Here is a 144,179-nt window from a genome sequence, read left to right as displayed (position 1 = left end):
ATTACTTATTATTATAAAGAAAGCTATTATATTTAATAATAGTATTAATTTATCTCTAATATATCTTTTTTATTATTTTTTTATATTATTATTTATAATCTTATTAAAGTTAATATTTACTTAAGAATTATAATTTAAGTATAAGTAATTTAATAAAGGTATTAAGTAATAAGTAAAGTATTATTCACTTATTTTTAAGCTTAAATTTATCGTTTAAGAGAGAGAATACTTTAAATAAAAATAATATAATAAACTAATATTATTAATTAAATTCTTTTATTATTACGTTATTAAGTTAAATTTAACTTTAAGCTATAGTTTATTATTATAATAAATTAAGTTTCTTTTATTTAATTATTTTTTATATATTAAACCTTAATATTACCTTAGCTAAAATTTAGCTTTAACTTACTCTTAGTATTATTTTTAGCTTATATAACCTATCTTTTTATAAGTAATATAATAAAATAATAATAGAAAAGCTTACTTATATTTAATAATTATTAAGTTAAGGTTTATATTAAGCTAATATTCTTTAAAGCTTAATAGAATTTCTTATAATTCTTAAGTTAATTTTATAATTAACTATTATTATATCATAGGTATTTAATAATAACGTAATATATATTCTTTACGTTTATTTCGTATTAATATAAAGAGAACTTTACCTTAAAAATACGTTACTTATAAAGGAATTTATTAAAACTTATATAATTAATATATAGTTATATTAAAGTTATTATTTCATGTTTTAATAGGTTTAAGTATATTCTTTTACCTTACTTAATAGATTTAAGTTAAGGTATATTCTTTATTACCTTAACGTTTTTTTATAAGTAATAATTTCTTACCTTATAATACTAATAGTAGAATTTATATTACTAGTTTACTTATAATACCTTTTACGTAATATTACTTTAGCTTTAAGTTTATAGCTATTATATAATTTCTTACTAGATTTTCTTTATAAGTTATACCTTTATTTAAGTACTCTTATTATAAATATATATATTATATAAATTTAACCTAATATTTTTAAGTCTTTAAGCTATTATTTAAAGCGCCTTTTTATATAATTTAAATAAAGGTTTAATAGTAAAATAATTACTTTTACTTTAAGTTAAGAAATTAAAATAGCTTTAAACGCTTTAATAATAGCTTAAAAGTATTTTAATTATTTACTAGTAAGTTATTACGTAATATCTTTTAACTTATTATATATTTTTATTAGTTTATAATATACGCTTACTTTATAGGTAATAATAAATTAAATTACTTAATTATATAAGTGTTTAGCTTCTTTATAAAAGTATCTTTAAGTAAATATTATAAGAGAGATAAGAGTAAATTATTATTAAGTTAACTTATTTTTAATCTTTATTTAATATTTATTTTAAGTAAGCTTTTAATTAAGCTATACGCTTAAAAAGCGTACTTTTATAATTATTAATAATATTTTCACGTTATTAAAGTAAACGTATATTATTATTAGCATTTATATATAATTAAAGTGTATAAGCTTACTTTTTATTAGGTTAAAGTAAACTTTAACGTTTATTACCTAATTTACGTATATATTTTAAGTGGTTTTAAAGTATTATTACGTTTAATTTAATGTTTTATTAAAGGCTAAAATATTTATATTATTAATAAAACCTATAATAAGAATATTTAATACTTTTTAAAGTTACTTATAAAGTAAGGTAATATAAAGTAAAAATAATATTAATAAAAGTAATAAATCTTATAAAATATTTATTAGTATTTAATAAACCTAAAATATTTATTTATTAAAGTATAAGTAGCTTATTTTTAACTTAATTATAGCTTAAATAAACGCGATTATTTAATAAAAAAGCTTTACCTTTAAAAGTATTTAAATAAGTTTAAGATAATTAATTATATTAAAAGTATTATTAATATTTAACTATAAGAATAAGGTAATATTATATTAGCTTTAAGTTATTTTAATTACTTTTATTATAATTTTAAGCGTAATTTTAATAAACTTATTTCTCTTATTTTTTATTTATAAGTTTAAGAGTATTACTTTTATCTTAATAACCTATATAATTTATCTTATAATTATAGCTTTTATAACTTTACCTATTATATTTAAAAGTAATATTAGCTTTTAATTATTTACTTACTTATAGTTCTTTAGCTTTTTTATTAGCTTTTATAATATAATTACTTTAATAATATAAAATTAAGCTAAAAAGTAAGTGTATTTAAGTAAGCTATTAAAAAGATAAGTAATTACTTTAATAAAAGATCTCTTATAAGCTTTTAAAAGGCTAATTAATATGTTATTATCTTTAAGAGCCTTTTAACTTATTATAAATATTAAGGTTATTTTTATTTTAATAAAGTTAATGTAATTTTCTTTTAAAATATAAATAATATTAAGTTAAAAGAAGGTTAAGTTTAAAATAACGTTAAAATTAATTATAAACTTAAAGAAGAATTTCTTAATAAAAATATTAGCTTTATTAGTATATTTTATAATTAATTACTTTATAAAGTTATTTAAGTTACCTTAATATAATAGTAAAAGGTTAGTTTACTTTAAGAGAGTATAATGTTACGAACCAAGGGTACCTGAAGCAGTTGGCCGGCATTATGGGCCGCTAGCATGCAGACAAGAATAGGGCCCGACGGGATCGCAGGTTACGTGAGGGGATTAGATGGGATTAGTTTAATCTAACTTAATAGATTAAAGGGGATTAACCTAATCTAGCACGGGGGATTAAATGGGATCTATCTAATTTAGGACTATAATAGAGAGATAAACGAATACTTAAGGAGAAGGTATTCCTATAAGTTAAATAATCTAGATCTCTATTAATTAATTTAAGTAATAGTTTTACTATTAAGAGTTATACTCTTAACGGCCTTATTATAATACTGCTTAAAAAGCTACTTTATAGTATTTAATCTAACTTACTTTCTAAGAAATAAACCTATTATACCTTAAAACCTAAGCTACTATTACATTTTAATTAATTCTATTTAGTAAGTTACCTTAAAACTTTAAGTAATAATAACTTCTAAGATATTTACTTTAAGCGGAAAGACTATTAACCTTAAAGAGATAATAAAGTACCTTTATAATAAGATTACTAAGCTTAAGAAGTAAAATTAATAGCTTCTTAACTAGTAGAATAATCTCTATGAAAAACTTAAGGTATAAGAAGAGAAACTTATAGTAGTTTAAAATCTTATACCTATATCCTCTATTAATAATAATAACATGCTAAAATTCCCTAAGCCTAAATTATATGATAGTTATAAGGGTAATATAAGAAACTTTCTTATATAAGCCTAAGCTTACCTATAAGTTAACGAAAAAATCTATATGATACTTAAGTTATAGATTCTTTATATTAGTAATCTCTTAACTAGAAAAGCAATAAAATAGTAGGAGCTAACCCTTCGCGTATATCTTAAGTATAGCGCTAAAGCTAAAGTGAAAGTTATTTATATTTTCTTTAATTATAAAACCTTTAAGAAACGACTTCTTATTACATTTAAAAATCCTAATAAGTATAAGAAAGCTACATGATAACTTACTCGACTTAAGCAAACCGAATCTATAGCTTATTACGCTAGGGAGTTTAAACGTATTATAGTAAAACTTAACTAAAATACTAAACCTAAAATAAAAGTTTTTTATTAAGGACTTAAAGAAGAAGTAAAGGATAACATTTATTAAGAAGATTATTCTAAGTTATTTAATAACTTCATTAAAATAGTTATTAAGGCAAATAACCGTTTATACGAGTAACGTTACGAAAAAAGTTACAGGAAATTCGCATTATATACTAGGTTTAATAAACCTAATAATAATAAGCTACGCTAAACATTAATAGTATACGAGTACTATACTAGACCTATAGAACTTAACGCTGTAAATAAGGAAAGGGGAAAGACTTATTATAATTATAGTAAGACTAGACACTTTACGAATAAATGTAAAGCCTTAAAGAAGCTATAGAAGCTAATTCCTAAAGGTAGAAAGCTTTATATTATAAACTAAGAAGACTTACCTACGCGAAATCTTAGTATAGCAAGTAATAAAGAAAGCTTTACGTTAATAAATAATATTAGTTTAAATAAAGATTAGAAATTTAAAACCTAACTAGTACCTAATAACTTTTAGGAACACTAGACACTCTTACTAAAAAGTGAACCTTTACTAGAACGGATCTAAGAAGAAGAGAATTATTTAATTAAGAAAGATAAACCTAAAATTAAATATAAACTCCTTAATTAAACCTTTTATTATAATAATAATTGCTACACGTACCTTAGTAGTAAGTAAGCTAACGGATAGTTTTTACGAGAATAAAAGGAAAGGAGAATAACCCTTATAATATAACCAAAATTATAATAAACCGATTTAAAGATATTAAACAGGGAGTTATATTATACTAAGAATAACGCATATATTACCCAAGTTATAACCCTATAATGTAAGGAGAAAGGGAACTATATAACTACGAGTAACTCGCTTAGCCTAAGTTTAATTAATATAAATAGTAGATTAAGCAATTACTAAGGAAGCTCTAATAATACGTTAAAGGATAATCGCTAACGATAGCGCCTAGAATAACGCGCTAGAGAACAATATAAGAATAGGATTAATAAATTAAAAAACAATAGCTATTATTACAATTAAGACTAATTCCTTAACAGAGATCTAACAGGTCTTTATATACTATAAATATTAGTAGTATAATACACCTTATAATTAATATAACTATAATAGGACGAAAGATCTAAGCAATAATTAATAGCAGAGCATAAGGAAATTTTATCTCGCTAAATCTCATTAATAAATTATAATTGCCTTAAATACCTAAAGATAAGCCCTACTAACTTATAATTATAAAAGAAACTATAGTAAAGTATAGCTAAGAAGTAGTTAATATAGAAGTTACGTAGCTTTTAGTTAATATATAAGGCACGAAACACTAAGTTATACTAGATATTACAGTAATCTTAAAACATAATATTATATTAGGGATACCCTAGTTATAAGCGAGTAATCTACGAGTTAATTGGAGAACCAGCTAACTTTAATAGGATTTACTAGAATACGGTTACGAAGCAGAGAGCAGCCTATAAAGAGCACCTTATTCGAACTATAATAGGCCTCTAGGAATATATGTAATTACTAGAGAGCTAAAAGCTAAGATAATAGAGATTTCTAAGGAATACTTAAAGTATAGTAAGCTATTTAATAGAGAGCTAGAAATAGGACTACCAGAGTATTCACGCTAGGACTACGAGATTAAACTCTAGCTTAATACTAAACTAATATTTAATAAGATTTATTCTTAGAACCCTAAGCAAGACAAGGCGCTTAAGGAGTATCTAAAGAATATATTATAAAAGGGATATATAAGACTATTAAAGTCCCTAGTAAAATACCTAATCCTATAGGTATTAAAGAAGAATAGGAAACTACAATTATACATTAATTACTAACACTTAAATAAGATTATAATTAAGAATTAATACCCGTTACCGCTTATAACGGAAATTAGAGATAAGGTTAAAAAAGCTAAATGGTTTACTATACTCGACCTAAAAGAAGCCTATAACCTTATACGAATAAAAGAAGGCTACGAGTAGATAATAGCATTCTAAACTAGTAGAGGATACTATAAATATCTAGTAATGCCTTTTAGGCTTATTAACGTACTAATAACCTTTTAAAGAATAATTAATATAATCTTACGAAAATAACTAGAAGTGTTTATAGTTATATACCTTAATGATATTCTTATTTACTTAAATACCCTTAAGGAATATAAACGATATATATATAAGGTATTATAAACTCTATAGGATAATAAACTCTTAGTTAAAGCTTTAAAATACTAGTTCTACTAGAATACTATACACTTTCTAGGGTACGTGCTTACACACGAAGAAGTATAAATAAGCCTAAATAAGATTAAAACTATTAAGAAATAGCCTATATTAAAGAATTTAAAGGAAGTTAAAGGATTTATAGTATTTATAAACTTTTACTATAAATTCTTAAGCGAATATAAAGATATCTTATAACCTCTTATAAACCTAATAAAGAAAGAAGTTAGCTTTTAATAGAACGAACTAAAAGCTATAGTATTCTAAAAGATAAAAGATTTAGTTACGTTAAAACCTATATTAAAAGCACTTAATTAGAATAAACCTTATAAGCTTAAAATAAACGCCTTAGACTTTACACTAGGCGGATAGCTTAGATAATAAGATAATTAAGGAAGATTATATTTAGTTGCATTCTTCTTAAAGAAACTCTATAAACCTAAACCTAATTATAGGATCTACAATAAAGAACTTATAGCTATTATTAAGTGCTTTAAAGAATAAAGACACTATCTTATAGAAGCAAAGCATTAAATTAAGGTCTATACTAACTATAAGAATCTTATATTGTTCTTAACTATAAAGGATTTAAATAAACGATAGATTAAATAGTATAAAACCCTTATAAATAATAACTTTAAAATTATATACTATAAAGAATCTAAAAACGAAAGAGTAAACGCGCTTAGCTAAAGAGAGGACTTAAAATCGAATAAGTAAGTGAGTAATATACCCTTATTACGCGCTACTAAGGATAGAAACCTTATACTAGGTACCCGAGAAATTAATACAACCTGGTAAGTTAAGCTAGATAAAATATAAATGTATTGGATCGTATTATATATTAATAATAACAGCTATTTAAACAATTAAAAAACGAAAACGCATTTATTTAAGGAAGGTAAAACCTTCTTATATAATAAATAATAGTATATTCCTAGTACACTTTAAGAATAGCTTATTAAGGAAATATACGAGTACCTACTATACGAATATTAGGGTGTAGGAAAAACGATTAGTAGGCTAAGAAGATCGTATAACTTTCTAGAAAGCAGAAAAATAGTATAAGAAGTTATTAAGAAATACAACACGTATAATAAAGTAAAATTAACGCGACACGCACTATACGGAGAATTACAACTAATATTACCATCTAAAAGAGTATAGTAAACTATTATAATAGACTTTATCGTTAAACTACTAAAGTTAAAAGAACCTATAATAGGAGTAGCTTATAATAGCATTCTAGTTATTATAGATAAACTTATAAAATACGCCTATTACATTCTATATAAAGAATTAAGTAACACTAAGGACTTAGCGTATATATTCTTTAAAATAGTTATCGTATAGCACGGATTACTAATAAAGCTTATATTAGATCACGATAAATTATTTACCTTAAACTTTTAGAAATGCCTTATAAAAACCATAAAGATTAAATAAAGCTTATTAATAGTATTCCACCTATAATTAAATAAATAAATAAAAATCTTAAACTAAATACTCGAATAATATCTACGAAGCTATATTAACTACTAATAGAATAATTGGGTAGAATAGCTACTACTAGTATAATAGGCTTATAATAGCTCCGAGATTAACAATATAAAGATGTTACTATTTAGGGTAAATTACGAATTTAACCCTATTATTAAGACACATACGATATAGAATGTAAACGCGCTAGTAGCTATAGCGTATATAGTAACTATAATAGAAATATAAAAACACTTATAATAGGAATAGATATTTTTATAAAACCGAATAAAACACTACGCGAATAGAAAGAGATTACTAGCGTTAATCCTAGAGAAGAGATATAAAGTATACCTTATTCGTAAAAACATTAAAACTAAGCGACCTAGTAATAAACTTAACTAGAAGAAGATTAAACTATTCCTTATTAAACGGAAAATCTTAAATACTAACTATAAACTATTATTACTAAATGGAATGAGAATCCATCCTATATTTTATATATTGCTATTAGAGAAAGCACCAGATAAATCTATAATTACTATAAACATTATAATAGAAGATACTAACGAATATAAAGTTAAATAGATACTTAAAGCACGAGGAGATATAAAGAATCGTTATTATCTCGTTAAATAAAAGGGATATTTAAACTCTAAAAACACCTAGGAATTAGCTAAGAATCTTACGAACTGCTTAACGTTACTTAAATAGTTCCACTAGAAAATAAAAACTTATTAAGAATAGGGAAACCTAAGTCTACTAGAAACTTAGGTATTTAATTAAGCATATTAAACTCTAACTCTAAACGCTTTTAGGCCTTTAACTTATCTAGACTCTCCACACTATAAGCAATTATCTTCGTAGCCTTTTATCGTAAAAATTTCTCCTAGTAATAAATCCTTTATAAACGAGCTATTACCCGCTCTAAATCCTTCTTAACCGAAGCACGTTCTCTGTTAAGACAATCCTTTTTATAAAGGATACGATTATAAGTATTTAAAGACGTTCTACCCGGATTATAGCTAGTGTAACCACGCAAAGCGTATTCGTTACACCTGTCTTTCCCTTTAGTAATAATACACTCTTAATTATTTTTTTGACACGAATCGTAAGAAGGTATAATAAAGCTAAAGGTAAATATAAACTCGGAAAGACGTTTGCAATTAATCTTCTAGTTAAGGCGAGATTATTATTTTGAAACACAGTTAAAAGATATTATAAAAAGAATAATAAAGAAAGAAAAAAGGGAAAAGAGAGGAAGAAAGAGAATACTTATTAAATGAAATGAAATAGCCTTAAGGATAAGACTAATAAGGGAGAAGTATTATATTACGAACTAAGGGTACTTAAAGCAATTAGCTAGCATTATAAGCCGCTAATATATAGACAAGAATAGGGCCTAACGGGATCACAGGTCACGTGAGGGGATCAGATAGGATTAGTCTAATCTAACTTAATAGATTAAAGGGGATTAACCTAATCTAGTATAGGGGATTAAATAGAATTTATCTAATCTAGGACTATAATAGAGAGATAAACGAATACTTAAGGAGGAGGTATTCCTATAAGTCAGATAGTTTAGATCTCTATTAATTAATCTAAGTAATAGTTTTACTATTAAGAGTTATACTCTTAACAGCCTTATTATAATACTACTTAAAAAGCTACTCTATAGCATTTAACCTGACTTACTTCCTAAGAAATAGACCTACTATGCCTTAGAACCTAAGCCACCGTTACATATAACTTTAAAGTCTTACTTATCTTTTTAGTTTTTAAAGGTTTTCTTTAGCTAATAATACCTTTTTTAAAGCGTTTTATTACGTGCTTCTTTTTTCTTTAACTATAATTTAAGTTTAAGTTACCTTTACCTTATAATAAAGTTATTAATTTAGCTTTATATACCTTTTAATTTAAGCTCTTTTTACTTTATATATAGCTATTATTATTTTAATTATATAATTAATTTACTAGAATTTCTCTTTAAGTTTACTCTTTCTCTTTTTTAAAGCTATTAATTAAGTAATCTCTTATAATTACTCAATAAGTTAATTTATATATTTATTAATCTTTTAATAGTTTTAAATTAATATTAAAGTTATCTTTAAGTTAAAGTAGTATTATATTTTTATAGCTATTAGATTATCTTTTATCTTCTTTTATATATATTTTAATAATAAGATATTTAATATAAGCTTCTTCTCTTTAAGGTTAATATTAATTAATTATAAAATATAATTAAATTTAATTATATTAAACGCGCTTAAGTATATTACTTTAAGGCTTTTTATAACTTATATTAGGTTTATAGTATTATTTTTATAGCTATAATATTATTAAGTAAATTTCTTATATAGCGTAATAAGTATAAGTTATTATTACTTTATTATTTATAAAAGTCTCTTTACTTTTTTAAATATTTTATTATAAGCGTTTTATAATAGATGTTTTTAGTTAAAATTATTAATAAAAACGCTTTAATTTAAGAGCTTTATTATCTTTAATTTTATTAATAGTATTTATTAATTAAAGCTTAATAGCTTTAAATAAAGTGAAAAAATATTAATATCTTTAAGCGTTATATAGCTTTAATTCTTTTCTTTTTAAGCCTTTTACGTATTAAGGTTATATCTTTTATTAATATATATAATATTTCTTTCTTTATAATATATTAAGTAATATTTATTAAGCTTTAAGCTAAGAGGCTAATTATACCTTATTATTTCCTATTTTTATATTACTATTAGGTTAATATTAAAGCTATATTATAGTATTATATATATTTTATGTAGGGAAAAACCACACACAATATAAAGGATCGTAAAAAACTGTTAAAATACCGGTTAAAATACTATAAACATAACAGCTACAAGGGCTAAGAAGGTTAAGGTTCTATTTTTCTAGGAAGGCTCTAAAAAGCTAATTATATAATTGTGTGGCACGTAACATATCACGTGATACAGCACGTGACTAGAGGCCACGTTACTAGCTAAATTAAGCTGTAATATGCGGTCAAATTCCTCGCTGCGATGTGCGGCCGAATTCCTCCACATAACGCCCTCCCACGAATTTGGCGAGCTCACCTGAGCTAACCGGTAAATTCGGAACTAATAGCCTAAAAGAGACCTAGAGTAGTTTAAAAAAAAAAAATCTAGGTATAGAAGAAAAAGGGGTTACTAGCATCTAAAGGCAGCTAACATCGCTAGCATCCAAAGGCAGCTAGCATCGGAAGGTTACTAGCATCCAAAGGCAGCTAGCATTAGAAGGTTGCTAGCATCTAAAGGCAGCTAGTATCGGAAGGTTACTAGCATCCAAAGGCAGCTAGCATCTTTGATCAAATGGTTCAGGTGGGCGGCTTTAATTAATATCAAGCTTTAAGCTGTGTAGCCGGTTAACGGGTTAGACGGTCGGGTCAGATATTAAGGTCGGATATCAGGGTCACAGCCGGGCTTAAAGAAGCTCAATAGATTGGGTCAATATCGCCCCCCCAATTTAAGTCGGCTTGTAAGGGCTATGATTAAATGGTTCAGCTAGATAGAGCTATCAGCGGTAGCAGCTATCATTCGTAGCAGCTAGTATCCGTAACAGCTATTAATAACAGCAGCTATCAACAGCGGCGGTCTGCATCTATCGGCAGCAGCTCGCGGCTATCAATGCTAGCTATCAATGACGGCAGCTATCAACGGCGGCTGCTAGCTTTCAACGATAGCTAGTATCCAACGGCAACTAGCTTTCGAGAGCGGCGGTCTGCATCTATCGGCAGCAGCCCGCAGCTATCATCCGTAACAGCTATCAATAACAGCAGCTATCAACAGCAGCAGTCTGCATCTATCGGCAGCAGCTCGCGGCTATCGATGCTAGCTATCAATGACGGGAGCTATCAACAGCGGCTGCTATTGACGGCGGCAGTCTGCATCTATCGGCAGCAGCCTGCCGCTATCAGCGGCAGCAGCTATCAATGATAGCTATCAACAGCAGCGGTCTGCATCTATCGGCAGCAGCCCGCAGCTATCGATGACAGCAGCTATTGAAGGTAGCCGCTTTGATCAAATGGTTCAGGTGGGCAGCTTCAATCGATACCAAGCTTCGGGCTGTGTGACCGGGTCAGATATCAAGGTCAGATATTAGAGCCGGATATCCGGGTCACAGCCGGGCTCGAAGAAGCTTGATAGATTGAGCCGATACTGCCCCCCCAGTTCAAGTCAGGCTTGTGAGGGCCTTGATCAAATGGTCGGGCATGTTGGAAGCCCTGTATCGGTCGGTCGGGTCGGTCGGGTAGGTCAGGCAGGTTAGGCTGGACCTCAATTGACGATAGCTTTGGAAGCTAGCAGCTAGGTTCAGAGGCTGTAATAGCTATAGCTGAATTCAACGATAAAGACGAAGGTCATCTGGAAGGTCGGGTAGGTCGGTCAGGTTGGACCTTAATTGACGATAGCTTTGGAAGCTAGCAGCTAGGTTTAGGGGCTGTAATAGCTATAGCTGAATTCAACGAAGAAAAAGAAGGTTATCCGGAAAGGCGCTACGCAGCCGGGCTCTGCAACGGGTAGCTGAAGGTCAGGTTAGTCTCAATATCTAGGGTTATAATTGAAGGGTCGGTGCCTCTGAGAGGCCTCTCACGATATTACATATCGCGAGATGAACGCCCGGGCGAAACCACTATTTTTGTGTAGGGAAAAACCACATATAATATAAAGGATCGTAAAAAACTGTTAAAATACCGGTTAAAATACTGTGAATATAATAGCTATAAGGGCTAAGAAGGTTAAGGTTCTATTTTTCTAGAAAGGCTCTAAAAAGCTAATTATATAATTGTGTGGCACGTGACATGTCACGTGATATAGCACGTGATTAGAGGCCACGTTGCTAGCTAGATTAAGCTGCGATATGCGGTTAAATTCCTCGCTGCAATATGCGGTTGAATTCCTCCACACAATATAAGTATATTCTTTTTATTAATACTCTAATAAAGGATTTTTATTATTACTAGGTAAAGGGTTAAATAATTATAATTAATACTTTTATTAAAGAGATATTAATTAAAAGGTAATTAATATACTATAATATTTCGTTTAATTAAAAGTTAATAGTATTATAATAGTTATAACTTTCTAATAAATACTCTCTTTTCTTTATAAAAGCTTAATCTTTTACTAAGAATAAGTTACTCTTAACTCTTAATCTTAGATAATATTTATTATTATAATATAACTTAATAAACCTTATTAAGTGTTTTATATATACTTCTTTAGCTTTATTTAAGTATTTCTTTAATATAAAGTAAAGGTAAAATTAAATTAAGTATACTTTAAAGTAAAGAATATACTTTTCTTTAATATTTAATATAATAATAAAGTAGCTTTCTTCTTTATCTTTATATTAAGTAATAACGTATTAATTATACCTTAATATTACCTTATAGTATTTAATAATATAGCTTATCTTATAATAATTATAATATTAATATAAGTTAAGGGTTTTATTATAAGGTTTAATATTAAATATCTTAGCTTTATATATAAGTTTAATTTAATATAACTTATTCGCTTACTTTATCTCTTTAACTTTTAAGATTAAAATTATTTATATTATAGTATTACTTTAAGAGTAACGTATTATAATACATATAATCTTCGCGTTATTTTCCCTATTAAAATTAATAATAAGATCTTTTTTTTTAATATATTAAATAAGAAAAGCTTTTATTATAATACTAAGAATTCTTATATAAATTATTACTTTTAACTTAAAGATAACTTAAGTTTAATTTATATTTTTCTTATAGAAAAAGGTATTATCTTAAAATATAATAATTATATCTTTATTAAGTAGCTTATATATAATTATTATTATATTACTTCTTAAAGCTTAATTTATAGCTTTTATTATATCTTTAATAGTTTAATTTTAAAGTACTTTAATATTTATAATATCTTTAATAATAATTTTATAATACTAGTAATTAAAGATAATTAAAAGAAAAGGTTTTTAGGTTTACGCTTTAATTAAGTTAGCTATAACGCTTACTTAAATTCTCTATTAAGTAATATTATAAAGTACTTCTTATATTATAGCTATAATTATATTATAAAGCTATACTTTTATAATTAAAGTATTATTAATAATAATTATAGCTTTAACGTAATATTATATTACTTTTTAAGTAATATACTTCTTAAATAGTTTTTATATACGCTTTAATAAAGCTATTAAAATAAAATTAATTAATTTATTATAAATAACGCGTTTTTTATTATTAAGTTTATTTTAAATTACATTTAACTTAAGGTTACGTAATACTTATTTTATAAATTATTCTTTACTTATATTTAAGTAATAATAGCTTTATATAAGCTCTTTTTCTTCTTTATTTATTATTATTAATATTATATTCTTTATATTACCTTTATTATAACCTTAATATAATATTATAATAAGAGGTAATTAAGTGTAAGAAATTTAAATCTTAGGTTATTTTTCGTTTTAAAGGTAATCTTAAGCTAATATTACGGTATAAGAGCGAGAGTAAAAGTTTCTATGATTTTTTTTTAATTTAATATAGTTTATTTACTTACTTTATCTCTTTAACTTTTAAAATTAAAACTATTTATATTATAGTATTACTTTAAGAGTAACGCGCTATAACGCGTATAATCTTCGCGTTATTTTCTCTATTAAGATTAATAATAAGGTCTTCTTTTTTAGTGTATTAAATAAAGAAAGCTTTTATTATAATACTAAGAATTCTCGTATAAATTATTACTTCTAGCTTAAAGGTAGAATATAATAACTATATCTCTACTAGGTAGCTTACGTGTAGCTACTATTACGTTGCTTTTTAGAGCTTAGTTTATAGCCTTTATTATATCTTTAATAGTTTAATTTTATAATACTTTTATAATTATAATACCTTTAATAATAATTTTATAATACTAATAGTTAAAGATAGCTAAGAGAAGAGATTTTTAGGTTTATATTTTAATTAAGCTAACTATAATACTTACTTAAATTCTTTATTAAATAATACTATAAAGTACTTTTTATATTATAATTATAATTATATTATAAAGCTATACTTTTATAATTAAAGTATTATTAATAATAGCTATAACTTTAATATAATATTATATTACTTTTTAAGTAATATACTTCTTAAATAGTTTTTATATATACTTTAATAAAGCTATTAAAATAAAATTAATTAATTTATTATAAATAACGCGTTTTTTATTATTAAATTTATCTTAAATCACATTTAACTTAAAGTTATATAATACTTATTTTATAAACTATTCTTTACTTATATTTAAGTAATAATAGCTTTATATAAGCTCTTTTTCTTCTTTATTTATTATTATTAGTATTATATTCTTTATATTACCTTTATTATAACCTTAATATAATATTATAATAAGAGGTAATTAAGTGTAAAGAATTTAAATCTTAGAATATCTTCCGTTTTAAAGGTAATCTTAAGCTAGTAAGTATAAGAGTAAGAGTAAAAGTAAATAATATAAATAAATTACTTTAATCTATTAAGAGTAAAGTTATTAATTATTTTTAAGAAGAAATATTATTTTTTTAACTTTTCTAATAATTTCTATATAATAATTAACTTAAAATATATATAAATATAAAAAAAAAAACTTAAAATATTTAAAAGTAAATTAAAAAATTATTTTTATTTTTTAAAAGATAATAAATTAAATTCTTTTATTAAAAAGTATAAAAGCTTATTATTTTTATATTTTTTAATATTTTCAAATGTTTCTAATTTAATAATAAATGTAAATATAATATCTTTAATAATAATTTTTAAAATATAAGTTATATAATAAATATTAAAAGGTTTTAGGTTTTTTTTATATAAAAGTTTAAAAAAAAGATAAGAAAAGTATTATTATTAAAGTTATTATCTCTAATAAAACTATAATTTAAAATACGTTAATAAAATATTATAAAATAACCTTATAACTAACTTACCTTAATATTTATTTTAATTTTATATTATATTCTAATAATAATTAATTAAAATAAAGATTAATAGAACTTTTAATATAAGTATTAAATAAATATTTAAATTCTAAATATAATTAATTTAAAAAGTTAAATAATAATATAATATTATATAATAAAGATAAGAAAAAATAATAAAAATAATAAATTTATTAATTAAATAGTATTTTAAATTAAATTTAAAGTTTAATTAATTAGCTATAACTCTTGAATAAGATTTAAAATTAATAAAAGTTTAAATATTAAGTTAAATAAATATATAACTTAATTTATTAACTCAATTTTAAATTATATTAATTATATTCTTCTTTATCTTTAAATATAAAATATTTATATAAGAAAGTATATTTTAATAATAAAAAAAGCTAATATCTTAACTAAAATAAGTTAATATTATAATAAAATATATAATATAATATTTTAAACTTACTTATTATAATAGCTTCTTAACTTTTTAAAGCTTTTACTAGTAATAATAGTAAAAGATAGGTTATTTTAAAGTATAAACTTAATAGTTAATATAAGAGTAGTATTCTTAGAAAATTTACTAATAATAGTATTATTTTTAGGTCTTTTATTACTTCTTTTACTATTAAATATACTAGATTAAGCTAATATTTTAAATAATAAAGGTAATTTTATATTAATAGGCACTTAATATTAATAAATTAGTAATTAATATCTTTAAAGTATTATAATATATTAAAAGAATAGTTTAAAGATAATAACTTATACGTTAATTTAAAATTTTCTTTATTTTTTAAGGTTATAATAAAAGAATATTTTTTTTATAGTATATAATACTATTAAAAGACTAAAAACGCTTTACTTTATTATAAAAAGTAAATAAATAGTTTTATTAAGTGTAAAAATAATAAATAAGTCTTTTTTTATTAAAATTAATCTTTAATAATTAAAAATTAAAGAGATTATATTAAAAGATATATAATATTAAATTAAATTAATTACTCTTATTATTTTTAAGGTTATTTGTATATTAATTTAGCGTTAAAAGACTTATAATAAAGTTATTATTTATAAATAAGTTAGGTTTAAAATTAAAGGGATTTTTAGCTATTTTTAATAATAAATAAAATAAGGTTTTAAGGTAAAAAAAGTAATTATTATATACCTTAAAAGTAAAGTTATTTAATAAATAAAAAAGTTTTATTAAAAGTAAAATATTAATTAAGTTATAAGTATTAAAGTATTAATATAAAAAAAGAGAATTTTAAACTTTAAAGAGAGATAATATAATTAATATATAAAGTTTAAATATAATAAAAGATATTATAAAAACCTTAAATTTTAAGTAGTTTTTTAATACTTAACTTACTCTTAAAACGTGTATATTTATATAAAAACTAGTGAAAAATTTATAAGATAAAATATAATTATTATAAGATAATAGAATATATTAATATAATTATAATATATAAAAATCTTTTTATTATATTATATTAAAGCGTTTTTTTACTAAAAATATATATATATATACTATAAAAAGTATTTATATTTTTAAACTTTAAGTTAATATAACTTTAAAAATATTAAACCTATAAAATTACACTTAATATATAAAGATAAAGCTTTTTAAGAGCTATTAATTAATTTTATTTTCATTTATTTTAATCTATTATTAATAAAGATATTTTAATTTATATAATATAGCGTTTTTATTAAAGTAAAGTAACTTAAATACTTTACTTTCTTTATATTATTAAATATTATATATAATATCTTTATAATTACTAATTAAAAATAAATAAAAATAATATTTTTAAATAGCTAAGATTATAAGCTTTTAAATAATATTAATTTTATAATAAAATTTATTTTTTTATAAAGTTATAATAAATTAAATATATAATATAATAAAAGTTATAGAATTTATTTTTAATATATATATATATATATATTATAATATATATAAGTATATTTAAATATTTTATAATTATAAAATATATAAATAAATATAAAAAAAGCTAAAGAATTTAATAATATATAATTTATATATTATATATATTATATTAATAAAAATATTTAAAATATAAAGTATAATAAATAATTTAAATTTATAATAAATAAAAGAAAAAATAAAATAATATATATAATTAAGAATATACTATTATATAATTGTCTTATAATATATATATATTTTTATTTATTATTTAATATTATTTTTAAAATAATTAATATATATTATATATTTCTTTATTTATTTATATATAATATAAGTAAAAGAAATTATTTAAAAAATATTTACTTAATTTATATAATATAATATCTTTATAAAGCTTAAAAAAAACCTTATTTTTTTATTTATTTTATATAAAAGTTATATAATATTTTATGTTTATTTTAGTTTTAAAGTATAATATTTTATTTATACGTAAACTTTTAAGTATAATTTTTATATTATTATAATAAGAAAAAAATCTATTATTATTATATATTTTTTAAAATTTATTATTAAATATTCTAATAATATATTTATAGGTATTTTATTTATATATTATATTATATTATATTATATTATATTATATTATATTATATTATATTATATTATAATATATTATAAGATAAGAATACCTATAAATGTATTATAAGGCTATAAAATATCTAATATTATAAATAAATGCTTATATAAGTATATTATATATTAAAATAAAGCTAAAAATCACGTGATATTAAATCTCTAAAAATTAGCCTTAAGATATAAATATTAAGCGAGATATTAAGCTTTAAAGTTATATCTTAAACTAAAAAGTAAGTCAAGTGAGGCGAATTTTTAATTACTTATAACTTTTTAAGATAGATTTATAACTTATTTTTTAATTTTTAATAAATATTTACGTAATATATTATAAAGTAATAATAACTATAAGTTAAAGCTATTTAAACGCTTTTTTAATTATATATAATAGTTTAATTACCTTTAATATAAGAGTAATTTATTTACTTTTTCTTAAGTAAATAAATTTTAAAAGTTTTATAGCTTATTAAAAAGTTATAATGCTTACTTTTACTTTTAATTTAACTTAGCTTTCTATACGTGTAAGATTAACGTTATTTTACGTAAGCTTATAATTATAAAATAATACTTTTTCTTTTTTCTTTAAGCTTATTAAATAAGTTTTATAAATATTAACTTTAATATTATTATTATAAATTTTTATATTACTTAATTATTAAAGCTTTTAATTATTAGGCGACTTATAACACTTATTATAAGCTCTCTTTTAATTAATTATACGTATAATATATTATTTAAGATATCTCTAGTATTATATTTTAAGTAAAACATAGTATTATATAAATTACTATTAGAGATTTTTAATTACTTATATTTATTATAAATTATATTAAGTAAAAGATTATAAAGTATAACTTTTATTATATTACTTTATATTACTTAATTTTTATTATTATATATATTTATTATTATCTCTAGAGCTCTTATAAATATAGTAAATACAAGTGTATTGTATATTATATTTTATATTGTATTGTATTTTCGTGTATTATATTTAAATACATTACATTACATTACTAAAATACCTATAAATATATTATAAGTTAAAAACACCCTCGTTTTTTTAACTTAGAATTATAAGGCTAATTATAAGAGTTATAAGGGAAAATTTTATATCATTAGAAAGAGCTAAATTAGCTCTTTAAAATGCCCTACTTTTTACTATTATAAGTTACTACATTAAAAAGTTAAAAGTAATTAAAAATTCGCTATACTTTACTTACTTTTTATTTTAAGACGTAACTTTAAAGCTAAATATCTCGCTTAATACCTACATTTTAAGGTTAAATTTTAAAGATTTAAAATCACGTGATTTTTAGCTTTATCTTCATATATAATATGCTTATATAAGCATTTATTTATAATATTAGATATTTTTTAGCCTTATAATACATTTATAGGTATTCTTATCTTATAATGTATTGTAATATATTACATTATAATATAATATAATATAGTATAGTAAAAAATACAAAAAATACAATACATTTAGAGTCTAATTATCTCTTTAATAAAATTTACTTAAAGCTTATATATTATATAAATTTTTTACTTATTATTATATAATAATTATAGCTTATATTTACTTAAGCGTTTATAAACTTTAAGATATTAATTAATATAAAAATTAAAAGAGATAATATATTTATTTTTAACTTAATTTTCTTTAACTTTTACTTTTTAAAGAAAATACTTTTTATTTTATAATTATTATTATATTATAATACTTTTATTAAAAAACTTATTATAAAAGTATATTATTTTTTAATTACTTATTATTCTTATTTAAGCTATTAAATATTTCTCTTATTATAATATCTTTTATATTAAATATTTATAATTATTATATAAGTAAAAAAGTATATTTAAATATATAATACTTTATTTATTTATAATTAATATATTTTCTTTTCTTTTCTTATTAATTAATTATTTCTTTTAAAACTTAATAAACTCTTTTCTCTTATTTACTTTTATAGTAATTTTAACTTATATTTCTCTTAAATTTAACTTAAAACTTTATTTTTATTATATTTATTATTTATATATATTTTTACTTATTAATTATTTTATTTTAAAGAAAATCTTCTTATTTAACTTATTTTAAAACTCTTCTTTTAATTATAAAAATTTAATATTAATAATTATATTATAAAGTTAAGCTATTATTTTATTATACTTAGAGTATTAATAAGAAAACTACATTTTTAATTTTTAAAAAAGCTTAAATAATTAATAATAAATCTAATAAAATACTTGAATTATAATAATAAATACATAAATTAGCTAATATTATAACTAATTAACTCACTTATAAAAGTGGGTTCTTTTAGCTAATTATAAGCTTAAAAACTAGATTATGTAATTTTCTAAAAACACACTACACTATACTACACTATAAAAACTACATTTTATAGTTTTTACAGTTCTAGGCTTATAAGAGCTTATAAGGACCCACTTTTTTTGGTTAGCTTATAGTAGAAGATTTATACTATTTATCCGTAAAACTTATAATCTTATAAGTATTTTATTAGATTTAATATAAATTTTTATATTCGAAACTATAAAAACTATAAAACTATAAAACTACACTACAGTTAATGCTCTAATTATACTTAAAGTATAATATTTTTTTACTTATAATCTTTTTTTATATATACTTATTTAAAGCTTATTATAATTTTATAAGCTTTATAAAATTAACTTATAATATTTCTTTAATAAGTATAAGTCTCTTTTTAAATTAAATAAAAAAGTTAATAAATAACTTATTTTAATATTATTATATTTAATTTAACTTTATAAGCATAATTTTCTTTTAAAAAAAGTTTAAATATATAAATAATAACTTATAAAGAGAGCTAGAAGCTATTATAAGGCTAGCCTAATATTAAAGGCTATAGAAAGAGGCTATACGTACGAAAATTAAGGGTTTAAAGAAGAAAGAAAGAAAGAAAAATTAATAGCTTAGTTTAAAGCTCTTATAAAAGCTACGATAGTCCTTAAACAGCTAGTAGTAGCTAGCCGAGCTCGGCTAGGTAACCCTAGAAGTAAGGATAAAGTAATGTTTACTATAACACACTAACTATACTAGGAATATCCGGGATACAGCCTAGACCTCTACTATACACGCTCTAACGAACCGCTACTAGAATAGCTAGCCTAGTAGGTACCTTTAACTTATATAATTTAAAATACGCTTTATATAATTATAGGTTATAGTAGAGTAAAAATAACTTAAAATAAAAGTAAAAGGGTTTTTCTTTTTATATAAGGAGTTTTCTTACTTATATTACATGTAAAAGTATTAGAATAGCTTATAATAGCTTTAAGGTACTTAAATAATATATAAATAATAAATATTTCAAAAATTAAAATAAGTTATAAGTTTTTACTTTACTTAATTTAAAAAATAAAGTTATATAACTTTTAACTTTATTAAAAAGATTTTAATAAATAAAAACCTATTAATTATAAGTATTATTAATAAATTATATATTTTTAATTAACTTATATATTATAAGTTTCTTTTAAGCTTTAAATATATTTTTATTATTATTAAATAAGCTTTTTATTAAAATTAACTTTTATTTTATTAAAGTTTTATTATTAATAAACATTCTTATAATAAATATAACTTATATTACTTAATTTTATAAAGTATAATATTATTTACAAAGTTAATAAAGTCTTTTAACTTAAGTATTTATAATCTTTTATAATATTATAAAGTTAAATAAAATACTTTTACTTAACGTAAAAATATTAAGTATAAGTAAGTTTTATTTTATATTAAATATTACTTTATTAAAGTTATTTATAATAAAATTTATTTCTTATTCTAAATTAATTTATATTATATTATTATAAGTATATATTTTTAAAAAGTAAAAATAAACTTAAGAAAAAAGAAAAAGAAAAAAAAGAGCTTTTCTTTTCTTTTCTCTCTTATATTTTTACTTAACTTATAAATTATATAAGTTAAATTTAAGCTATCTTTATATGAGATTTAATATAAGCTTAAGCTATTAGCTTAAACCTATAATAGTAAATAACTTAAAATAATTTATTCTATAATTAAAATAATTAAAGCTATTAAGGTTTAGTTATAAGGATTTAGCTAATTAAAACCTAGGATACATAAAGCTTAAAAAGAAGTAATATATAATAGATTTTAAAAGAGAGCTTAGTATAGTATTAGAGTTAATACTAGGTTTTCTTTCTCTTAGTTTATTAGAGAGAAAAGTAAACTTAGTTACGTTATATAGTAAAGTAAAAGGTAATATTACTAGAGACACTTTTAGTAGAAATAAAAAAAAAGAACACTAATTAATAAAACTAATACTTTAAATTATTATATAGCTCTAATAAACTACTAGTAGAATAGCTAGCCTAATAGGTACCTTTAACCTATTTTACTAGCCTAAACGCGACACACACACACACACTTGTAACTCTATACGCGGTATCGCGATCTAGTTACTTTTTAATTCTTATAACTTACTTCTTAAGAATAATAAGGTTCTTAAATAAGTAATAAATTAATTTAAATAAAGTAATTAAATACTTTTAAAATACTAGTAATTTTAATTACACGTATTATAAGTTATAGCTTATTATAAGTGTAAATAAATACTTAAATAACTTAAATAATTTAGTTATATAATATAAGCTTATATAAAATTAATTAAAAGACTTAATAAAATATTAATAAAAGACCTTATAAAACTAATTATAAAAGCGAAACTTATTATATTAAAGACTTATACGTGTACCTATTCTCTTATACTAATAATACAGCTATAATTAAATACACTATTTAACTTCCTTTAACTTGTAAGTATAAATGCTACTATACACTATATAATACGAAATACGCTTTATATAACTTTATAATTATAGTAAGATAAGAATAACTTAAAATAAAAGTAAAAGGGTTTTTCTTTTTATTAAAAGGGTTTTTTTACTTAAACTATATTTAAAAGTACTAAAATAGCTTATAATACCTTTAAGGTACCTAAAATAAATAATTAAATAAATAGCTTAAGAACTTAAAGATATTAAGTTAAATTTACGTAATATACGCGTTTATTATAAGAGTACTTAAATAAAAATATAAATTATAAAGAAAATTTAATAAGAAAATAATATAATAACTATAAACTTAAAGCTAAAATAATATTACGTAAAAAGCGCTATAAAGAAACTAATAATATAAATTCTATTAATAGTATTATAAAGCTAAAATATATTACTTATAAAGAAATATTAAGGTAATAAAAAATATATCTTAACTTAAATTTATTAAGTAAAGTTAAAAGCTATACTTAAGCCTAATAAAGTAAAAAATAATAACGTTAATATAATTATATATTAATTATATAAGTCTTAATAAATTTCTTTAAAAATAATATATTTTTAAGGTAAAGTTTCTCTTATATTAGTATAAAATAAATTAAAGAATATATATTATATTATTATTAAATACCTATTATATATAAATAATTTATCAACCGAAATCTAGATAATAAGGCTAGCTATCAACTAGTTAGGCCACATAGCGGGCTTTTAATAAGCCTAGCACTAAAATAACCCGAAATACAGGTAGTATTAAATTTAATACAGCGCTTATTACAGCATAGCACCTAATATAGGACCTAATACAGGTCTATTATAGGGGGGTTACACACTATAACTAGCTGTAATACTAGCTAAAACACAACTAAAATAACCTTATAAGACTAACTAAATATAGTTAAATATTTAAAAACTAAATATTTAATATTTTCTAATATTTTAGATATATATAAAGGTAAAATTCCCGTTTAAAACGTTTAGAAAAATAAGCTTAAATACACTCTTTTATCTATACTATTATATGCCTTTTCTAGCTAGCTCTTTAACTTTAATAACACTCTTTAATTATATTAAGTATTATAATTAAAGATTATTTAAAAGCTACTTAATACGTAAGATAAAAGGTAAAGGTAATAGTATATCTTATAAAAAATCTCGTTTTATAATTTAAGAATAAAATAATAATAGTAAGAAAGTAATATTAACTTAAGCTTTAATAATATAATAAGCTATTAATAACTTGTAATAATACTTATACTTTTACTTATATTAAAAGATATTAAATTATAGCTAGAGTATTAGAAGTAGTATAGTTTTATAGTTTTATAGTTTTTATAGTTTCTCATATAATAAATAATATTAAATCTAATAAAATACCTATAAGATTATAAGTTTTATAAATAAATAGTATAAATTTTATACTATAAGCTAAAATAAAAAAATAGGTTCTTATAAGCTCTTATAAGCCTAGAACTTAAATAAATATAAATGTAGTTTTTATAGTATAGTATAATATAGTAATTTTTCATAAAATTATATAATTTGATTTTATAGCTTATTAGAAGTTAAAAGGGCCCACTTTTTTACGTAAGCTAATTGGTTATAATGTTAGCTAATTTATGTATGTATTATTATAATTCAAGTATTTTATTTAATTTATTATTAAATATTTAAGCTTTTTTAAAAATTAAAAATATAGTTTTCTTATTAATACTCTAATTATGGCTATAAGATATTATATAGGTATATATACAATTAATAATAACGTTAAATTAAATTATCTTAGCTTATCTTTTAACGAAAATTAAGAAGAATGTTTGAAAGATATTATTATAATTATTATAAAATTAAGGCCTTAAATATATCTTAATTAATTTTTCAACTATAATATTATATATATTTATTAATAAATTATTTATAAATAATAAGAACTTATACTTATAAATTAAACTTATAATTACTTTAAGTATTAAAAAGAAAAGAGATATTAAATATATTATAAAAGAAAATATTATAATATATAACTTAATTAAAAGTAAATAAGTAACTTAAAGTATCTTAGCTTTAAAGTTATATAATATAATTTAAGGTGTTAATATAACTTATATAATTAAAATAACTCTTAAAATTATTATTAATTAATTATTACTTTTATAAATTTTAATTATTCTTTATAAGAGTATAATTACGCTTATAAAGATAAGAGAGATTAATTAACTCTTTTTCTTTTATTTGTAACGCGCACACGGAGTCACCTATGAAGAGGGACCGAATCGGGTCCGCTTGTATACCAAAACGGGGTACGAATCCCCACCGATTCTAGTCCGAATCCCATGAGTATTATCACGTGAGAAGCGGGCACGAATCGGGGCTGGAACCCTTAATAAATAAGTATAAAAGAATTAGTCCGAATATTAGATGATTCGGACAAGTTTTAGTCTTGTATTACTAGGAGACCTAAGAATAGAGTTCTTTCCTGATTCCTTACCTAATCGTCCCATATCCTGGGTTTATCCTAACATTATTAAGCTTTCTTTTACCTTTATAATATAGTAGTTAAACGCTATAGAGCCCTATTTTAGTCTAGTAGAGAGCTAGTTTAAACCTAGTTAAAGGCACTTAAATTTTTAGCTTAATTACCTAAAAATTTAATTAACTTATAACTTTAATTACGTGATTTTAAGGGTAAAATAAGTTAAGCTTACCTAAAAAATTAACTAATAGGCTTAAAGCTTTAAGATAAGAGAAAATTAAGCTAATACGTATTATAATTATAATATAATATATTATAAAAAAATGAAGATAATAGGTTAAAAATAAGTGAAAGTAAATAATTAATACCTATAACTTATATAAGAAGAAATATACTTTATATTATAGCGTAATATAACGCGAAAAAGGCTTTATAAATATAAGTAAATTTTTTCTTTCTTTAAGGGTTGTTTTACTTAAAATACAGGTTAATATACTAGAATAGCTTTTAAGAGCTCTAGCATACTTAAATAATAATAACCTTTCTTTTTCTTTTTCTTTTTCTTTTATAAAAAGGTCTTATAATAAAAGAAAAGTTTCTAATATTATAATAATTATTACGTTAAAACGTAGTATTATTTAACTTAATTAAATATACTTATATATAAATTACTTTAATTAGTTAAAATAAGGTTAACTTAACCGAATATATTAAGCTATATATAATAACGTATAAAAGAAATTACCGTAAGAATAATACTATATATAAAGGCTATAATACCTTATATATATAACTATTTAGCTTTCTCTCTTAGATATACTTGAGTTTAATTAATTTATTATACCTACCTATAAATATCTATACTTTCCCTTATAAAACCTCTAATTAGAAACTATAAAAACTATAAAACTGTAAAACTATACTACTTTTAAAGCTTTAATTATAATAAACTTAATTTTTACTTACTTTTAAAGCTACTTAACTAAGCGTAATTAGCTATTATTAGCTATTTAAGGTTTTTTATAGCCTTTAAAAGAGCCTTAAACTTAACTATTAATTTTTATTTCTTTCTTCTTTAAACCCTTAAATTTAGTATATATTATCTTCTTATATAGTTTTTAAGTTAAGCTAGCTTTATAGTAGCTTTTTAAATAAGTATATATAATATAATAGAATAGAATATAATAAATAAAATAGAATAGAATAATAATAGAATAGAATAGCAATATAATAGATAGAATAAATATAATATCATATACTATAATATAATCTCATATCATACTCCTATAATCTAATCTAATATCATCTACTATACTCTCCTCTCCTTCATCTCATATACTCATCTCCTCTCCTCTCCTCTCATCTCTCTCTCTCCTCTCCTTCCTCTCCTCTCCTCTACTCTCCCTCCTCTCCTCTCTATCCTCTCCTCTCCTCTCCTCTCCTCTCTTATGCTCTCCTCTCCTCTCCTCCTCTCCTCTCCTCTCCTCTCCTCTCCTCTCCTCTCTCTACTTCCTACTAATATTTAAGCGTACTAGTTCAGCGATAAGCTTTACTTAGTTCTATAAAGAGCTAGTTTAAATTTGATTAAAGGTACTTAAATCTTTCGCTTAATTACTTAAAATTTAATTAACTTATAGCTTAATTACGTAATAATAAAAGTAAAATTAAGCTAAGCGTATCTAAGAAATTAGCTAATAAGCTTAAAGCTTTAAGAAAGAGGTCAATTAAGCTAGCACGTATTATAGCCGTAATATAATAATTATAGCTGTAAGCGAGTATAGCGGCTGCAAATTCGGCTAGTTACCCATCATAGACTGGGTTTTCCGCCTATCGGTTTCAAGTTCCAGTGAGAAGCTAGCATTAAACAATGCCAACGGCCTCCCAATAAGCGAGTTGACACACTGGCTGTAGGCGCCGGGAACGAAACCGGCTCGGGAAGGCAAGGAGGTATGGGCGACTCCCATCACCAGTAAACTGGTCAATCAAGCGGTTCAGTTTATCAAACTACACCGACCAGGATCACGACGAGGTTCGGGAAGCCATTGTCGTGGCTATTAACCTGTATCGTGAAACCAAGATTCCAGAACTTGGGAACCACGTTCCTCTTATTCCAAAGTACGGATGTTATGTGCGCTCTGTCCTCGTCACCAAGTTTGTGGACCCAAAAGTCGACGTGATTTCTTCTGATCCATCCACCGACTCGCCAGCAATCTTGCTGTGTCACACAATTGTAAGCCCAGAAACAATGTTATGTCTGTTCTCTCAGGAGGTCCTCATCGCCCGATCTTTAGGGTTTCTCTTTTACATAGCCCACTCACCAACAGTCATTTGTAGCTGCTAGTGATCTAGATTAAGAGGAGACCAAGATAGCATTGAAGAAGGCATATACCGCCGACCACGGGACAGATGATGTCACAATCCCCATTGACACCGTAAATTGGAAGCGTAGTGCCCCTGCCTCGAATGACAAGGTTTATCTCTGGGATGCAGTCTCCTCATCCGATACCTCAGCTCGACAACGCTTGATGGAAAGCCTCTCTTCTTGTTATCTCCGGAAGGTCCAAGAAAAGATGAACAAGAAATATTTTGAGGATGACACAGCCTCTTCCGCACTTATAAAGTCTCAGCTTGGTTCAATTTGTTGGCGTTGGGTCATCATGCTCGATGGTTATACTAAAGGTGTGACCAAAGCTAAAGCCTCGCGGTCCGATATTTAAAATCGGAACTCGTTGAAAGCGTCTTGAATGCTAAGACTTTGGCTAGAAAGATTCCTAGTGCTATAGAAACCGCTGCTTTTCGATCAACCTTCTTTTATCGAGTCTCGTCGACTGATAATCCAACATCTACTACTATCACCGCAACTTAGCTAGAGCAAGACCTCATTTTCCGTATCAATCTAGAGCTCTACACTGCGGGCACATATGAGCTGGAATCAATTATCATTAAATTGCCTCTGGGGAACCCACGAAAAAGCCGCCGGCGTTGATGTTATCGTTTTAAGGGAGCGGGGAGGAGATGATATCTAATCTTCGTTTCAATATTACGGTTGATACAATTACAAAAGATGGCAAGGCAACAGGCATTAACCTACGAATGGTACCTCGTAGCCGACGTGGGTTTGTGCCCGTGACTAGCTGTAGTGAGCTTAGCTTTATTCTCAATGGCGTTTTGATTAGCTAAGTCACGAAGAAGACTGAAGTCAAACTCTCGATAAAAGAGCAGTACCGGAAGGAAGGTTCTTGAGATCCAGCAACTACCCCGGACACGGTAACGTTGGTGCCGGGAAGTACACCAGGTAAGGTAGAAGATATCCGATTATGTATGATGAGAAAGATTCAGGTATTATATCATTAAACATTAACTGTATTCTTTTTATCAGGTAATATAACGTGGCGGCCTTACCCAAGCTAAAGACCCACAACGGACAACGTAATAATAATGATATAAAATGCTATTTATAATAGCTAGTTACTCCTAATACTCTTAGCTGTTAACGGGAAAAGCCTACTATTATTCGGTATCGTCGAATATAGCCACCCTAAACCTCACAAAGGTTCCCGCTATTACCCTATTATAGCCGTTATTTCAATAGAGATAAATTCCTCATTGAATCACTCAACGGATCACCTACGATATTTATAAAAAGGGCCTAATCTACCTAGCTAGATAGCTTTAATCCAAGGACCAGTACACTAGACTGTTTAATTCAATCTTTAGCTTACAATCGTGATATTAGCCGACGGCCTTAGTTCGCCAGGGATAGGGTAAAACACGTAAACCCGCATGCACCGACGGATTTCACGACATATATTTTTCCTTTATTTCTCTGTTTTCTCCTAAGCTTCTACAAGTAGCAGATGTTCTTACGTGAAGTTTGAATCCTCTGGAGATCAATTTTTAAAGAGCCGACAGCAACAAGCTCTCTGGGCCGCACAGCTCGTCTAGAGTTTGCAGCATCACGAAACCCGGATCGTCCCACGCCAGCTCCAAGGACATATCCAAAAGCCGCCATGAATGCATTGCTAGGATCCTTGACTATATCATACACTGTCATACCCGCATCTCCTGTTGCGCCTATTAGGCGCAGCATAGATCGGGCGGCTGTTAAACCAGCCGAGCCGGCCGCCTCCCCAACGACGGGAATGAAGGATAATATTCCCATAACCATGTTTAGAATGAACTCTTCTTTCTGCTTTTTCACAATCTCCTCGGCCTCGTCGATAATACTTTTCATATTTTCGACTGCTGCCTGCAAGGTTAGTGCTGGCAGCGACGCCGCGTCCACGACGTCTGACCACGGCATCAGGGTGTCGTAGATATTCAGATCCTTGATAATCTCCAAATTCTCCGCCAGGCTTGTAATCTTGTCAATGGAGTCACCGAAAATCTTCTTTGGGTTGTATACCTTGATCTTGTCGTCAACGGCGATCGGATAGTTGTACCACCAAACGTCGTTCTGGTCTATGCATTTAAGAATGTCCTTCCCGGCGTATTGGCAATCGTTGCTTGTCTTCATATGTCTTCTTCCGAACGCTATCCAAGCCTCCTCAATACCATACTTGCTCCCGATGTCCTTCCAAAACCTCTCCTCGTCCTGAAGGTGGAACGTGGCGTTGGGAGTGGTTTCCGTAGAAATCATTTCGAGGGTATGCTGCTGCTGTGGACATTTGATATCCAACGTTTGATATCCGCTCTTGCAGCCAGCAAATCTCGCGCAATTCTCTTGACAGGTGGCATATGTACAGTCACTGCAACACTTGACCTTCTTATATTCCGAGCATTTGAAGTATTGATGCACTTTGTTGCTCGCCATAAAGGCATCAATCTGCGCAGGGACTTGTTGTTTTACGAACCGTTCATAGGTTTTGAATTTGCTATCATAACCATTTTTGAGAAGCTCGGAGTACTTGTTCAAAGCTTCTTTAATTATATTCGACTCTGCATCGGCGATGTATTGCTCCGTGCAGTGAGTAGGCATCATGGTTAGCTGTTTTTCAACATCGCCCAACGTGCTGTATCTGCCACCACAGTCTGGATAAAAGTCAGGATCAATGAATGGCTTAAAATCGTCCTCCAAATCGTCATCAGGTATACCATCCCCGCTGATAGCATAATGTTAGAATTTTGAGAGATTTAAATATAATTCGAGAAGACGGAAGAATCCACAGAAGTTAGGGGTATAACAACTTACGGTAGGAACTTCTGCAAGTCAACAGCCCAGTCTGTCGTCCCAGCAAAGTTATTCATGAGATAAAACTGAGTGCGAATATCCTTGTGTTTGTCGTCCATGTACGCCACCCATTCAGTGTCGTCATAGACCATGATATTGGAGCCAGCGTCTCGCCACTGCTTATTGACCCTGCCACTAGTAAGAATTTCCTCAATCTCTGCATTAGCTATGTAGCCAGACGTGCCCGTACAACGGCCTTTGGCAGCGTTAGATCTGCGAGGAGTTCCAGTAAATTTGCAAAGTGGTCCGTAACAGCCAGCTTCAGCCATCTTGAAAGAGCGCCCGTAGCTGGCGACGCCCACCACGATCTTATTAGAGGGAACGCCGACCTTAGTAATCATAGCAAGGGCATCCTTAGTTTCGGTCATATTAATGTGGGATCTCAGACAATTCCCTGTTGGACAGCCAGGAGATGTCCACTTGTTGCCAGAATCCCATTGACCATAGAGGTCATATGTCATAAATACAATATAATCGAGTGAGATGGCCATGAGTGAGATGGGAAACGCTTTCAGATACCAATATGATGATGGAGCTGCAAAGGACACAGATTTAGTATCAGATAGTCTAAATTTTAGTTCGTCGAGAAATTTGAAATAGTTGAGGCCGTTTTTAGGGTCATCGGCTGGGAGATCAGGGATATGAGGGGCCTATATTCGTGTTAGTGCTCGACCCTTAACTAGTATGCAGTAGAAACCACATCAAGGCTAGAATACTTGCCCCAGGATACTCCCAGTCAAGGTCAACTCCGTCAAGCTCGTGCTGGGTCACGAAGTCCACAACATTCGTGATGAACTTATCGCGGTTCCCTGGCTGGACAGCTTCGCGAAGGATATTATACGTCCCAGGCAAGGCGCTGAAGTCCCAGCCTCCAAGTGAGATAATCCTTCTAACACCAGTCATAGCCTTCAGCTTGTAAAACTGGGTCTGAACTTTGCTGATATCTATTTTGAAGTCTTTCGTCACTTCACCGAAGGCGAAGTGGATATGAGAATATTTGCTGGTATCAATTTCGTCAACATCCATCCACAAACAGGATCGATTGTGATTCCACGCTTCAAAATACGCAATTTTGATAACACTCAGAGGTGGCGAACTTCTAATAATGGCTCTTCCGCAATTACTAATGCCTAAATATCTCGTCAATAGGTCATGCTGAAGAGGAGTGAAAATTCCGTTGGTCAGGCTCCTACTCACATCCATTCCTGATGCCAGAAGTCCCTGGGGCACCTGTTTCAGACTCGGATTCAATGCAAAAGTCGTCTGAAAGCCCGCACTGACCCCAAACATTACAACAAGCCTTGAGAGGACAGGGGTTAAGCTTCGACAAGTCGAAGCCCTTAGCTTGCGCCTTTGTACCGGGAACTGTTGGACCGCAGACAGCATTAGATACCGGTTCCGGCATGGGCGGTTCCCCCTCACTAACGCAGAGTCTGAAGCCGACCCAGAGCAACTTGCAGCCATTCCAGCCCCATGTGTCCTTGTTGAAGCCCTCGATATCTTTAACTGTAAGGTCCCGAGAAGCGGCTATGCTAGCACAGCTGTCGCCTTGATTCGTCTTCACAGAAGCGCAAGTCCCGTCCGACTCGGGCTTTGGACGCCGGTCCGGTAACTTCCCGCGCGAGCAACAGACTTGCTGGCCTTCAGCTAGGGTAGAGCATAGATCCTCTTTAGTGTTAACCCTCATAAAGTCGCTTGCACTAAGGCTACATTTTGATGCTGGGGAGCTGCAGCTATCACCGCTCTTTACTTCGTTGGTTACACAAGTGCCGTCGGACTTGGAATCAGAAATACTTGAAGGGAGGATGCCCAAAGTACAGCAAACCTTCTCACCAATAACCAGAGTGTTGCAAAAGTTCGCACGGCGATTATATTTTATCAGGTCGGACTGGCTTACTCCGCAAGTCTTGGCCAAAGCCCAGCAACCATCGCCGCTTCTAACGGTGAGCGTTTTGCAATAGACCCGACGGAGATTATGCCAGAAAGACCTAGAGCCAAGATGTGTACCGGTCGCATTCGAAGAATCCGTTAAATTGGTTGGCTCAATGATAGAGGGCACACGGATTGTAACTTCCTTCCAATCTCGCCCACCACCCGGACCGACGCATTTGCCGCTTGCCCAGCTCCTGACGGCTTCCTGAGCAAATTTCAAGTTGTTTGCGCTAGTGGCAACTACTCCAAAGGCATAGTCCGCTCCAAGGCCATGTTTCTGACACAATTGAAGAAATGTCGTCTTGGAAATGGACCTTTCCGTCGCATATGTGAGGAGGGTACTGATAGCGTCAATGGCCAGTCCATGCTGATGAAGCTCAGCGCCAGCAAAAACGCCAACGACAGAAGTTTGGCTGTAGCCAAAGGCCAAGGCATTTTTCGTACAAGAAGGTACTTGAGCAGCCAAGTAATACATAACCTGGCGACTAGCTGACACCAGATGTTGAGTTACAAACGTATCATTGTTTCGAGTGGGAGTTGAGACTTCCAACAAGCGGATAGAAGTCTTCACCATTTCATGGTTAGGTGTAGTGCAAATGGCTGCTTTTGCATCATCAGGACTATAAACTTTAGGAAGTTTATACTCGGAGCCATAATCAGCTGTACATGCCCTGAGGGCTGGTGGATCGTCACTTTTGACGACGAGATCCAGCAGCAAGGTCTTGTTACATTGGGCGAGACTAGTAGCACCAGGTACCAAAAACCATCCACCTTCATCGACGCTATTTAATGCCTCGCTGCAGGGCAGAGGACATAGTTTGAGAATGGAAGGGGGAGTTCTGATGTTGGCTGCTAGCCATTCTTCGAGGTCCTTGCTTCCTTCTGTATCTAGCGTCTCTAATGCGCCTGCTGAGTTGCTCCGGACCACGGTCGGGGGGGCTTCTTGTAGCGTAGCCGCGGCCTGTAAAAATAACAGCACATAGGCTATGACAACTCGATAGACCAATTCTTTCATTTTGCGGGAAGTGATAAGAAAAGTCCAACCTCCCCTTCTACGGTGAATGAGGAGCCTTTCCTATTAAGCCCGAGAAAGAATGTTCTGGACTGAAAAGAAGAACAAAACGAAGAGCAAAAAATGAACAGACGTAATGTCATTTGAAACAAAAGGCCATATGCGTGAAAAAAGGCCTAGGACAAAGAACGTGGCCAAATTCGGCTTATACGTTTAACCAGAATCAGTCAGGCCCTTTCGACCAGCGCTCTATTGAAATCCAAAAAGAAAAAGGAAAATGAAGTTGTAAAAGAAAGAGGAAGAAGGAAGTGAGCCGAGGCGGAAAGAAAGGCCGACAACATAGATCCTTTCCCATGTCAACCTACCCAGTACTCTCTTTGCCGCCCTCTGTCATTATTACGGTGAATGGGACCGAACAGGACACAATAACAGGCCATTAATATGCTTTCGCACCACAAGTAGCATGTTTTTTCTCTTCCTGCATATGTCTGCCGAGCCGGATGCGAGACCCCTGCACAAAAGAGGAATATGTCCTACTCCCTCTATGTGGCCAACGCGCTTTGGATCTTCACGGGCCCCATATGCGAGATGAAGGATTGTCAGAAGGTGTTCCTCTCAAGCTCTTGACACGACCCAAGCGAGCCGTGGCGTATACATGGCAAAACTATGACCCCTGCATGATTAGCTGTAATACACAAGGTGGATCACAGGAATAATGACTTTGAGTCAATAAAAGTGAAGACGATGAGACGTCATTAAGCCATAACTTGCCCGGCTCTCTCTTTCCAAGCTTGCGCCGCTAGAAGTCTTCTTTTGCCATACATTCCACCTAATTTTTATTTTTCGGAATCTGCCCATCGCTGGTGAACCATTTAGCGTCTTACATCAGTCTATCACCCATTAAGCTAACATGAAACAATGTTTCTTATTGTTTGCACTCTTGTGCTATGCTGGTAGGGTTTTCGCAGGAGGGCTACACGGATGCATGGAGCGAGTTCTAGCTTTCCAGGCATACGTACTCGACGAGCTAAACGATCCTAAGGATCGCAGCATTGGGTTCAGTTGCACTCGCTGGGACAACAAAAACAGGGCCTGTAGAGGCAAATGGCAGGCTTGCGCAGGATCCGCTGCCAATGGCAGATGCACTTATGACGAGTTTCTCAACCTTCTCCAATCAAAGAAGAAAGACCCAGTGAATGGCTGGGCGGTCTATAAGCGGGGAACAAAACGCCTAGATGTTGAGGGAAGCTCCAAATTTTGTTTCCAGCAGTTCAAAGGAAAAGTGCCCGAAATTCCGGTCTACCGTGTAATCAAGGGCGAAAGAGGAGACTTCAACTCCTACATCAGACGACTCGGCGAGACGGTCGACAACATATATTCCAACTATGGTGGCACCAAGAAATCAAGCCAATACATGTTTCAGGATTTTGACAAAACGCGTGAGCGCATCTCCGTATTACGGACGGCGGACCAGAATCGATACCTTATTCCACAAGCACGAAAATATTTCGGCGAGCAGATGGAGCTAAAGATTGTGGATCTGGGCGAGGACCCTATCCGACCTGGTAAACGATTAACGGCTCTTGATTTTAAATTGACTGCTCTTGCTGCTAGAAAGGCTGCAGTTCAGGATTATACGACGAAAATCGGAAACTTTGCCAAGTCTTTCTATTCGAACAAGCATGCTAGGCAGCATCTTGCGGTGAGGAGGAGCTACAGAAAAGTCGCAGACCGCGCCCGGTCGTGTAGGGCGTACACCGAGCCCTAAACCAAGGGCAACGGAGTTTAAGAAGGAGGCGGCAGCTAACTGGAGAGTGAAAAGTCGTTGCTATATCGAGAACAGATGAAGAGCACCATTTGCATCTACTGTTCGCTAGTTTTAGTTTCATTGATCAATTATCACTAGGTTTAGTTTAGATATCCTTTTTATTTAACATGGTACTCCTCCGTAAACCGGGTCTTGATACTGTGTAGCTGCCATCATGTCGTCAATTTCGTCAGGATCCATCACTTGGCCCGTTTCCTTGTCAATAAACTTGAGGCTTTGTTTCTCGCATGACCAATTAAAATCATCCCATGCGTCGCACCAAGATTCTAAATTATCCTCAGCAACCAAGTGATATTCCACGACATTTGGAAATTTCTCCAAGTCCTTGGATTCTGTCCAAAACCAGAACTCACTATTCTCACGATTTAGTCTAAGTCGACGAATAGCAGAGCCGATGTGCTGAATAGTCTCAAGATAACCAAGGCCAATATCGATCATATCTGTGTCGTAGTTTATCCACGTATAACGCTCTTCGGGCTGATTCGTAGAATGGGAATAAAAGACCTTTTGATATATATTTTGTTGACGGGCTTCCCGGCAGGTGTGCAGGATTGCAGGCGGGAATACAGGCACGTATGGATCCTTCCCCTCTTCTCTTGGATCTGCGGAGTAAAGGAACCCTCTTGGGAGCCTGGAACCAGATATAGCTCGCACGTCGACCGTACGGGGCTCAACTGCCAATGCCCATATTATGGCTCGAATCTCATATGGTAAACGAGGGAATGGGTGGAAGGCATCCATGCTCTTATCGGATGTTGCTGTCGCTTCGATGCGGAACATGAACAGGCTTTGTAGAGAAGAGGAGGGGTTTTCGCCGTAAGAGTGCATCTGCAGCTCGGCGAAAACGGGGAGTATAGGTTCTACTAGGTGGAGATGAGTGTTTAATGTTGGATAATGCATGGAACAATGCCTGGTATTTATAAAATTCCAAGCAAGGACACGCCGAATGAGCCCTGCAGATGTCGCCACTTGAGAACCTGAGCTAGCCATTTATGCTTGAGCACACAAGTCATGAAAAATTGCCAATATAGGGCCTGGCCTGATTACTCCGTAAATGGATCCCTGAACTGCTTGTGCTCCACCTACGGAAATTTGCGTAAGGCGCGTTGTGAACAGACGCGTAAATCTATTCGGTTATCCCTGCAGGATTTTCCATATTATTACGGAGTATTGTACTCCGTAGGGGCCGCAAAGGCCGGCTTGCCCACATGTCTCTGCTAGTTACTCGATAGTTTTTCTCGGCTTTAGCATCTTCCACCCAACAGCAACCTCAACCCTTTGAACCTTCTCTCCTCCGACTACCACGCATTTGAACTATTGACGCTCCTTACTTGAATTATTTTTATCCTTTGCATTTGCGCAATGAAGCCTGCTTTAGTTCTTAAGTTTGCGACCTTGGTTGCTAGTGACCGGCTCCCTCAGCTAGAATGGGACCCTGACACGGCGAAAAGCTGCCTTGATTGGTATGATAACGCTGGAGATGTTACGTGCGAATATATCAGAGAACTATTTGGTATTCCGGCCGAGCTGTTCACACAATGGAACCCTTCAGTTAACCTCGACTGCAAACCATGGAGGATCCAATCTTACTGCATCTTAACTCAGGAAAGGGTAGATGAGTACCAAAAGACACACAACACCGCCACAACGACTTCTACTTTAACTATAAACTCCATTACGACAAGAACCTCTACTACAAGCGCCCTTGGCCCCTCGCCCACGGACTGGCTAGCGCTTGGCTGCTACAATCAGGATATCCCATCTATCTTAGATAAACGCATGAGTGCTGACGGAGGTGACGACACTCTCACTATCCCCAAGTGCCAAGACATGTGCTACCACGCAAGCTATCGCTTTGCCGCTGTTAAAAGTGGTAATGAATGTTGGTGTAGCAGTTATGTTGGCGGCGAATATGCGAAGAACGCAGCTGAGTGTAATCGGCCCTGTGCCGGCGACAAAACGACTATCTGTGGTGGTCAAGACCGATTTAACATCTTCGAAGCCAAGATTCCAGAGCCATGGGAATCTATGCACGAGCCTGCTCAGTCCAGCTCAGCTGCTACAGAAGAGTTTGTGCCCGAAACTACCGAGCTTAGCTCATCGATTAAAGAAATGCCACCGGCACCCAGAACGTCCCATTCCACCTCTAGCGGCAGCAGAAACATTGCGATATTTTAGAAATCTTCCATTTTTAGTTTTTGCTCAGTTCTAGGGTTAGTTTGTCAATTTTAACCGACAGAAAAGAGCAATTATTTAGGAAGAAGAAATAATGCCAGCTTCGTATCTGACTACGAATTAAAAGAATAATGTCACCTATCTTATTTATTACGGAAAGGGCGGTATACAACTAATATAAAAATCTCTTTTAAAACATATTTTAATACATTATATTCGACTAATAAGTCTGTGCCGTTTCCGGCTCCTAGTGTAAAGTTAGCGTCGTGACCGTTAATACGACCCCCAAGAAACCTTTGCGTGTAGCACGTTATTATGCGCGTAGGTTTTTTGTTTCTTACACAATTACTACGCCTTCCTAATTTATAATACTATACTAATAGCACAAATATAATATTATTAGGGTAATACTAACTTTCATAAAATATTCGCTATATTCCTCTATTACTTAAACGAATATTGTCTTTGAACTAGCTGTTTTCAATTACTTGTTTAGCATAGAGTTGTCTAGTGTCCCTCACGTATTTGGAATAGTAATAGAACTCTTAGTATAATACTTGCATGAAAATTACCAGTTATTTCTTAGCGTTTATGCTATTATAGGCAGAGCTCTTACGAATATAGTAAATACAAGTGTATTATATATTGTATTTTATATTGTATTGTATTTTTGTGTATTATATTTAAATACATTATATTACATAACTAAAATACCTATAAATATATTATAAGTAAAAAAAAACCCCTGTTTTTTTAAACTTAAGATTATAAGGCTAAATATAAGGGTTATAAGAGAAAATTTTGAATTATTAAAAAGAGCTAAATTAGCTCTCTAAAATGCCCCACTTTTTATTACTATAACTTATTATCTTAAAAAGTTATAAGTAATTAAAAATTTACCCCACGTTACTTACTTTTTATTTTAAGATATAACTTTAAAGCTTAATATCTCGCTTAATATCCACATTTTAAGGTTAATTTTTAAAGATTTAAAATCACGTGATTTTCAGCTTTATTTTAATATGTAATATGCTTATATAAGCATTTATTTATAATATTAGATATTTTATAGCCTTATAATACATTTATAGGTATTCTTATCTTATAATATATTATAATATATTATAATATAATATAATATAATATAGTATAATAAAAACTATAAAAAATACAATACATTTAGAGGTCTAATTATAGGTAATTAAGTGGTTCCCGCTAGCAAGGTACACTGCTTACAGGGGGTCTAGAAGAAGAAGAAAAGCTATAACGCACTATCATAGGTTAGTAGGGCCCAGAGCATTAACTGTAGTGTAGTTTTGTAGTTTTGTAGTTTTTACAGTTTTAAATATAAAAATTTATATTAAATCTAATAAAATACTTATAAGATTATAAGTTTTAAGAATAAATAGTATAAATCTTCTACTATAAGTTAACATAAGAAAGTGGGTCTTTATAAGCTCTTATAAGCCTAGAACTATAGAAACTATAAAATGTAGTTTTTATAGTATAGTATAGTATAGTATATTTTTAGAAAATTATATAATCTAGTTTTTAAGCTTATAATAAGCTGGAAGGACCCACTTTTTTATGTGAGCTAATTGGTTATAATATTAGCTAATTTATATATTTATTATTATAATTCAAGTATTTTATTAGATTTATTATTAATTATTTAAGCTTTTTTGAAAATTAAAAATGTAGTTTTCTTGTTAATGCTCTGGTACTAGGGCCTATTAACTTTTTTATTTAATTACAGAATTATCTTTTAGTAATAAGAGGTCGTTATTTATAGTTAATTTTCTATAAATCGCATCGTTTAAAAGTTATTTTAGCTGTATCTTAATTAATATAAGAGGTTTATTAGTAGATCTTCTCGGCGTAATAAAGGGAATATTAATCACTAGCTTAAACTCTAAAAAAGATTATAGAAACTAGTAGCTAGATAAGCGTAAGCGAGTAAGGTACTATATAACCTAAGTAATAGTTGAGTATTCGACGAATATAACACAATAATACCAGGTAGAGCTATAAAAGTAGTGTAGTTTTATAGTTTTATAGTTTTTATAGTTTCTAATATAATAAATAATATTAAATCTAACAAAATACTTATAAAAGTATAAGTTTTACGAATAGCTAATATTTATTTAAAACTCTAAGCTAATATTTAAAAAAGTGGGCCCTTATATACTCTTATAAGCTTAAAACTTAAGAAACTATAAAATATAGTTTTTATAGTATAGTATAGTGTAATAACTTTTTAGAAAATTATATAATCTAGTTTTTAAGCTTATAATAAGCTAAAAGAACCCACTTTTTATATAAGCTAATTAGTTATAATACTAGCTAATTTATGTATTTATTATTATAATTTAAAGTATTTTATTAGATTTATTATTAAATATTTAAGCTTTTTTAAAAATTAAAAATATAGTTTTCTTATTATAGCTCTAATACTAGGTTACATCTTCTATTAAATCACATTATATATTCTAGGAAATACACTTATATTTTACTTGTTTTATTTATAATTTAACCCTTATAAGTTTATCTAGTAGTAACTTCTAGTAAAGCTTATAGGGGCTTAACGCCTAATAAAGCGCTCTTTAATAGGCTTAAAAATATATGAGATGTAATATAAGTTACACGTAGAATATATCCCTAATATTAAATAAAATATTAATTTATTATTATAAATTACCTTTATAGCGTAATAGTTAAACGCTATAAAGCTCTACCTTAGTGTTACGAACGACACTATACGAGAGATAGGACGGGACCGTACCAGCTAGGATAGGTACGACCTATAAGTATAAGAAGAAGGTAAGAGCACGTGACTAGTTATATAACCTAAAAGGCGATTAAAGAGGTTAATGTTTAAACGTATTAATTAAAGAGAATTAAACTAACTAAACCTTAAGCTAATTAATTAAGGTTTAAAGGGATTAATAGTTAAGCTAATTAATTTAGAATTATAATAGAGAAATAAACGGGTACTTAAGGAGAAGGTATTCTACTATAATTAGGTAATTTAGTTCTTTATTAATTAATTTAAGTAATAGTTTTATTATTAAAAGTTATACTTTTAATAGCCTTATTATAATACTACTTAAAAGCTACTTTATAGTATTTAACTTAACTTACTTTCTAAGAAATAAACCTATTATATCTTAAAACCTAAGTTATTATTATATTTTAATTAATTTTATTTAATAAGTTACCTTAAAACTTTAAGTAATAATAACTTTTAAGATATTTACTTTAAGCGAAAAGACTATTAACCTTAAGGAGATAATAAAGTATCTTTATAATAAAATTACTAAAATAGAGAAGTAGAATTAATAGCTTCTTAAATAATAAAATAACTTTTATAAAAAGATTAATAAGTAAAAAGAGAAACTTATAATAGTTTATAAAACTATACTTATAACCCTTATAAATACTTATAATATACTAAAATTTCCTAAACTAGAACTATATAATAGTTATAAGAGGAATATAAGAAACTTTCTTATATAAGCTTAAGCTTACCTTTAAGTTAATAGGAAAATCTATAAGACGCTTAAGTCGTAGATTCTTTATATTAATAACCTTTTAACTAATAAGGTAATAAAATAGTAGAAGCTAACCCTTTACGTATATTTTAAGTATAGTATTAAATTTAAAGTAAAAGTTATTTACATTTTCTTTAATTATAAAACCTTTAAAGAATAACTTCTCGTTATATTTAAAAATTCTAATAAGTATAAGAAAGCTATATAAGAACTTACTTAACTTAAGTAAACCGAATTTATAGCTTATTACGTTAAGGAGTTTAAACGTATTATAATAAAACTTAACTAGAATATTAAACCTAAAATAAAAGTTTTCTATTAAGAACTTAAAGAAGAAGTAAAGGATAATATTTATTAAAAAGATTATTTTAAGCTATTTAATAACTTTATTAAAATAGTTATTAAGGTAAATAATTATTTATATAAATAACGTTAAGAAAAAGGTAATAAGAATTACTAATTTTATATTAAGTATAATAAAGCTAATAGTAGTAAATTATAGTAAACCTCTATTATATACGAATATTACGTTAAACTTATAGAACTTAATACTATAAATAAGAAAAAGGGAAAGACTTATTATAATTATAGTAAGACTAGATACTTTACAAATAAATATAAAGCTTTAAAAAAGCTATAAAAGTTAATCCCTAAAGGTAAAAAGCTTTATACTATAAATTAAAAAGACTTATTTACGTGAAATCTTAGTATAATAAGTAATAAAGAAAACTATACGTTAATAAATAATACTAGTTTAAATAAAGATTAGAAATTTAAAACCTAACTAATACTTAATAACTTTTAGGAATATTAGACGCTCTTATTAAAAAGTAAACCTTTACTAGAATTAATTTAAGAAGAAGAAAATTATTTAATTAAGAAAGATAAACTTAAAGTTAAATATAAACTTCTTAATTAAACCTTCTATTATAATAATAATTACTATATATACCTTAATAGTAAGTAAGGTAATAAATAGTTTCTACGAGAATAAAAGGGAAGAAGAATAACCCTTATAATATAACTAAAACTATAATAAATTAATTTTAAGATATTAAATAGAAAATTATACTGTACTAAGAATAACGTATATATTACTTAAATTATAACCTTATAATATAAAGATAAAGGGAACTATATAACTATAAGTAACTTACTTAGCTTAAGTTTAATTAATATAAATAATAGGTTAAGTAATTACTAAGAAAGCTCTAATAATACGTTAAAAGATAACCGCTAATAATAGCGCCTAGAATAACGCGCTAAAGAATAATATAAGAATAGAATTAATAAATTAAAAAATAATAGCTATTATTATAATTAAGACCGATTCCTTAATAGAGATCTAATAGGTCTTTATATACTATAAATATTAATAGTATAATATACCTTATAATTAATATAACTATAATAAAACGAAAGATTTAGGTAATAATTAATAGTAAAGTATAAGAAAATTTTATCTTACTAAATCTTATTAATAGATTATAATTACCTTAGACACCTAAAAATAAGCTTTATTAACTTATAACTATAAAAGGAATTATAGTAAAGTATAGCTAAAAAGTAATTAATATAAAAGTAACGTAACTTCTTATTAATATATAAGGCACGAAATACTAGGTTATATTAAATATTATAGTAATCTTAAAACACGATATTATATTAAAGATACCTTAGTTATAAGTGAGTAATCTATAAGTTAATTAAAGAACTAGTTAACTTTAATAGGATTTACTAGAATACGATTATAAAGCTAAGAGTAGCCTATAAAGGGTACCTTATTTAAACTATAATAGGCCTTTAAAAATATATGTAATTACTAGAGAGCTAAAAGCTAAGATAATAAAGATTTTTAAGAAATACTTAAAGTATAATAAGCTATTTAGTAAAGAGCTAAAAATAGAACTATTAAAGTATTTACGCTAGGACTATAAGATTAGACTCTAGCCTAGTATTAAATTAACGTTTAATAAGATTTATTCTTAAAACTTTAAGTAAAATAAGGCGCTTAAGGAGTATTTAAAGGATATATTATAAAAGGGATATATAAGACTATTAAAGTCTTTAATAGAATACTTAATCTTATAGGTATTAAAGAAGAATAGAAAATTATAATTATATATTAATTACTAACACTTAAATAAGATTATAATTAAGAATAAATACCTATTATCGCTTATAATAGAAATTAAAGATAAAGTTAAAAAAGCTAAATAGTTTATTACACTTAACTTAAAAGAAGCTTATAATCTTATATAAATAAAAGAAGGCTATAAGTAAATAATAGCATTTTAAACTAATAGAGAATACTATAAATATCTAGTAATACCTTTTAGGCTTATTAACGTACTAGTAACCTTTTAAAGAATAATTAATATAATCTTATAGAAATAATTAAAAGTGTTTATAGTTATATATCTTAATAATATTCTTATTTATTTAAATACCCTTAAGGAATATAAATAATATATATATAAGGTATTATAAACTTTATAAAATAATAAACTTTTAATTAAAGCCTTAAAATACTAGTTTTACTAGAATATTATATACTTTTTAGGGTATATACTTATATATAAAGAAATATAAATAAGCTTAAATAAGATTAAAACTATTAAGAAATAGCTTATATTAAAGAATTTAAAAGAAGTTAAAGAATTTATAGCATTTATAAACTTTTACTATAAGTTCTTAAGCGAATATAAAGATATTTTATAACCTCTTATAAACCTAATAAAGAAAGAAGTTAGCTTTTAATAAAATAAACTAAAAGCTATAGTATTTTAAAAGATAAAAGATTTAATTACGTTAAAACCTATATTAAAAGCACTTAATTAAGATAAACCTTATAAGCTTAAAATAAACGCCTTAAACTTTATATTAAGCGAATAGCTTAAATAATAAGATAATTAAGGAAAACTATACCTAGTTATATTCTTCTTAAAGAAACTTTATAAACCTAAACTTAATTATAGGATTTATAATAAAGAACTTATAGCTATTATTAAGTGCTTTAAAGAATAGAGATATTACCTTATAGGAGTAAAGTATTAAATTAAGGTTTTTATTAATTATAAGAATCTTATATTATTCTTAACTATAAAGAATTTAAATAAACGATAGATTAAATAGTATAAAACCCTTATAAATTATAACTTTAAAATTATATACTATAAAGAATTTAAAAACGAAAGAGTAAACGCGCTTAGCTAAAAAGAGAACTTAAAATTAAATAAGTAAGTAAGTAATACACCCCTATTATATACTATTAAGAATAGGAACCTTATATTAAGTATTTAAGAAATTAATATAATATAGTAAGTTAAGCTACATAAAATATAAATGTACTAGATTATATTATATATTAATAATAATAGTTATTTAAATAATTAAAAAACGAAAACGCATTTATTTAAGAAAGGTAAAACCTTTTTATATAATAAATAATAGTATATTCTTAGTACACTTTAAGAATAGCTTATTAAGGAAATATATAAGTATTTATTATACGAATATTAGGGTGTAGGGAAAACAATTAATAGGCTAAGAAGATTATATAACTTTTTAGAAAGCAGAAAAATAGTATAAAAAGTTATTAAGAAATGTAACACGTATAATAAAGTAAAATTAGCGTAACACGTATTATATAAAGAATTATAACTAATATTACCACTTAAAAGAGTATAATAAACTATTATAATAGACTTTATTATTAAACTATTAAAGTTAAAAGAACCTATAATAGGGGTAGCTTATAATAATATTCTAGTTATTATAAATAAACTTATAAAATAAGCCTACTATATTTTATATAAGAAATTAAGTAATATTAAGGACTTAACGTATATATTCTTTAAAATAGTTATTATATAATATAAATTACTAATAAAGCTTATATTAAATCGTAATAAATTATTTACCTTAAACTTTTAAAAATACCTTATAGAAACTATAAAGCTTAAATAAAGCTTATTAATAGTATTTCACCTATAATTAAATAGGTAAATAGAAATCTTAAATTAAATACTTAAATAATATTTATAAAGCTATATTAACTATTAATAGAATAATTAGGTAGAATAGCTACTATTAGTATAATAGGCTTATAATAGCTCTAAGATTAATAATATAAAGATATTATTATTTAGGGTAAATTACGAACTTAACCCTATTATTAAAATACATGTAATATAGAATATAAACGCGCTAGTAGTTATAATATATGTAATAATTATAATAGAAATATAAAAACACTTATAATAGGAATAAATATTTTTATAGAACTAAATAAAATACTACGCGAATAAAAAGAGATTACTAGCGTTAATCTTAGAGAAGAGATATAAAGTATATCTTATTCGTAAAAATATTAAATTTAAGTAACCTAATAATAAACTTAACTAAAAGAAGATTAAACTATTTCTTATTAAATGGAAAATCTTAAATACTAATTATAAACTATTATTACCTAATAGAATAAGAATCTATCTTATATTTTATATATTACTATTAAAGAAAGCATTAAATAAATCTATAATTACTATAAATATTATAATAAAAGATGCTAATAAATATAAAGTTAAACGAATACTTAAAGTATAAGGGAATATAAAGAATTATTATTATCTTATTAAATAAAAGGGATATTTAAACTCTAAAAACACTTAGAAACTAACCGAAAACCTTATAAATTACTTAATATTACTTAAATAGTTTTATTTTTAAGAAATACATTTTAATTAATCTTTTAAGCATCGTTTAATAACTTAATATTAAACTTAGTATTTAAGGAATAAATTAAAGTAGAATTTAAATTCTTAGAAGAAGTAAAAACAACCCTTATATTTTTTTAAAGCTATTTTACTTTTTCACGTTTTATATGCTTTAACTCTTTAATATTATTAATATTACGCGTAATCGCACGTATTATTTTCTTAAACTATAATTTCTTTTATTTTCGTAAACGTAAAACCTTTTAATTCTTAGTTAGGGTACGCTTCTTAGCTTCTTTAAGCTCTCTCTTAAGCTTATAATATTAATTTATAATACTATAAAGCTATTAAAAGGTTACCCTTATAATATTATAACTCCCTTACTTATTTACTATACACTTTCTATAATAACTTAAATTAAAAATAAAGGCTTTATATTAAAGAAATCCTATATAAGCATAGTAAGCGTAAGCCTTTATAAGGGATAAAGATAAATTATTAATTATTATAAAAAGAAGATTATTCTAGTAAAGAGAAGAAGTAAACGAAGCTTTAAACCGCTATTTTAAGATACGATTAATTAATATAATAGTATAATAGTAAAAGAAGGAAAACGCATAACACTTAGCCGGCCTATTTTAATAGCCTTAAGAATAAGACTAATAAAGGAGAGGTATAATATTATAAACGATATTATATAAGAGACGGGACGAGACTATATTAGCTAGAATAGGTATAACTTATAGGTATAAGAAGAAGGTAAAGGCACGTGACTAGCCACGTAACCTAAAAGGCGATTAAAGAGGTTAATATTTAAACGTATTAATTAAGAAAAATTAAACTAACTAAACCTTAAGCTAATTAATTAAAGTTTAAAGGGATTAATAGTTAAGTTAATTAATTTAAGACTATAATAGAGAAATAAACGGGTACTTAAGAAGAAGGTATTTCGTTATAATTAAGTAGTTTAGTTCTTTATTAATTAATTTAAGTAATAGTTTTACTATTAAGAGTTATACTTTTAATAGCCTTATTATAATACTACTTAAAAGCTACTTTATAGCATTTAACCTAACTTACTTTCTAAGAAATAGACCTACTATGCCTTAGAACCTAAGCTACCGTTACACTTAGCCTAGTATAAAGCCGATTTAAACCTAGTTAAAGGTACCCCTAATTTTTCAGCTTAATTACCTGAAAAAGAGGGGGTTAACCCGTACTTAAACACGTGAGTTTTAGGGGTGAAATTAAGCTAAGCTTACCTTAAAAATTAACTAATAGGCTTAAAGCTTTAAGATAAGAGAAAATTAAGTTAGTATATATTATAGCTGTAATATAATATACTATAGAAAAATTAAGATAATAGGTTAAAAATAAGTAAAAGTAAATAATTAATACCTATAACTTATACGAGAAGAAACACGCTTTATATATAATATAATATAAGGTAAGGAAAGCTTTACGAATATAAGTGGGTTTTTCTTCTCTTAAGGGTTTTTCTACTTAAAATAAGGGTTAATATACTAGAATAGCTTTAAAAAAAAAAAAAGCTCTAGCGTACTTAGAGCATTAATAAGAAAACTATATTTTCAATTTTCAAAAAAGCTTAAATAATTAATAATAAATCTAATAAAATACTTGAATTATAATAATAAATACATAAATTAGCTAATATTATAACTAATTAGCTCACATAGAAAAGTGGGTCCTTTTAGCTTATTATAAGCTTAAAAACTAGATTATATAATTTTCTAAAAACACACTATACTACACTATACTATAAAAACTACATTTTATAGTTTTTATAGTTCTAGGCTTATAAGAGCTTATAAGGACCAACTTTTTTATGTTAGCTTATAGTAGAAGATTTATACTATTTATCCGTAAAACTTATAATCTTATAAGTATTTTATTAGATTTAATATAATTTCTTATATTTGAAACTATAAAAACTATAAAACTATAAAACTACACTACAGTTAATGCTCTAAGCGTACTTAATAATAATAATATTATTATAAATTTCATTAATAATAAATGCAGGATAATTTAAGTGAAAAGCAAAGAAATATAATATTAAAAAAAGCTAATTTATTAAATATTTATAAGATTTTTACTTTTATTATTTTTTATTTAAAGGGTTTTTATATAATAAGTAAATTTTAAAAATAACTATTAATACATAACCTAATTAGAAACCCTACCCTGTAATATTACACCTAGCTAAATATTTAGGGGTTATAATGTATATAAGGTATTATGCTAATAGAGAGCGAACTATGCACTCGTTAACTAGATCACTCGCGTTGTTGCAGAACCATGTGGGATTGGGATTCTGAAGGATCGCGGCCACTCCAAAGAAAATTCAACAACTTAACCCTGTAAAATTCTATCTTGTGGAGCTAGCTTTCCGTGTGTTCCCGAGATGACTTCTCTACTCACTAGTCTTCTTTAAATGTATTGAACATATACTCTTTAGCTTCTATTCACGCCAAAGCCATTGTCAAATCTGTCGCGTGGTTGCGAATTGCTTCCAATATGCTTGGACTTTCAATCATCGCTCTCGCCGTGACCGGGCTCTGCACTGTATTGGCTGGAGGCTCTAGCCAGGAAGCCGGCTTGCAAGCTCGTGCCAGCAGGCCCAGATTCCCGTTTGACAAGAATACGTCTCCGTACTGCACCTTTTGGTACGAAAATGACGGCTCGATGCCTTGTACAGAGGCCCTCGAGCTTTTCAGTGTATCTTTAGAAGACTTTGTCCGATGGGTATGTGGTGATAATATTTTTTAGCTCTGGCTCAGATAACTGAAACTAATGCACAGCTTTAGAACCCTTCAGTAACCTCTACATGTGACAACTTTCTTGAGTCTCGTTCTTTCTGTATGGAAGCCAGTGGTGAACCTGTCATCACTACTACTACTTCAGCTCCCACCACCAGTACTTCCACTTCTACCGAGCCCACGACAACTACAAAACCATCCAACGGTCAGCTGGAAAAGTCTCTCCATTCCTCTGGCTGGATGCATACTTATAATGAATTAACAGGCATTCAAACTCCCAGCCCGACCCAGCCAGATATAATCGACAGCTGTAATAAATTCTACTGGGTGAACGAGGGCGAGAACTGCGAGAACGTCGCTTCCAAGAACGGTATTACACTGCAAGATTTCTTGACCTGGAACCCTAAAACCGGTAATCAATGCTCCGGACTCTGGGCAAATGCCTTTTCCTGCGTTTCCATTATTGGTTACACCCCACCCACGCCTGCTGAGCCAAGAAACGGCGAAGAGACTCCTATGCCAATTCAGCCTGGCATGGTTACCAACTGTAACAAGTTCTATTACGTTAAATCGGGCGACTCGTGTATCAATATTGCCTCTAAAAACGGAATCTCAGAATCTGACCTAATCAAGTGGAATTCCGGCGCTGGCAACCAATGTAGCAGTCTATGGGCCAATACATACGCCTGTATAGGCACCCTTCCAGCATTCCATGTTAAGACACGATACCGTACTGATCGCACAGGTGACGTGTATACTGACGTCTCAGTCACGGGTGGCATGTGCATAAATACTGGATGTTCCGTTGGATCCCTTGAGATCGCAGCCGAGGGATACTGCCCAGATAGCCAGGTTCAGATTAGCTACTGGGAGCAACCAAACTGGGTTGGCAAGTGGTTTTGTTACGGGTATACTAAACGGGGGCAGTGTCGTGGTGTCTGGACTGATGGATGGAAGTTCAGGTCGTTATTTCTACGGTGCGCTAAGGAGGAAGATGATTGCGTCAGCCAGGGGACCTGCGCATACGATCCAGAGCCTGGTAGATCTCTTTGTTAGACACGTAGTTGGCCCGGCGGCTTTTGCGAACGTTAAATACACAGAGCATCTCCAGATTGTTACTCTCCTTTATCTACTATTAAACAAGGACGGCATTTAGAAGGCCTAGACTAGTTACAATACGGCGTGGTGTTTTTCCCTTTACGTAGCTACATTCCGTTTTCGTATATATAGGGTTCTCTAGAGACGCACGAACCTCATTTGAGACACTGCTGCCGCGAAGTCTCAAAGCACTAGCTCCTCGAGAGAGGAAAAAAGCCTAGCATCGCACCCCTTTTACTAATGGTAACTTGCTATTGCTTGATAATTAATAGGCTCTTAGCCGACCCTTGCTTTATGTATTCTGCCTCAAATGTTCTTGTTTACAGTGTGCTCGAAGTATTCGCTCATCACATATCATATACTAACATACGCGGCACTTCAGATCACCGGTCCTAGAAGTCTGCTATGCGGTATTAGCTGGATACAGGGGGAAGCGAACCGAAATAACATTAACATCTTGATATTGGATGATATTATCAATAGTTGGTTATTTTTATAGGGTTTTAGCATGTTCTACTCTCTTACATATTCTATTTACTTGTAAACTGCGTTGAATCTGTCTCCGCTTACTTACATAAAATTATAACCTGGTCAACTCCCTAGTGTCTAGTTAATAAACTCGAACTGTTCTGATCCCAATAGAAAGACCTAGCAGTTCCAATGACAAAATTTGGCAAATAATGTATAAGCACCGATCATATTATTTAGACCCAATCAAATGAGTGTCTGTTCATTCAGCTAATACATAGGCCATCCATCCTTGTAGGTTAACAGGCCCTCCTTTAGATCCTTCGCAAAAGTAGCCTAAGCGCCACTTGATACTTGGCCGAAATGCTCTCCTAGGCCATGCTGTATATCTCGCTCTGATTAATAGTGTTGAGCAGCTGTCGGACTTCAGATTCATGATATGCGCCACTTGGGGGATGCGTTAGCAATACCATATTAGAGAACTCGCCAAGGTATCTGTATCGCCAGGTATTATAACCTTGCCGTACTGATTTAGCTGCGCGATAAGCAGCAGGACAATCAAATAGCGTCTAGCTTTCATTCTTCCAAAATCCGGCAGCAACGGGTTCCTAACTAAACAATTGGAATAGGTCACCCTCAAAATCGGTGTTGCTAATAAGCATTGGCAGAGCTGCTGATTTTCTGCCCCTGTAGTTGGCGAACACAACCTGGTTGTCTATAGTGGGAGAATAAATTATGAGAATGGCTCCATTCACAATTTCACTTAGATGCTCCCACGATCTCGCTTGCCGGCTTGTTTAACAAGCATTCGTGCACCGCTTGCGCTGACGAGCGCTTGAGTAGAATTGAACCAATAATCTCGCGCCTGCGTCTTAGTCCGAAGCCCGACTCCCGTGTATGTTCCAGATTGAGAGATAAAGCCGTGTACTTGGGTCTGACGACGAAGCATATGAGTAGTCGTTAACGGAGACGACACCTGCGGATTGCCCGAATATGGTTATGCGCTTTGGATCTCCGCTAAGCCTGGCAATATTATCTCGAATTCACTTAATGGCTAAACATTGGTCGAGAAGCCTAGGGTTTGCATTACACACTGGGTGACCTGGGAATCCAAACATGCTAAGTCGATAGCTACATGCATATTAGCCCTGTATGGCTACCTAGGTGCTAACTAAGAAAGCATGCATGAGTTCCTCACTCTTTCGAGACTAATATTACGTCTTCTCCATCGGTAATAAACTGCCCATTTAAGAAGGTAACGCGGAGCTTCCTAAATCGTTTGTTAGCAGACAAATACCAAAGTAAATAGATAATAGGTTGCTTTTTATTCGTACCGACAATAAAACTTCCTCCATAAATCCGCACAAGGACAGCTTTCTAGCGGTCCCCTCTTGTGGCTTTATCCATATATTTAAAGTAAGACAGTCCTCACTAACAGGAATACCGGCATTCATCATCTCCGTTAAAAGTTTTGTGCCGACCGATGTGACGCTAAACTGTTTGATCAGATGGTCCTGAATTTCACCGTCATTAGCAGCCATGCTCGATGGTACGCAGCCAAAGCACCAGCGAAGTCAGCATACAGCACTGGCGACCTGGTTGATGTAATTACAAACTTTGCCACCTAATATCTCCTCCGTCCCATTGAAGCGGACGGGTGCCTGGAATGATTCACGAGATAGCCCCAGCCACTAACTGCGTGGAGTAAAATATAATTTATGCCGGTAACTCACACCGTAAAGTTAAACATGGACGCACAACATATATTACCGAGGTCTCGTCGGCTTGGGATGAGTAATACCAATGCAAGTATGCATCATAACCTTACAAGATTTGGCATGTGTCGAAGGAAATATATGTTCTGAGACTTATGCCTTTCACACATGGCGTAAACCTGCATGTGCCTGAACATGAAGCACGCCGCCTACCAAATCATACAGTCGGAATTCCTGGCATAGATAGCGAATATATTATCCGTCTTTAACGTCTTCCATCAGCTGCACTGCTTGAACATGTTTCGCAAACTCATGTATCCCGAAAGATACGGTATAGTAACAGTGTCTGCTAATGGCACGAGAGACGAAGAGACGACTCTCCATTTTCGTAAGATGCACTATCAAGAGACAAGCATACAATATGACTAGTTTTCCCACTGGCCACTGTCTAGAACATCTAAGACAGGCTGCAATGTTCCATGCCGTCGTTTCCAGTTTATACTACCGCTGGGACGAACAAGACCAAATGTCAAAAATGTCAATGTGCATCACCCATACGTGTCGGAACTTTGCAAAGATCAAGGACTAGGAATTTGCGAGACGCCTTGATAAATCGGATAGATACACTCGCGTGGAATAAATCGTCTGTCAGAGTTACTCCTATCTGTTGCGAGCGCAGTGATTACCACTAGCCCGTGTGTTCAATTATATGATACAGAGTCGGGGCACTGGTGAAAAGCAGACATGCAAACGGCGGATGCCGGTAATAACTAGATTTCGAGCAGCTTATCAGCTGCTATTTGTGCAACAGATAGCCGCGCAATCGTCGTTAGCCTTGGCTGGTACAGACAAAACTATCAAGGTGGAAGTACTAAAAAGAAGGCCAGCGAATAGAAAAGGAAGTCTGATCCAAACTTCACCCCAGTTAAACCAATGCAGAAGAGCACTGCCATCATTGGCCCTGCAATAAGTCCCCCTAATCCTTCCGAGACAGTTATTGCGGTGAACATTAACCCTGTCTTGTCCTCCTTTGCACAGCTAGCAATAAGGCTGCGAAGATCAAGTTGTAGCCTGTTCCCGATAATTAAACTCGACAAAAATGTCTCTAGTTTAGGTGCCAAGCCCAGGAAAAAGGCTCCGATAAGAAGAAATGTTGCACTTGCCCTAGCCATCCATAGGCCTTTACGGACTGGGCCAAGGAATGATTTCGTTAAAAGCAGTTGACTTGTCGAGGGGAGTATTATTATCGTCATTGCAAGAGCCACCACTCCGTTAATAGACAAAAGTAGGCTAGCACGAGCCCAAGACAGACTGAAACGTTTCGTCATGTACTGCTACAACAAGATGATGACGTCTTGACCGAGAGTGCCGAACGTGACGCTCACAAGTAGAGTAGTAGCGAGGAATGTGTGTTCTTGAAAACGAAATTCTTTCCAGCCGTGATGCAAGTTGCGGTGGCCTTGGGTAGCTTGGATAGAAAGTCGAAGAATCCACCGCCAGCCTGCTGCTAATCTGACTCTGGCTGACCGCTGGTTGGGTTGTATTCACGCGTGTATTGGTGTCACGGCCCCCCGGTAACAGTAATTCCAAAATGTCGGCGAGGCATAGTCCTGCTAAGCCGGTGAAAGCACAAAACCAATCGCCTCCCTTCATAAGGAGGTACGTCAATGGGCCGGATATCAGTTCAACAACCTTAATGGAGGCACCGAGGTGGAAGAAGGCGATAATCTGCTTTTCAATGAGCAGCTATTATGGTACTTTTACGGCATAGGGTCGGCGGACCTTTGATGCGCGGTAAATACATTACCAAACATGGTTAAAATCATGGCATTGATGATCATAGGTCCAACACCAATAAAGGTAGCGAGGCCCGCCAGACATGTTAATCGAATTGGTAAGGTTTTAGAAAACAGCCTGTGGACTAGGATTTAGCAATACATGGTTGCGAACGACATTGCGCCACGACTTACGTATGACAATCTCAAGAGCCTGCGCCAAAACGAGGCCCGAAATTGCCAAACAAAGCACGAGTCTGCGACCATGCTTGTCGGCCATGGCTCCATAAGGCATGGCCGTCACAAGGCCGGGAACCAGGGCAAAGGGCGTGATCCAGCCTTGCAGTTCAGCAAACTCTGATTGCACGTCTGCACCTTTGCAGACGGGGTTGTTCAGTGTATTGTTAACGTCCGGGTGCAGGGAACGACAGATGATGCCTTACATAATTTCCAGCATCGATTTAACGATATGGAAATGTTAAGGCCCTAAACCTATAAACCGCGGCTAATTGTCAGCCGATTAAAGAAGATACATTACGATAGTAGGGGTTTTCCCTCGTACTACTCTACTAGGTCTAGCTAATTAGTAGTATAATAATATGTTTAGTACGTTTTTATAAATTACTTTTAGCTCGTAAAATTAATTAAAAACTTTCTTTTATAGCTATTTATATAATTCTTATTAACGTAATGTATTATAAATAAAAGGTTATAAATAATATAAGTTTTATTTATAACTTTATTTATAAATCTCTTATTAAAAAAATTAAGCGCTATATTTATACGTGTTATACATTATTTTCAGCCGGCTAACCGTCAGCCGCGGTTTATAGGATCAGGGCCTAAGAACCACAAGCAACAGCACAGTCGTGCATTAAGCAGCAATTATAAGCCGCTGCCTCCATGTGCGTTCCACAGTTACAGGCAGTTGACGCGCACACGACGTCATAATAGTGTTTCAGGAGGCTACTCTCCTCGGTGTCATGCGTATCGTAGGCCATACTCACCAGGTCAGGCTATAGATCTCGTGCTTGTGGAGGTTGAGAGGATAGAAATATTTGTTGTCAATGCCATGAAAACAGCTTAGGGGGGCCACAACGGGGCTACAAACGTCCGGCTAGTGCCTCGAGTCTGGACAAGCCCACCAGACGCTAAGGGAAGGTGGCTGATACTCCAGCAATGGCACCCGAAATCCCCGGATACTCGATCCGCCTGGCCCGCGTTGACGCTTTATTAGGGACACTCCGTGGGCGTGGCTGGTGGCGAGAGGGCAACTGACATGAGACCCGTGCTGAGAACGCCGATATTACTACATCTAAGGGACAAAAGAGGACCCCGAATTACGCCGCGTCAGTCTTCGGTCTTCGTGTGTAGGAAGCGTGTTTTGCCTACAAGAGCAGCTTACCTAATATAAAGCTCTCAGCCTATAACCCTGTAGGTCTTGATAAAAGAGAGCTGAGTGGCATCCGGGATATATATGGCTGCATCCATGGAGTTTGCAGCGAGAAGAAGCTGTCAAGTTTCCAATAACCAAGGCAGCCCAGCGTCGCCCAATGCAGATTCTCTTCGCATCTCAGTCTTGGACTTTTCTTTTTCTTGGGGGTAGCACCTGCGTGGGATGGAGTTGAATTTTGGGAAGGGGACTTTGATAACGAATTCCCGCATAAAACCCTCTACCGAGGGCCACCGACGCCGGAAAGGGAAAAGGCCTGGAAGGATCTCTGGTTACGTGAGAGACAGCGTTCCCAAGACAGTTGCAAAAGACGTGCAGCTGACTTGCACCAGACACATCAGTTAAAGTGCCAGAACGTGGTATTGCTGCTCTTAATTAGACCGGTAAACCGTGGTTAAACAGCGATGACGGCAAAGGATACACAGCTTTACTCGAGGTGTTCCACCAGTTGGGCCAGCTGCATGACTATCATGGTCAATGAGAGCAGGACCTAGTAGTATAGCAAAACAGTTGTGGCGCTAGACGTATATAGGGTAAGTGGATTTTCAAGAAAGGTATTACCCTGCCATCCAAGACGTTAATGCATCCTTTATTTATGTTCCCTCTCCTCATATGCTCCCAAGAATACCACATATAAGAACCGCCAGCGGCGCCTAAGCGAGCTCCCTCATGCCACAAACTAGGTAGCTTGGGGTTGGAACCGATTGGGTGGCTCTAACGGTAAACCGTGGCCCAAGTAGACCCGCCTCCAGCGTGAGCAGGCATCGCGCATCTGAATAAATCAGGGGTATTATTTCCCCGAGTCTGATTCATCCCCACTCACGGAAATGACCCGCCCGTTGTGGGTACTAATGCACCAATCGCCCGTGAGGAGTAGCGTGACAGGTCCCGGACCAGGCCGCATTTATGGGTCTTCGGGTCCATCATGTGACGGACCGGCTTTCGACCCGCCCGCCCGGGCCTTGGGAAAAACCTAAAACCGTCACGCCGACGCCCGAATGAAGGCAACGGTTCAAGAGAGCAGCTTAGTAGCTAACGACTCATTGCAAATCTTAACAATGACTTTGCACGATACAGCATCCAACGAGCGCGATCCCCTTCTGCCGGACAGAGCCGAGCCGGAGGACGAGGACACTCGCACTACGGCCCAGAGGCTGGTGATTGCGGTTCCGTGCTTGCTCATACTCGCTTGCTTCATCGTTGGAGGCGTCATAATCGATGTTGCGCTGAATGAGATATCCGAGGTTATCATTTGCAGAAACATGCTTGGGACCATCCTGGAGCCAACGACTGATCCGCGCTGCGAGGGAAATCGTGTCCAGTCTGAGCTGGCCTTGATTGTCGGCTGAGAGCTCACCTTTGGGTTACTCCGAAGCTTATTAGTCGGCGCACCCTACGGCCTAGCTTCTGGCAGGTACGGGCGCAAAGCAGGTCCTCTCCTAGCCACTGTTGGCGGTGTCATGTCCACCGTGGCCGTCATTATTGTTTGTAAGGCTGCCCTTTTGACCACCTCTACTACGGGGATTTCTGCAGCATGCTACTAACAAGCGCCTCCGGCTTCTTGACGATCCAGGTCGATATCCTTATACCTTTCCCCTTCGATTTAGGTGGCGGGCACCGATCGTCATGCTGATCGGTGGCGGCGCATCTACTCCCAGTGCTATGATGTATATCATTGAGGCAGATATAACGACCAAAGCACAAATGTATGCAAAGCAGTCTGGCACATGTGTAGTATTCTGCTCCTTGTCTCCACCATCCTCCCTTTATGTTGCTCCCGGCACGCAGTGTCCTGCCTACTCAACGGCGGCGGTCACTGATGCTGAGACAGATCCACCGCCTTCTTCTACTTTTCCATAACGGTGCCTGGTTCACCGTCAGCTTCGGCCTTATCTTGATGGTTTTGGCGATCCCCATTGCCGCGTCACTACCAGAGAGCAGGTGCGCTGCCGTCGTCGAGCAGGCAGCGGCGAGCAACTCCAACGCAGGCAGTTCCGCATCAAAGTGGAATTCGCGGCCCATGTGTCGCTTTATACGGTAGCAGCTGTCTCTCATTGCCCACACGCTCTTCACTGGAAGCTCTGCCGTCGCCATGCTTTTGTTTAGTGCCATGTTTATGGCGCTAGGCAAGAGTGTAGTCTTAATGCTACTGCAGTATGTGACCAAGACGTTCGGCTGGTCTTGGGCCAAGGTAAGCGACAAACGATGCACACTTGTCATGTCTTTTACTATATAGATTGCTAACCCCTTTAGCTCCGGCTGAGGCTGGTGTGCTCATGACCATTAAGAAGGTAGCCAGCATCAGCCTTGCGACCGTTGTACTACCCGCAGCGAGCCAGTTGATATCAAGAATTGGCATGGCGCCGCTGATCAAGGACTGGTGGATTCTCCGAGCGAGTGCCGTCATCGGCGCCGTCGGCTCGCTGGCAATGGCCATGGCGCCAACCGTGCTGCTATTCATCGCTGCCATAGTTTTTACCCAGTTTTGGCGGTGGCATGGGCGCGGCGCTGGCAGACATTGTGACGGATCTGGTCGACCAGACGCACGTGGCGCCGGCAATGACAGTGCTGACCACATTCTTTAACATCAGCGAGATGATGGCCTGCCCTCTGATGGCGTAAATGTTCAAGGTGGGCATGCAATTGGGAGGGTTGTGGGTTCGGATGCCTTAGATGGCCTCTTCGAGGATGCTAACTGTAAGCATCGTTATAGTGATATTTGTGCCGATTGGTCGGCTTGCGGTGACGGAAAAAAATGCGGGAGAAGCATAGCTGGGGTGGTTTGCGGAAATAGCTCTAGACTGTATATGTATGGTAGCTATTTGCTGCTGAAATAACTACGTATCTCTTTTCCCAGTTTGTATACTTGCAGCACACGCCGGCCAACGACGACGACGAGTACTACAAGCGCATGCTCTTTTGCGAATGCTGGCACTCAGCACTCTTCCGATGGACATGAACCAGACTTTCCTCAATGCTCGACTGAAGACGTGGTACCAGTTGACGTGTCAGATCAAATGCAAAGCCACCCACATTCACGGCTACCCATATGTTAGTGAGGACTACATATGTACTCTGCAAGGCGACCAGTCGCCAGTTACACCAGGCTTGATCCTTCCGCGGCTCCTTTCCATTGCCTTCATCCGCATCGTTCAAATGGTATTTACAGAGTGAGTGCTGGGGGCCCAGCTGGCCAGGACGAATCCTCTGCACTGACATGCCCGGCCGAGGCCGCTCTCGCCTCTTGGTTCGAACCGACTTGAATATGAGTCCTGTCCAGCGTCAGAGAATACTATTCCGTGCGCACGCGCCGCAGATATGGAGTCGTCATTAACCCGGTTCTCAGAGAGAAATCCACCGGCGTATTCACCACCACATGTTGGTGATATCAGCGCCCATGATGATTGGACCGCCGTCAAAGACCGGACACTGAAGAAGCGCCTACAGAGTCAGGTTGCGCAAAGAACGTACCGTAAATGGCTTCCATGTCACTTGTTTGACAGACAGGCACCGGCGAACATCGACTTAGGTCAGCGCATGAAAAGCCGAGTGGCTGATCTTCAGGCAAAGCATGACATTTGCAAAAGACAACTTCGATGCAGAGACAACCATCACGTAAATGGCACTGGCAGTGCCTGTAAGGGGTCCCTGGAGCACCTAGACTGCGGCGAGGCTCGCCGAGAGCCTCTTCTCCTGTTGATTCGCTTGCCAAAGCAGGCCCTACTACATCCGATGGTATCTTGTCTCTTAGTGGCGGTACGACAAGAATAAACTGTGTTGAACCAGGAGTGTTGAACATGTCCAATTCTCAGACTTCAGAGAACTGTGACAAAAACTATGGTACAGATGTAGACGATGAAGAAAATGCCTCCCCGTAAGTCTTGGGCCGCGCTCAAGACTAACACCAAGACTAAGAGCCTCGATAAATGGCAATATGCGGAACAGATGGTACGTGATCGAGGGACAAAATATTATCAACGGGAACTGACAAAATGGCAGACCAACACACCTTCTTTAGCTTAATGAGCGAATATGACAGTAGCCGCGCATCTTACTTGGATACCCATTCAGCTCCTGGCACACTAGCACCCTTACCAGCCCATTAGAAAGGGTCCAGGTCCCGTGGACTGATAACGTACGGCTGACCGAGCAGCGACATGAGCAATTCAGCATTGTTATCACATGATGACGGCAACCCAAGGCCTAGATCGTGCCATAAACCGCAACGCCTCACCTCCGATCCGGCAGGCATGGATAAGGTAGATCGCGTCGCCTGCGTTCTAATATATCTGAGAACCATGGGGTTTGACATCTTTGATGAGCTTGTCTGTACATACTACGCTCAGTACTTCCAAGAAACCTCGTTTCTCTGCAATGAGCAACGTCTGAGTCGACACAGGAGACTGCCCGGCGTCTTCTCTAGCTCATCCGGGCCGCAGGGAGATGGAGTTTTTGGTAATGTAGGGGTTTTCAAGGGGAAATTTCAAAATCCACCGAAGGAATGCTAATATACAAGATTTTGGAAGCTCAGAGCGATATTCAACCTACGGTTGTGCACATTTTAGAGGCTGCCAAGAGTAATCTGCCGTGCGTGGCCTCAAGAGTCTCGCCGCTAAAGGCCTGCATTACAAACAAGGTTAGTCGCCCAGATTGTGACATTTATACAAAGCATGACGGACAAATCATCTATAAAGTGTGTAACCATTTCAAATCTTTACTGCAGATGAAGCAGAACTGACAGAAACAAGTTGCCCCATCTCTGGACATTGATAATGGCTTTGGCGATATACGTCGAGCTGTTGTGGAACAGAGATGGCTCGGGCGCTATATTTGCAGCCATTCTTCTTCTTCAGTGCGGTTGGCGCATGGGAAATCAATTTCTTCTTGAATTAGTTCGCCTCTATTCGTGAAACCTTGCCCAGCCTTGGCTCCGTTCGACACCATGCTGGCAATAAAGCCCATTCCATACTTTAGGATGAAAAGATCAAGTTGCCTTAACAAGTTCCTCAGCATATGACCGGTATATAAAGAAAGTGATTAATTTACTACATCTGCAATACGGCTCATAATGCTACGCCAAGGTGGAAAAACGGTGACTAACTGTTTCAAATTTAAAATAGTCTCGCAGCATTAACAACGGGGGAATACGAGATACACCGCAGCTTAGTGCAGAGGAGCATGTCCCTCGCTTAGCCTCACAGCCATGTAGTAACTCTACATTAGTGCCTTGGTAAGACCACATTCGTAACGTGTACACCTTAATGGGGTTCATAATCCGCCATGACTGCTCGGGGGTTCTACACACTTGACATCACTCTGTCTCATCCCGCCCCAGGACAGCAGTTCATGAGACTTGGTGAAGATGGCTACCGGTGATGATACCTTCGGCTCTCGCCTGCCTGGATACTTTGATTTCACCCTGCTTTTTTTGAGCAGAGCCTTTTATCGCTTTTTCCGACCAGCATTTTCCTACTTGCTTGGCCATGGCGTATTCGTCGCCTGTTGCGCCGGAAAGTCATCGTTGGCTCACGCGAATTACACATTGCTAAATTGGTGCGCACCGCCTAATGTTGATCTTACAGGTGGTATTCAAACCTGTTCTAACTGGACTCATGCCTCAGGTCCTCTGTAGGTGTTTCACAGCCCTAGAGATTGTTATCCTCGTGCTAGGGTGCCCGCCTAGCACCGTCAAGATCAACACGTCGATTGCCGAAGCCGTGCTTGGCCTTCTTACTGACTTCTCTGTTACCTGCCTGTCGTACCTGGAGCACACACAGTCGGTTCAGCCGTTATTGCTACTACTCAACTTTTATCCGCTTGTTAGCACCATACTTGACCTAGCCACGGTTAGGAGGGCTTTCCTCCGGCCGGGCAGGCACGCCTTGGCTAGTCTTCTACCTGCAGCCCTTGTTATAGTGATCCTTCTTGTGGCCGAAGAACTCCCCAAGACACTCACCCACTCGTAAAAGCTGGTACCGCGGGAAAGCAGGGCTGGAACTGTGAGCCGCAGCGTTTTTTGGTGGTTAAGTAGATTTCTCTAAACGGGATGCAAGATGAGCGTAGATGTTGGCGAAAAGTTTGATTCGCAGAGACTGTTGGTGCAGTTGGAGGAGGGTTGGGATAAAGGTGCTGCCCGAGCTAATGATATATTCGTTCGACTGGGTTGCTGATTTCGTAAACCCACAGACAGCAAGCAAGGAAAATTCAGCTTCATGAAGTGCACGTTTCTGGCCTTCAAGGGACAGTTCGCGGCTGGAATCGCACCGCGCGTTCTGTTTAGCGGTTTCACGTTTGCGCAGCCATTTCTAATCAACACGGTTGTTGATTTTGTCGGCTAGCCAGACAAAACAAGGAGCATGGACTCTGCCTAGAGTCTAATCGCGGCGACCTTGTCGCTCTACGTCGGCCGTGCTATCAACGGGACATGGTACAAGCATACGACCTTCCAGCTCTTGACAATATATCGCGGTGCTCTCGTTTCGCTTGTTTTTAAGAGGACGCTAGAGTTGGACCAGCAATTAGTTCGCCAGTCGGCTCCCGTTACTCTTATAAGCACAGATGTCGAGGGTATTGCTACTGGTGGAATGAGCATTCACGATATTTGGGCTAGCTTGCTGGAACTCCCTGTTGCGCTTTACCTCCTCTACCAGCACGTCGGAGTTCCCAGCTTGTTTATTTTAATTCCTGCTGCCGTTAAACTTCTAGGGACCTGAAATCACCTAACGACGGCTAACTTGACCAGTTACTACGATTTCTGGTGCTATTATCTTACCGCACATGGGCCAGGCTAGAATTCAATGGAATAAGGCCATTCAGGAACGTGTCAGGGAAACCTCTAGGATTCTCAGTCAGATAAAAGAGCGTTAAGATGATAGGCCTAAGCGATTGGTTTAATAATCGCCTGCTCTAACTCTGTTTCGACGAACTAAAATTATCGACAAAGTTTCAATGGCTTGTCGTTTACATCAACGAACTTGGTGAGGCATGCTTGGCAGAGCAAAGTACCAATACGAATGCTAACCAACATTTTTAGCTACTCCATCGCAGAAATTCACACCAGCAGTTGTGATTCTCGCGGCTATTTTCTGGACCAAGTCGCGACAGAGGTTGAGCGTTGCTGCAGCTTTCACTTCGCTATCTATTATTACCATCGCAGCTACGCCCATTACTCCAATTCTAATATCTCTAATGCAGATATTCGGTGTGATTGGTTGTTTCACTAGTCTTCAGGTATTTCTGAAGTCTGGGTCGAGATCCGCGCCAGTCGATTTCGTCTCGACATTCCACCGCTTCTGCCAATTCGTTGGCTCTCTTGGAGAGCATCGGTCTTTCACCAGGACAATATCTCATGGTTGCGAAAGAGACTGTCCAACTCTCTACACTGCCATCCAATAACCCTGTTCCCCTAAGCGGCCCGATATTGAGGATAGTAGATGCCACCTTCTCCGTGGATGACGGCACAGAGGTACTTCACAGTATTGATATGGACATTGAGAAAGGCATCTTTTCAATGGTAGTTGGACGAGTTGGATGTGGCAAATTATCCCTACTGAAAGCAATGGTTGGTGAAGTTCCGTTAAAGTCTGGTACGATTGAGACTGGGCAACTAAGCTTGGCTTATTGCGACCACACGCCTTGGGTCACAAACGTTAGCGTAAGGGATAACATTGTCGCGCAGTCAGAATACGACGAACAGTGGCTTGCAACTGTAATTCGCGCGTGCCAATTAGACTTAATGTGTCTGCGTTCCCCATGGGAGTGGCGACCTTTGTGGGATTAGGAGGCGTTGCACTGAGCGGCGGTCAGAAGCAGCGCATAGTAAGTAACGAATCCGTTCTTGTACGAATTTCTAGCATGGTATACGAGGACACGCGTACATACACTCAGGCCATTGCGAGAACAGTCTACTCGCGCAAAAAGTTCATAATTCTTGATGACGTCTTCAGCGGCCTGGACAATAAGACGTCACGCGCCTTTTTCCAGAGACTGCTTGGGAGTGACGGCTTGCTACGCAATGATAACCAGACGGTAGTCCTTGCCACCAATAATGGTGAGAATTACTATATTTAAGGCCGCGCGGTTCTAACTCATTCACAGTCAACTTACTTGAGGCGGCAGATTACATTACCATGTCGGAACAAGGTAAGATTGTCCGTAACCAGGTGCAGAATTCGACCTTTAATCCACAGGACTGGGCTGTCAACCAGGACGAGACCGAGTCGAATGACTCCTCATCTAGGGTCGGCGGAAGTGAATCTGGGCATCAAGTCAAACAACGAGAGGCCGACCGGGCCGAGGCCGAGCTCAGCCGCTAGACAGGTGATCTTGACTGCTACAGAATCTATCTGAAGTTAATGGGACTGCCGTTTGTCACTACTACTTTTATCCTGGTTATTATCAGCGTGGCTGCGGATAAGTTGCCTCGCAAGTCCCGCCTCTAAGGTCCGTTGTGAATTCGGTTGAACCCATTTCAGAATATTAGCTGCGCCTGTGGACACAACATGGCACTAGCTCTTCCTCCGAGAACCTAAGCTATATGAGAGGTTATATCGCGTTTATTGCTCTAGCCATAATTGGCGGAGTGGTAAATATAGATGCCTTCGGCATTATTAGCATTCCGAAGTCCGCGAAGCGACTTCATGCCATGTTACTTGCCGCAGTAATGAAGGCCCCCTTTCACCTTTTCACTTCTACGGATAACGGTTTAACTCTCAACAGATTCAGCCAAGACATGAGCCTGCTTGATGAAGCCTTTCCCTTTACGTTTCTTACGACCATTGCGACGGTAGTTCAAGCAATTACAGAGACGGCAATCATTGCTTCTGGGTCATCGTACATTGGCGCGCAATCTGGCCCGTTGGTTTTGTGGCCGTTTACTTTATCCAACATTATTACTTTCGAACATGTCAACGGAATAAAAGGGGGTATAATTGCTGTTCATTTAGAGCGCGTTCTTTTTGTAACAGAACATCTCGCAAGTTCGATTCTTGGACCTGGAAATGAAATCGCCGCTATACACGCAGTTTACGGAAACTCTAGCCGGACTCTTGACCATTCGCGCATTAGGGTGGACTATGGCGGTAAAGTAAGAAACTTTCGCAGATTAAACACTTCTCAAAGGCCTTACTATACCATGTTCTGCATCCAGCCGTGGCTCCAAGTTATCTTGGATTTATTTACTGCCGGTATGGCGCTCGTGCTTGTTACATTCGCAGTAATGTCCCCATGGACAACCTCAAATGGTGCCATCGGCTTGGCCATGGTGAACATTATCATCTTTGAATTTACGCTTTCTCAAGTTATCACCCAGTGGACGCAGTTAGAAACTTCACTTGCAGCTATTGCTAGACTAAAGTGGTTTATTAAAATCATGCCCAATGGAAACAAGCTCAAGAGAACCAGGAGCCGCCTCCCGATTGGCCATCACGGGGTCTAATTGAACTTGATAATGCAGCTGCTGCCTATAAGTTAGTATTTATCTTCATTTCTTCCTTGCTTCCGGTGTTACCAATGACCGCCGCAGAGATGGTGCTGATCCGGTTCTGCTCGGCGTCAGTCTTACTATTAAGCCAGGACAAAAAGTCAGAGTCTGTGGCCGATCTGGAGGGTTTGTTTTTCATGCCAAGACAGGGTTTGTTCTCTCAAACTAAGCCTCATACTATCTCTATGCAGCGGCAAGTCATCTCTTGTGGCCACCCTGGCACGCTTCCTCGAGCTGCAGCCTGGAAGCAAGATTCGCATCGACGGCGCCGATCTCACCACTACACCAAGGCAAATGATCCGGTCACAACTCCTTTCGCTTCCACAGGATACGCTGCGCCTGGCAAAAACCGTCCGCCACAACCTCGACCCAGAACAAACCATCCAAGCGGACGAAGCACTCATCGAGGCCCTCACAAAGACGGCAATCTGGCCCTTTATTGAAACCAAGGGTGGTCTAGAGGCCAAAGTAGAGGCCTTCATATTCTCAGCAGGATAACGGCAGCTATTTTGTCTTTCTAGAGTAGTAGCCTTGCGACACAGCAGAGCGGCAGGCGATCATGCAGTTATTCTCCTTGATGGAGCAACAAGCAGCGTGGACCGCCGCACCGACGACGAAGTCCACGGTGCCATTAGTGCCAACTTGGATGGGCGCACCTTCATAGAAGTTGCGCATCATCTTGACATTATGCGTCGCTATGACGTTATTATTGTCATGGCTAAGGGGAGAGTTGTCGAGATCGGTCCTCCTTGTGAGCTCCTTGCACAATCTGGGTCTGAATTCGCGGCGCTGTGGGCAGGTAGATGTTTGAAACACTTTATAGAGTTATACGAAGGAAGGGGCAAGTTTAACAGCTCATCATGTTCCAGAGGCATTAACTACGGCCGTTGGCGTGTATGAACGTGATGCGCTATTACTTTCCTCCACTCGTCCCTTTCCTCCCAGCTAGCCGCGCCTCAACCTTGGTTGTCACATGTACGGATCCGTGACCTACGGCAGGTTGAGTCTTTCCTCCCCGTCAGCTGGAAGCGTTATGTCCAGGTGTGCGGCATGAACCTCTCGCAATGTCCTTAACCCACTTCTCGGACGCCCCATTCGCTCTCTCGGTGTAAGCCCCCTTGTTAGCTTGGTAATTTCACTTTTCGATATTTGGTGGACATAAGGGAGCTGAACGTGGTTTCTTGCATAGTACGAGTTCGTGAAGTCTGCCACGACAGGTCCTAGGGCGGATTTGCGTGCCGAGCAACGCTTAAGACGAGCTGATAACCTCAGGAGGGAAAACGGTTAATTAACAGTACCTAAGCACACCGAGTACAGTTATTATTAAAGGAAAAACTCTACACCCAGATGACATTCGTTAAAAACTGGCTATGTAGGCGGCTTGGGTAGGGCCCATTTTCATCTCAACTCACTATTTTCATATACATATACGGCACTAAACCCTTCTTTAGCATTCAGTATTCTTAACTGGCTCCATTTATTTTAAGTATCTTAAATATGATAGGATCTCACCCAAGCCATTCCGGAACTGGCGTCTACGGTCCTGGCACCTTCATCAACAAAGTCGTTCTTCCAGTGCCTGTAAACGCCCGGCGCGTGTTCGAGTTATTGGCCTCTAACACGCCAGAAATCACCAAAGACCAAAAGGCATGGAACACGGTAACTTTTACCGGCGGTTCGACCCCAATGATACCCAGCCCTATCAAGGCCCCCGTTATCGCCGCCGCCTTCCATGCCATGTGTGGCCTTATTGCCAATGAGTTGCTTGAAATTCGGGATGACAAGCCGCTGCGAAACAGTGCCGTCCGTGTCGATACTGATCATACTAGTCTCTGGCTCGGTTCCATTTTCACGACACACATTAACGGCTCAGATATTTCGGTTGTCGCGAAGTCCAACAAGCTGGCCTCTATCTTTAACAGGGGCTTTAAATAAGGCTTTGGAAAAGGTCTCGCCTAGAGAGCCACCGCGCTTTTGCAGACCCAAGACGCTAAAGCCAGGTACCAGTTCCATGGCTCTCTAAACGCAAACAAGGCTCTGGCGTCCATGGCAATCCCTATTAACGTCAAGTTCGACACGGTAAAAGGAGTACGACAACTACATCCAACAACACGTCCTTGAGTGGAATCCCGACCAACTCGAAATGCATAACGTTCGACATGGCATCTGCGGAAGCATCTGCTATTCACCCCAAGGATGGAGAAACATTGTCATGGGGCAGCGTCTGGCATCACACCCTTTGGTGAATTACAACTGCCAGCATTATAGCCCCCTTATTCCCCGGGGTGCCGCTGCCGATTCATATAGATATAGGGGCGCAGGGTCAAAAAGTGTGTTTTGTAGTGTAAAACAATGTACCCTTAGTACAGTAGTAGTAGGCAATGTGGCAAGGACACAGGTTAGCTATTTAGCATGGAAACTTCTTCCAATCCAGGCTTATGCACAATGTTCCAAATCTCCATTCTTGTGCCATCGGATTAGTTTAGGCTTTATATTGATTTCCAAGCTTCCTCCACGCCCAATACAAGCTCTCGGCCTTGATCGGGGTCTCTAAAATACATTCTCACAAGATGCTTCTGCGAAGCCAAGCATCGTCGTTACATCCATGACGAGCATAAAATAGCGTCATGTCATTCACAAGCAGCAAATCTCCTGTAGCTACGGGAAGCGTGATGGAAATTTGAATTGCCGTGAATTGTACAGCGTTAGTAGCCTGAAGTTGTCTTTGCGTTGCCACAGACTCTGGGTGACGCTGGCGTTGTTATCCGATGACTGGATGTCTGGAAAATTCGAACCAGCATAGGGGGTTTTTGGGACTCTTCTTCTTATATTTTACAGAAGACGGGAACGTCGGGGTGTCTGCAAATCGTGTGATTTAAACATAGACTTGCCCCTTACATAGAGCATCCCAATCGCCTAAGGCGTAGGAAGCTCGACATATCCTGATAGCCAGCTGTGATAAGGGCTGAATAGAGGGCTTGAAGCAAATAGCTCGATCCAATGATAATCTTATAGGATATCAAAGGTCCTTGGTTTCCCAAGAGAGAGGAAGCGACTAGTGACCTATATATACACATGAGAAGAACGTGTGTGCTCAGGGGCCCTAACCGGTCAGGTGTTCAACCTATGGAATGAGGTCCTTTGTCTCGATGCTCCTTTGTTGGGCTTTGTTGCTGGATCGTAGCCGTGTAACAGCAGCCTAGTAGGCGACAATATTATATTAGCGGCGAGACCAAGATGAACTGACCAATAGTGCGCACACTGCTAAAGGCTGAACAAGTATTCCTTTGCGAATGGAGGTCCTGCTGCTTGCCTGATGCGTTCCAGAAGGATGAGTCCTTGCAGCGGATTCAAACGTAGCATACTTGGTAGCATCGCCTTTCGCAATGGCATGATAAAGCGATGCAACATTGGCACCAAAGGGAGCGACCACATCCGCGAGCGGCACCCTGTACGACTGAAAGTCAATATTCTACACAGGCTCATTTCCAATCTTGCCTCCAAGACGGGCCAAAATCCCGGGCTAGTAACGATGATCTCTCCCTTAGTACCAGAAAGGATGCAGCGTATACTCACTCCATCAGCGGTCGCTGTTGGTTTGCGGACTGAGAGAGACACCGGTGTGCCGTGTTCGGTAATCCCCTGGACAAGTATATGATCCGGATAAAGTTTTCCAATGCGACAAAACGACAATTTGTAGGCACTGTTTCGTAGTGGGATTCCAATGTGGCCTGAAGTTCCGAAAAATCACCCGGAACATTGACAACGCCGTCGAGGACTGGTCGAGATGGTGTAAGTAGCGTGAGCACTTGTTGATTGCGGTGTGAATCGCAGACTCACGATGTCCAAACCCAATGTAAAACTCGTTGTCTCCGCTATTCATATCGAGGTAATAGAGCCCGTCCTGGGGATGGATCGCTTTGCAGAGTCAATACTAGAGTTTACAAGCGCTACAATCTCGTAGTCGGGCGATCTTTGTAGAGCGGGCAGGTGGGTCAAAACGAACGTTCTCGTACCCGCCCCACAACTCTAGGGTGGCTCGTTGCCCTCACCAGAGTCACCAGCCCATGTCTAACAGTGCCAATGGCGGCGCTGATAAGTGTCAAGTCAATCTGATTGGTAGAGGCCATCCCACCACATGCCTCCAGACAAACCAAACCTCCCTCACACATCACTCACAACCATTTGATATGGCCGACAAGGAGACATCTTGCAAGTGCCATGAGATGCAGCCTCATAGCTTCTTGGATTGCTCCGGTACCGCGCCTCCCGATAACCGGAGTCAGTTGCCTTTGACTCCACCCGCCACCGCCGAAAAACTCCCTCGTGCCTCGGACGCGTCCGACTTCAGCGCTCTGGTTCGTTTGCTCCATTCTTACCGGCACCGAGCAAAGATTGTCGACCTTGCACCGTGGATTGAGATCAACGTCAATCGGGAGCAATACGGTTTGCTTCGCGAAACGATTGAGCGACTATTCCAGCGGTTTGATTTTGAACCGGCCAACAAAACTCTCATCCTCCGCATGCCCTCACCAGGCCACGACTTTTTCTCGAATCTTCTAGCCAAGGAATTGCAACATCAGCTGGAGAGTATTGCCAGTCGAGGAGGGAGTATAGGCACCTTCGCCGCGGCCATCACTAGTGGAGGCTCGTCCCGTATTCTCCTGTTAGAAGGGGAACCAGGATCCTCCAGTGTTGTGCGGCGTCAACCCGACGCACAATTTCAGCATCCAGAGGCCGTCTATCCAGGCGTCGTGCTAGAAGTGTCTGACGCACAGGATGGTAAAAATGTGCCGAAAATTGCCCAGGACTACATTTTGTATTCCAACGGGGATATTAAAGCCGTAGTCGGTGTTGATATTCATAAAGATGAAGATGCCAACCTCTCACTATGGTGTCCAAAATATACTTGGTCCGCCGAAGAGGAGATTAAGGTGCTCGAGGCTGAGGCAATCATTTCGAATGTGGTATGTGGAGTTCCCGAAGAAAAAATTGAAACACTTGACTAACTCGAAACAGCCATTTCGATTAAACGGATCAGCAATAAACGAAGTAAAATGCCTTGAACTACATCTTAGTGACTTTGCCACTGATGCACTATGTTCTGGGCAAGAGTCAGTGTTAATTTGTATTACTTTTAAACGGCTTTTTGATCTTCTTGTTCGAGCAGAACGGATGGAACAAGCTCGGGAATCCACTGTGGCGGGCGGTGTGAAGTCAAGAAGAGTGACAAGGAAGCGACGAGCCCCATCCAGCTCCGAGGAGGAATTTCAATTAGAAGATGAAGCCAGATATGCTAGCCTAGAAGAAGCTGCCGCGGAAAAGGCTCATCGAGATGATGAGGAGTTCGAGGAACCAGCAACCAAGCGGAGGGTGAAGAGATCGTGAACCAAGTATATTCTACAGTTCCGACCCAATCTAGAATAGTCACCATTCGACCGAGCCTACTTGCGCAGGGCCCACGATCGGGCTTTGTAGACCTTCGACATGCGAACGAACCCAGAGTCGAGACCTGGACAGATCGACCTGCTCTTTCCGTTTCACCACAAGACTGTGTGGACGAAATCATATCCATACTAACAGCGATATTAAATGCGGTTCGCGCCGGGGAAAACATTGCTGAAGTTACGACGGATTTGGCATCTCCAAATCAGCGCAGGAATCCGGAGATGATCGCCAGAAGTCGGATGTCGCCACAGGAATACGAGGCGTGGACGACTTTTAATGACAGGCTATGGCACTTGCCAAAGATTGACTGGGACAATAACCAATTACCTCCTCACATCTCACCAAGGTCTCGCAAAATCGCACGTCGACGTGCGGAAGCATTAAACCGACTTTACGAGACTGATCGAGCTCAGGAAGGACATGTAACGTGGATCCCACAGAACAAAGGTTCCCTAGATGCAACCAGTTGCGCCTTCGTCGATTGGTCAAACGTGTTGTCTTTAATTGCGATCGTTGTCGTGGTCAAAAATCATCAGAGCTCGTTGCCTTCGCGCAGGACCAATGACAAGCCTTTGTGCATGGCTGCTAGGGAAATCTGTGTTCGAGAGACGAGACAAACTAATGCATTTGAGCACTCCCCCGCTAGATAGTGGTGCGCCTCATCAAGCCGGTCCTTCTCGCGCAGACCACGATGCTGCATGCGTTGAGAAATTAGGTCGAGTATTATTCGTTGTTGATGGACTGCGACCCCGTTCATCGAACAGCTCACCGCCCCCGAACAAAGGCCACTCGCAATGTAAGGGGGGTTGAACGTGGTCATGTTGCGTCACTCCGATCTTGGACCCAGTGTCGTGCCGTGCTTCATCCCTTCTGGGGTGTTGTGATGGGTTGCTGGCTGGAGCCATCATAGGCGTGCCTGCGCCTAGACATGTCCTCGGCGTGATAAGATCAACCTCTTTGACGAACAAGCTGGATAAAGAAGAGAAGAAACACATGCGTGATGCTGGTCATATAGCGAGACAAGACTGCGGTGAAAGAGCCTTTTGATACCATGAACGTTGCGTGGTGGTGATGCTCGATCCTTTTCCATTCAGGCCCTGAGCGGAAGGTAGGGCAATCAATGTGTGCAAGGGTAGCGTGTGGGTGCCCACGCGTGTTGCTGATGGTGGGCATGGCACGTCCAGGTCCAGGCGACTGCCTGACATTCATCATGCAATTTGCCTCAACTGCACTATTCCACATAAGCCTAACAGAGGCAATGAATAGTTGCAGATGAGTACTTGGGAAGGAGCTCATCTAACGGGGTGTGTCGGATGCGGCTGCCTCTGTTGATGGAAGAGGCAGACTTGACGTAACTGCTAGATGTCCTAAAATCATTAACATTAGTAGTTTTGGTGGCTGGAAAGTCTTTTAAACCCAAGATAGACGACATAAACACAACCCTTGTGTTGGTGTTGCGAATTCCAAACCAGTGGGGCAGACACGTGTATAGATTAGTCATGCCATCTCGGATCGGAAGTACCTAGGTATTCATTCTCACCCTGCCCCGTTACCATCGCTGGGTCAATCTCACATTGTCAGATTCAATCAATAACAAATACCTCCAGCGCTTCTAACACCAGCACCAACTACCATGCACTACTAGTGAGCCATGAGCATCAGACTGTAACGAGAATGCACACGCGGTTGCAGGTGACGCCCCCCCCAGAGCTTTAGGAGCAGTCCGCCTCCGACTCCGCCGCCGACTGGCGAGAAGCCATCACGCGCTGTTACCGGCATCATCGAAGATATTAAGACGCGGCAAAGTGGGCACAGCCGTTTCACCGATTCTTGGATCAGGTATCCATTGAATGAGGGCCAGTACGCAGAACTGCTGCAGCGAGTCCAGAGCGACGAGTTACTCTGGGATTATGTGAATCACAAACTTCGGTACCGAATCGTAAAAAGTGTCGATGCTACTAGCTGATGTTAATTATATCATTTATAGATACGACTATATACCCTCTGCGAAGCGACTCGTCTTTCGAATGCCCACAGAGCTGCATGAATGGGTAATATCCAGTGTGGTCGGGGATTTGCAGCACCAACTGCAAAAGCTTGGTGCTGGACATGGCGCATCGGCTGGCTTTGCACGGGCGGTAGACGCGCGTGGCTCACCGACTCTCGACTTTACTAAAACAGGGTACGGTAGACATGATCCCGATGCACAGTTCCGGCATCTCAGAGCACAGTATCCTGGTGTAGTGATAGAAGTTTCGTATACACAGAAGCGAAAAGAATTAGCGCATATAGCAGAGGACTATATCCTTGGGTCTAAGGGCAGTGTTCGTGTTGTTATCGGCCTGGATATCGAGTATAGAAATAGCAAGAAGGCTACGTTATCAGTTTGGCGACCTGATGTGGTACAAAACGAAGCTGGGGAGCCGGAGTTGGTCGCTGTGCAGACAACCGTGGACCAGGTATGTGGCATAAAAACATTTCTACTCTACCATACTTACATCAGCAGATATTACTGGACGATGAGGGCAATCTGAGTCAGAACGACAAAGCGGGACTCTATCTCCAACTCCGAGATTTCGCAACGAAAGCTTTAGTTGGAACCGACGGCCTTCTCACCGATCTAATCTGCATACCAGCCAGCACGCTTTGCTTGTATCTCGAGCAGGCTGAGCAGAATGTGGCCATGCTAAGGCAGAATCAAGGCGCTGTTGAGGAAACGAACTCGTGGGTAAGGACAAGGCGGCGGTAGAGAACGCCCCAAAGGAGCTCGATGATGACCGCGAAGCAAAATTTCAGAAAATTGAAAAGAAAGCAATAGCGCAGGCAGAGAAGGATGACTCGTCGTACAAGACGGATTCAGACGGGGAGTAGAATTAGATCATTATGAGATGAATTCTTGCCTTTTGTCTCTCTTGGTAGGAGTAAAAGCCGAAAGGACAAGCGACTTACTTGGGTAGTCACCAAATAATTGTTTTACCTTATTGTTTGTTTGGTAATTGTGTGCAGCTGGAAAATACAGCATGGCAGCTACAATAACTAGGAAAGGCTGTTTTATTTCATCTTTTACTCCTGTCTTATGCAGTCTATATGTTTGTGTTGGCGGTAAATGAGTAGCAGCATCTGTGCTATTCCTTGGCTTGTTGTAGATAAAATGTGACTAGATAAAATCCCACTTTACTCCCCTGTTGCGTTTGCGCAACTCTACCCCATGTCTGTTCATTGCCCAAGGATGTTTCTCGGTTTTCAAGACGTGGTGGCCCAGATCTGCAGCACCTTCGACAGGTATGACAGCTCAACCGGTTCTACTTTTTCGACTGACTAATGTACAAATGTTTTCACAAAAGATACGGAACCCGGCAATAATGGAAAACACTCGGTCTAGTTCTGGAAGTCGGCGGAAACCAACGAGAGCGACGAGTGTTACACCTAGAAGCGGTTCGTCGAGGTATGGGAAGCAGTTTAATCAACACATTAGAGACTACGGTGTATATATGAATAACGGCAAATCCAAACCGTCGAACACAGACGAGGCAAGGATCGAATTGGAATAGAGGCGCGCGTCCTTGTTCCCGTCACAGCTCTCAGAGGAACAGTTTGAGGCTTTTCAGAAGAACGAAGATGTTGTATTCGAATTTAATGTCATGACCGATGTCATTCCCATCATCTGTGGAAGTTATCGCATTCCTAGCAAGCAGAATGTTCTCTTCACCGAACCTGAACCTCTCTCTACTAGTAACGCCGTGAGACCAAAGTCTGATCATTTTGATGGTGCTGATCTTGCAGACCTTAGTGTGGAGGTGAGAAATGACAACGAAGTCAGGCAAAGAGTTATTCCTACGAAGCACCCCAGTGTTCCAGTGGCTGCAAATTTCTTCATAGAGGCCAGGGGACCCGATGGGAATGCGAAGTCGATTCCACCCCCGTTTCAGAACATCGCGGATATCGTTGAAGATCTCACGCATAATATGTGCTATTTGTTCGGTCGCGCGACCAAGGCTGTTAGTTTATGCCCCTCGGCTGATCTCGCGTGCGAGGGCGTGAGATGCTACTTGGCCAGCTTGTTCGATTCGCCGTCACCGAGTGCGGCACTATCCGTGACTGGAACATCGGCGTGCCGCCTAGTGCTGATAATGGTGCAGATCCATCCAAAGCTGAAGGATACAATCTTCTACCTCTAGAATTACATACCTTACAAGTCCTGCGGGCCGCGTGGCCAGCAACTGGGAACCTGGTGCGGGAGCTCTATGAAGGGTGTCTAACGCTGGGACACCACCCGAAAGTCTTCAAGGAGGCCGAGGTTGTCATGATCACAAAGCCCGGCAAGAGAGGCCGACTTGTGGCGCGCAGACTCGCCTGGGCCGCTGTCACTATGCTGTGCTACACCGTCAGCAGGCCGGAGCGTTTCCCTAGAAGGTCGGCGGTAGATCTGGCCGCTGCCCTGGTACACGATATTAAAGTTTCCTTTTCACAAAGGAAGGCTGCCACCCTTGTTACAATGGACATTCAAGGCGCATTCGACACGGTCATGAGAAACAGGCTCATCCTCCGCCTCCGCCAGCAGGGCTGCCCCCTACCGCTCGTGAAGTTAACGGTGGGCCACATCCTTCATGTCAGACAAAGCAGCCCGTGTCCGGTATCAAGATATCACGACCGAGTATACACCCTTACTATGCGGACTCCACAGGGCTCGCCAGCATCTCCGACCCTCTTCCTTCTCTACACCGAGCCCATAGACAAGCTAGGCTTCCAGCTAAGTCGCTTTGGTTGCGCCGACGACACCGCCATCCTCAGGACCGGCCAGACTCTAAAGGAGACGGCAAAGCTCACGACGGCTGATGTGCGGGAACTTACTTCCTGGGGTGCGGCTAACGGCATTACCATTGACCCCGAAAAGACAGAAGTAATGCACTTCAGCCATAAGAAGGACGACACAAGCCCGTGGGTAACACGGCGGTATTGCCAAGGTTCCAGCAGGAGCCATCCGCTGGTTAGGGATCTGACTGGACAAGAAGCTGACCTTCCGAACACGCATCGAGAAGTGGGCGGCTAAGACGGAAAAGGTGGCCGGCCTCCTGCACGGCCTCTGCATTATAAAACATGGCCCTCTCCCGGCCGCAGTCAGGCGGGCGGTCAAGGCATGTGTCGAGCCCATTCTGCTGTATAGCATGGAAGATTAGTACTGAGAGCTGCACGACTTGGCACGGTACGAGGAAAGTTCGCCCTCGGATTTAGCACCTGGTCGATAAGCTCGACCCCGTCCTCCGCCTGGCTATTCGGGCCATCCTCCCCGGGTGGAAGACCACGCCGGCTCCGATGTACCATCAGGAGAGCGGTGTCCCTCCCGTGCCCTTGCTTCTTAAGGCCCAACGCATTTAATTTGCAGCACGCCTGAAATACCTGGACTTGGCCCATCCGCTGGCCCAGCGTACAGCGATCGTACGCGCCGTCAAACGGTCCTACCATGTAAGAGGAGGCGGCTTTAAGACTCAATTAGAGCGGCCGGCCCTGCTCCTCCCCGATTGTCCCCGACCGACCCAGATCCAAGCTAGTGACACAGCAGCCGCGGCTCTCCAGACGAAGAATAAGGATGAGGCAGCCACCTTCTTCCCGCCTTAGGGATCATGACGACTTCTGCCTCACAGAATGCTTGTGGGTAATGCCCGGCCACCAAGCAACCTTCGTAGAGCCACCGGACGTGTTCTCTAATAATAGACTATCGTGATTCGTGACATGTGTATTGGCTAGCAGTGCTCTGTCAGGCTCTTTTTAGAAGCTTCCTGAAGTACATCATGGAGCAGGAAACACGGAGCGTATCTTCCCATGGTTTCATTAGTACGTAAGCTTGGCTTGGCCCAGCCCATAACACATGAGTCAACAGATGTTGCGAAGGATAATCAATTCATTGAAAATAGGGGCCATAAATCAGGGGTCGCTCCCGCTCTTCTCCCGCTGCGCGACTGCGGCTATACTCCCTAAACGTGGTGCCGTTAATCTCTTCTAGAGCCGGGTGGGAAGAGGTGAAGTCTTCGGTTGGGTTACTAGCAGTAACCCCAGGCCATGCCTCGTCTTCGTCATCTTTCAACTCTCCATCCAGCACCTTGTCAATAGCTTAATCTGCCCGTTCGTCCTCATCGTCCTCATCGTCGCCATCAGCTACGACAATCGCAGCAAAATTGTCCCGCTTAGAACCATAGAGCGTAGCCCGCACGCAAAGGTTAATAACATGGCAAGCACATTGGATTCGTCGCTCTTTAAGAGAGAAGCCATACTCGAATGCAAGCTCCTTAATGCACGTGTGATTATTTTATCGAGAGTAAAGTACCCGATCTTTTCGGGATCGTCGATTTACCAGAATGCAAGCGTATCCGCTACCTCATCAGTAAGACATGCGCCAGTATGTCACCCGCCAAGGGGTCGAAGCCCAAGAAGGATTCGGTGCTGGGCGAAGTCGCCATCAACAAACTGCGCGTTGATTCCAAGGAATGACACGGGGGATTTCGGCGTCCAGCCGTCGAAGGAAAAATGTACTTGGGATAGCGTTACGCAATGCCTCGGTCACTGGTCCAATGGCGCCTCTATACTCAGATTCGAGCATACGAAAAAGAGTCATCATAGAGGGGATATGGGTTTTGTCGAGCGATGGGTTGCCGTAAAGGAGAATGCGCTAAAACCGCTCAGTATTTACAATCTCAAACGGTAGGTTGTAATATGTAACCCAGTCGAGAAGCAGAACCCAAAGACCCTTAATATTAAGTTGTCCGCGCAGGTTACTAATAAGAAACTGATTATTCGGATTACTGAAATCGGCATCAAGGAAGCGTGTAATAGTCCATTTATACAATAATACGTTTCCCCCGCAATAGTTAGCTTCCTTGGGAGACTGTTCATGTCAGCGCGGTTCATTGCCGTCACACCGTGGACCATGGTACATACAAAAGTGCCGTGGATTGTGCGAGGTGTTTCTTGATAGAGGCCCCTGTGGAGCAGACGAAGCAGAAATCCGACTTCTTCTTAAAGCCTCGGGCGAAGCAATCTGCGCAGATCCACTTTAGCTTATTGCCAGGCCGTGAGGTAGAGCGGTCTTCAACTCAATACCCATGTTGCTGCCACCATGCCCTCGTGTCTTGGCCGCCAGTATGGCGTTCAAATCCGGGCCATTTTGCCCACTCCTGGCGGCCCCAGAGTGACCAATCGACTGCGATAAAGTCGTTGGCAGTGACCACGAGGACGCTGTGATGGTGTTGTTGGTAAGTAGAACCCCGAAGATGAGACTCGGTCGAGTGGCCTGGGCTCCATGTAACTTTTCCTAGCCTGCAACCCTGAGACAAGTATACCTTCCCCAAAGAGGGGAAGGCAGTCGCGTGTCTGGTGCTAGTCCCATGCGCAAAATCAGGTCGACGGCAGGTGTTTTACGGATAAAGTAGTGCGGGCCGTGTAAGCTGGTTGGATTCACGCCAAAACCATGGCCTGCATGTGATTCGGGAGAAACATAATTGCCGATTTTGTGCACAAATACATGTCTTTATCGATGAAGTAGCATAATATAGTTGGGACAGCTGACGAGTCTGGTACGACTATTAAGAGGGTCACCTTCGGAACTCGTGGGAAGCGCGTCCAAAAACTCTCAGATGAACCATGTGTCGAGCTCTGCTTTTCTTGTTCTTTTTTCTCTTATTTAGCGTTAGATACTCGTAGTAGTCGCCTAGCTAGTTGTTCATACACTCAGCTTGGACCGTTACAATGGAAATCCTATGGAATGTTCTGTTTCAACCACAAGTAGTAAGCCCCTCTTCCAACGTTAGTGGGCGGTCGGAAGGCCAAGAATCTCCACAGATACTGAACCATTGTCCCGATCGGTGAGCTCTTTAGACTGTTTCACTACAGAAACTGTCGAGTTGTCCGAGCCTTCTGATACTGTTTCCGTCCAGTGAGCAGTCTTTTGCCAGAGTGTCGATAGTTGGCTGCACATTTGAAGAAGTTCAGGCTAAAGTCGGGTTGATAAGGCCAAGTCGGTGGCGTAGGCCGTGAGAAGCATTCTCGGGCGATGGCCAACGCCAGCGGCGATTATTCGGATTAAAGTATTAGCATCGCTAGTATAGTAGAAGTTTCTTTTCTTGCTTAGCTCGCTTATATAGCGCTTGGTAATAGCAACTAATGCCTGACGATATAGTTATATTATCCACGGCGTTTAAAGAGTTCGCGTTAAGTCCCGAAGGGACTCTGTTACCTGCATAGTGGATATGTCACGTTATGAGACTTATTATTAACTAAGCTTTTTCCAAAAATTATTATTATTTCTCGTTATAGTACTATAAATGAAGTTTATAGCTCTTTAATTAATACTAAAAAACTTATAAATTTAACTTTTAGTTAAGTTTAATTATAATAGCTAACGCTATAACATCTAGTTACTACACTAAGCTCTGCGACTTTAGTCTACAGAGGCATTATCTAATAGGGTAGATACCTTTCCTTGCGCTTTGGGTCTGAAAGAGAATCTCGTTGCTGTGATAATGCGGTGGCCCAAGCTAATTAACTAGAAAGTCGAGAAATAGTCGGATGTATGCGAGGTAAACCGTAATAGATATACCTAGATCGTCCGGTAGGTAGCGAATAATATAGAAAATATGGTTATTTGAGGAACGGGCCTTAGTACAACTAATAATAATAATAGCTCGTCCCTCGCGAATAAACAAGTTTCTAATAGCTAACTTTATGTCTCGCACGCGAATAGTCGTCATCTCCGTGCCTTAGCCTGGTAGAACCGCCGTAGTATGAATCGCAGTAAAGGCCTTTATGGACAGCTCGGCACCCGCTTACAGGTAGGTTAGACAGAGATCAGGCAACTAATATCCTGCCTTAGCCAGGGCTTTACCGCGGAATAAGGATAACTTGCACGGCGTGACATTACTTTATACGTCCCTGAAAGCTGGTTCTCCGGTTTATCGAGAAAACACTACCCTGGTAACCGACAGGTTAGGTCGTGGCGGCTTGCAGAGAGATCAACTTTAAGATCCCACCTTAACATTATCTCGGTGACGAGCTCTTATACTCTTATAATCGTAGCTTAATAGGTTACACAGATCTCCGATAGGCGCACTGCCTTGCCGTCACAAATTGTGAAAGAGCGGCCGTCTAGAGACCAGGTCAGGGTCTCACGAGCCCCTTCTCGTTGCATAACGCTCCTCCTAAAGGCCTTAGGCTCGATTAGCTCGCTTAGTGGTGAGTAGCAGCCCCTAAGCATGTATCTCTTTTGGATCGCCTCTAGACGCTCCGGTTGTGATAGATATGTGTGTTGGGCAGGCCAGGAATACACCAGCGTGTCGTAACTACATCGCGGGAGGCTTTACTCAAAAGCAACAGCCGTCCTACCCAAATATGAGCCGTAAGGTCTGGTGTGAAATTATATGCATCGCGGTATGCTAATAAAGAAGGATAAATACCCTTAATAGCTGTGAAATGTACTATTATAGATGAGTCTATTACTTTATCTTGGCATTCGTATGTCCAGAACATTATCGAGAGTTAGAAGACTGCCTCTAATAGCTCGAGGCGGGTGCTATAAGGAAGACGGAAAATATACTGGGACGCGTTATGGTACGGCGTATAGTCATCTTATGTGTCTTCACTATTATTACGCACCTCGCCTCCTCCGTCTTCATCCATGAACCGGATATAACTTTGGTTATGTACTCTGCCGTCGCAATTTCTTTCGCAGTCACTGTCGTAATCACTATCTAGGTTGCTGTCTCTATCACCGTCGTTTTCAGCGTTATTTTTAGCATCGTCATCTATCCCAGTCCTTGTCGTCGACATCTTCTCTTTCCACAACTTACGATACAAGATTCACAATATGGTTCATTATCTTTATATCGTTACCACGTAACACCATATTATGCACTTCCTAGAGCCGGCACGGGCCTAGCTTAATAGCTTAAAATATGTAATAAATAAAGCGCTTCCACTTTAATTTATACTACCGCCTAGTGCTTAATAGTATAATGCGTAGCGAGCGGTTCCGGAATACGCTATTCCTGTAGCTTATTAGCCAGCACCGAGACTGATAGGAAGTACATGCGAGAGTGGCCTCGGCTCCATCAAACATATCATCAGCAGCGCGCATGAGGACGCGGATCCGGTCTTCCACTGCTGCGGAGCTCTAGAGCGAAATTCCTCGCTAGCTCCACAGAGTATAGTCCCCGTTCTGCTCATAGCGGCCCCGAGCAGGCAGCCGCGAGGACGAAGTGATGATATCGAGCGGCCGGTTGCGGGATCGCTCTGGCCACCTCGTATATTGCAGCCAAGGCGTCGTCTCATTATCCTCGGCACGTGAGTACTCTTAGCTCTCGCGCCACATCCGGCTCGCCCTAGCTTATAAACGAGAATTCTCAGCCGCTTCCTACGCGAGCAGCACATCATTATACTCTCGTATTAGGATGAGCGGAGGCGGCGATTATTCAGGACGGCCAGCACACAGTGCTTTAAGAGGAGAGCTTGTAGGCGGAGGTGTTGGAAGGCGTGTGGGTGATTGCTGCGGCATATTGGGCGGTCGAAGCGTCGGCAGGGACATGATTCTAGTCGAGTGAGAGAGCCCTAAGCGTTTAAATGCACTATAGCGGATAGTAATCTGTATTGGCCTGTATGTACGGAGCCGAGGTAATATTAAGACGGGTTATTTTTAACATTTTTAACATTATTATAACTTTCACATAAAAAAGGGAAGTTTCCCTCCTTTATTTACTGGAAGTGAGCTCCAGTGAAGAGTAAAGTTAAGGGACGTAATTTTTGGAGGAAAAAGGAAGGATAGAGCGGCGGACCTGGTAGCGGCCCGCGGGACCGTGTGGTGTCGGGGTGGGGGATTTCGCATGAAAAAGGTTGACAAACGGCGTTGGTTAGACGGGAGCACAAAAACTGCGGATAGACTAGAAGGCCTGTAGTAGTGTAATTTAGTAAATTACCAGCGGACCCTTTGTACAGTAGGCCGAATTCTCGAGATGTTGGCACACTTGTAAAGCAGAACGCAGAAGTATAGAGACTGCCTACTAGAGGAAAGAGGAGATGGAGCAGAACATAGCTCGGTTGATGCTTAAGCTTAATGACCTGAGGGAAGAAGAGAGACGGCTGGGCGAATAGCAGCAAGCTACGCCACATGGCGTCGGTAACCTTTCCCATGCATATGCTCGTTGATGTAATTATACACGGCTGCCGCATTCAAGACTTTTTCATATATCTTCCCTGGCTTTTTAAGTATTCTGTGTACGCTGAGCTACTGAAGCCACTTTTGGGTTCTGGAAGAGCTTGGCTTCGACCTCTTCGAGCTCTTTCACGTCTTTTTCTTGGCAAAATCATTCTCAAAAACATGGTTGAGATCGGCAGGGCGACGAATAATATGAGCAACGTGCCAAGGGGGACTCGATGAGTAGCGCCAATCCTGCTTGAGCTGTTTGGGAACTAGTTACTGTACTACAACGGTTATAACACTTCTTATCCTAGGCGAACATTACAGGCTATTACTTCTAAAACGCAATACAACAAGTTCAAGCGATACCATAACTGTTCCCGATACGTTTTTAGCACAATAAAGTGATACTTGCCAAAAAGAGCAGGCTTCGACCAAAGACCCGGTGAATCCTACAAGACTATGTGCCAAGTGTCCTTTCCAGCACTGGGACAAATCCAGACTGGGAGCCGCAGAAGTTTGATGACGCAAATACACAGCATTTAAGCAATGATAAGCTCCCAAATCATGAGCGTTACTCCGAGTAAACAGCGGAATCTAGTGATGTAATCGAAGACAAGGCTAACCGGGATCCACTGACCGTGTAGACAGGGAATTTTTCAAGGACGACACGGCCAACTATCTTGTAAGGGTAGCATACCCTTTTCTAGCTACAACATATATGACGGATCACCCCGTCGTGAATTCCCCAACTGCCAAGACCACCGCGACGAAAATCGATGTCACAAGGCAGCTTGCCCGACGACCCATGAAAACCATGAGCGCGCTATCTACACCAGCACCGGGGCCGCCAGAAGTCTCCCGTGCATATATGCTAAGCCACGAATTATGGCCTTGGGCAACACTTTGTCCACCTGGATCCCACCCGCGCCAGCCACGACATCATGCTCTTGCGCATCTGTGAGTTTATGCTGATCGTGTCGACTATTTTTGTCAAGATATCAATCAGTCTGTTCCTAAAGCGACTCTTGTAAGTGGCTGCCCGCTTGTTGCCGTGATCGCACTATGCTGGCCATCTTAATCTCACACTAGCGGGACCTTTCTCGGACAGTTTGAAGACCGGGAAGTGGCAGATTTTCTTCTGGACCTTTATCGCCTTTAACACTATTACGAGCATGATCGATGCCATGGCCATCTTCCCTTAGTGCACACCGGTATAATTCAACTGGAACAAGGCCCTCCCGGGCAGCTGCTGGTCCGATGCGGCTATCGATGCACTCGCCCTCGCCCAAGGAAGTGCGCGTACTCCAGGCCATATCAACAAGATTAAGAGGCGCTAACTTACGTAGTTGTTGCTGCCGCCACCGATATTATCCTCTTGACACTGCCAGTTGTCTTCCTCTGGAAAGTTAAGATTGCTTGGCCGGTAAAGTTAGGCATTTGCAGCCTCATGGCGCTTGCATTTGCGTATGTCATGCCCTGGCATAAGAGTGAATACGTTGATAATTCGGTATACACCCACTGTATGTATCTAACTTACAGTCACAGAGGCGGCGCTTTCGCTGCTGTGCGCACTGCAATGGTCCCTGGCCTGACCACCACACGCGCCCCGACGTGTACGTATAGTTATTTTCATGCCGAGTGTTTTCAATTTATATTGAGCTTGTAGCTAACTTGATTTATTTTTCCGACAATAGGGGAATTGTTCCTTTATCTCTGTGGGCTACGTGAGTCTTGCAGCCTAAGCGACGCTTCGCGTACATGACTATTTTTCATAGAGACGCTAACGTCCACGACAGAATGGAAGCCAGCTTTGGTGTCATTGCAGCGGCCGCATCGTCGCTTCGTCCGCTCTTGAGCCGCAACGATGCCACAGCAAACAACTCGTTTGCGTCCAAGCATAGAAGAACTCAACCTGGCTCACTTCCAATTAACAACATGTATTCCGACGTGGATTCGCGCCGCTCATGGCTACAGAGATCTGGGCGAGGCCACACACACTATCGCCAATGCAAATCACGCTAACAGACATCGGACGGCGGGAGTAGCCAAGACCAACTATGGACGAGCAGGGGCAGGGGCATAGTCAAGATTACGGATGCCCACATCACGCGTTCTTAGGATAAGGGGCCATTCAGCAGGCTTGGTAATGATTTCGTGTATTCCATAGGATGTGTTTCATTATGGCCTTATTTTCCCCCAAGTGTCTCATTTTTTATATTTGATTGTATTAATACATACGTGACATACACACATGTCAGCCGATCGGCGGAGGCTGTTGCTGGCTCAATATTGACACTTACCAGGTGCCGAACCCAATGTGCCGAGTAGAATCGAGAAGTGCCGTATACGTAGTATAATTCCGTGTGGAATTAAAACGGCGCTCAAATGCGGAGAACAAGCCAAGGCGCTAAGCACACGACCCCTCTAATCTAGTCCCCCGGCTTATCTTATTTCCTTTATTGAGGGCTATTATCACCATGTAAATACCTTCTAGATAGCTTAGCGCATTATTTGACGCCACTAGTCGGTTCAAGGTTGGCGGGACCTGCGTGCCGGTATAACAAAAATACACACACACACATAAAGTTAGGAAACGTTAGGACCGGCGTTGGCTATCCTTCGATTTGACCCAGACTTTACAGATTACCAATAATTGTGATGGGCGTGTTTTGGACCTTAATCAAACGATTAAAATATCGCGTTAATAAGGATAATAGACCTTAATGCGTGCACGGACCAGATTCTGTGTAATTCGGCACATTACAGCGAGCCCTGTTACGGAGTACAGTAGACCTGTATCCGCCTCGCAGCTAGGATAGGCTAACTATTTTGAGCTCTAGTGTGGGTCCACGCTAGCTAAGCTAAGTTAGACCCAGATTTGTCAGCCTTTCACCCCAACAACCAGGCTCCAAAAATACTAACTGCAATCTCATTCTCTCATCATCTACATCATTAGGATAGGCTTATTGTCATTACAGCGACGACACCCCAAACTTACATCCCATGAGATTCGACACAACAATCAGCCAAGTCACGCACTGGCTTCAAGATATACCTATTAATTTTCAAAATACTGAGACCTCATTCCAAGTTAAAAGTCACGCTTCGTCAAAACGGAGAAAACTGTCAGACTCAGACCCTTTATGCGCATTAAAGCGCCGACTACTCTTATCTCTACCAGCATCTTTAAAGCAGGTGGAAATGGATTCTATGCAAGGGGCAGTTTCGACACCGAAAAAGCGACAAGCTGCCGATGACGCGAACCGAGATACTGACGATGAAAATGACAACGACCAGACACCACGAGGTGACCCTAGAAAAGAAAAGTTAAGAGGGAAGAGCACAGGAACCAGTGCTTCATCTCACACCAGCAGCACGTATTCTCGGAGTAGCAAGCGCTCCAGAGGATCTCAATCTCCAATAAAAATGTGGCCTCTGGAAGGACCTCTCGGCCATAAGCTTATGCGGGCGAATCAATTCGGCCATCACGTTCCGGTAGTTCAGGAGCTCATTGACCAGTTTGATGCAGTCAACAGAGGACGCTCCATCATGCCCAAATCTCTCTATCAGAGCCTCAGAGATGTTGGCGTGGGAAGATTATATGATGACATGTTTTTCGAGCAAGACACCGCGGCAGATAGGCCTTGTGATAAGGACTTGGTTCGGTATGCCCAGCGCATCGCTCAACATTCAAATACTTGCGCAAGCCAGCTGCAAGATGAGGGAGCATGGAACAACCTCGTGCATTCCCGCTTATTAGACTTGTTTGTTCATGACATGCAAGACGGACCAGACCATGGTATAATTGACTTTCTGCCTTGGTAAGCATGGCACTTGATGGAACTACGGGAAATTGTCCCTAACCTTTCTAGTTTAACAACAAACATGAACCTCAGTTATCATCGCTTCAGCGAGCCGACCAGCCGGGTTGACTACATTATCCGCATACTGCACGAGTCTCAGGATGATGATGTAGGAGACCATGAACCTCTCCAGTGGTTTGACTCTAACAGGATGCCATTATTGAATTGGACTACCGGCCAGTTACTCCCTATTGCCTTCAGTATCGAGACTAAGCGTTACGGTGGTGGTGTTGCGAAGGGAGAGCAACAGCTAGGTATATGGAACGCTGCGCAATGGGAATTCCTTATATCAAAAGCCGGAGAAAAAGCTGTCAAGGAGCTTGACTTCATTCCGGGCGTTGTGGTAGAGGGGCATACCTGGTCTCTTGTTATCACTACAAGGCACCTGAACAGAACGGTATGTAAGATATTCTTTCTCTGACACGTAGATTTTGCTGACTATCATATAGAATGTTTTCCCGGGCATTCAATTTGGAAACACGCACTCGATTATTGGTGTATTCCAGGTTATTGCCGGTCTGCGAATACTACGCACCTGGGCTATAGAGACGCTCTGGCCATGGTACAAAAAATACCTGCCGGGTATAGGCCAACCTAGTGCAAGGGACTTGGTAACGGGGGTAGGACTTAATGAGAACCGACTAATTTGAAGCTAGTATTAAAGCAAACATATAGCAGATAATTACAGATGTTTTACAAGGGATTTAGTTCGTTTGATGGTAAGGGTCGGGTTCAATTTATGTGGATATGTCAGGAGACCAATCGGTTTCCACGGCGCGTCTCAAATTCAACAGGGACGCGTGATTGCGTAAAGGTCTTCCCCCCATAACTGCACACATTAACAAAGACATTGTAAACATGCATCCATTCGTTTATCTACTACTACAGGTACAGGTTTCTATTGTCACCCATGTTTTCGACAAATCCGGCTTTGAATCCTTGTATAAGATGACCAGTAAGGATCTTAGTATCCTTGCTTTTTCATGTTTTGGTAACATAATGCGTGTTTTTACCCTTTTGCTATCCGGTCCTTTTGCCGTTCGCTGTAAATCACTCTTTTAATGCATTTAGATCTTACACTAAGGCCAAGTTCCACCGCGTCGGTGTTAGCAAGAGTCGAGTGTATAATTCAGCCGAAGGCTGACTCTACATTAATCCATAAGTTTTCCGAATAATGAGGGTTTGGTGCAGGCTTGACAAATAAGTTTCTATTGGTCCAAATTTTGTATGGGAAATCGCGAAAGAAGGCTGGATTGGTTGGTGGCTCTAGAAAAGTGGGTAAAGGACAGCCACCGTCTGTCGGTGCTTCTTTGTTTACTTCTCTGTTTACAATCGTTTACAATCGTTTACAATCGTTTACAATCGCTAAATTTGCCCAGCGATCTGTTCGTTTGCTTGGCCAGCAGCCTTTCTTCCATTATTGAAACAGATGTACCGCATGGTTGGGTATGGATTATGATTCTAGGGGTAATATTAGTCCTAGATCTGAATTGGCAGTCCATTGCCCGTCTTGCGACCGAACAAAATCACCAAGTAATTTCGTTAGCAGGAGGAAATCTGCCAATCCAACTACAACCTGTCTGGAATGCCGGGACCACCGCAATTCCGAGGTAACTGACACCATTGATATACTATATATGCCTCCCTAACCTGATCAAGCGTGCCAGGTCCAAAGGTGCCGTCCTTACATTGAGAAAGCTGGCTGTCCGTCCTACCTCAGCTGAGAGATCTGCCCCGAAAAGAACCGACAGAGACGCTGGCCTATCGCCTCCTAACCAGAGATCTGGAACCCAACCTACATCGCCAGAGAAGCTACGGCAACAACATACAGCTAGGAGTTTGTTCGGAGAGCCAGGCAGCCAGCCGCAGATAGTGCTGGGGACGCCGATCCCACCAACCCAAGCGAGCTCGCGGCTCTTCCGGGCTCTAGCTCCCTCACCGCCTGTGCCGCCCTCGACCGATCCTGTCGCCTCACATTCTGATCCATCTACTGTCCGAAGCAGCACGACTGGTGTGGACTACTCTTACCTGGCTGTTAGGTTCCACAAGGGCGGGAAGGACTCGCAAGATGATGCCTCCAAGGCCGGCGCCAGGGCCAAGCAGGCCACTATTCGGCGCGACCATCGTTCACGACGCCGTGCAGGGGAGGCTGTGTCACTAACTCCCACAATCTCTCAACTCGGCGTCTTTGAAGGTTCTGATGGTCCTGGAGAAGGTATCCTTGTGCTGTGGTCCCGGCAGTTTGTTCAAGCTAACCACGGAACGTAGCTGGGAGTCAAGATCGACTACAGGCAAATGAGCTCCCAGATGGGGATGGAATGACCAAGGAAGCGGATGACAGGGGACAGTTCTCTGAATCTGATGTTGACGTCGAGGACTATTTCAACTTGCTGCTTTCACCTGCTCGACCACGGAAGTACCTCGAACACCTAGGGGTAGAGTCTGATTCCGATCTAGGGGACGAAGACGGGAACGATAATAGCAATGCCTTGGACGAAAGCCCTCTTCGCTATTGCTCGCGGCAGCCTTCCAGAAAGTCAGGGCCTCGTCGCCGTGCTCGCCGTGGTCCTGCCCCTGGTACAGGAGGGCGGCCAAAAAAATCTCAAAGGCAAACTCGATCGTCGGGGCCGCCACGACGGTACCGGAGTCCAGTGATGATTCCACCTGAAGAATCGGCCGTATTTCACGCACAAGATCCGGTGTGGAATGGGGACCTGGACGCTTGCGCCTTGACCTGTCGTGATAAAGCAATCCTCCGTGAGTTCTGGACAAAGCTGGACAATGACCAAATGCAATTTTGTGGTCGATGTCAAGAGCGTTGGTTCCAGATGAAGATCGATTCTGATGGCATTTGTGCGCGTTGCTGTCGAAAGGATGATAAACGCGGCCCTGAAGAGCCGTACTTCTTCTCTGTGGACAACCAGTTGGATTTTGGCTCCGTACCGACTCAATTGCCTCAGCTTACACCTACTGAAGAGTCTTTAATAGGCCGTGTTCACGTCCACGTGAATATTATGCTTGTGCGGGGCCAGCAGTACAAATATCGGGGACATGTTGTTCACTTTCTCCGCGAGGTTGGCTTGGTGTACAACCAACTCCCGCTTTTGCCGCGGGAGTTGAACACTGTATTACTCCGTCCTTCCAATACGTCGTCCCATGCAAACCTTAGCCGGCAATTCACCCGCCAGTTCCGTGTACGCCGCCAGCCAGTTGCCATATGGCTTAACTACCTCCGGCGCCATCATCCTGGCTATCGATGCATCGTCATCGACGAAGAGCGGCTGAGTCAATTGCCTCAAGATGGCAATGTCCTGGACGACATCCCCCAGAGCCAGGTGGAGGCTGCCGAAGTTGGACCCGAGGAAGATGAGGAGGCAGAACCGGACCTGGAGGACGAGGCTGCGGTGCCGGACCTTTTGGCCAAGGACACGGAGCTCGATGCTCTGCGGTCTATTCTTGCCGGAGAACCAGAAGCTGAACCAAGGCTTTCCACAAGCTTCCAGGAGCAGGTGCAGCACGAGCTGCAGCTTCCGAATATACGGCGCACACCCATTAATGAGTTCAATCGCTCTCATGCCCTACTCTCCTTAGCTTTTCCCTGCCTCTTTCCTGACGGGAGAGCCGACTTTGTTGAGCCTCGGCTACGGTCAATCGACTACAAGGACTACATCGAGCACGCGATGCGCTGGCATGACGGGCGTTTTGCACGCCACCCGACCTTCCGCTTCGTCGCCTTCAATACTCTGATGCGGTCACAGGCCCGTGCACGGTCCAAATTCTTCGTGAAGCAACACGATGGTAGTCATGAACCGCTCACACGGGAGCAGCTTGTTCAGGCACTGGAGCACAGCGAGGACCCTGAGGCGCAGGTGCTAATCAACTCAATCACAAGACATGCGGTACCTATTCGCGGCACGCGCCCCTTCTGGAACAGGAAGAGGCAGGACCTCGAGGCCTATGCCTACAACCTTGGATGTCCTGGTGCATTCATCACATTCAGCCCGGCAGATTTACACTGGCGGAGTCTCTACCAGCACATGCCCCGATATGATGAATGGCTGGCTGCGTCCGAGTCCGAGAGGATGGGTCTCTCGCGCCAACTTTTGCGTCAGAATCCTCACATTGCTGCTTTCCATTTCTACCGCCGATACTGTTTCTTTCGAGATATCGTGTTAAGCAAGAAGTTCAACATTACGGATTACTGGGATCGGTATGAATGGCAAGGGCGTGGCAGTCCGCACAACCATGGCCTGTACTGGATGGAGAATTGCCCAAGAGTCGACATGGTGGATGAAGCCGCTCGTGATGTTTTTGCACGCACGTGGGGATTCCACATCACTGCCATTAATCCTGAGCCGACTAGGACTATGCCCCAGGGTGAGGGTAACCCCCTGAGCGTAGATCCACTGAGTACAGAACTGACATTCCTGCGTCTCTCACAAATCGTCAACCGCTGCCAGCGCCACAGATGCAATACCACATACTGCTTACGCGTAAGGAAGAGAACCGTTGATCTGGCGAGGGATATGGAAGGCGCTGCTGCAGATATCGAGGCGGCCAATGCGGCCAATCCAGAGCGGGAGTGTCGTTTTGACTTTCCTCGTGCCTTGCGGGAGCTGGCCGCAGTGATCAGGAAGGAAGGCAAGTCGTACTATGTCTTCGAGGCGGCGCGGAATGACAACCTCATGAATCACTTCAATCCCGCCATTATACTAGGCTGGCTAGCCAATATCGACATATCTCCTTGCACCAGCCTACAGGCGGTTATTACGTACGCTGCCAAGTATTGCAGCAAATCTGAGAAGAAGACTGAGCCTTACTGTAAGCTTGCAGACCAGGTTTTGCCGCACACGGCACACCTTCAGCCGCTATTATCCTTCTCCTCTCGCCTGATGAATAAGCTGATTGCCGAGAGAGATTACTCGGCGCAGGAGATTTCCCATCTTCTCCTTAACATTCCTCTGCAGGAAGGCACGCGGATGGTGGTCTCTGTCGACTGCCGTCCTTTGGAGCAACATGCACGTTCGTATCGCGTGGATGAAGATGTCAACGAGACCGTCGGCAGCTACAGGAGGTATCTCGAGAGAAATGACCAGCACGAGGATGCAACTTACCTCGAGTACCTGCAATCGTATAATCTCAAGACGTGGAGGAGACTCGCTGCCAACGCGAAGAAGAGAGTCCTGTCTTACTTTCCTCGATACAGGTCCGTGGAGGCATCTCCCCAGTTTGGTGACTTCTGCCGTGTTAAATTGATGATGGCTCATCCGCATCGCTCTCCAGAGGAGTTGCTCACCGTGGGCGGGCAGCGGTTCGATTCCTTCGCGGCTGCGTACAGGTTTTGCAGAGAGCAGCACCGTGACACCCATGCGGACGATCATTATGGGGAGCCAGATACAAATGAATTGAGGGCTGAGGACGACGAATTTGAGCTTGAGGTCCATGAAGAGCCCATTGTGGATGAAGACTGGCATGAACTCGCCCGCATGCTTCCCGACCGCCCGCTGGAGGAAGAGGATATCGACATGCTCGGCCGCCGAGACATCGACATCAATTATGATTGGACCCCTCACGTTGGACGGTATACTGATGACGGTATTCTCAAGGGCGACTACTGGAAGCAACGCAAGGCGGCAAACCGCCTTGACCTTGATGTGGATCATCAGCCCTTGGAAGCTCGAGATTCCCTAAACCGGGATCAGCGCTTAGTATACGATACCGTGATGGACCACTTCCTGAATCAGGAACCCTCTCAGTTGCTGCTCCATGTGGATGGTGGAGGTGGTACCGGGAAGTCATACCTCATTAATTTGCTCTCCGCGCACCTCCAAGCCGCTGCTGCCGGGAGAGGGACACCTGTTTGGCGTGCCGCGCCCACTGGCGTCGCGGGAAATCAGATATCGGGCACTACTTTGCACTCCCTGTTACACCTTCCAATCAACAAGGACTTCAAGCCCCTCTCGCCCACTGACATGGCCCAGCTCCAGAAGAAGCTGAAGGACATCAACTACCTGATCATCGATGAGAAGAGCATGCTGGGACTGCGACAGCTTTCTTGGATCGATGACCGCCTGCGCGAGGCGTTCCCGAGTAGGAATGAGGAGTTCTTTGGTAGTCTTAACATCCTTCTGGTTGGCGACTTCTTCCAGCTTCCACCCGTGCTACAGAAGCCGCTCTATTACGATAAAGAGGTGCAGGGAGTGGAGATCAAAGGCAGGAACGCATATAGACGCTTCGATAAATCAGTCTTCTTGAAGGTTGTCCAACGGCAACGGGGCGACGATCAGAAGGCGTTTCGCACAGCTCTCGAGGAATTGCGGCTCCTCCAACTGTCAGTCGAGTCCTGGAAACTCCTTTCCGGTCGAGTACAGGCGAAGCTAGATGATCTGGAGGTCGCCAGGTTCGCCAACGCCTTGCGAGTATACGCCACGAAAGATAGGGTGAACGAATATAACCACTACCACCTCGACCGCCTCGGCCGGCCAGTCATTCAGGTCAAGGCTAAGAATGTCGGCCTTGGCGCGGCTGCGGCGCCTGATGACAAGGCGGGCAACCTTGCGAAGCAGATCCCTATATGCATTGGCGCCCGTCTGATGCTGACATCTAACCTTTGGCAGCCAGTTGGTCTCTGCAACGGCGCTCGCGGTACCGTTTACGATATCGGCTGGGCACCGGGGGCTGACCCAGTCCAAGACCCTCCCTGTGTTATCATGATGGAGTTTGACAAGTACAGTGGACCTGTGTTCCTGACCACCGCTGATGGCAGAAAGATTGTCCCGATTCTCCCAGTAGACAGGGACTTCCTCATCGGAAGCACTCTCTGCACTCGCACGCAGTTTCCCCTGATCGTATGCTACGCCATTACGGTTCACAAGTCGCAGAGCATCACTGAAGATGTCATCGTGACAGATCTCTCCTGTCGGGACTTTCAGACTGGTTTAAGCTACGTAGCTGTCTCTCGCGTAAAAACGCTCCAGGGCTTGATGCTGGATGCGCCCTTTGATCGTGGTCACCTGTTTTACGAGTCTCCACCAGAGGGTATGAAGATGAAGATGAGGGATGAGCGGCATAGAAGACGACAGGTCCTTACACGGAATCCATATAGGTCAGACCACGGCTCTGCATAACTAGATAGCTAGCTAAATGTAATGGCTTAATAGTTGCTTGGCCCAAGGACTCCCAGCCTTCGGATGATCGTACCCCTTGCACCCACAGCTCTAACGTGCAAGGGGTGGCGTAGTATTTTAAGATATATTATACTACTAATATTTATAATATATAAAGACCTATTAGATCTTTATTAAGGAATTAGTTTTAATTGTAATAATAGCTATTATTTCCTAATTTATTAATCCTATTCTTATATTATTCTCTAGCGCGTTATTTGAGGTACTATTATTAGCGGTTATCTTCTAACGCATTATTAGAGCTTATTTAGTAATCGCTTAATCTACTATTTATATTAATTAAACTTAAGTTAGGTAAGTTACTTATAGTTATATAGTTCTTTTTCTCCTTATATTATAAGGTTATAACTTAGGTAGTATATACGTTATTCTTAGTATAATATAATTTTCCGTTTAATATCTTTAAATTAATCTATTATAATTTCAGTTATATTATAAGGGTTATTCTTCTTCCCTTTTATTCTTATAAAAACTATTTATTATCTTACTTATTATTAAGGTACGTATAATAATTATTATTATAATAAATAAAAGGTTTAATTAAGAAGTTTATATTTAATTTTAGATTTATCTTTCTTAATTAAAGAATTCTCTTCTTCTTAGATTCGTTCTAGTAAAGGTTTACTTTTTAGTAAGGGTATCTAGTATTTTTAAAAGTTATTAGGTATTAGTTAGGTTTTAAATTTTTAATCTTTATTTAAATTAATATTATTTATTAATGTAAAGCTTTCTTTATTACTTTTTATACTAAGATTTCATGCAAGTAAGTCTTCTTAGTTTATAATATAAAGCTTTTTACCTTTAAGAATTAGCTTTTATAGCTTCTTTAAAGCTTTATATTTATTTATAAAGTGTCTAGTCTTACTATAATTATAATAAGTTCTCCCCTTTTTCTTATTTATAGCATTAAGTTCTATAAGTCTAGTATAATACTCGTATACTATTAATATTTAATATAGCTTATTATTATTAGATTTATTAAACCTAATATATAATTTAAATTTTCTATAACTTTTTTTATAATATTACTTATATAAATAATTATTTACCTTAATAATTATTTTAATAAAGTTATTAAATAACTTAAGATAATCTTCTTAATAAATATTATTCTTTACTTCTTCTTTAAGTTCTTAATAAAAGACTTTTATTTTAAGTTTAATATTCTAGTTAAGTTCTACTATAATACGTTTAAATTCCCTAGCATAATAAGCTATAAATCTAATTTACTTAAGTTAAGTAAGCTATTATATAGCTTCTTTATACTTATTAGGGTTTTTAAATATAATAAGAAGTTATTCTTTAAAGGTTTTATAATTAAAGAAGATATAAATAACTTTTACTTTAGCTTTAATATTATATTTAAGATATATATAAAGGGTTAACTTCTATTATTCTATTACTTTCCTAGCTAAAAGGTTACTAATATAAAGAATTTATAACTTAAGTATTATATAGATTTTTTCGTTAATTTATAGATAAGCTTAAGCTTATATAAGAAAGTTTCTTATATTACCCTTATAGCTATTATATAATTTAAGCTTAAGGAATTTTAATATATTATTATTATTAATAAAGAATATAAGTGTAAGATTTTAAACTATTATAAGTTTCTCTTCTTATACCTTAAGTTTTTCGTAGAGATTATTCTATTAATTAAGAAGCTATTAATTCTACTTTTTAAGCTTAATAATCTTATTATAAAGGTACTTTATTATCTTCTTAGGGTTAATAGTCTTTTCGCTTAAAGTAAATATCTTAAAAGTTATTATTACTTAAAGTTTTAAGGTAACTTATTAAATAGAATTAATTAAAATGTAATAGTAGCTTAAGTTTTAAGGTATAGTAGATTTATTTCTTAGAAAGTAAGTTAAGTTAAATGCTATAAAGTAGCTTTTTAAGTAATATTATAATAAGGCTATTAAGAGTATAACTCTTAATAGTAAAACTATTACTTAAATTAATTAATAAAGATTTAAATTATTTAATTATAGGAATACCTTCTTCTTAAGTACTTATTTATCTCTTTATTATAGTCCTAAATTAAATAAATCTTATTTAATCCCCTATACTAGATTAGGTTAATCCCCTTTAATCTATTAAGTTAAATTAAACTAATCCTATTTAATTCCCTCACGTAACCTACGATCCCGTTAGGCCCCATTCTTATCTATATACTAGCGGCCTATAACGCCGGCCAACTACTTTAGGTACCCTTGGTTCGTAACACTCTGATTATTTTTAGGGTTATTTTAATATTAATTTAGCGTTAAAAGACTTATAATAAAGTTATTATTCGTAAATAAATTAGGTTTAAAATTAAAGGAATTTTTAGCTATTTTTAATAATAAATAAGATAGAGTTTTAAGGTAAAAAAAGTAATTATTATATACCTTATAAGTAAAGTTATTTAATAAAAAAAAAGGTTTTATTAAAAGTAAGATATTAATTAATTTATAAGTATTAAAGTATTAATATAAAAAAAGAGAATTTTAAACTTTAAAGAGAAATAATATAATTAATATATAAAGTTTAATTATAATAAAAGATATTATAAAAACCTTAAATTTTAGGTATTTTTTTAATGCTTAACTTACCTTTAAAACGTATATATTCTTATAAAAACTAATGAAAAATTTATAAGATAAAATATAATTATTATAAAATAGTAGAATATATTAATATAATTATAATATATAAAGAGCTTTTTATTATATTATATTAAAGCGTTTTTTTCACCTAAAATATATATATATACTATAAGAAGTATTTATATTTTTAAACTTTAAGTTAATATAACTTTAAAAATATTAAACTTATAAAGATACACTTAATATATAAAGATAAAGCTTTTTAAGAGCTATTAATTAATTTTATTTTTATTTATTTTAGTTTACTATTAATGAAGATATTTTAGTTTATATAATATAGCGTTTTTATTAAAGTAAAGTTATATAAACCTGCTTACTGCTTAGCACCTCTATTAGACCGCTTACGCTTAGACTATAATCCTTAAGTAAGCACTAATTTTAATAAGGCTATAAACGATAATATAGGAAAACAATAGGAAAGATATACCAGAGATAAGCTAGTACTACTACTAGATATAATAGCCTTCTTTATAATAACTAATAATTACCGTAATAAATTATTTATCTTCTCTTAAATAATACTTAAAGCTAATATTAACTTAATAATACGCTTTATAATAGCTAATAACTTCTTTTTATTACTATTATTATGAATAATTAAAGCTAAGCTAATAGTAGTCTTACCCTTAAGCTTATTATATAGTTTTTAAAGAATAATTATATTAGCCTTTAATTAAACTAAAAACTAGAATTAAATTAAAGCTAAAGTTAAAGATATAATAAGAGTATATACTTAAGGCTTAAAAGTATTAATAAGCTTAGTAAGCTTATTTTAAAGCTAAGATAAAATTAAATAGGTTTTAATATTAATAGAAACCTTTAAAGTATTAATTAACGTATAAAAATAATAAAATTATAAGTTAAAGTTAAATTAAACTTAACTTATCTTTAAGTAAAAATAATTATAAATCTAGTAATTAAAGTAAGTAATAATACTAAATCTTATAAAAGTTAATAAAGCTAAGTTAAAGCTAAGATATAAGAATAATCTTATTAAATATAATATAATAAAGATAAGCTTAGCTTTCTTTACGCTAATAATAACTTAAGTTATATAAGGTAAGTATAAAATTTAACGCTAAGCGTTAACCTATATAAACCTTAATATAATATTAGGTTAAAGTAAAATAAAGGTACTTATAATAACCTTTTACTTAATAGCCTTTTTCTTTTAAGTAAGTATAAGTATCTTACCCTTAAAAGAGCTATTCTTTTATAATTAAGTTAATATTACTATTAAATTAAAGTTAATTAATTAATTAAAACGTATTTTAAGGGTAATATTAAGTATAATTATTTTAAAAATAATAAGCTTTTATAAAATATTAATAAAAAAATATTAAGATTAAGTTAAAGTTAAGTAAATATATAAAGTAAAATAAACTAATATATAATTAAAAATAATAAATAAAATAAGAGAGAGAAACGCTTAATACTAGGCTAATATTAAGTAAAAACTTACCTTAAATTAAAAAAAGCTTATAAAAGCTATAAGAGATAAGAAAAAGCCTAAAAAATAATACGCGTTAATTAAATTCGCTTAAAAAACGCCTAAAAAATAAGCTAATATAGGTATAACTTTAATAAGCTTATAAAGAGAGCTAAAAGCTATTATAAGGCTAGCCTAATATTAAAGGCTATAAAAAGAGGCTATACGTACGAAAATTAAGGGTTTAAAGAAGAAAGAAAAAAAGGAAAATTAATAGCTTAATTTAAAGCTCTTATAAAAGCTATAATAAGCCTTAAATAGCTAATAATAGTTAACTAAGCTTAATTAGGTAGCTTTAAAAGTAAGAATAAAGTAAAGTTTACTATAATATATTAATTATACTAGAAATATTTAAGATATAATATTATATTAGGCCTAAAATAATATAATATAATATAATACGTAAAGGAAATTACGTAATAACCTTAAACACTTAAATATTAAAATAGCTATTTAATTAGTATATTAAGGCTAACTTAAACTTAACTTAAACCTTTACTATACACGCTTTAATAAACCGCTATTAAAATAGCTAGCTTAATAGGTACCTTTAATTTATATAATTTAAAATACACTTTATATAATTATAGGTTATAGTAAGGTAAAGATAACTTAAAATAAAAGCGAGGGGGTTTTTCTTTTTATATAAAGGGTTTTCCTACTTAAGCTATATATAAAAGTACTAGAATAGCTATAATAGCTTTAGGGTACTTAAATAAATAAATAAATAAAGTTATATAAAGTAACTTAAATACTTTACTTTCTTTATATTACTAGATATTATATATAATATCTTTATAATTATTAATTAAAAATAAATAAAAATATTATTTTAAATAATTAAGATTATAAGCTTTTAAATAATATTAAATTTATAATAAAATTCGTTTTTTTATAAAGTTATAATAGTTTAAATATATAATATAATAAAAGTTATAGAATTTATTTTTAATATATATATATATTATAATATATATAAGTATATATAAATATTTTATAATTATAAAATATATAAATAAATATAAAAAAAGCTAAAGAATTTTTTCCTATCTAATTTATCTCTCCTTTCTCTTCTCTTCCTCCCCCTCTTTCCCCTCTCCCGTCTCCTCCCTCCTTTCCCTTCCTCCTCCCTCCCGGCCCCCTCCCCCCCTCTCTCTTCTTCCGCCTCTCTTCTTCTCTCCTTCTCTTCTCTTCTCTCTCTCTCCTTTCTTTCTTCTTTCTCTTCTTTTTCCCCTCCTTCCTCTCTCTTCTCTCTTTTTTCGTTTTTTCCTCTCCTCTCCGTCCCCCCCCTTCTTTCCCCCTCTTTCCTTCCTTTCTCTCCTCTCCTCTGTTCTCCCGCTTCCCCCCCCCTTCTTCTTTTCTTTCTTTTCTCTCCCCCGTTCTCTCCTCTTTTCTCTTTCTTTCTTTTTCCCGTGCCCTCTTTATTACTACGTAAACTTTTAAGTATAATTTTTATATTATTATAATAAGAAAAAACCCCTATTGTTATTATATATTTTGTAAATTTATTATTAAATATCTTAATACTATATTTATAGGTAGTTATTTATTATATATTATATTATATTATATTATAATATAATATAATATAATATACTATAGTATAGTAAAAATATAAAAAATATAATACATTTAGAGGTTTACTTATAATAAAGAAAAATATTATTATATTAATTAAAGGCTTTCTTTTTAAAAATACTTATATTAATTAATAAAAATATAATTATTTAAGATTAATTAAATACCTTATAATTAATAAGAATATAATTATATTTAAAATATAATATTATATAAGAAAAATATAAGCTAAAATTTTAAGAGAATACTTAATTACTTATAATAACTTATAATAATTAATTATTAAGTATAAAGTTAATATATTTATTAAATACTTTAAAGTTATAAGAGATTAAATAAATAAAAAAGTTATTAATCTCTTAAAAGTCTTTAAAAAAATTAAAAAGGATATTATTACCTTAAATTTAAATAAAACGCTTTAATGATAAAGTTTTAATAACTTTAATTAAAAGAGTAATAATAAAGAGAATAATATTTAAAGTCTTATAATATTAAAGCCTTTAAAGTTATTATTAAAGAAATTAATAAATTAAGTTTTATTATTTAATATTAATTCAACTTTTTCTTTATTATTATCTTATAAAAGTTTTATTAAAAAAGAGAATATAATAATATTAAATTAACTTTTAATTATTAAATAACTCTTTAATTACTTTAAAAACCTTAAAAAAGCTAATAAAATTAAGAAAAAAGTAAAAATTAATATTATATTATTAATTATAAAAAATAAATACTTTAATTATAAAGAAAATATTTAAGAGGTAATTTTAAATATAATAATCTTTAATTAAAGTAAAGCTCTTATAAATTAAGTAAAATAATATTATTTCTCTTTAATTTAAAAAATTACGTATAATATAATAAATCTTTTATAAGAGTATATATATAAATAATTAATATATAATAAATTACTTATAAGTATAAGCTTTATAAACTTAATTTTAAAAGAATTAATATAAAAAGAGTTTTAATATAATATTATAAAATACTATTAATTATTTTAAGAGATATTTATTAAATTTATAAAACGTTACTTTATAAGAGCTTTTAAAAGATTCAAATATCTTAATATTATAAAGAAAAAAGAAAAGAAAATTAAGTTAATAATATTAAAGACTTTAAAGTTAAGTAAAGAAATAAGAGAGTTAAAATTATAATTAAATAATTAATTTATAAATTAAGGAATTTTATAATAAATTTACTTAATTATTATTACTTATTATTAACTTATAAAAGGAATAAGCTTTACTTATTTAAAAAGAAGTTATATAATAATATTTATACTTATAAGTTAAAGAAAATTAAAAGAATTATTTAATTATAATTATATTATTAATATAAGAAGATAATTATACGAGTTTTAAATTTAATATAGCGCTTATTATAGCCTAATACCTAGAGTATTAACTATAGTATAGTTTTATAGTTTTATAGTTTTTATAGTTTTAAATATAAAAATTATATTAAATCTAATAAAATACTTATAGAATTATAAGTTTTACAAATAATTAGTATAAGTTTTATATTATAAGCTAATATTAATAAAAGTAGGTTCTTATATAATATTATAAGCTTAAAACTTAAAAACTATATTTTATAGTTTTTATAATATAATATAATATAATATATTTTTAGAAAATTATATAATCTAGTTTTTAAGCTTATAATAAGCTATTAAAACCCACTTTTTTATATAAGCTAATTAGTTATAATATTAGCTAATATATGTATTTATTATTATAATTCAAGTATTTTATTAGATTTATTATTAATTATTTAAGCTTTTTTGAAAATTAAAGATGTAGTTTTCTTGTTAATGCTCTGCTAACACCTAATACAGGTTTGCTATAGAGGGGTATCTTCTATTATAGAAGAGTTATAAAAGAGTTACACGCTATTACTAGCTAAAATACAATTAAAATAACCTCGTAAGACTAACTAAATATAGTTAAATATTCGGAAACTAGATATCCGATATTTTCCGATATTCTAGATATATATAGAGGTAAAATTCCCGTTTAAATCGTTTAAGAGAATAAGCTTAAATACACTCTTTTATTTATACTATTATATGCCTTTTCTAGCTAGCTCTTTAACTTTAATAATAGTTTTTATAATAGCTAAGAAGTACCTTTTATGAGAGATTAAATAATTCTTTTCTTAATAAAAATATTACCTAAGTAAAACTATTATTTTTATTAGCTTAAACGTAATATATATATATACCTATAACTTTATATATAATATTATAATTTAATTACTTTTTAATTCTTATAACTTACTTTTTAAAGCTAATAAGATTCTTAAATAAGTAATAAATTAATTTAAATAAAATAATTAAATACTTTTAAAATACTTATAATTTTAACTATATATATTATAAGTTATAGCTTATTATAAGTATAAATAAGTAATTAAATAATATAAATAATTTAATTATATAATATAAGTTATATAAGATTAATTAAATAACTTAATAAAATATTAATAAAAGACCTTATGAACTTAATTATAAAAGTAAAACTTATTAAATTAAAGACTTAAGCGTATATTTATTTTCTTATATTAGTAATATAACTATAATTAAATAATCTATTTAATTTTCTTTAACTTATAAGTATAAATACTATTATATACTACTTATTATACTTATACTTTCTAATAAGATAAGAGATTAATAGTATCTTAATTAGTTTACTCTTAAATAGTACTCTTATATTCTTAGCACTTAAAGACGTTTTTCTAGGCTATTGTTATAAACGACACTGCACAAGACACGGGACGGGACCGCACCGACTAGAATAGGCATAACCCGTAAGTATAAGAAGAAGGTAAGGGCACGTGACTAGCCACGTAACCTAAGAGGCGATTAAAGAGGTTAATATTTAAATATATTAACTAGGGAGAATTAAACTAACTAAACCTTAAGCTAATTAATTAAGGATTAAAGGGATTAATAGTTAAGCTAATTAATCTAAGACTATAATAAAGAGATAAATAAGTACTTAAGAAGAAGGTATTTCTATAGCTAAATAGTTTAAATCTCTATTAATTAATTTAAGTAATAGTCTTACTATTAAGAGTTATACTCTTAATAGCCTTATTATAATACTACTTAAAAGCTACTTTATAGCATTTAACTTAACTTACTTTTTAAGAAATAAACCTATTATACCTTAGAATTTAAGCTATTATTACATTTTAATTAATTCTATTTAATAAGTTACCTTAAAACTTTAAGTAATAATAACTTTTAAGATATTTACTTTAAGCGAAAAGACTATTAACCCTAAGAAGATAATAAAGTACCTTTATAATAAGATTATTAAGCTTAAGAAGTAAAATTAATAGCTTTTTAATTAATAGAATAATCTCTACGAAAAGCTTAAGGTATAAGAAGAGAAACTTATAGTAGTTTAAAATCTTACACTTATATCCTCTATTAATAATAATATGCTAAAATTCCCTAAGCTTAAATTATACGATAGTTATAAGGGTAATATAAGGAACTTTCTTATATAAGCCTAAGCTTACTTATAAGTTAATGAAAAAATTTATATAATATTTAAGTTATAGATTCTTTATATTAGTAACCTCTTAACTAGAAAAGTAATAGAATAATAGAAGCTAACCCTTCGCGTATATCTTAAATATAATGCTAAAGTTAAAGTAAAAGTTATTTATATCTTCTTTAATTATAGAACCTTTAAAGAATAACTTCTTATTACATTTAAAAATCCTAATAAGTATAAGAAAGCTATATAATAACTTACTTAACTTAAGTAAACTAAATTTATAACTTATTATATTAAGGAGTTTAAACGTATTATAGTAAAACTTAACTAAAATACTAAACCTAAAATAAGAGTTTTTTATTAAGGACTTAAAGAAGTAGTAAAGAATAATATTTATTAAGAAAATTATCTTAAGTTATTTAATAACTTTATTAAAATAATTATTAAGGTAAATAACCGTTTATATAAGTAACGTTACGAAAAAAGTTATAGGAAATTTAAATTATATACTAGGTTTAATAAACCTAATAATAGTAAGCTATATTAAATATTAATAGTATATAGGTACTACGTTAAACTTATAGAACTTAACGCTATAAATAAGGAAAAGAGAAAGACTTATTATAATTATAATAAGACTAAATACTTTATAAATAAATATAAAGCCTTAAAAAAGCTATAAAAGCTAATTCTTAAAGGTAAGAAGCTTTATACTATAAATTAAGAAAACTTACTTACGCAAAATCTTAGTATAATAAGTAATAAAGGAAACTACACGTTAATAAATAATACTAATTTAAATAAAGATTAAAAATTTAAAACCTAACTAATACCTAATAACTTTTAGGAATACTAGATACTCTTACTAAAAAGTAAACCTTTACTAGAATAAATCTAAGAAGAAAAGAATTATTTAACTAAAAAAGATAAACTTAAAATTAAATATAAACTTTTTAATTAAACCTTTTATTATAATAATAATTACTATACGTATCTTAATAGTAAGTAAGGTAATAAATAGTTTCTATAAGAATAAAAGAGAAGAAGAATAACCCTTATAATACAACTAAAATTATAATAAATTAATTCTAAGATATTAAACGAAGAATTATATTATACTAAGAATAACGTATATACTACCTAAACTATAACCTTATAATATAGGGATAAAGGGAACTATATAACTATAAGTAACTCGCTTAGCTTAAGTTTAATTAACATAAATAATAGGTTAAGTAATTACTAAAAAAGCTCTAGTAATATATTAAAAGATAACCGCTAATAATAACGCTTAAAATAATACGCTAGAGAATAATATAAGAATAGGATTAATAAATTAAGAAACGATAACTATTATTATAATTAAAATTAATTTCTTAACAGAGATTTAACAGGTTTTTATATACTATAAATATTAGTAGTATAGTATATCTTATAATTAATAAAACTATAATAGAACGAAAGATCTAGGTAATAATTAATAATAGAGTATAAGGAAATTTTATCTCGCTAAATCTCGTTAATAGATTATAATTACCTTAAACACTTAAAGATAAGCCCTATTAACTTATAATTATAAAAGGAACTACGGTAAAGTATAGCTAAAAAGTAATTAATATAAAAGTAACGTAACTTCTCGTTAATATATAAGGCACGAAACACTAGGTTATATTAGATATTATAGTAATTTTAAAACATAATATTATATTAAGAATACCCTAGTTATAAGCGAGTAATCTACGAGTTAATTAAAAAACTAGTTAACTTTAATAGGATTTACTAGGATACGGTTATAAAGCTAAGAGTAGCCTATAAAGGGCACCTTATTTAAACTATAATAGGCCTCTAGAAATATATGTAATTATTAAAGAGCTAAAAGCTAAGATAATAGAGATTCCTAAGAAATACTTATAGTATAATAAGCTATTTAATAGAGAGCTAAAAATAAGACTATTAAAGTATTTATACTAGGACTATAAGATTAAACTCTAGCCTAGTATTAAACTAATATTTAATAAGATTTATTCTTAGAACCTTAAGTAAGATAAGGTACTTAAGGAGTATTTAAAGAATATATTATAAAAGGGATATATAAGACTATTAAAGTCCCTAATAGAATACTTAATCCTATAAGTATTAAAGAAGAACGGGAAATTATAATTATATATTAATTACTAACACTTAAATAAGATTATAATTAAGAATTAATACCCGTTACTACTTATAATAGAAATTAAAGATAAAGTTAAAAAAGCTAAATAATTTACTATACTTAACTTAAAAGAAGCCTATAACCTTATATAAATAAAAGAAGGCTATAAGTAAATAATAGCATTTTAAACTAATAAAGAACACTATAAATATTTAGTAATACCTTTTAAGCTTATTAATATACTAATAACCTTTTAAAGAATAATTAATATAATCTTATAAAAACAATTAAAAGTATTTATAGTTATATACCTTAATAATATTCTTATTTACTTAAATACCCTTAAGAAATATAAACGATACGTATACGAAGTACTATAAACTTTATAGAATAATAAACTCTTAATTAAAGCTTTAAAATACTAGTTCTACTAGAATATTATACACTTTTTAGGGTATATACTTATATATAAAGAAATATAAATAAGCTTAAATAAGATTAAAACTATTAAGAAATAGCCTATACTAAAGAATTTAAAGGAAGTTAAAGAATTTATAGCATTTATAAACTTTTATCGTAAGTTCTTAAGTAAATATAAAGATATTTTATAACCTCTTATAAACCTAATAAAGAAAGAAGTTAGCTTTTAATAGAATAAACTAAAAGCTATAGTATTCTAAAAGATAAAAGATTTAATTACGTTAGAACCTATATTAAAAGCACTTAATTAAGATAAACCTTATAAGCTTAAAACGAACGCCTTAAACTTTATATTAAGCGAATAGCTTAAGTAATAAGATAATTAAGAAAGATTATATCTAGTTACATTCTTCTTAAAGAAACTCTATAAACCTAAACTTAACTATAGAATCTACGATAAAGAACTTATAATTATTATTAAGTGCTTTAAAGAATAAAGATACTATCTTATAGGAGTAAAGTATTAAATTAAGATCTATACTAACTATAAGAATCTTATATTATTCTTAACTATAAAGGATTTAAATAAACGATAGATTAAATAATATAAAACCCTTATAGATTATAACTTTAAGATTATATATTATAAAGAATCTAAAAATAAAAGAGTAAATACACTTAATTAAAGAGAGAATTTAAAATTAAATAAGTAAGTAAGTAATACACCCTTGTTACGCGCTATTAAAAATAAAAACCTTATATTAGGTACCTAAGAAATTAATATAATATAGTAAGTTAAGTTAAATAAAATATAAATGTATTAGATTACATTATATATTAATAATAATAGCTATTTAAATAATTAAGAAACGAAAACGTATTTATTTAAGAAAGGTAAAACCTTCTTATATAATAAACGGTAGTATATTCCTAGTACACTTTAAGAATAGCTTATTAAGAAAATATATTAACACCTATTACACGAATATTAGAGTGTAAGAAAGATAATTAGTAGATTATAGAGATTATATAACTTTCTAGAAAGCAGAAAAATAGTATAAGAAGTTATTAAGAAATATAACACGTATAATAAAGTAAAATTAGCGTAATATACACTATACGAAGAATTACAACTAATATTACCACCTAAAAGAGTATAGTAAACTATTATAATAGACTTTATTATTAAACTACTAAAGTTAAAAGAACCTATAATAGAAGTAGCTTATAATAGCATTCTAGTTATTATAAATAAACTTATAAAATACGCCTATTATATTCTATATAAGAAATTAAGTAATACTAAGAACTTAACGTATATATTCTTTAAAATAGTTATTATATAGCACGAATTACTAATAAAACTTATATTAAATTACGATAAATTATTTACCTTAAACTTTTAAAAATACCTTATAGAAACTATAAAGATTAAATAAAGCTTATTAATGGCATTTCACCTATAATTAAATAAATAAATAGAAATCTTAAACTAAATACTCGAATAATATCTGCGAAGCTATATTAACTACTAATAGAATAATTAGGTAGAATAGCTATTATTAGTATAATAGGCTTATAATAGCTCTAAGATTAATAATATAAAGATATTACTATTTAGAGTAAATTACAGATTTAACCCTATTATTAAGATATATATAACATAAAATATAAACGTGCTAGTAGTTATAACGCATATAGTAATTATAATAGAAATATAAAAACACTTATAATAGGAATAAATATTTTTATAAAACTAAATAAAATACTACGCGAATAAAAAGAGATTACTAGCGCTAATCTTAAAGAAGGGATATAAAGTATACCTTATTCGTAAAAACATTAAAATTAAGTAACCTAATAATAAACTTAACTAAAAGAAGATTAAATTATTCCTTATTAAACGAAAAATCTTAAATACTAACTATAAACTATTATTATTAAATAAAATAAAAATCTATCTTATATTTTATATATTACTATTAGAGAAAGCACTAGATAAATTTATAATTACTATAAATATTATAATAAAAGATACTAATAAATATAAAGTTAAACGAATACTTAAAGTATAAGAAGATATAAAAAATCGTTATTATTTTATTAAATAAAAAGAATATTTAAACTTTAAAAACACCTAAAAACTAGCTAAAAATCTTACGAATTACTTAATATTACTTAAATAGTTTTATTTCTAAGAAATGCATTTTAATTAATCTCTTAAGTATTATTTAATAACTTAATATTAAATTTAATATTTAAGAAATAAATTAAAATAGAAATTTAAATTCTTAAAAGAAGTAAGAAGAACCCCTATAAACTTTTAAAGCTATTTTGCTTTCTTACGTTTCACACGTTTTAACTCTTTAACGTTATTAATATTACGTGTAATCGTATATATTATTTTCTTAAACTATAATTTCTTTTATTTTTATAAATGTAAGACCTTTTAATTCTTAGTTAAGGTACGCTTCTTAGCTTTTTTAAGCTCCCTTTTAAGCTTATAATATTAATTTATAATACTATAAAGCTATTAAGGGGTTACCCCTATAATATTACAATTCCCTTACTTATTTATTATATACTTTATATAATAACTTAAATTAAAAATAAAGGCTTTATATTAAGAAAGTCCTATATAAGCGTAGTAAGCGTAAGCCTTTATAAAGAATAAAGATAGATTATTAATTATTATAGAAAGAAGGTTATTCTAGTAAAGGGAAGAAGTAAACGAAGCTTTAAACCGCTATTTTAAGATATAATTAATTAATATAATAGTATATAATAATAAAAGAAAGAAAACACACGACACTTAAGCTAGCTTATTTTAATAGCCTTAAGAATAAGACTAATAAAGAAGAGGTATAATATTACAAATAATACTATATAAGACACGAGACGAGACTATATTAGCTAGAATAGGTATAACCCGTAAGCATAAGAAAAAGGTAAGAGCACGTGACTAACCACGTAACTTAAGAGGCGATTAAAGAGGTTAATATTTAAATATATTAATTAAGAAGAATTAAACTAACTAAACCTTAAGCTAATTAATTAAGGTTTAAAGGGATTAATAGTTAAGCTAATTAATCTAGGATTATAATAAAGAGATAAATAAGTACTTAAGAAGAAGATATTCCTATAGCTAAATAGTTTAAATCTTTATTAATTAATTTAAGTAATAGTCTTACTATTAAGAGTTATACTCTTAATAGCCTTATTATAATACTACTTAAAAGCTACTTTATAGCATTTAACCTAACTTACTTTCTAAGAAACAGACCTACTATGCCTTAGAACCTAAGCTACCGTTACAGCTATCTACGTAGTCTTTATATTAAAGTGTTATAGTCTAAACTTTACTTAACCTTTTATAATAGTTGCGGTCGCGGCGAGGGATTCTATATAGTGCTAGATAAAGTAGTTACAAGGGACATATTTAATACGTACTCTTTAAGCTCTACAGTTAAAGAGCCTAGTAACACGGGATAGCTACCTTAGCCTACGGCTAGCACCTGCGATAGCCCGGTGAGTAAGATTATAATATAAGGCTTAAATCTAGTGAAACTTATACTTAAAGTAAGTACTAAAGTTTTATCCTTAAAAATAGACCTAATTACTTCTTTAATTGTATACTTTCTTACGTAAAGAGTACCCTAAGTAATAATATATTATATCTAAGATTTATCTTTAGCTATTAGCTTTACTTTCTTACAGCTATTAACCCTTCTAAGATGCTAAACCTATAGTAGCCGTACCTTATTACCTTAAGAATTCGAGAACCTTAGGGGTATTTAAAGCATTAATAAGAAAACTATATTTTTAATTTTTAAAAAAGCTTAAATAATTAATAATAAATACATAAATTAACTAATATTATAACTAATTAGCTTATATTATAAAGAATTATTAATTATTTTTATTAAGTATAAACTTCTTTAAATAATTACTTAAGATTATTTTATTTAATATAACTTTATTTAACGTTTTAATTTAATAAGCTCTTAAAATAATAATATAATTAATAATTTTAAATAAGTTATTTTATCTTATAATAAGCTTTTTAATTATAAATATATTAATACTTTTTAATATATTATAAATAAAAATAAGATTATTTAAATTTAATTAATTTTTATCTCTTTTAATTAATTTAACTTAAAAGTAAAGTATTACTAAGAAAACTATATTTTCATTTTTTTAAAAAGCTTAAATAATTAATAATAAATCTAATAAAATACTTGGATTATAATAATAAATATATAAAATAGCTAATATTATAACTAATTAGCTAATTTAAAAAAGTGGGTTCTTTAGCTTATTATAAGCTTAAGAACTAGATTATGTAATTTTCTAAAAATATACTATATTATATTATATTATAAAAACTATAAAATATAGTTTTTTAAGTTTTACGCTTATAATACTATATAAGAACCTATTTTTTTAATATTAGCTTATAATATAAAACTTATATTAATTATCTATAAAACTTATAATTTTATAAGTATTTTATTAGATTTAATATAATTTTTTATATTTAAAACTATAAAAACTAGAAAACTATAAAACTATACTATAGTTAATACTCTAATTATATTATACTAAGTTTCACTAAAAACTATAAAACTATACTACTTTTAATGCTTTACTTAAGAATAAGCTTTTATATTTCTTTTAAAGATAATTTTATAAGCTAAAATAATAAATATTATAATATTATTTCTTATAATTAATTATAAGATTATAATTACTAAAAATATTAAAAGAAATATTATATCCTTTTAATTAATTAATTAATTCTTTTTATTTTTAATTCTTTTTTGAATTAATTTAAGTTATTTTAATAAGAGTTTTCTTTTTAATTATAAGTTTATTAATATTTAAAAAGTAAGTATATTTTATTTTAATTAAAGATCTTTAAGATAATTTTTTTTTAATTTAATTATAATAATTTTTATTTTATTATTATTTCTTTTTACTTAATTAAATAATTTAAACTATCTTTATAATTTACTTATAATTTTTTTCTTAATTTTAATTTATTTTATTATAATTATAATTCTTTTATATTCTCTTAAATATAAATATTATTAAGCTTTATACTTATTTAAATTTATTTTTATAATAATTAAAAAGTATCTTTTATAAGAGATTAAATAATTCTTTTTTAATAAAAATATTACTTAAGTAAAACTATTATTTTTATTAGCTTAAATATAATATATATATATATTAATAACTTTATATATAATATAATTTAATTACTTTTTAATTCTTATAACTTACTTTTTAAAGCTATTAAAGTTCTTAAATAAATAATAAATTAATTTAAATAAAGTAATTAAATACTTTTAAAATACTTATAATTTTAATTATACGTATTATAAGCAGAGTATTAACTATAGTGTAGTTTTATAGTTTTATAGTTTTTATAGTTTCTGTAAGGTAGTTAGGGAACCCCGCTTACCTATAACGCGATTATTAACGTTACGTGGAATGGGGGCTTTAAGACTATATTCTCTATATCTTATATAATTAAAAAATAGAATAAGCTTTAATTATTATAATATAATTACTCTTACTTTAATTACTTAACTTTTAGTCTCTCTTATAATCTTATAATTTTTAAAGCTTCTTAAAAAGTTACTTAATTAAAATAATAGGGATAAGCACTTAAAGAACCTTTATTTTATAGGTACCTTTACCTTTAATAGTAAAGAACCTAATAAAATTACTAAGTAATTAAAAGAATATAATAGCCTTAAGTAAAGGGAAAACACTTAAATAATTAAATAAAGCTATTATAGCTCTTTAAAATTAAATTACTTAATTAAAGAAGCTATAAGAGCTTTAAGAAAAGAAAAAGAAGCTATAAAGATTAATTCTTAAAACTACTTACTTAATAGCGAAAAAGAGGTGTAACTTTTATAATTTAAAGAGAAGTAATAATTAAAAAGTATAAGTTAAAAATATTAACTCTCTTTATTATTTAATAAACTCTTAAAAGTATAAGATTTAAATAAATAACTTAAATTATACTTTTAATAGAGTAAAACGTAAGTATTATAAGAATTACTAGAAAATTCTCTTTACCTTAAAGTATATAAACTTAAAATATAAGGTAAAATAAAACTAATACCTTAATAAATAGCTAGTAAATTAAAAGAAAGACCTTAAGAATAATTAAAATACATTTTAAGATTAAACTCTTATACTTTTAAAAGATATAAAAAATTATAAGGCTTAAATAATTATATAATTAAAATAAGTAAAGTAACGTGAAAATTAAAGCTTTATAAACTTTAATATTTACTTAGATTTATTAAAGAAACACTTAAAAAAAGCTAATAAAAAGTTATAAGTACTTACTCTTTTTATTAAGCTATAACTTAAACTTTAAGATTATATAAATCTATATACCTTTATCTTTAAGAAAACTTAAAAAGAAGTAATTTAAATTATCTAATAATTTTAAGATATTATATTAAAGAGAAATAAGTAAAAGGCTAACTTATTTTAATTAAAAAGCTCTTTAAAGATACTCTAATAAGAAAGAAGTAACTTATTAAAGGCTTACTTTAATAATAAGAGGTTCTTATAATTAAATCTTTATAATTAAAACCTAAACTTAATTAAATAAGAAAGGCTATATTATTATAATTATAATAGTAAGAATTACCTTTAATTTACTTATAATAAATTACCTAAAAATAACCTAAATAGTTAAAGAAACGCTTAAAAGCTAAAGTAATTACTCTTACTTTAATCTTAAACTAAAAAGTATTAATAAGCTAATACTTTAATATAAAGGTTATTATATATAAACGTAATACTATAAAAACCTACGCTAATCTTAATAATTATATAATATTTAACTTTATTAATATTAACTTTATAAGGTAATAAGAATTACATTAAATAAAGATAATAGCCCCTATTTTATAGTTAATTAAAACTCTTATAATTTCCTAATATAGTATATATAAAGTACCCGTTTAAGCTATTAACTCTTATAGGTGTAAGTGTACCTTAAAACTACTATATATTACTATTAAAAGAGACTTAAACCTAAAGGGAAACCCTATCTTAATAGGGATCAGAGCATTAACAAAAAAACTACACTACATGTAGTTTTTTAGTGTAGTTTTTAGTGTAGTGTAGTTTTTGTAGTTTTAGTGTAGTTTAACTACACTACAACTACATTTATAGTGTAATATGTAATTATAAGGGCTTTAAAAGTAGACTTATAAGCTTATAAAAGAAACCAAAAAATACTATAATTTTAGCTTATTATAATGCTATAAAAATATCCTTTATAAGTTAATTAATAAGTAAGATATTAAAGTTTAAAGAATTCTAAAAATAAAGATATTAACTTGATTTATTTTAAGTATTTAATAAGAAATAAATGCTTTTTAAATGTTATTTATATATATATAATATATGTAATTAATATAAACATTTAAAATATATATTTTTTTTACCTTAATTATATGTAAATAATATTTTAGAATATTTTTAGTTTTTATTTATATTTTATTTAATTAAAATAAATCTATAAAAATAAGTAATAAGTATTTTTATATTTTATATAAGTTATCCTAATAGCTCATTAATATAAAACGTATAACTTTATCTAATATATATTTAATAAAATTTATATAAATTATTTTATATATAATTATATATGTTTTTTAATTTAATTAATATATATTATTTATATTAAAGTAAAATTATATATATTATTAATTTATATATTATAAAGTATTTCATAAGCTTAAATATATATTTAATATAATTAATTAATATTAAAAACTTTATTCTTAAGTTTTTTTTATTCTATATATTAAAACTATTATAACTTTATGAAAAAAAGGAGTTTAAAAACAAGAGTAGTATCATTTTAAAGCTTATAATCTTAGCTATTTAAAAATATTAACCCCCCTTAATTTCACCCATTAATTATAAAGATAATAGCCGCGGTATTTAGTGGGGCAAGTTAACTAGGGTAAAACGCCATAGCGTTTTACCCCACTTTAATAAAAAACGCCACAATTTCTATTTCCTAATATCTCTACGAATACTAAACTAAAATCTATAAGCTTATAACTAATCAATAGCCCTTAAAAAGCCCTTTAATTTAATACTAGTTGCATAATTATAAGTCTAGTATTCTAGGAGTTATATTCGGTTAAAGTTTTAAGATACAAAGATTTCCTATAAGCTACATATGCATGTTTTAAGTGATAAAACAGCATATTGTCACACAACATAACGCCTTTAATGCATTGTAAGCACACCGGCTTTTTCAACTATTTCACTATAGTTACATTTTCTCGTAAAACTATTCTATTATTTTCCGCACGAATATGTATGTTTAAGGGGTAAGTTAGGCATTAAAAAAATGCCTAAATTTTAAGGTTTCTAAAACCGTTTGTATTGTAAATTTATTCTATATATTAACTGTGTTCTCCTACTTTAAAGTTTAGAACCTTTCTTTTCTACATTAATCTTCTTACCCTTATAACTCTACGAATACTTAACTTTTATTTAAACTTTTTTTATTATTAGATAGCCTTAAATTTAGGCTATCTTATAAAAACTTTTTATTATTTAAAACCTACCTTTATAATGGATTAAAATCCTCTTGGAATTACACCTCTTATTATTACGGATAATTTAAGCTTTTCTCAGCAAACTTCAACTAAAAAAGACCATATAAATGATAAAAGCTATCAATTTCGCACAAAATCATATATTATTCAACATAACCTTTTTTCTTATGAGGTTTCAGCAGTTAATTTAGAAAAACCACGAGAAATCACCTTTTTTTACAGCTAACCAAGCTGTAACTTTACTTTTACCTGCCTAGCTAGCCGTTTTCAGTCCTCTAATGGTTTAGCATATTATAGGAAAAAACATCCTACTATTGCAGTATTAAAAGCCGAAGAAAACGATAAAATAACTAGTAAGTTACTTCTTTTATTATTTTATATCTTATTATATTATTATTTTATATCCTATTATATTATTAATTTATATATTTATAATATTATAAATTTATAATTTACTAATTTACTTATAAATAGTACCTGCTATTACAGAGTCACCTTTAATATCCGACTTTTCAACTGAATCTAGCTTTTCTAGCTTTTTAAGAAGCAATTAAAGACCTAGAAATAATACTATTACTAGTAGTAGTAATGGATTTTCTAAGGATACTGCTCTTATATTAGCTCTTGAATTTATGCTTTAAAATAACCTATCTTTTGCTACTATAACTAGTAAAAGCTTTAAAAAGCTTTTAAGTTATTATTACAAGTAAGTTTATATTATATTATTATATTATTTATATATAAGTTATATATTATACTAATATTAAGTTATTTTAGCTATAATATAAGCTTTTTTCATTATAGAGGCCTTACATCTCACATGAAAATATTACATTCCAATATAAAAAAGAATATAATAAATAAAATTCAAAATCAAGTTAATAAAATGGGTTTTATATCTATTTAACTTAATATTTGGACTTCAATTAATTCTAAATCATATTTAGGGGTTATAGCTAATTGGTTAAACCCCTAATTTGACTTAAAATATTATTTAATTGGTAAGTATATTTATATTTATATTTATATTATTATTATTATTATTATTATAATTTAAAAGCTAATTATATATTAGGATTTGAATATTTACCTACTAGCTATACCGGCCATTTAATTAATTTAATTTTTAATGAATTATTAACTGAATATAATATAAACCCTAAAAAAATTACAAGGTTAGTAGTTTATAATTAATAATTATATATAAAATAATATTAATTTACTAACTTTTAATTATTATAGCTTTACTAGAGATAACGGCTCTAATAATAACACCTTTTTATCTTCTTTTTTAAACTTATATTCTAAAAGGCATAAAAAGCCTTTAGATATTCGTTGTACAGCCTATATTTTAAATATAGTGGCTAAAGATATAATATCTATATTTATTAACGAAACAATAAATACCAAAAATATCAAAGATTATATAAATAGCGAATTTTTACATTATTCTTTCGAAGAATTCAACGATTTATCTGCTGAAAAAAGAATAAAATTTAATAATTTAATTCCAGGTATTTATTATAATTTATAATACTTATTTTAAGTTATTTTATATAATTTAAGCTAATTATAAAATAGGAATTATTAGAAAAGTTAAAAGAATAGCTATTCTTATTGAAAATAACCAATAACTTTATCTACAATAGTTAAAAGCTTTAAAAGAAGCTAAAGATAAAGGATTTATTACTAGAAATAGTAATCTTACAAAAATACCATTAGGTAAGTTATTAATTCTATATTATAAATATTATCTAAAGCTTTAAAAGCTTATAAATATTATTATTAATATTAATAAGTTATAATAACTAACTTTACTTATATTAGTAAACGCAACAAGATAGAATTCAACCTATAAAATGCTTTACACAGCTATTTTATTAGCAGAACCTATTAAAATATTACAAAAAAAAACGAATTTAGCAGCTTTTAAAGATGCTAGCTTAACTACGTAAGAATAGGCTGATTTAAATACTTTAACAAGTATTTTAGAGATTTTTAATTAGCCTACAACACAATTATAAAGCTAATCTTATAATACTATAAGTTTAGTATGTTTTTTTCTAATAAGAATTCATACTTTACTTTAAGATATATTAAAAGATCAAAAAGTTGGCTTAAAAATGTAAGTTTTATAATATTTATAATATTTATAATTTTATTTTAAATTACTAACTATTTTATAGTTAAATACTTATAATCCATTAGCTTAGGTCTTTATTTTAGCTTTAGAAAAAGGCTTACATAAATTAAATTACTATTTTCCTAAGGATATTAATAGTAATTATAATTTTGGAAGCCTTATTTATTTGCTGCTATATTAGACCCTAGGCTTAATTTATAATCAATTAAAAATCAATTAAGTATTAATTCTAATACTATTAATCAACTATTAAAAGACTTAAAAGCCGAATATAAAGAGTAAGTTATAGTTTATTATATATATATTTTAAATCCCTTAATAACTATTAACTAATTATATAATAGAACTTATTAAGAATATATAAAAGACCCTAAAAATAAAGCAATTCCTTATATAGAATTAGAAGAAATTTCTTCTAATTCTAAAAAATCGACTAAAAATATAAATAATACTCGAATCAAAGTTAATTTATAATAACCAGCTAATTTAACTTCTTATAATAATACTAAGCTTCAACCTAGCTTATTTAATAACTTATTTCTAAAGCAAAAAACTAAAGCTATTAAAAAAACTAGAAAAAATGAGATTTCTAGTTATTTAAAGCTTGATTTTGAAGAAGATACGGTATTTTTTATCTTTATAATATTATTTATACATTTATAATTATAAGCTAACTTTTAAAAGCAAGATATATTTATTTAGTGGGCTAATTCCACTGAATCTTTCCCAATTCTTTCTATAATAGCTCGAAAATATTTAGCTATTCCAGCTACTTTAGGAGCTATAGAAGGGAATTTTAACCAGGGAACTAATATTATTACTAAGCGAAGAACTACTTTATTACATGAAAATATTCGAATTATTTTATTATTAAAAAACTGGGTTAAAAATAAGAATAAAAGGGTAGAAAATAAGAGATATTATAATTTATTTTCATATTCTAGTGGAAATTCAGAAGAAAAAGAAGAGGAAGAGAAAGAGGAAGAAGAAGAAGATCAGAATAAAGTTTTAACTAATTCTAATAAAAATAAGGATATTTCTAAGTCTAATTATATAGATATTAGTGAGGATATGGAAGAAGAAGAAGAGGAGGAAAATATTTATGATTCTAATACTTAATTTAATATTAAAAGGGTTTTTTTATTATTATTTTTTATTTTATATAAAAGAGTGAGATTTTAGCGTTATAAAAGTCTAAAAAGTAATATTTAAAGTTAATTATATAAAGAGTTATTTAAATTTATATTTTATATAAATTTATATATATAATATAACTAAAAGAATATAATCTCTTATATTTATAATAATAATTATATTACTTATAAGGCTAAAGCTAATATATTTGATTAAGAATATTATTTATTACCTTAATATATTACTTATAAGCTTTATATTTAATATTTTTATATTTAAGTTATAGGGTAATAAGTTAAATCTCTTTTTTTATAAAATATTTATATATAAATAATAGGATTTTTTCCTTTATTAAATTAAGTAAATTTTAATTATAATTATAATATAAAATAATACTTACTTACCTAATATAAATCCCTTAAATTTCTCTTATACTTTCTCTTATTTTTATATTTTTATTACGTCTTTAATCCCTGTTTTTAGCTTATCTAAGCTAGCTAATCCCTGCTTACTAATACTAATATTAGTAAGTAAATTTAGCCCTATTTTAGCTTACTAATTATATTAGCTAATAATAGCTTATAAATTTATTAATACTACATATTACACTAATTTTTAAAATGTAATGTAGTGTAGTAAAACTACACTACACTACACTACACTAAATTTCACTAAAAACTACAAAACTACACTACTTTCAATGCTCTGATAGGGATATATATACTAGCTAAATAAAAGATACATATAATTATATACAGCTAAAAATAGTAATATAAGTCTTTAAAAGGGGGTTTCTTATTAAATAATCCCTATAAATTTACTAAGAAGTGCTAAAACGTAGCTTAAATTTACGCTATTACTAGTATATTTAAGAAAGACTTTCTTACTTTAAGGGGTAAAGAGCTAATAAAAGAGTATAATTCTATAAATAATATTCTAATAAAGCTTTATAGCTTTAAGAATATCTTTATAAATAGTTATTTTAAGACTCTATTATTATATAAGAATATTAACTATAATATTAACCTTTTACCTAGTATTATATTACCTTATAAACTTATTTACCTATTATTTTAAGTTAAGTTAAAGAAACTTTATTAATATATTAATAAAAACCTAGTAAATAAACGAATAAAACCCTTAAAAAGCCTAGCTAAGGCATTAATTCTATTTATATTTAAGAAGAATAAAACCCTAAAATTATATATAAATTATAAGAGATTAAATAAAGTAACCTAAAAGAATTATTACGTATTACCCTTAATTTTAAAGTTATTTAATAGATATTAAAAGGTTAAGTTCTTCTTAAAGATTAATATTAAGAATAACTATTATAGTATATAAATAAAAGAGAGAGATAAGTAAAAAATAGCCTTTTAAACCTATTATAAGTACTATAAATACTTAATTATACCCTTTAGCCTTATAAATACGCTTATTACTTTCTAGAACTATATTTACTAAGCCTTATAAGAGCTAATTAATACTATTTATATAGTATACTTAAATAATATTTTAATCTTCTTAAAAATAAAAGAGAAATATACCTCTTATATTACTTAAATATTAAAACGAATATAAGTAATTAAGCTATTTATAAAGCTATTTAAGTATACCTTTTATTAAACCTTTATAAAATTTCTAAGGTTTATTCTATTAATTAATAGCCTTTTAATAGAATTAAAACGAGTATAAACTATTTAAGAATAAAAAGAACTAATAATATATTATAAGGTATAAGTATTCCTAGAATTTTATAACTTCTATTAATAATTTATATAAAGCTACTTTAAGATAATAGCACCCTTAAACGCCTTATTAAAGGGAAGCTAAAATAATAAAAAGCCTAATTACTTAACCTTTATAAGTAAAGAATAACTAATATTTAACCGTTTAAAGAATACCTTTATAAGAGTCTCTCTTCTTTAATATTATAACTTAAGTAAGGTAATTTAAATTAAAATAAACGCATTTAACTTTATAATAATTAAAATTCTCTTATAATTAAATAATAAGAGATAATATTACCTTATTACATTTTAATCTTAAAAGTTTATTAATATAAAAAGAAATTATAAAATATTAAATTAAGAATTATTTACTATAATAGAATTATTTAAATACTAGTAATATTATATAAAAGAGGTAATAAATCTAGTTAAGGTTTTATTAAACTATTATAACCTTTAAATATTTATAAGGTAGCTTAAGTTAAACAAGTATTAAGCTTATTAATATATATTCTTATTACTGTTTAACTTTATTATTAAGTATTAATTTAATAAGAGTAATCTAATAAATAAGCTATTAAAGTAACTTAATTATAAAGGTAAAGCTATATTCAATAAGAAGCTATTATTAGACTTATAAAAGAAGCTAATAATTATTTAAGAAAAAGTAAAAAATACCCTAAGAAATTATAAAAATAATAGTAAGAAGCTAATATTTAATTAAATATATAAAGCTTTAAGGCCTTTAAAAGAGAGGTATTTAGCTTATATAAGCTAAGTAACCGCTATAAGTTTAACGATTATTACTTACTAATAAATTTAAAGAGAAAGTAAGTGTAATAAGTATAATTATATAAAGCTAAGTAAGATATATTATAAGGTAATAATTAATTTATAAGAACGAATTAATTATATTACTTAAAGAACTTTTACTTTAAGCTTAAAGCTATAATTTAAATATATAAAAGTAATTTACTAGTAAGCTAATAGTAAAATAAGATGAAAAGAAGAATTAAACGAGAGATAAAAGTAGTTTTTTATTATATAAGAATAAAGTAATTATACTCTAAGATTTAAAGATATATTAAGAGTTACTTAAGTTATATTATAATAATCTATTAATAGGTTACTTTAAAAGAAAAAGAATCTTAGAACTATTATAATATAACTTTTATTAATTATATATATAAGATAAAGTAAAAGATTATATTATAAGTTATATAGTTTATTAAGAGATAATAACCTAATAATATTACTTATATAACACGCTTAAATTACTATTAATTTTATAGTAACCTTAGGTTAAAATATTAATAGACTTTATAATAAAGCTACTTAAAATAAAGTACCTTAAGTAAAGCGTAAATATAATACTAGTAATAATAGATTAATTTATTAAGTATTCCCTTTTCCTAGTAATTAATACTATTATTAATACTATAAAACTAGTAAAACTCTTTTATTATAAGGTTAAACTTTAATTTAATATACTAGAAGGTATTATCTTTAATAGAGAGCTAGTATTTACTAGTTAATTTTAATTAAACCTTTATTACTTATTTAAGATAAAAAGAAGGCTTTTAATAGCTTTTTACTTATAAATAAACGGGTAAATAAAAAGAATAAACTAAACTATAAAGTATTACTTATATTATTTTATTATAGGTAATTAGCTAATATAAGTATAATTATTATTATAAGCTTAATTTACTTATAATAACACGAAAAGTAATATAATAGGCTATTTACCTAACTATAATTTAATAGGGTATAACTTAAAGTTTTACTTTAACTTTAAGGTTAAAGCTTATTAAAAGAGAGTACTTATTATAAAAACCCGTATAATTAAGCTTAAGAAAGTATAAAAATAACTTTAAATTAACTAATAAAAAGCTATAAAATTCTAAGTAAAGTATTATAATTAATAGTATATACCTTTTATCTTATATAAGGGGAACTTAATAAAACTAGCTATAAAGAATATTAAATTTAAGGTAAGAAAATAAAAGCTTATTTCCTATTATATTAAACTCTTTTAAATTCTAAAAACTATTAGAAAATAGGTATATTACTTAGCGCTATTAGAATAATATAATTACCTTTATAATATCTTTTATATTAGCTTATTAAAGCTATAAAAAAGATAAGAAAATACTAAAAAAAACTCGCTTTTAATACTAGACCTTAAAGAGAATAATAAAGAGTATAAAGTTAAAGAAGTTAAAAATTAAAGAGAGTTTTAAAAAGGTACTTATTACCTAGTAAAGTAAAAGAGATAGCCCTTTAAGTATAATTAATAAATAGCTATTAAAGATATAATTAATATACTTAAGGTAATTATTACGTTTTAATAAAATAAGAATAAACGAAAAGCTAATAAAATATTATAAGAAAACTATAAGTAAAAGATTATTACACGAAAATTAAACGGTTATACTTTTAATACTATTAATTTTATTTATCTTAATTTTTAAGCTAGTAAACTATTGAATAAAGAATAAATAAATAGCGCTTAAAGCGTAGGGAAAACTAGTAAAAAAGCACTTAAAACACCTTTTTTAAGTAGATTATTATTAAATTTATTAGTAGTAATTACCTTCTTTATACTATTATAAAGGTAATAAATTATTATTACCTAGGTAATATAACTTAAATTAAATAAGTGTAAACGTAAGACTTAAATCGCTTTTTATTTATTAAAGACTTAATTATAATTTACTTAATAATAATTAATAAGCGAAATAATAGGGAGTTATTAGTAAAGAAATCTACTTATATTACTAAATTATAAAGAAGAAATTTAAGTAATTAAAAGCTACTTTTAAGCTATTATATACTAGTAATAGGTACTTTAAGTAAACTAAAAGAAGAGAATTAATTAACGAATATATTATAATAAATTAAGGAAAAACGCACCTATAAGCTCGTTACTATATTAGTTAGCTTATAAGTAATATAATAAGCGGTTTTAGTATAATTAAAGCTACGAATAATTCCTAGTAAAAGCTAAATAAGGCGCATGTAAGTTACACGCGAAAAAATATAACTAGCGTTATTATTATTATTATTATTCTTATTCTTTAAGACTAAGATAATTATAAGCTATTAAAGGTAGCTTAAAAGGCGTAAGAGATTAATTATATCTTTAATTATAATAGGAATAAGCTATATAAACGTTAATAAAGATATAATAAAACTATAAGAAAACCCTTTAAAGTTATAACTTATAAACTAATTAAATTACACGTGTTAGCGCGTATAACGTACTATTAATAACGCTTAAAGAGGCTAGTATTTAAGCTTAAGTTACTATTAAAAGTATAGGAAATTTAAAGAAGTTTAAGCTTCTTTAAAAAGCTATAATAATAGGCGTTTACTATTATATATAGGTAATATATATAAAAATAACGCTTAATATTAATATTTATTATTTTAATAGTAAATAATAAGCGATTAACTTAATAAAAGAAGGTTTCTTAGGTGAAAAAAGAGAATTAAATAGGGAAGATAAAAAAGAATAAGGTAAGTAATAATATTTAAGAGAGAAATAATTAATGAAAGTATAAAGAGGTTATATTAATTTATATATATAATTAATCACGTAGTAATACAATTAACCCTAATTAAACGTTTAAATTATTTATATATTAATTAATAATACACCACTATATAATTAATAAGCAACTATTAAGGCTATTTAACGCCTAGTTAAAGTAAAGAGAAATAGTTATAAGATAATTAGGGAACCTTACTTACCTATAACGCGATTAATAACGTTACGTAGAATAAAGGCTTTAGGACTATATCCCCTATATCTCATATAATTAGAAAATAAAATAAGCTTTAATTATTATAATATAGCTACCTTTACTTTAGCTACCTAACTTCTAGTCTCTCTTATAATCTTACAGTTTTAAATATAAAAAATTATATTAAATCTAATAAAATACTTATAGAATTATAAGTTTTACGAATAACTAGTATAAATTCTATATTTTAAGCTTATAATAAAAAAAGTGGGTCCTTATATACTATCATAAGCTTAAAACTTTAAAAACTACATTTTATAGTTTTTATAGTATAGTATAGTGTAGTGTGTTTTTAGAAAATTACATAATCTAGTTTTTAAGCTTATAATAAGCTAGTAGGACCCACTTTTTTATATAAGCTAATTGGTTATACTATTAGCTATTTTATGTATTTATTATTATAATTCAAGTATTTTATTAGATTTTTTATTAATTATATAAGCTTTTTCAAAAATTGAAAATGTAGTTTTCTTATTAATGCTCTAATTATAAGTTATAACTTATTATAAGTATAAATAAGTAATGAAGTAATATCAATAATTTAATTATATAATATAAGTTTATATAAGATTAATTAAATAACTTTAATAAAATATTAATAAAAGATCTTATAAACTTAATTATAAAGGTAAAACTTATTAAATTAAAGACTTAAACATATAATTATCTTCTTATACTTAAACCTTTAAATGTATTATATTTTTTGTATTTTTTACTATATTATATTATATTATATTATAATATAATATATTATAATATATTATAAGATAAGAATACCTACAAATGTATTATAAGGCTAAAAAATATCTCATATTATAAATAAATACTTATATAAGTATCTTATATATTAAAATAAAGCTAAAAATCACGTGATTTTAAATCCTTAAAAATTAACCTTAAAATATAGATATTAAGCGAGATATTAAGCTTTAAAGTTATATTTTAAAATAAAAAGTAAGTAAAGTAGAGCGAATTTTTAATTGCTTATAACCTTTTGAGATAATAATCTATAGTAATAAAAAGTAGGGCATTTTAAAGGGCTAATTTAGCTCTTTTTAATAATATAAAATTTTCCCTTATAACCCTTATAATTAGCCTTATAATTTTAAGTTAAAATAATAAGAGTCTTTTTTACTTAAAATACATTTATAGGTATTTTAGTAATGTAATGTAATGTATTTAAGTATAATACACGAAAATACAATATAATATAAAATACAATACATAATACACCTGTATTTACTATATTTGTAAGAGCTTTACTTATACTAGTAATATAGCTATAATTAAATGGTTCTTTTAATTCCCTTTAACTTATAAGTATAAATACTACTATATATTATTAATAAATTAAAAAGTATAATAATCTTTAAGAGGTTTATTATAAGAATAATCTTATTTAAAATAAATAACTTTTACTTTATAGTATTTATATTTAATTATTTTAATAAATATCTTTATCTTATTAATATCTTATAATTCTTTTACACTTAATATATAATATTATTTATTTTATTTTAGCGTTATATTCTTATTTAACTTAATTACTTTAAATTCTTTTAGTTTATTCTTATTTTATATAATACGTAACTTAATAGTTAAGAATATAAATTTCTTTATATACTTATATTAATACTTTTTTTACGTAATTAAGTTAAAATTTAATTTAAGAAGTTTATTAATAAGAAAAGAATTAATAGATTTATTATATAATAATTTAATAAATATACTTAAAGCGTTAAACAAAGTAGCTTTAATTTATTTTATCTTTATATATATAATTAATATATATTAAGTAATATAAAAGACGCTTAATTAATAAATAATCACTTAAAACGTATTATATAAATTATATAAACTATTACTATTAATAAGTTTAATTATAAAATATTTATATTACGTAATATTATTAGGTTAAAGCTAGGTAAATAACATTAAAAATATTTTTAAGACCTCTATTAATAGGTAAAAGAACGTTATTTAAGGCCTCTATTAATAGTAAATAAGCTAATAATAAGTAATATACCTATTAAAACCTTATTATATTATTACCTTTTATACTTAATAAAGCTAATATATTATAATAAAGTTAAACTTATTAATACTTAAAACTAATATTATTAGTTAAAGATTATTAAAGAGTTAATATTAGGTAAAGCTATACTTACTTTTTTTAACTATTATTATATTATCTTTTATTACTTTACGTAATATTATATTTATTAAAGAAGATACCTTTATTTATTAATATATATCTTATATTTTATTAAGGCTTTTATTTAAAAATTAAATTAAATTATATTTAACTATTAATTAAAATTATAATAAGTATTATTAAATAATATTAAAGATAATACTTTACGTGTATTTTACTTATTAAGTAAGTTATATTTTATTTACTATATAAATTTATTAATAGTAATTCTTCTTAAATAACCTTTAAAAGCTAGGTTTTATATATAAGATAACTTATCTTTACCTATTTTAGCTTATAAAAAGCTAAAGTTACGTAACTTTAATTATATTAAGTATTAATGTATTTTTCTTTTAAGCGTATATTTAAAACGTATAATAAAGCTATTTACTACTAATAATAATACTAGCTATTAGCTACTAGTTATTAGTTATTAATATAAATTAAGTTAAATTTATTATTATATTTTTACTTTATTAATTTACTTTTACGTTTATTTTCCTTCTTATTTTCCTTTTTATTTTACTTTACTATAATCTTATATTATTTTTACGTAGTATAATAATAGTATTTTATTATATAATACCTTTATTTAACTTAATTTATATAATCAAATATAATAACTTTAATAAGTCTTATAGCTTATTAGGTATTTTAAACCTATAAAAATAAAGCTAATACTTCTTATTTTTATTTAAAACACTTAATACACGTTAAATTCTTATAATATAGCTATTTTTATATTACTCTTCTTTTATTATTTTTATGTGTTATTTATACGCGAATTATTTAATATATAAAACTTACGTATAATTAAAATTATTTTTTTTAGCCTCTTTTATATAAGTTATAAAAGTATATATTAATTAAATTCTAAAAGACTTATAAAGACTTTATATAAATATTTAAGTATTTACGTGTAATTTAAAAAGGTTTAAAAATAATAAAGAAAGTATAAAGTTTACCCTTATAAGCCTTAACCTAATTAAAGGCTACGTAGGGAACTTTATTTAGCGCGGTTAAATAAGTGTAGGCTAACCTAATTAGGGAATCGTTACGCTTCTCTTACAAATACATTAGTTTAAAATAGGAAATCGTTACGCTCTCTAAAGTTCTACTTAAATAGCAACTAAGTTACTAAATTTATTTAACGAGTTACAATAATAATAAGTGTCTAATATTAATAAAAACTAAATTTTTATGTTCTCTAAGTAACGAAATAATTATCTTAGTTATAAAATTTAGCAATTTGCTCGTGCGGCTGTGATGCCTTTATCGCAGTTTGCCTACTAGATTGGATAAGGGACATGGGCACGTGATTGGCCCGTCTTTTTACCTGGCCACATTGTGTGCATACATAGCTCAACACCCTCGCAGAAACATCGTAACATAACCCAGTAAAAACCCGACGCGGCGCATCACGTACAATGAATACACCACCCCCTGGGATTTCTCTGCCCGAGTTGGACATAAGAAAACTCAACACTAGACTTCGACAGCTTACCCCGGAGATCGACTTCCGAACAGACACCGCACACTCCAACAAATGGTCGGCCGAGCTAGCAGCCCACAACCTCGATGCTCAGGTGGTTTATGACGCGCGCCATTCAATATCCGATAAGGACTACTGGCAAGTTGAAGCTTTAACTTTGCTGGAAGCCTACCTACGGCAATCATCACAAAGGGACAGATCCGAGGCGGAACGGTGGCGGAACGTCTGTGTCGGCGTGGAAGCTCTCCTAAAAGAGCAGGGTGTCGACATTGACGAGCACCGACAATCCATCGATAATGAGGGTTACTGGGAGCTGGAGGCAGACTGCCTCAAGATGCACACTGCCCGTCTAGAAAGCGAACTTCTGGAAGGACCTCAGGAGCTGGGGAGCACAAAAGCGACGAGCCAAAAACTCCTCAGTCCTGGCTCTGAAATCGGGCAAGGGCTTCAGCGACTCCGCAGGCGTAAGCATCGGCGTATTCGTCCGCAACAAAGCAGCACCAAGAATCCCCTCGGTTGTGTTAAGGCTGCAAGCTTGTACCGGTAGGGATTTTCATCCAATTAGAAGCCGGATTATAAAGGGTACTTAATTCCACACCTAAATTACACTATGATAGAAGTCCTAGTAAGCGTTCGCGTTACAAAGAGCTACATCACACACATCGCACCCTTAACGCGACTAGCGGTCACTTGAGGTACCTAGCTGCATTCGATTAATGTGGGTCCAAGTGACCTGCTTGCAGCCTTAACACAACCGAGGGGATGGGGAGCGGCACAGCATGACATTGCGCCCCGTGAGAGGGCGCGTGGTTAAACGTCGCGATGGTGTGGGCGGCAACGCCCGCCAATCTTAACTGAGCACGGGTCGTGTGGCTTTCGACGAGCCAATCCTAGTCCACCCCGGCGGCCCCTCAACGCCTAGGCACTCATTCACGCTCCGTGCCTCGCAATCTGCTGCGTTTCAGCATGAACTAAAATTAGTTATCAATTAATACTATATTCGCCGACGCTGTCCTCATCACATTTCTCCAGGACTCTTGGCCAAGCAAGACATTGTTGCGACTGCCACGGTAAAGACCATTCTGCGTCCCTGCAATAATACAGAAGCCCAGCTTGGATCCCTCACCTGAACTTTGACCACTACTCTTACTCAACATGACGGATGAAGGTGACAACAGTCTCGACAAGATCGTTCTGATCTTTACGATTATCCGCGGCGAGAAGGAATTTGTTGACGACTTTGTCAATATCTCGGAGAATCAGAGATATGCGTTCACTCCACCAGATTCAGACCATGACCCCGAAAGGCTTTGGAAAGGTGGTCAGTCGTCTGTACCTCAAAGCCCTTTGTTTTGCCTGCGGTTCAGGGAAAACATGTTTTGTCCAACGGGCTGGGTGGCTGGATCGAGCGATTCGGACGACTGCGACTTACGATTAACTAGGGGCAATCTCTCAGGTATCAGTAGGCACCACTTCCGAATTGATATAAACCCCATCGGTCGATGCGCAAGAATAACAGTACTGTCGAGAAATTCAGTACGCATACGAGATGATAATGGCCGACAGCTAGAACTGGCAAGGTCCCAGTATACAAATATCAGGTCACCAGTTGTTGTTGATACGGGGGTTCTCGAAATAAGGGTCTGGCCTCCAAAACTCACCGATGAGGGGAAACGGCTCTATGATGAACACGTGAAGCTGTTTCGAAAAGACTTAATGAGTGCGCAACCGGTGAATCCGGCTTCCCATACGGCCGAAACGGCTGATGTGAAGTTTGCCTTAAGTGGCGCGGTATATAAGAGGGTCGGCGGCTATAGCAGCGCCGGCACTTTTGGTTCTGTATTCAAGGTAGTCGACATGGCAACGAGGATCGAGTTTGCCGCCAAGGTGCCTCATTACAAAGCGTCAGATAGTCCAGATGTGAACTGGAAACGTTGGGCTTTATTACGCGAAGAGTATGAGAATTTGGTCAAACTTAAACACGTGGGTACACTTGTGATTTATTTATTTATTTTCCCATCATGTCACTGACTCGCTCTTTTAGCCTCATATAGTGGAAGCCTTTGATCTTGTGCCAGTGCGTGAGCCCGAACCACCATGGTTAATTATGGAATGGGTTCCTGACGACCTGCGCTCACTTCTGCCTCTTGAAAATGATCAAAAACCCATTCTCTTGGGTGACGTGAGCGCCGGCCTCGCCTTTATGCATCTCAACGGATACGCGCATCGTGACCTCAAACCGGAGAATATTCTCATTCGCTGGGACCATTCGATGAAGCGCAATGTTGCAAAGATCACCGATGTCGGTGTGTCGAAGTACCACGCTGCAAGCCATATGCATACCTTCGTGGGATCTGCTGTGTATGCGGCCCCGGAAATATGGGAAACTGAGCGGCGCTACACGCATACTGTGGATCTGTGGTCGTTTGGTATAATTGCTCTTGAGCTGCTGGTTGAATGCGAGTTTACTCACGAGGGACTGTCGGAATCTCGATTCCAAAGTTGGGCATCAGAGTCAGTTTGGCCCAGGGTGGAACTGGCACCAACAGAATTCTCGCCACTACTGAAAGGTCTGTTGCAAACCGACCCGGAAAAGCGATGGACAGCTGCCAAGGCCGAGATGTGGCTTACAAAGTATGTCGGGCCGAGTGGAAATGAGGTGAACGATTCTGAAGGAGATGATGTTTCATCCATTAGCAGCTTCAAGCGGAGTCGCAACCACACCTTATCAACTACTCGGGCAGAGGCAGCAAAGAACAACTCGCTGCCCGATACCGAACCTTGGGGTTCGCCTATTTGAGGGCAGAAGACGTTCCTCTATTTACTACCGAGGCACTTTAGTATAGTCAGGTGCAGTCCAGCGTAGTGGGTTGGGGGCCGTCTTTATAAATAAGTAGTTAAGTTTTACGTAGCTACACGCGTATAACTAGTTTTAGAGCGACTATTAGCCTGCGTTTCACGTATATAACCACGAAGTAAACATTAAGATTAAGGTTAACTAAGCCCTAGAATATCTGCTAAGAGAGGCGCGCCTTTACATAGACAAGAACGAAAGCGAAAGCGATAGTAGCAATAATAAGAGTAATAAAGAAAGCAAAGAAGAAAAGGGTAATAGAGAAGGGTCTTTATTTATTTAGAAAGAAGGCCGCTCTAGTAGAGAGACTAGAGGGAATAGTAGTAAAGGTAACGATAATAATAGTAGCAAAGAGTCCTTTAAACCCCTAAATTAAGTGAATAAGGCATATAAGGAGCTATATACGAACGGCTTAAAGCAGCTTCGCGTGGAGCTTAAGTAGAAGTATAACCTAGAGCATATTACGTAAATTTCCTACGCTATAGCTACTAATATCCATAGCCTTAAGGGCAGCTTATTAACGGATACTAAGTAACGTGGTAATAATAGCGAGTAGAAAGCTAAGAAAGCTATTTGTCTACTAGTAGACTAATCTCGCGTAGCTACGTAATATAATAGCACGTGGGAGGCTACGTTTTACCCGCTAGTATTTCACCTATAATATAGGAACTTTACCTTAAAAAGACCACTAGATTTCCTAAACGATTTATATACGGTTATACGAGATAATATAAGCCTTAAAAAAAACGGCTATAATATCCTTAATTTTAACGGGGGCTTTTAGGACTATAATAGCAGAGTTAAGAGAACTGTTTAATATTAAGCGAAAGACCTATTAGCTAGAAAAGGTACGGTAATAGTAGCCTTAATACTAGCGCTATTAGAGGTTAGTTATAGCCTAGTATAGGTTTAGGCTAAGAACGCGCGGCTTCTTCGTAAGATTTATAAGAAGCGTATACTAGATCATTTATAATTATTAACCCTATTTACGCGGGAGAAAAAGCGTATTTTAGCTGCTATAGCCTAGGAACAGATAGCCTTTTATATAAAATAGGTTATTATAATAAGAACGTTACGTCTTATATTAAGGTAGCGTGTAACGGTGGCTTAGGTTCTAAGGCATAGTAGGTCTATTTCTTAGAAAGTAAGTTAAATTAAATGCTATAGAGTAGCTTTTAAGTAGTATTATAATAAGGCTATTAAGAGTATAACTCTTAATAATAAAACTATTACTTAAATTAATTAATAGAGATTTAGACTATTTAGTTATAGAAATACCTTCTCTTTAAGTACTCGTTTATCTCTCTATTATAGTTTTAAATTAATTAGCTTAACTATTAATCCCTTTAAACCTTAATTAATTAGCTTAAGGTTTAGTTAATTTAATCCTCTTTAGTTAATGTATTTAAATATTAACCTCTTTAATCGCCTCTTAGGTTACGTGGCTAATTACGTGCTCTTATCTTCTTCTTATACCTATAGGTTATACCTATTTTAGCTGGTATGGTTCTATCCCGTGTTTTATATAGTGTTATTTATAATATTATACCCCTTCTATATTAGTTTTATCCCTAAGGCTATTAAAATAGGCTAGCTTAAGTGTTATATATTTTCTTTCTTTTATTATTATATACTATTATATTAATTAATTATATCTTAAAATAGTAGTTTAAAGCTTTATTTACTTCTTCTCTTTACTAGAATAACCTTCTTTTTATAATAATTAATAATTCGTTTTTATTCTTTATAAAGGCTTACGCTTATTACGCTTATATAGAACTTCCCTAATATAAAGCCTTTGTTTTTAATTTAAGTTATTATATAAAGTATATAATAAATAAGTAAGGGAATTATAATATTATAGGGGTAACCTCTTAATAGCTTTATAGTATTACGAATTAATATTATAAGCTTAAGAGGGAGCTTAAAGAAGCTAAGAAGCGTGTCTTAACTAAGAATTAAAAGGTTTTACGTTTACGAAAATAAAAGAAATTATAATTTAAGAAAATAATACGTGTAATTACATGTAGTATTAATAACGTTAAAGAGTTAGAATATATAAAATATAAGAAAGTAAAATAGCTTTAAAAGATTATAAGGGTTCTTCTTACTTCTTTTAAGAATCTAAATCCTATTTTAGTTTATTTCTTAAATACTAAATTTAGTATTAAGTTATTAAATAGTGCTTAAAAGATTAATTAAAATGCGTTTCTTAGAAATAAAACTATTTAAGTAATATTAAGTAATTCGTGAGATTTTTAGCTAGTTTCTAGGTGTTTTTAGAGTTTAAATATCCCTTTTATTTAATAAGATAATAATAATTCTTTATATCTTCCCGTGCTTTAAGTATTTATTTAACTTTATATTTATTAGTATCTTTTATTATAATATTTATAGCAATTATAAATTTATCTAATACTTTCTCTAATAATAATATATAAAATATAGAATAGATTCTTATTTTATTTAGTAATAATAGTTTATAATTAGTATTTAAGATTTTTCATTTAATAAGAAATAGTTTAATTTTCTTTTAGTTAAGTTTATTACTAGGTCGCTTAATTTTAATGTTTTTACGAATAAGATATACTTTATATCTCTTCTTTAAAATTAACGCTAGTAATCTCTTTTTATTCGCGTAGTATTTTATTTGGTTCTATAAAAATATTTATTTCTATTACAAGTATTTTTATATTTCTATTATAGTTATTACATATATTATAGCTACTAGCGCGTTTATATTTTATATTACATGTGTTTTAATAATAGGGTTAAATCTGTAATTTACCTTAAATAGTAATATCTTTATATTATTAATTTTAAAGCTATTATAAGCCTATTATGCTAGTAGTAGCTATTTTACCTAATTATTCTATTAGCAGTTAATATAGCTTTATATATATTATTCGAGTATTTAGTTTCAGATTTTTATTTGCCTATTTAATTATAAGTGGAATACTATTAATAAGCTTTATTTAATCTTTATAGTTTTTATAAGATATTTTTAAAAGTTTAAGATAAATAATTTATTGTAATTTAATATAAGCTTTATTAGTAATTTATATTATATAATAACTATTTTAAAGAATATATACGTTAAGTCCTTAGTATTACTTAATTTCTTATATAGAATATAGTAGGCGTATTTTATGAGTTTATTTATAATAATTAAAATACTATTATAAGCTACTTCTATTATAAGTTCTTTTAACTTTAATAGTTTAATAATAAAGTCTATTATAATAGTTTACTATACTCTTTTAAGTGGTAATATTAGTTATAATTCTTCGTATAATACGTGTTACGCTAATTTTACTTTATTACACGTATTATATTTCTTAATAACTTCTTATATTATTTTTCTACTTTCTAGGAAGTTATATAATTTTCTTAGTCTATTAATTGTTTTCCCTATACCCTAATAATCGTGTAATAGGTGCTTATATATTTCCTTAATAAGCTATTCTTAAAGTATATTAGAAATATACTATTATTTATTATATAAGAAGGTTTTACTTTTCTTAAATAAATGCGTTTTCGTTTTCTAATTATTTAAATAGCTATTATTATTAATATATAATATAATTTAATGCATTTATATTTTATTTAGCTTAACTTATTAGGTTATATTAATTTCTTAGGTGCCTAGTATAAGATTCTTATTCTTAATAGCGTATAATAAGGGTGTATTACTTACTTACTTATTTAATTTTAAGTTCTCTCTTTAACTAAGCGCGTTTACTCTTTCGTTTTTAAATCCTTTATAGTATATAATTTTAAAGTTATAATTTATAAGGGTTTTATATTATTTAATCTATTATTTATTTAAATTCTTTATAGTTAAGAATAATATAAGATTCTTATAATTAATATAAACCTTAATTTAATGCTTTACTCTTATAAGATAGTGTTTTTATTCTTTAAAGCACTTAATAATAGCTATAAGTTCTTTATTTTAAATCCTATAATTAAGTTTAGGTTTATAGAGTTTCTTTAAGAAGAATATAATAGGTATAATCTTTCTTAATTATCTTATTATTTAAGCTATTTACCTAGTATAAAGTTTAAAGCGTTTATTTTAAGCTTATAAGGTTTATTTTAATTAAGTGCTTTTAATATAGGTTTTAACGTAATTAAATCTTTTATCTTTTAAAATACTATAGCTTTTAGTTCGTTCTATTAAAAGTTAACTTCTTTCTTTATTAGGTTTATAAGAGGTTATAAAATATCTTTATATTTACTTAAGAACTTATAGTAGAAGTTTACAAATATTATAAATTCTTTAACTTCTTTTAAATTCTTTAATATAAGCTATTTCTTAATAGTTTTAATCTTATTTAAGCTTATTTATATTTTTTTATGTGTAAGTACGTACCTTAAAAAGTATATAGTATTCTAGTAGAACTAGTATTTTAAGGCTTTAATTAAGAGTTTATTATTCTATAGAGTTTATAGTACCTTATATATATATTATTTGTATTTCTTAAGGGTATTTAAGTAAATAAGAATATTATTAAGGTATATAATTATAAATACTTTTAGTTGTTTTCGTAAGATTATATTAATTATTCTTTAAAAGGTTACTAGTACGTTAGTAAGCCTAAAAGGTATTACTAGATATTTATAGTATTCTTTACTAGTTTAAAATACTATTATTTACTTATAGCCTTCTTTTATTTGTATAAGGTTATAGGCTCCTTTTAAGTTAAGTGTAATAAATTATTTAGCTTTTTTAACTTTATCTTTAATTTTTATTATAAGTAGTAATAGGTATTAATTCTTAATTATAATCTTATTTAAGTGTTAATAATTAATGTATAGTTATAGTTTCTCGTTCTTCTTTAATACCTATAAGATTAAGTATTTTATTAAGGACTTTAATAGTCTTATATATCCCTTTTATAGTATATTCTTTAAATACTTCTTAAGTACTTTATTTTACTTAGGGTTTTAAGAATAAATTTTATTAAACGTTAATTTAATACTAGGCTAAAGTTTAATCTTATAATTCTAGTGTAAATGCTTTAATAGTCCTATTTTTAGCTCTCTATTAAATAGCTTACTATACTTTAAGTATTCCTTAAAAATCTCTATTATCTTAGCTTTTAGCTCTCTAGTAATTATATATATTCTTAAAGGCCTATTATAGTTTAAATAAGGTGCTCTTTATAAGCTACTCTTAGCTTTATAATTATATTCTAGTAAATCCTATTAAAGTTAGCCGGTTCTTTAATTAACTTATAGATTACTTACTTATAATTAGGGTATTCTTAATATAATATCGTATTTTAAGATTATTATAATATCTAGTATAACTTAGTGTTTCGTGCCTTATATATTAATTAAAAGCTATGTAACTTTTATATTAATTACTTCTTAGCTATACTTTATTATAGTTTCTTTTATAATTATAAGTTAATAGAGCTTATCTTTAAGTGTTTAAGGTAATTATAATTTATTAATAAGATTTAGTAAGATAAAATTTTCTTATACTTTACTATTAATTATTACTTAGATCTTTCGTTTTATTATAGTTATATTAATTATAAGGTGTGCTATACTACTAATATTTATAGTATATAAAGACCTATTAGATCTCCGTTAAGGAATCGGTTTTAATTATAATAATAGCTATTATTTCCCGATTTATTAATTCTCTTCTCTTATTATTTAGCGCGTATCTTTAAGCGCTATTATTAGCGATTATTCTTTAACGTATTATTAGAGCTTTCTTAGTAATTACTTAATCTACTATTTATGTTAATTAAACTTAAGCTAAGCGAGTTACTTATAGTTATATAGTTCCCTTTATCCCTATATTATAAGGTTATAATTTAAGTAATATATACGTTATTCCTAGTATAATATAATTTTTCGTTTAATATCTTAGAATTAGTTTATTATAATTTTAATTATATTATAAGAGTTATTCTTCTTCCCTTTTATTCTTATAGAAACTATTTATTACCTTACTTACTATTAAGGTATATATAGTAATTATTATTATAATAAAAGGTTTAATTAAGAAGTTTATATTTAACTTTAGGTTTATTTTTCTTAATTAAATGATTTTCTTTTTCCTAGATTAGTTCTAGTAAAGGTTTACTTTTTAATAAGAGTATTTAGTATTTTTAAAAGTTATTAGATATTAATTAGGTTTTAAATTCTTAATCTTTATTTAAATTAATATTATTTATTAATGTAAGGCTTTCTTTATTACTTACTATACTAAGATTTCGCGTGAGTAAGTCTTTTTAGTTTATAATATAAAGCTTTTTACCTTTAAGAATTAGCTTTTATAGCTTTTTTAAGGCTTTACATTTATTTATAAAGTATTTAGTCTTACTATAATTATAATAAGTCTTCCCCCTTTCCTTATTTATAGCGTTAAGTTCTATAGGTTTAACGTAGTACCTATATACTATTAATATTTAGTATAGCTTATTACTATTAGGTTTATTAAATCTAGTATATAATTTAAATTTCCTATAACTTTTTTTATAATATTACTTATATAAACGGTTATTTACTTTAATAACTATTTTAATAAAGTTATTAAATAACTTAAAATAATCTTTTTAATAAATATTATTCTTTTGATGGCTTCGGTCTTGCCATCCTGGTTGACAAGCGTCTCACGGATTACGGCGCGGATGGGGTCGCCTGACAACAAGGCATCTTTTAAGAGCTTGATAACTAGGGTGGCAACTCTTTCGCTACAATCGTCTTCATTCGCCCCGGCTTCCAATGCGGAGGACTTGTCGATGGGGCAAAGGACACTAGAGCAAACCTGACACATGGGTATATCTCGACTCAACGTGAGGTTCGAATCTTCAACAACCGCCATGGACGATTCTCCACTCTGTAGGCTCTGCACGGCCTGGTGGAGCGCCACCAAGCTGGTGGTAGTATTCAATGTTATGCTCGGTCCCCGAAAATCAAAGAAATGAGATATTCTCGCCGCCGCAACGGCACTGTCTGTGCTGGTGTTTACAGGCTTGGATAGGGTTTGCCCGTTGTGGTTTACGCTGTCCTCGTGGCCATTGTTGCGCCTTGCTATATATATAGACGTATTGGTGCCAGAAATTTGAGATAAAGGAAGACCCGCTGGGTGTTATCAGTGGAACTGTTCTGTGATTGAATTCGTTGAACAAAGCAGTTGTCGGTTTTGCGGTCATGTACGGCACTCACCATTCTCCGTGGCCTCATATGCAGATTCCAACTCGAGGCGAACCAGTGAGCTGAGGCTCTATTAGTTCTTCTATTAGCTCTCAGAAACACAAGTTTGGGCAAAATCAAGATCTTACCGCCGCGAGTTCTGGGGGAAAGTCAAAGAAGTGTGTGTCGAGATTGGTAGGGCTACGAGTGTCCCTGGCAGACTTGTAGCTGAGACCAATGATAGCAACGGGCTCGCGGGACGGTTGGGCACCAATGCTAGCCATTGCTTCTAGCGCTTCTTATGGTAACTCGAAAACACACAATTAAAAATCCGTGAACACAGCTAGGACTTGGAGTTCCCGGCAGTATTGGTCCCTGGCACGAGATATAGATTGGGCCGTCGGAAGGGAAGCGCCGCCAAAATTTCCTTGCTTATATATTGATTAATGAATTGGATGTACTTCATTTGGTCTACTGCGGTGAATGAATTGTAAAGCCTTGCTGGGAAGCCGTAAATTCTCTGGCTGGTCTATGAAGCAGGACGTTTCGCATATATGAGTGTCCTTACCAAATGGTGGGATAGATTTATGGTGCGATAGTATGAAGTACAGAGACCTTTTTTTTTTGCCCCCACCCTAGAGGCTACCCACCTGCCCATGTACTTGAATTTTTTTAACAGTCTACAGGAAATTGGTGGTAGCCCCAAAGAAACCGCTCGTGTGCGCGCATCAAATGCAAGGTGGACCTGGATTTACGCCGGGTATGATGAAGTCTGGTGGCAGCGTTAAAAAGTCCGGGGATCCACCCACTACAAAGATACATATGTATGTAAAGTCCGGGCGGAGCACATCAGGCCCCACATGCCCCACATGCTCCGGACCTGTTGGCGGATTCTCCTGGTTCTTTGTAGCATCAATGATATTTACCGGTTCATGTCACAGTTTGTTACTTACATTGACCGTTCACATCGCTGATAAAATAACACCAAGTCACTAAAATGCTGGCCACGCTGTGCAATCAACACCACAAACACAGCCATGGCAGTTCCAGTTGACAGCGTCCTTTGTCTAGACCCTACCCTAAGCCTCCCTCGAATTCTCTGTCTCCATGGCGGAGGTACCAACTCACAGATATTTCGTGCCCAATGTCGTATCATCAGGCGGCATCTAGAGAGCTCGTTCCGTCTCGTCTTCCCTGATGCGCCTTATTTTAGCAAGCCCGGTCCGGACGTGACATCCGTCTATGAAGCATGGGGTCCGTTCCGCAGCTGGATGAGACCCCAACCGGATGCCGATGGTAACTCATTTTCTACCCCCTGTCATTGCATCAACGATGTGGATGATCCGTGCGATTGATGGATCTCTTGCAGACGCCATGGAGGCTGACGACCAACGAGGTGCGACGGGACAATGGGTCGGCCTACTCGGCTTCAGCCAAGGCGCAAAGATGGCCGCAAGCCTGCTATTTAGGGAACAGTACCGCATGGAGCGCCAAGGCTGGGTGCGAACGTACCAGGAACAGCTCGCAGCTGCCTTGGGTCAACGTTCCATGTTTCGCTTTGCCGTCCTGCTAGCGGGTAGAGGGCCGCTTGTCACGTTGGATGAGGATTTTACTGCTTTCTATGGCCCAGAAAAAGATATATGGGAACCCATTTTGCAACTACCTACTGTTCATGTCCACGGAACGCAAGATGATGGGCTGGCCATGCATAGAGACTTCCGAAATCGCTGTTGTACGGAGGAGAGCACGACGTTGGTGGAGTGGAACGGCAACCACCGTGTTCCTATTAAAGCTGTACATGTTTCTGCAGTAATTTCTGCGCTGATGAAGGCATACCAGCAGTCGCAGACGTTATGACCGCAAAATAGTAAAGACCATAGAAATAAGAATGTTCTGCCACAGAAATGAAGAATGGAGAATGTTTGCTTATATAATATGATTCAGCACCAGGAATAGATATAGAAAGCCGTGGCCATGCCCTTTTTCTTGTACAAGAGAACAACCTTCGTGTTCTGTTTGCTTTGACTCTGCGTCCATGCACATTAAACTTGAGAGGGACCGACCAACTCGTTGATGACTTGGGATGAATTGACACTGAATACACCTATCTCTCATACTTTAACTGATAAAGCCCCCTCTCTGCGTGGAGAATTTTCTCCCTCAGCTTAGTAGGCAGTAGCCACGAGAGAACGCTGGCTCTACCAGCCTCTCCGCCGCGCCAAATCTGCCCGCGGCGTCCTCGCAACGTGTCCTTGACAAGATTGCGCGCAGTGACATCGACGGGTTCACTGAAGGGTGCTTGCATTTCGCCCCGCGATTGCTTCTTAATGATTTGCTCGATGGGCTTGTAGTACGAGTCTGGAGGCAGGGAGACCTCGTGACCGTTGTAGAGCTGCGTGCCTATCGCGCCGACCATGGCAGTTACAACTCGGACTCCCAATGGTGCTAGTTCAATTTTCAGCGTTTCAGAGATGAAGGTCGCTGCGGCTTTCGAACTATTGTACAATCCTGCGTATAGCATCAATGAGTCAGCAAGCACTTTGTCAATGCAGCCGTGAAGAACGAAGTGACGAACCTTGCCACGCAAGCGGCACCGCGCCGGCAATCGACGAAATATTCAGGATGACACCCTTGGATTCAATGAGCAGAGGCGCAAAGGCCTGGCTCACACCCAAAAGTCCCCAAACATTTACATCGTAGGCCGCCTTGCCCTCCTCAATTGACGCATGAACCAGTGGCCCGAATACGGCTGCGCCGGCGTTATTCACCAGGACATCGAGCTGTCCGCCTGTCGTTTTGCGTACCAGGGCTAGACAGGACGATATCGAGTCGGCCGAGGTCACGTCAAGGCCAAGGACCTTGATATCTCTCTCTTCTGAGAGGGCGCCAGCCTTGCCAACGTCCCGCACGGTTGCCAGTACGTAGAAGCCTTGATCACGAAAGGCTTTAGCGAGGGCGAAGCCTAAGCCTCCGGTGCTGCATCCAGTCACGAGGACGCGCATTTTCCGAACCGTCATATTTGATGCTGGTCTTTGGCACAGGAAGGATGTTGTCGACACTGTTGGTGCGAGGCACGCTACAGAACGACAGAAAGGTATTTGGCTGGAGCATATCAAAACCAGAAGCTACGAATAAATGCCTGGTCGTCCTAAACAGCATGGTACGCCGGAGTTTTGTTGTTAAAAGCAAGCCTCGACGTGGGGGCCGGAGGAGTTTCAAAACTCCACGAAACTAGACTCCTAAGAGGACCTAGTAACTCCCAGGTCTAGCGTAGATAGACCTCAGGTTTAGGTAAAGTAATAACAGGATCTTAAGATAAAATTAAAATGTATATAAAGTTCTTTTATAATAATTGTAATATTATAAAGCGTATAATAATAAATGTTACGTGTAATTTAAGTCAAAGTGAAGTCTCTTATAGGACTTGAAATTTGCTTGTATTAGATCTAAAATTTACTATATACCCGGCTCCTAAAACTAATAAATAAGGGGCCTTGGTTGGTCTAACCCATCCTCATTCGGGTACTGCATTTAAACCAACAATTTCAGAAATTTACAGGGCAGAAGTGCTTACAGAACCATTAGCGCCATATCAAGATTGATACTTGGTTAAGGCTGAGACCCAGTGACTAAGAGAGCGAAATGATGACGAGGGTAGCTCAATCAAACGGTGCACAAGCTCAACGGAGCCAAAATCAGAACAATGACAAGACTACCACCGATTTGTCTCTTAATATTGCAGTAATCGGAGCTGGCATTATCGGGGTCATGACGGCTCTTGGACTGCTACACGCAGGCCATAAGGTGACTGTATTCGAAAAGGCTGACGACTACGCCGATGTGGGCGCTGCCATGGCATTCACTGGCGTGGCGCGAGAGTGTATGCAAAGACTGAATCCCGCCATTCTCGAAGCTTTGCAACGTGTCGGAGAGACGAACCGTCACCGGATGAATCGCTACTGGGACGGCTTCAGTCCGGCTAGCAGTGAGGCGGCGCGGTCGGAAGAGTCGTTGCTCTTTCAGCAATCGGCTCGTGAATTGGACTATACGGGGTGTCTTCGTTCGGTGTATCTCCGTGAGATGGCCAAGTCGTTACCAGATTGAATCGTAAAGTTTGGCAAGTCCCTCGACAGCTATTCTGAGGATGTTGCAGGTGTTGAGCTTCGGTTCGCCGACGGCAGCACCGTGCAAGCAGACGCAGGTTCGTCCAGTCACCCTAAACATAAACGACGGGGAAGCATGGTTGATTAACGCTGGGAATTTCCGTCTTTACGCAGCCGTCGCCTGCGATGGAATTCACTCCAAAGCGCGGCGACTCTTGCTGGGAGAAGACAATCCAGCGTCACGCCCAAGCTTCACCCACAAAGTCGCCTACCGAGCCATCATCCCCATGGCCGATGGCATCGCGGCTCTCGGCGAAGATAAAGCCAACAATCAATGCGCACACATGGGTCCGGATGCCCATCTGCTTTCATTCCCCGTACGTGGTAGACTGGTGGCACAGCTACAACTGCGCACGACTGAGCAAACAATTGACACTTGACATGAATCACACAGGTAGCCCAATGGACTCTCTCAAATGTATTCTTATTCTTGCATGACCCTAAGCCGTGGCCGAACCCGCACAAGACAACAATGGAAGTCGACAAGTCTGAAATCGTCCCGGTCCTGAACAAATGGGGCCCCGATGTTCGCCAACTGCTCCAAAAGTTACCTGACCGAGTGTTTGCCTGGGCCATTTTCGACACGGCTGACCACCCTGCCGACACCTACGCCCGAGGACGTGTCTGTCTGGCCGGCGATGCCGCCCATGCCAGCAGCCCGTTCCACGGTGCCGGTGCGTGCATGGGAGTAGAGGATGCCCTGGTTCTGGTCTCGGCTCTGGACACTACCTTGTGTTCCATGAGCAATGGCGCCAGCAAGAGCAAGGCAGAGGCCATATCCGCAGCATTTCAAGGGTATAGCGCAGTCCGCCTCAAGCGCTCCCAGTGGCTGGTTCGCAGCTCCCGTGACATGGGCGACATTTATGAGTGGAGATATCCGGCAACGGGAAACGACGCTGTCAAGATCAAGGACGAGATTGAGAGCCGGTCGAGGATTCTCTGGGATTTTGATGTGGGAGACATGGTGGCCAAGGTGCGGGCAGAGTGCCAACAGGGGATGAAACTGAATACGACGTAACTGCCGGCTGATACGACACTTGGCCTGTTGATGACAGGCCTGCAAGCAAGTAAATCAAGGAAAATTGATGCGAGTGCTACAACCTATTGATACAGACTACACTCATTCATTATCCTGCTAGTGTTTCCTGCCATCATTTTTAGGAGAGGGGTTAAACATCGTCTTCGATATAATCAGAAATTGCCATGATAGCTTCTAGTTTATTATATCTGATCAATTTTTGTGTCTCAAACTTTGAAATACTAGTGCCCATCCTGTTGGACATGATCCGCACTTTCATTGACTTGTGAAATCGTCAGCTCAGTCCAAATCCACTGATTCGCCGCCCAAGCCTACCCCTGGCATGGTCCCGTCCCGGCCATAACGAGAAGTCGGACTTTCTTTTGTGTCTGGACCCTTGTTTATAACCCCGGAACCGTCGACGCTACATGTATTGTCACTCCGGTGACATAGATTATGCAGCTAACTCCGTCTGCATCTAGATTGTCTAAGCATCTTGCAGAGTACAGTAGAGTAAGCCGAGGTTAGCTGTCCGCATTACATTTGTCCTGCTTGCCGCGCCGGCCTCTGCCGACTGAATAGCCCGAGTGTTGCTCAGTCTCAACGTACCAAGAGTACTGTGTCGACAAGCGTCTCAATAGATTTAAAACTAAGCATTTTCTGACCAACGCCTTACTACAGCCCTCCTCATCGAGACCATTCCCCTACTTGACACTTCAGCCTTACCAATATGGGCGGTATGGCTTACCTAAAGCCGCAGGAGGCAACGATGCTCCTATTTGGCCCCCAGGCCTTTTCGTCTAGCAAGCTATTAGAAAAGATCAGGAATACTCTCTCCAGCGATTCTTCAGAGAAGCAATGGATTCTCGATACGGTGGCAGAGTTACCGCAGCATTGGAGCTCACTGATAGAAAGGATACCAAGAATAAACGGCGTGGTCCCGGGCGAGAAACACCTTGCAGACTTGGCTTCCTGGCTTCAACAAGGCCCGCTCGACGAGTATAAGCTGGAAAGGCTGCCTAATTTAGTACTCACACCCCTCGTTATTCTCGCTCAGCTCACTGCGTACTGGCGTTACCTTGAAATCTTCAAGCCAGAAAAGGCAACATCTGGAGCAGAGAACGATCTACAGGCAAACCTAGTATCTAAGCGGAACAGTCGGGATGGTAGCCCGCTGCAGACGATTGGGTTTTGCACTGGTCTTCTCAGCGCATTCGCTGTGGCGAGCGCAAAGGATCAAGCTGACCTCGAGAAGTATGGCGCCGTTGCCGTGCGACTGGCCATGCTTGTCGGTGGCCTTGTTGACGCCCAGGAAGCTTGGAACGTGGAATTTGGACAGGGTCCGTCCAAATCATACGCCACAGCCTGGCACAACGCTCAGGAGCGTCAAGAGTTGAACCGAATTACCGATAGCTTGTTTCCCCAGGCTTATATCTCGGTGCTCTACGACGAGTCGCGAGCCACAGTCACAATAACGCAGCAGGCTGTGCCTGCTTTCCTGCAAGCAACCAAGGACTCTGGCATCACCGTGGCAGAGGTCGGCCTCCGAGGCCGCTTCCACAGTCCCAGCAAGGACTTCCTCACACTGACGGACACGCTCGTCGAGCTGTGTAATAGCACGACCCTTCTCCGTTTCCCAAGCTCTTCAGAGCTGGCGCTGCCGACTTACACCAACGACGTCGTGGATGGCAGGCCAGTTGGAAGCACCACCGACGTTAAAGGTCTTACATTGACCGAGATCGCGCTGCGTGCCATCCTTGTAAAGCGGTGCAATTGGTACTCAACTCTTGCCGCTGTGCAAGCAAACCTCAGAAATGACGTCGCCTTCCTCTCTTTTGGCCCAGACCGCTGCGTTCCGCCCACCCTGGCCCGCCAGCTGGGTTCCAGACTCGTGGAGTTTTACGACTTGGACTTGGATGGGGAAGTGCCCCAGCACCTGTCAAGTGTTTTGGATCCAGATGCGCATTTGTTGCATCAGCAGCAGTCGCAGTCGCAGCCTCAGCCTCAGACTCAGCCCAGGGATGAGAGTGACAATGCCATCGCTGTCGTCGGCATGTCTATCAAGGTGGCCGGTGCCGACGATCTAGATGAGTTCTCGCAGATGCTTCGAACTGGCAAGTCGCAACATGAGGAAATCACCTCGGAGCGCCTTATGATGGATACCTTGTTTCGAGAAGGCGACAAGGATCCGAAACGCAAATGGTACGGGAACTTCATCCGCGATGTCGACGCCTTCGACCACAAATTCTTCAAGCGCGGCCCTCGCGAGGCCTTGACCATGGACCCTCAGCAGAGGCTCTTCCTGCAGGCTTCGTATCAAGCTGTCGAGCAGTCTGGCTATTTCGCAGAGACAACCTCCAGCTCTCCGGTGCGGGACAAGAACCATGTCGGGGTGTACCTTGGTGCGTGTGCAGGCGACTACGAGCATCACGCCGCCGGACACACTGCCAATGCTTTTACCGCAACGGGTAATCTCAAAAGTTTTATCCCAGGCAAAGTGTCGCACTATTTCGGCTGGACTGGGCCATCTATGACTTTTGACACGGCTTGCTCTGCCTCTGCAGTTGCCATTCACACGGCGTGCCGCAACCTCTTGTCAGGCGAGTGCACAGCGGCGCTCGCGGGTGGCGTTTCCACCATCACGAATTTCCTGTGGCATCAGAATCTTGCGGGAGCGAGTTTCCTAAGCCCTACTGGACAGTGCAAGGCCTTTGATGATGCAGCTGATGGGTATTGTCGAGCTGAGGCTATTGCCTGTGTTTTCCTCAAGAAGGCTTCTGACGCTCTTGCCGACGGCAATACTACCCTGGGCTATATTCCGTCGACTGCTGTTTATCAGAACCAGAACTGCACTCCGTTATTTGTGCCCAACTCTCTATCACTATCTCAGCTGTTTACCGACGTAATCAAGAAGGCGCATATTACTCCTTATGATGTCTCTGTAGTTGAGGCCCATGGCACCGGAACTCCCGTGGGAGACCCGGCTGAGTACGAAAGTGTTCTCCAAGCACTGGCTGGGCCTACTCGATCTAAACCACTAGTTCTAGGCTCCGTCAAGGGACACGTCGGTCACAGTGAAGGAGCATCTGGCGTGGTGTCTCTTATCAAGATTATTATGATGATGCAGGAAGGATATATCCCTCCGCAGGCCAGTTTCACCAAGATGAGCCACTACATTAAGACGTCGCCGACAGACATGATGGAGGTTTCGACTTCTCTCCGACCATGGAATGAGGAGCGCAAGATAGCTCTGATCAACAACTACGGGGCATCTGGATCTAACGCGTCCATGATTGTCTCTCAGTCTCATTACAACAGCAGCGGTCAAGCATCTTCCTTTATTCGGGGCAGCGGCGTCAATAATGCCCCGTTCCCTTTCTGGATCACGGGTTTCGACGCGCGCAGCATCACCGCGTACACCGCCAAACTTCTGGCTTTTCTGAAGGCCAGAGAAAAGACCAGTGTTTCTCTAGCTGACGTCTCATTCAGCGTTAATCGACAGTCCAACCGTACTTTGCAGTATGGCATGATGTTTTCTTGCCACTCCATGTCCGAGCTTGAAGAGAAGCTTAGTATGCCGGACAAATCGGTTGCTCCTGTACAAGCTGTGCGCCCGGTAGTCTTGTGCTTTGGAGGCCAAGTGTCAACCTTTGTTGGTCTCGATCAGAATATTTACCGCTCAATATCTGTATTGCGCCATCATCTGGATCAATGCGATGCCATAATGCGGTCACTTGGCCTCAGCTCCATCTTGCCTGATATTTTCTCACGGTCGTCCATCACGGATCCTGTAAAGCTGCAGTCTATGCTCTTTGCCTTACAATACTCCTGCGCCAAGTCCTGGATGGATAGCGGCCTTGAGGGAAAGATTGTCTCTGTTGTCGGGCACAGCTTCGGTGAGATTACTGCATTATGTGTGTCTGGTGT

General features: G+C 33.9%; 23 protein-coding genes across 23 annotated transcripts in view; 17 read left to right on the top strand and 6 right to left on the bottom strand.

The window, feature by feature from the left end:
* Nucleotides 1-29,085: 29,085 nt before the first annotated feature.
* On the bottom strand, nucleotides 29,086-30,839 carry J3458_018259 (uncharacterized protein; the record flags this gene model as incomplete). Its single annotated transcript, XM_066121183.1, has 2 exons — nucleotides 29,086-30,343; nucleotides 30,433-30,839. The coding sequence occupies 2 exons, from the start codon at nucleotides 30,837-30,839 to the stop codon at nucleotides 29,086-29,088; spliced, it is 1,665 nt and encodes a 554-aa protein (XP_065973829.1).
* Nucleotides 30,840-31,660: 821 nt separating this feature from the next.
* Nucleotides 31,661-33,418, bottom strand: J3458_018258 (uncharacterized protein; the record flags this gene model as incomplete). The annotated part of the gene is made up of 1 exon (XM_066121182.1): nucleotides 31,661-33,418. The coding sequence occupies one exon, from the start codon at nucleotides 33,416-33,418 to the stop codon at nucleotides 31,661-31,663; it is 1,758 nt and encodes a 585-aa protein (XP_065973828.1).
* A 982-nt stretch (nucleotides 33,419-34,400) lies between these two features.
* On the top strand, nucleotides 34,401-36,163 carry J3458_018257 (uncharacterized protein; the record flags this gene model as incomplete). The annotated part of the gene is made up of 1 exon (XM_066121181.1): nucleotides 34,401-36,163. One exon carries the CDS (start codon nucleotides 34,401-34,403, stop codon nucleotides 35,181-35,183), a length of 783 nt encoding a protein of 260 aa, XP_065973826.1. The 3' UTR covers nucleotides 35,184-36,163.
* Nucleotides 35,346-36,071, bottom strand: J3458_018256 (uncharacterized protein; the record flags this gene model as incomplete). The annotated part of the gene is made up of 1 exon (XM_066121180.1): nucleotides 35,346-36,071. One exon carries the CDS (start codon nucleotides 36,069-36,071, stop codon nucleotides 35,346-35,348), a length of 726 nt encoding a protein of 241 aa, XP_065973827.1.
* Nucleotides 36,164-36,605: 442 nt separating the features above from the next.
* Nucleotides 36,606-37,639, top strand: J3458_018255 (uncharacterized protein; the record flags this gene model as incomplete). Its single annotated transcript, XM_066121179.1, is given in 2 exon segments — nucleotides 36,606-36,730; nucleotides 36,746-37,639. 2 exon segments carry the CDS (start codon nucleotides 36,606-36,608, stop codon nucleotides 37,419-37,421), a joined length of 801 nt encoding a protein of 266 aa, XP_065973825.1. The 3' UTR covers nucleotides 37,422-37,639.
* A 10,583-nt stretch (nucleotides 37,640-48,222) lies between these two features.
* Nucleotides 48,223-49,520, top strand: J3458_018254 (uncharacterized protein; the record flags this gene model as incomplete). Its single annotated transcript, XM_066121178.1, has 3 exons — nucleotides 48,223-48,450; nucleotides 48,513-48,669; nucleotides 48,730-49,520. The coding sequence occupies 3 exons, from the start codon at nucleotides 48,223-48,225 to the stop codon at nucleotides 49,518-49,520; spliced, it is 1,176 nt and encodes a 391-aa protein (XP_065973824.1).
* Nucleotides 49,521-57,065: 7,545 nt separating this feature from the next.
* J3458_018253 (uncharacterized protein) lies at nucleotides 57,066-57,558 on the top strand (the record flags this gene model as incomplete). Its single annotated transcript, XM_066121177.1, has 2 exons — nucleotides 57,066-57,164; nucleotides 57,238-57,558. 2 exons carry the CDS (start codon nucleotides 57,066-57,068, stop codon nucleotides 57,556-57,558), a joined length of 420 nt encoding a protein of 139 aa, XP_065973823.1.
* Nucleotides 57,559-62,725: 5,167 nt separating this feature from the next.
* J3458_018252 (uncharacterized protein) lies at nucleotides 62,726-63,288 on the top strand (the record flags this gene model as incomplete). Its single annotated transcript, XM_066121176.1, has 2 exons — nucleotides 62,726-63,023; nucleotides 63,071-63,288. The coding sequence occupies 2 exons, from the start codon at nucleotides 62,726-62,728 to the stop codon at nucleotides 63,286-63,288; spliced, it is 516 nt and encodes a 171-aa protein (XP_065973822.1).
* Nucleotides 63,289-64,498: 1,210 nt separating this feature from the next.
* Nucleotides 64,499-64,952, top strand: J3458_018251 (uncharacterized protein; the record flags this gene model as incomplete). The annotated part of the gene is made up of 2 exons (XM_066121175.1): nucleotides 64,499-64,560; nucleotides 64,646-64,952. 2 exons carry the CDS (start codon nucleotides 64,499-64,501, stop codon nucleotides 64,950-64,952), a joined length of 369 nt encoding a protein of 122 aa, XP_065973821.1.
* A 999-nt stretch (nucleotides 64,953-65,951) lies between these two features.
* On the top strand, nucleotides 65,952-66,389 carry J3458_018250 (uncharacterized protein; the record flags this gene model as incomplete). The annotated part of the gene is made up of 1 exon (XM_066121174.1): nucleotides 65,952-66,389. One exon carries the CDS (start codon nucleotides 65,952-65,954, stop codon nucleotides 66,387-66,389), a length of 438 nt encoding a protein of 145 aa, XP_065973820.1.
* A 608-nt stretch (nucleotides 66,390-66,997) lies between these two features.
* J3458_018249 (uncharacterized protein) lies at nucleotides 66,998-68,377 on the bottom strand. The gene is made up of 3 exons (XM_066121173.1): nucleotides 68,295-68,377; nucleotides 68,031-68,232; nucleotides 66,998-67,903 (listed from the first exon to the last, which is right to left on the bottom strand). Exons 1-3 carry the CDS (start codon nucleotides 68,335-68,337, stop codon nucleotides 67,675-67,677), a joined length of 474 nt encoding a protein of 157 aa, XP_065973819.1. The 5' UTR covers nucleotides 68,338-68,377; the 3' UTR covers nucleotides 66,998-67,674.
* Nucleotides 68,378-68,644: 267 nt separating this feature from the next.
* On the top strand, nucleotides 68,645-69,842 carry J3458_018248 (uncharacterized protein; the record flags this gene model as incomplete). The annotated part of the gene is made up of 2 exons (XM_066121172.1): nucleotides 68,645-69,421; nucleotides 69,474-69,842. 2 exons carry the CDS (start codon nucleotides 68,645-68,647, stop codon nucleotides 69,840-69,842), a joined length of 1,146 nt encoding a protein of 381 aa, XP_065973818.1.
* Nucleotides 69,843-70,123: 281 nt separating this feature from the next.
* On the top strand, nucleotides 70,124-70,552 carry J3458_018247 (uncharacterized protein; the record flags this gene model as incomplete). Its single annotated transcript, XM_066121171.1, has 1 exon — nucleotides 70,124-70,552. The coding sequence occupies one exon, from the start codon at nucleotides 70,124-70,126 to the stop codon at nucleotides 70,550-70,552; it is 429 nt and encodes a 142-aa protein (XP_065973817.1).
* A 1,302-nt stretch (nucleotides 70,553-71,854) lies between these two features.
* J3458_018246 (uncharacterized protein) lies at nucleotides 71,855-72,436 on the top strand (the record flags this gene model as incomplete). Its single annotated transcript, XM_066121170.1, has 1 exon — nucleotides 71,855-72,436. The coding sequence occupies one exon, from the start codon at nucleotides 71,855-71,857 to the stop codon at nucleotides 72,434-72,436; it is 582 nt and encodes a 193-aa protein (XP_065973816.1).
* Nucleotides 72,437-84,039: 11,603 nt separating this feature from the next.
* Nucleotides 84,040-85,781, top strand: J3458_018245 (uncharacterized protein). Its single transcript, XM_007816380.2, has 3 exons — nucleotides 84,040-84,905; nucleotides 84,957-85,344; nucleotides 85,397-85,781. The coding sequence occupies exons 1-3, from the start codon at nucleotides 84,088-84,090 to the stop codon at nucleotides 85,595-85,597; spliced, it is 1,407 nt and encodes a 468-aa protein (XP_007814571.2). The 5' UTR covers nucleotides 84,040-84,087; the 3' UTR covers nucleotides 85,598-85,781.
* Nucleotides 85,782-124,943: 39,162 nt separating this feature from the next.
* On the top strand, nucleotides 124,944-125,875 carry J3458_018244 (uncharacterized protein). Its single transcript, XM_007817862.2, has one exon. The coding sequence runs from the start codon at nucleotides 124,995-124,997 to the stop codon at nucleotides 125,604-125,606; it is 612 nt and encodes a 203-aa protein (XP_007816053.2). The 5' UTR covers nucleotides 124,944-124,994; the 3' UTR covers nucleotides 125,607-125,875.
* Nucleotides 125,876-126,114: 239 nt separating this feature from the next.
* J3458_018243 (uncharacterized protein) lies at nucleotides 126,115-128,281 on the top strand. The gene is made up of 2 exons (XM_066121169.1): nucleotides 126,115-127,042; nucleotides 127,104-128,281. Exons 1-2 carry the CDS (start codon nucleotides 126,215-126,217, stop codon nucleotides 127,857-127,859), a joined length of 1,584 nt encoding a protein of 527 aa, XP_065973815.1. The 5' UTR covers nucleotides 126,115-126,214; the 3' UTR covers nucleotides 127,860-128,281.
* A 6,806-nt stretch (nucleotides 128,282-135,087) lies between these two features.
* Nucleotides 135,088-135,355, bottom strand: J3458_018242 (uncharacterized protein; the record flags this gene model as incomplete). Its single annotated transcript, XM_066121168.1, has 2 exons — nucleotides 135,088-135,162; nucleotides 135,221-135,355. 2 exons carry the CDS (start codon nucleotides 135,353-135,355, stop codon nucleotides 135,088-135,090), a joined length of 210 nt encoding a protein of 69 aa, XP_065973814.1.
* A 1,048-nt stretch (nucleotides 135,356-136,403) lies between these two features.
* J3458_018241 (uncharacterized protein) lies at nucleotides 136,404-136,928 on the top strand (the record flags this gene model as incomplete). The annotated part of the gene is made up of 1 exon (XM_007817857.2): nucleotides 136,404-136,928. One exon carries the CDS (start codon nucleotides 136,404-136,406, stop codon nucleotides 136,926-136,928), a length of 525 nt encoding a protein of 174 aa, XP_007816048.2.
* A 247-nt stretch (nucleotides 136,929-137,175) lies between these two features.
* Nucleotides 137,176-138,073, bottom strand: J3458_018240 (putative secondary metabolism biosynthetic enzyme; the record flags this gene model as incomplete). The annotated part of the gene is made up of 2 exons (XM_007817858.2): nucleotides 137,176-137,579; nucleotides 137,647-138,073. The coding sequence occupies 2 exons, from the start codon at nucleotides 138,071-138,073 to the stop codon at nucleotides 137,176-137,178; spliced, it is 831 nt and encodes a 276-aa protein (XP_007816049.2).
* A 640-nt stretch (nucleotides 138,074-138,713) lies between these two features.
* J3458_018239 (uncharacterized protein) lies at nucleotides 138,714-139,175 on the top strand (the record flags this gene model as incomplete). The annotated part of the gene is made up of 1 exon (XM_007817859.2): nucleotides 138,714-139,175. The coding sequence occupies one exon, from the start codon at nucleotides 138,714-138,716 to the stop codon at nucleotides 139,173-139,175; it is 462 nt and encodes a 153-aa protein (XP_007816050.2).
* A 531-nt stretch (nucleotides 139,176-139,706) lies between these two features.
* Nucleotides 139,707-140,252, top strand: J3458_018238 (uncharacterized protein; the record flags this gene model as incomplete). The annotated part of the gene is made up of 1 exon (XM_066121167.1): nucleotides 139,707-140,252. The coding sequence occupies one exon, from the start codon at nucleotides 139,707-139,709 to the stop codon at nucleotides 140,250-140,252; it is 546 nt and encodes a 181-aa protein (XP_065973813.1).
* A 730-nt stretch (nucleotides 140,253-140,982) lies between these two features.
* J3458_018237 (Type I Iterative PKS) overlaps nucleotides 140,983-144,179 on the top strand; it is a gene marked incomplete at both ends in the record, with an annotated part of 3,756 nt that continues 559 nt past the window's right edge. The window contains one exon of the mRNA XM_066121166.1: nucleotides 140,983-144,179. This exon is cut by the window's right edge and continues 559 nt beyond it. Coding sequence (XP_065973812.1) covers nucleotides 140,983-144,179 — 3,197 coding nt within the window.

Source organism: Metarhizium acridum (assembly GCF_019434415.1).
Source record: "Metarhizium acridum strain ARSEF 324 chromosome Unknown scaffold_466, whole genome shotgun sequence".
Lineage (NCBI taxonomy): Eukaryota > Fungi > Ascomycota > Sordariomycetes > Hypocreales > Clavicipitaceae > Metarhizium > Metarhizium acridum.
The sequence above is the reverse complement of the archived record's forward strand: the minus strand, read 5'-3'. Positions and strand labels throughout refer to the sequence as shown.

What these genes read in the sequence shown, in the direction of transcription:
- J3458_018243 (XM_066121169.1), top strand. Translation starts at nt 126,215, where the DNA reads ATGACGGATGAAGGTGACAACAGTCTCGACAAGATCGTTCTGATCTTT. An exon ending in ATTTGGTCAAACTTAAACAC is followed by an intron (nt 127,043 to 127,103) that starts GTGGGTACACTT and finishes TCGCTCTTTTAG; the next exon opens with CCTCATATAGTGGAAGCCTT.
- J3458_018244 (XM_007817862.2), top strand. Translation starts at nt 124,995, where the DNA reads ATGAATACACCACCCCCTGGGATTTCTCTGCCCGAGTTGGACATAAGA.
- J3458_018245 (XM_007816380.2), top strand. Translation starts at nt 84,088, where the DNA reads ATGAGATTCGACACAACAATCAGCCAAGTCACGCACTGGCTTCAAGAT. An exon ending in ATAATTGACTTTCTGCCTTG is followed by an intron (nt 84,906 to 84,956) that starts GTAAGCATGGCA and finishes TAACCTTTCTAG; the next exon opens with TTTAACAACAAACATGAACC. An exon ending in CAAGGCACCTGAACAGAACG is followed by an intron (nt 85,345 to 85,396) that starts GTATGTAAGATA and finishes ACTATCATATAG; the next exon opens with AATGTTTTCCCGGGCATTCA.
- J3458_018249 (XM_066121173.1), bottom strand. Translation starts at nt 68,337, where the DNA reads ATGAATAGCGGAGACAACGAGTTTTACATTGGGTTTGGACATC. An exon ending in TTACATTGGGTTTGGACATC is followed by an intron (nt 68,233 to 68,294) that starts GTGAGTCTGCGA and finishes CATCTCGACCAG; the next exon opens with TCCTCGACGGCGTTGTCAAT. An exon ending in CAACAGCGACCGCTGATGGA is followed by an intron (nt 67,904 to 68,030) that starts GTGAGTATACGC and finishes TCAGTCGTACAG; the next exon opens with GGTGCCGCTCGCGGATGTGG.